General features: G+C 50.4%; 2 protein-coding genes across 5 annotated transcripts; one reads left to right on the forward strand and one right to left on the reverse strand.

Annotated features, from left to right (window-relative positions):
- Window positions 1-6,651: 6,651 nt before the first annotated feature.
- On the forward strand, window positions 6,652-31,676 carry NDEL1 (nudE neurodevelopment protein 1 like 1). The gene is made up of 9 exons (XM_054278847.1): window positions 6,652-6,720; window positions 16,198-16,295; window positions 17,643-17,796; window positions 19,013-19,161; window positions 20,622-20,758; window positions 22,887-23,060; window positions 23,941-24,032; window positions 26,043-26,194; window positions 30,189-31,676. Exons 2-9 carry the CDS (start codon window positions 16,210-16,212, stop codon window positions 30,274-30,276), a joined length of 1,032 nt encoding a protein of 343 aa, XP_054134822.1. The 5' UTR covers window positions 6,652-6,720; window positions 16,198-16,209; the 3' UTR covers window positions 30,277-31,676.
- Window positions 31,677-32,736: 1,060 nt separating this feature from the next.
- MYH10 (myosin heavy chain 10) lies at window positions 32,737-118,852 on the reverse strand. 4 transcript variants are annotated; one of them, XM_054279007.1, is made up of 43 exons: window positions 118,828-118,852; window positions 115,970-116,347; window positions 104,692-104,848; window positions 89,882-89,909; window positions 80,821-80,923; window positions 76,360-76,389; window positions 72,737-72,829; window positions 69,525-69,588; window positions 67,632-67,730; window positions 66,241-66,384; window positions 65,851-65,946; window positions 62,212-62,330; window positions 61,546-61,698; window positions 60,982-61,155; window positions 59,555-59,728; window positions 58,706-58,820; window positions 57,635-57,697; window positions 55,096-55,289; window positions 54,138-54,259; window positions 53,671-53,740; window positions 53,413-53,573; window positions 52,724-52,832; window positions 52,507-52,638; window positions 51,350-51,556; window positions 50,235-50,372; window positions 49,639-49,762; window positions 47,367-47,538; window positions 46,418-46,630; window positions 46,173-46,317; window positions 44,812-45,018; window positions 43,803-43,907; window positions 42,674-42,826; window positions 42,129-42,377; window positions 41,403-41,615; window positions 40,239-40,451; window positions 39,065-39,226; window positions 38,313-38,441; window positions 37,543-37,631; window positions 37,131-37,254; window positions 36,450-36,658; window positions 35,594-35,702; window positions 34,719-34,891; window positions 32,737-34,229 (listed from the first exon to the last, which is right to left on the reverse strand). In XM_054279007.1, exons 2-43 carry the CDS (start codon window positions 116,312-116,314, stop codon window positions 34,085-34,087), a joined length of 6,024 nt encoding a protein of 2,007 aa, XP_054134982.1. In that variant the 5' UTR covers window positions 116,315-116,347; window positions 118,828-118,852; the 3' UTR covers window positions 32,737-34,084. The 4 variants fall into 4 exon arrangements, with proteins under 4 accessions (XP_054134982.1, XP_054134983.1, XP_054134984.1 ...); XM_054279008.1 differs by lacking the exon at window positions 76,360-76,389; XM_054279009.1 differs by lacking the exon at window positions 57,635-57,697.
- Window positions 118,853-141,693: the final 22,841 nt, after the last annotated feature.

A 141,693-nucleotide genomic window follows, 5' to 3' on the forward strand; every position in this document is an offset into this window, starting at 1 on the left:
CTCCAACTGCGTGTGGTGGCAATGCAAAGGCTCTTGCAACCACAGTATTTTCCGGCACAGTCAATGGTGGACGAAGCGCTCTTGCCAAAACTGTTAACTCTGTATTTTTGTCTGCTGAGACAACTGTCGGATAGACAATGAGTCCAAGAATATTGCACTTATCTTGTCCAATTATCAAAAAATCTTGTTTCTTGTATGAGTCCCCGCGGATACCTGTTGGTATCTCCGCATGACTTTCATCTAGAAAGCATACTAGTTTTGAAGCTGCCAATGCACACTGTGCCCCTGGTGGGAGGAGGTCTGGGTCACTGTGGAATCGACTGAGGGTTTTGCTGAGGGCATCTGCTTGTCGCTCACTGATGACTGCCCTGTCTGTTCTTGTGACACCGCCAGTACTTGTGTCGGAGCGCGCTGGGGATTTCCCGCGCTCAATTTCCCGTTTCCCGGATGCGGCAACGGATTTCCTTCCACATCTGTCCGGGAATAACATTCTTTCACAGAGTGTCTTCCTCTTCCGCACCGTGCGCAAATTGGTCTTTCCGCTCTCTGGGCTGGCGTTGGTATATGTGTCCGTGGGCAATTCCTTTTCATGTGCCCAGATTCCCCACATCCGTAGCACTGTCCTCCTTGGGGTCTGTTCCTTTTCTGCATTGCCGCAAGAACTTTGTTGACATTTTCGTCCTGTTGATGAAGTAATTTCTCGAACATCTTCTCCAATGTCTTGTCCTCTGATTGCCCTTCTGAGCGTTCCTTTAGCTGTTTCTCCCATTCCTCTTTTAATTCATTCTTTACAATCGCTGCGACGTGCTGAGGCGTCCCCACCTTGCTGCATGCCTCCACCATCTCTGCCAAGGATGGCCGTCCTGGCATGGTGCTAATCACCCGTTGACAATCCGGGTTGGCATTGCCGAAAGCTAAATTCTCCAAGAGAGGCCTCTTCACTTCTTCTGTTGTCACCTGTCGATCCACGGCTTGCGTGAGTCGGTCGATGAATGACATGAATGGCTCTGTGGGACCTTGCCTGATGCAAGAGAACGGGACATCCGGAGCTCCTGTCGGCGTAATTTGCATGATTGCCAATCGCGCTGCTTCTTTGATGTCGCTTAACACTCTCCGTGGAAGCCGCGCTGCTTGTTCCCCTGGATTGTCATCTGGAGGATCCCCTGCTAATTGCCCTTCTGTGAGGTTCGCATTCGGCCCACCTTGGTATCTGTTCCACAACTCAGCAAGATATTTTCTCCACCTTTTTTCCCAGACAAGACTCTGTGTGTCAGTGAGGATCATTGCCACAATACTTCGAATGTCATATGGTGTGAGATCATACATAGAGAATGTCCCTCTTAATAGCTGTTTGAAGTATTGTGAGTTCAGCCCAAAAGTCTGAGCTGCCTTCCCTAAGTCTTTGAGTGTCTCATGACCCATCCTTTCCCACCTTGGATTCTGTCCCTGGGCATCATATGTCACTGGCATTGTCAAATCCCCTGATCCCGGGAATAAATGCTTTTCCTTTTCCAATGCTTCTCTGATTTGCCTCCAATCCATTGTCTTCACCGGCTCTTGAAACCCCTCTTCATCAGATTCCATTGGGATTTGCATGAATAATGGTGTTGTAGATGTCATCGGTGATTCATGGTGTCTCATTTTTCGCCTTGAGGTTTTTGGCCTTGCTCCTAAATCCGAAAAAGAAACTCGAGGATCCTGTTGATATTTCTTCTTTACTGTATCGAATGAATGCAAGAAGCTTTTTGCTGCTTCTGCTGCTGATAGCATCCATGTTGGGACACCTTCCGATGCTGTGATCCTTATGACATCTTCCCCTTGTAGCTGTTCTTCATCTGAGCTTTCATCATCTTCATGAAATCCTGAAGTGGATGGATAATCCCTTTGTCGTGTTAACATTGTTTTCTTCGAAGTGCTTTTCTTTTTATATATTGTTGGAAAAAATTGCTGCATTGTTGCAGTCTCGCCACGAGATGGCGCTGTGGCTCCGCCGAGCCGACCCGGCATGTCGTGCACTTCTGCCCTCCTGCCACTAGGTGGCGCTGTCACCGGCCTCCCTGGCTCGGATGACGGAGCGATCTCGACTGCCCCACTTCCTCTTCCGGCTCGGCGTCTCCCATGAAGGGAAGGGACTGGGACTCCGAGGCTCTGAACCAAAGGCGCCAGATCTGGAGACGGTGTGGAGCCCCGGGACGTAGAATCCCTAACACGGCCCCTCCTCACCCGCGACGTCACAGGGGACCGGGCTCGGGTCCGCGCGCGTCCTACTCTCTGCGCATGCGTACTCTCCGAGCTACTTCCGGTGTCCCCCAAGGTGACGTCATCGTCTCCCCCCTGTTTCACCTCCGAGGTTCCAGCCCCTCGGTCTGTCCCAGAATCCGACCCCTCCTCCTCTGACGTTGTGTTCGCCTCTCCCGCCGGCACCCCGGCTCTACCCGCGATTCGAGCTGACCGTCGCACCGGGTTTGACGTCACAACCGCGCGCCTCCTGCGTCCCGCCGCGGCGGCTCTCTGAGCCTGCACATTTTCCCTCAGCCCGCCTTCCGCGTTCGCCGCTTTCGCGCCCGCGTGTGAGTCTACACCCCGGTTTTTGCGAGTTTCGCCCTCCGTGCGCGTCTCCTCATCCTCACCCGCGCTGCCCGCGTTTGCCGCCGCCGCCGCGTCGCCGCTTTCACCGCGAACAGGCCCCCCCCCCGATCCCTTATCTTCCTGCTCCCCCCCTTCTGCTCCTGACTCCTCCACACTCTCTGGAGTTTCAGGACGCCCTTGGGGTTTGTTGCATTTTTTGATCGGGGGTTTTAATATTTTTTCCCGCTCTCTTTTTTCGAGAGCCCTTTCCCCCTGGCCTTTCAAAGCCAGAGCAATTTTTTTTCCCGGAGCTCTGCCGCTCTGCCCCCTTCTCTGAGGGTACCGCAGCTTCTCGCTGCTTTTCCAGTCTTTTAGACTGCACTGAAATACCTTGTAACATGATTCTTGCCGGCGAGAGTAGCTTTAACGCTGTCTCATCTTTTTTTGTTGCTAAAATATATAAATGCCTATTAATTTCTTGCCAAAACCCCACTTCGAACAGCAAACATGTCTCCGCAAGTGGATAATTAAGCCTTGCCCATAATAACAGCTGTTTTAATTCTTTCTTTGGGATCCCTTCTGTATATAATTCTGCTACACTTTGTAAGGTGGATAAGATTTCCCGTTGTTCTTGGGAGAGTGTGGCCCCCATGATTTTATTTTGGCCTTCTTACCGAATCCGTCGTCAGAGTGGTCTGGAGGCCCTTGTTCTCCGTCCAGCAGATCACAAGAGATGGATCAGAGGCGCCTTTCTGGTCCCAGTCCAGGCCGCTCTGCTACGAGCTGTCTTCAGCAGAAGCTGAGAGATGGGATTTCTCAGTGACTGCTGATTTTTGCAGCTTCTCCCGGCCGGTTTTTTCTTTTTCTTCTTTCTTTCTTCAGGCTTCTCTCCTCTGGAGTTATCAGTGCTGTTCTCTTGGCTCTTCAGCTCTTCAGGGCTTTCCCCCCCCCGAAAGGTTTGGTGGGAGATAGCCCGCACAGCGGACGCCAGTTGTTGGGTTTGTGGGCTGTTTAGATGGTCTGGGAAAAAGCCCAAAGATGGCCTTGGGCCCCCGGGTTCGAAAGGACGAGAGGAAGCTTCAGATTTGTTCTTGGTCTTGGTGTTTATTAATTGCTTATCTAAAAGATTTTCTCTTGGCCTGACAGAGTTCTGCTCAGCAGTCAGCCATGGGCACACACACTGAAAGCCCCTGGGGCGGCCACCTATCTTTATACCCGGAGTTACGTATACAATATTTATCATTTTTCTCCAATACCCTCTATCCTTATTAACCAGTGTTCCCCTAGTAAGGTCCAATCCTGGAGTGCCAACTCCACCACAGAAGATGGAGGCCTAGAGGAAGAAGAAGAAGGAGAAGGGCACGCCCCAGTACCTCCATCTTGCCTCTCTAGACCCCCCTGTACAGGGATCTTAAACCCTGTATCTCACACTCCAATTAACTTGTCCCTTCACCATTCACCCGAGTGAAATCCTCCCGTCCTCATACTGATGTCATCTCCCATGTGGGATCAAAGTCCAGCCACCAGACATTTCTGGCAGCATTCCAGGACTCCCGAGCCCCCCAGGGGTAGTCTGGTTCACCCTGCACCCCAGTTCTGAGAGACTGAGATCCCACAGGCACCAGTTGCAACTCGTGATGCTTTGACAGTGCCAAGTGTCTCCTGAAAGCTGCCATCAAGATCCGGGGATGGTGAGGTTTGTTTGCCTGGAAAGAGGAGCTAGGTTTTTATTCGAGGGCCTGTGGCCGGAGTGGCCGGCTGGCTCCTGAAATTCTGCAATACACAGGATCATTCCCAGACTCAAGCTGGCACCATTTGCAACCCTGGGCTGGTTTGACAGTGCCAAGTGGCTCCTGAAAGCTGCCATCATGAACTGGGATAGTTGAATTTTGTTTGCCATGAAAAAGGCTGCTGTTTGATTTCAGGGGCCTTTGGCTGAGAGTGGCCGGCTGGCTCCTGAAATTCCGCAATATGCAGGATGGTTCCCCGACCTGCAAGGTGGCAGCACCAGCATCAGCCTCTGGGAGTAGAGAGCACAGGGAAGGTGTCTTGGGAACAATGCTGGGAGCAGAGAGCACAGGGAAGGTGCCTGGGAACAAGGCTGTGCTCCCAGGAGGGATGAAGAGAGCACAGGGAAGGTGTCCTGGAACAAGGCTGGGAGCAGAGAGTATAGGGAAAGTGCTCTGGGAATAAGGCTGTGCTCCCAGGAGGGATGAGGTGGCTCCATGGGCGGTTTGTCACCAAGGGAGGTTTGTCACTGCTCCCAAGACACTGTGGCTTCCTTCCCCTGTTGGCGCAGCCTCTGATTCAGTTGTCTCGGGAGATTCAGCCGTGCTGTCCTGCCCACTGGTCTGACGTGGCTCAGCAGCATTTCTGGCCTTGTGCAACACCCAGGTGACACAGCGTGACCCAGAAAGGCCCGTGCAGGGTTCAGGGGAGAGCCAGGCTGGCTGGACACCCGGCTGGGGACAGGTGTGTGCCCTTCATCCTCGGGCTGTCTGCAGCAGTCCATTGGAAATGCAGCGTGGATAACCCACGGATGGATGGATGGGAGGTGGCCATGGGGACAGAGGCTGCCGTGGTGGCATTGTGCCCACCGGCTGTCCCAGACGCGGTTCGGGACACGGTCTCTGCCGAGGGAAGCACGGGGGCATCCCGGCCGCCCCGCCCACCGCTAATGACAGCACGGACGCTAATTACAGGGCAGGCAATTAAACACAAAGCCAACCGGAGTATCGGGGCAGTGCCGGGAGCTGCGGGGCACGGCCCGCCCGGGAGCCCTGCAGAGGAACCCGAGCAGCCCGGGAACGGCGGGGACAGCTCTGGGGCAGCCCCGGAGGGACGCGCCGTGCCCAGAAAACGGGAATGAGAGAGGCACGATGGACAGGGACGGCCCTGGAGGCTGTCAGCTCTCCTAAGTTCACCTCGGGCTAGAGGGGGTCCCTGGGGGAGCTCCAAAAACCTCCGTTCACCGGGTTCCCTGCTCCGGGGACAGACACAGTGTGCGAAGGACGAGGCAGCAGGCGCGGGATGCGGAGGAAGGAGGAGGAGCTACCCCTGCCCGCTCCAGAGCTCCCCGGAGGGATGGATGTCCTGGGCCCCGAGGGATGGATGTCCTGAGCCCCGAGGGATGGATGTCCTGAGCCCCAAGGGATGGATGTCCTGAGCCCCAAGGGATGGATGGCCAGGGATCTCGAGGGATGGATGTCCTGAACCCTGAGGGATGGATGGCCAGGGATCCCGAGGGATGGATGTCCTGAACCCTGAGGGATGGATGGCCAGGGATCCCGAGGGATGGATGTCCTGAGCCCCGAGGGATGGATGTCCTGGGCCCCGAGGGATGGATGTCCTGGGCCCCGAGGGATGGATGTCCTGAGCCCCGGGGCAGGGACGGTGTCCATGCCCGTGCCTGGCTGAGCCCCTGCTGGCGTCACCGGGACCGAGCGGCTGAGGACGGGCAGGGGGCAGCTCCCGAAGGCCGCAAAGGGGGGAGGGCGGGACCATCTCACCCCGGGAACTGCCGGTGGGACGGGGGCGAGCGGGGAGGAGGGGATCCCCTCGCCGGCGGGACAGGGGCCAGGGGTTAAAGGGGCGAGCGGCTGTACCGGGAAGCGGCACTGGGGAGCGGCACCGGGGACTGGCACCGGGGAGCGACGCCGGGAACCGGCACCGGAGAGCAGCACCGGGGATCGCCACCGGGAGCGACACCGGGGACTGGCACCGGGGATAGCCACCGGGAACAGGCACCAGGAGCAGCCCTGGGGAGTCGCCCCGGAGACCGACACCGGGGAGCGACACCGGGGAGCGACAACGGAGACCGGCGCGGGGACTGGCACCGGGGGCCAGCACCGGGAGCGGCATTGGGGACTGGCACCGGACAGCGGCACCGGCACCGGCCCCGGACAGCGGCCCAGGACAGCGGCGCCGGTGAGCGGCACCGGAGGCCTGTACCGGGGACCGGCTCCGGGAACTGGCACCGGGGAGCGGCACCGCCCAGGCCCCGGCCCCGCCCCTGGGCCTGCCCCTCATGTGACGACAGCGCCCCCGCCCCCGCCGGCTCTTGCATCACGCGCCGGCCTCGCCCCCCAATCCCCGGATGAGGCGGCCCCGGCGGGCGCGCGCGGCGGCGGCTGTGACAGGGGATGCGCTCCGGTGAGCGGCGGCGCCGGGCCCGGCTCGGGGCTCCCCGGGTGGCCCCAGCGAGCGGGGCCTGGCGCGGCGGGCGGGGGGCGCGGGCCAGGCGGGGAGGGGGCCGGGGGTGCTGCGGGACCGCTCCGCGCCGCGATTGGCTGGAAATTGACAACGGGGCAAGGCCCTCCCCCGGGCCGCGCCATTGGCTGCGGGCGCGGCGGCGCCATCTCCCATTGGCCGCGGGCGGTGTCAGTCACGGCGCGGCCCCGCTCGGCCGCCGCCCTGGCCGGACCCCGGTCCCTCCGCCGGGAGCGCGGCGGGAGCGGGGCCGGGGGTCGGGGCTCGGAGCTGCCTCGGGCCTGCCCGCCGAGGCTCGGAGCTCGGAGTTTCCCCGGGCCCTGCCCGCCGGGTCTCGGGGGTGTCCCGGGCCCTGGCGGGGCGTTTTCCCGTCACTGGCAGCGAGCTAGACGCGTGGTTTGCGTCTATTCTCGTAAAATCCCTGATCGATCATATGCCCAGGGCGCAGCGTCTTTTTCAGGAACAAATTCCTCCGGAATTGGTGCTGGGATGCTGGAGGGGAAGGGAGGAGGTGATGGAGTCATCCCCCTGGGGGTGCTGAGGACAGGCGGTGGAGCTCTGTGCCCTGCTGGGTGACACGGCTGTTTGCTCCTAGGCTGGACCCACAGGTCCCTTCCTGTCATTCTGCGGTCTCGCTGGGTGTTTGTCCGTCATTCCGTCCGTCATTCCGCCAGTGTTCCTCTCCGGGGTTGGTATCCTCCCCGAGAGCCCCGTGTGCTGTGCCTGAACGTACCCTCCCGGGTGATGAGCGTGACCCGAATTGCAGCAGACGGGCTGGAAGGATGCGCAGGGAGGAGAGCGGCGACATCCCCGAGCCGGCCCCGGGCTCCCACCGGCACAGAGCCCCGGGCTCCCACTCACATCCCTGTCCTTCCCGGGGAGCAGAGCTGAGCCATCCCCCTGGCTCAACCCTGTCCCCAGAAGGAGCAGAGCTCTGTTCCCACCGGCACATCCCTGTCCCCAGGGGGAAAAGAGCAGAGCTGAGCTCTCCCACCCGCAGCCAGCTCTGCGCTGGGAGTGACTCAGGGCTTCTCTCTTCCCCCTGCCTTGACTTGCTCACAAGTGCAGGAGTTTGGCTGCCTGTGGCATTTGTTGCCTGAGAGGTGGTTAAATACAAGAAACTGCTGTAGGGGATAATACTGGATACTTCAGATACTTTTTTTCTTCCTTTGCATTTTTTTCCAACCCCTCCCAAGAAACAATTCCTTGTTGAGGAAGGAATTGTTCCTGCTGAGAGCTGGTGGCCTTTCCAAGGTCAGTGTTTTGTTGGAGATATCAGTAACTGTAAGAGGAAGAAGCTGTCCCAAGGCAGAAAAGAGTCTGGGAAGCTTTTAGATCTTTTGGAAAGGGCTGCCCAGGAAGGTGGTGGAGTCCCTATCCATCCCTGGAGGTGTTCATGGAGCTCCTGGATGAGGCACTCAGTGCTCTGCTCTGGTTGACAAAGTGGTGATTAGTCAGAGGTTGACTTGATGATCTCAGAGGTCTTTTCCAACCTCAGTGACTCTGTGCTTCTATATTTATTTATTTAAATGGCACTTTGATGTGTTTGCAGTGTGACTGCACAGACAGGCTGGCTGATGGTGCCAGTTAACTGTGGCTTCACAGGATGTGGATAAAGAGTGTGGATCTGGGATTAATAGTCTTAGATCTGCTCTGTTTCCTGTCTGGGCTGTGCATTTTTGTGTTGTTGTATACGTGGAGGCAGAGTCCCGGTGAGAAGGTTTAATAATTTAATTAAACTTGTCACTGGGAGTCCCAGAAGTGAAGGAAGAGGCAGTGTTTGACTCAGTGTTTGTCAGCCTTCCTTCCTTTTCAGGAGAAAACCCTCCCTTTTCTCCCCCTGACTCTTTGGAGTTTCCAGATACATAACATAATTCCTCATTTGGTGGAGAAGGACAGAGAAGGGAAAGGAAAATAAGAAAGTGGAGAGAAAGCATGAGACTGATGATGTCTGTGACCTTGGTGTCACAAGGAATCTTGTCTCTGCTGCTGGCAGCAGGCTGCCAAGAAGTACAGGAACAAAGCACAGTTTATGCCCTCAGCCCATTTCATTGGTTTTTTGAGGTGCCAGGAAAGTCAGACTGCAGAAAGGAAATGGTATTTTTGCAGCCCTTGATGTTTGTGACACGGCAAACATCATCAGATAAACCAGGGAGTGTGTTCACAAAGTGCCTGCACTGCTGTGCTGCCCTGACCCCAGGCAAAGCCAGGCCCATCAGAGCAGATTTTTCATGATGTGCTCATGTCCCTCCAGGGCTCTTCTGTCCCCACAGCTCAGTTGAAGGTTGTGCTGGTTCCTTCTCCTGATCAACATAGAGTTTGGGGGGATACTTTTATTATTCTGTTTATTATTCTGTTTAATATTTTGTTAATATTTTGTTAATATTCTGTGTATTATTCAGTTTAATATTCTGTTCAGAGCCCCTCTCTGCTGGGAGCTGGTCTGGGATCCATTTTGGGGGTTATTTTTCAAATCCATTTTACCTCCTCCCAGCACTGGTAGAACTTCAAAGCTGTAAAAGCAACATAATTCATTTTGGCAGAAATCCTGCTGAGTGCTTTTCCCTTGGAATTCCTTGGTCACTGTGTGGTGTCCAGAGGCATGTCACCCTCTGGGCACTGCCTTCCAAGGAGATGTTGTCATCATGGTTTGGATTCTGGGGTGACAGGCAGGCCCAGGGGACCTGGAGCTGTCCCTGGTGCAGGCTGTGTGTGCCACAGCCTCCCAGATACGCCATTGCTGCTGCCAGGGTTGCCCTGGTGTTCCTCAAGGTTGGAACTGAAAGCAGCAGAGCTTGAAGATGGAGGTGGCTAGGTGGTCTCAGAGGGGTTCAGGTCCTGACAGCCCGTGTCAGCTGCCAGCCTGCTGTGGGTGAGTGTCGGGATATCTAGCTTGTCAGAGTGACCCCAAGAAAAGTTGGAAAGTCTCTTTTCCCAGCCCAGTGCTTGAAGAATGAGTCAGGGCTCTTCATTTCTTGGTCTCAAGGTTGTTAATTTTACCTTATCTATAAAATTCTTCCTCCTGCCCTGCCGAGGTCCATCCAGCAGGACAGTTCCAGGCACTCTGCCTGCCCCCAGGGTGGTGTTATGTCTTTATACTAAAAACTATGTGTACAATGTTTACAATTACTTCCCAATACCTATCACCTATGTTAGACAGTGAGCTTCTACTCTAAACCAATCCAAAAGTGCCAACATCACAGCAGAAGATGGAGGCCAAGAAGAAGAAGAAGGAGAAGGGCTGGACACACCCAGACCCCTCCATCTTGCCCTCCTGAATCCCCATTCTAAAAACCCCAAAATCTACTTTTTAACCCCATGATAAATTCACTATCATTCTATTTAATTTGTCGTGGCTTGCTGATCTTCATCCAAGGTTGGTAATTTGCTCCGCAGGTCATAATCAAACCCACAGGTGTTTTGGGCTCCATGCCAGGGTCTCTGAGCCTCCTGGCAGGGGTCTGGGCTGTTCTGGACAGCCAGAGGCATGTTCTGGGTTCGAACAGGTGAGGATCAGAGCTCCTGGTGCCCACCACACCTCACCTCAGCCTGCCCAGGAGCGGGGAGAGGCTGGGGCAGAGACAAGCAAATCCTTTCCACAGGCAGAATCTCCTGCTCAGTTTGCTGGTTGCTCCTCTCTGTGTGGGTTCATCCCTCTGGAGTTCCTGGGTATGAAGCTGGGAGCAAATTATCCCAGTGCTCAGGCCAGGGTGTTCTGGGACAGGGACATCTCCAGGAGCCTTTCCTTCACCTCTGCAGTTGCTGAGCCTGCAGCAGAAGCACCAGCCTCTCCTTTTTTAGTCACTTCTGTGAGGTTACTTGGGAAGAAGAAGAGGTCAAATGTCTGAAACTTCCCATGTTTGTGAAAGCAATAAATATTTTTAATAGAAAATTCTGATACTTTTGGTAGTCGTAGGTTGATTTCTGAGAAGAGGCTTTTTGCATCAGTCCCTTTCTTCTGGTTTCAAGGCTTCTAACAAAGTGCTGGCTCACTCTTCAAGGGTTTTCTTGTGACTGGATATCAAATATTCACCAGACAGATGAGTCCTGGCCATGTGGTGCAGAGCAGACATGTTATATTTGATTCATGAGGCTTGTTGAGACAACAAGGCTTTGCTGTGTAGTGCTTGGTTTATCTTAAAGGCTTTTCTGAGTTTGTACCAAGTTCTGCAGGTAGGGTTGGTTATCTCCTGCCTCCTGCGCTGCCCAAATTGGAAATGCAGGATTTATTTATTATTGCAGCAGAGCGAGGAGCATTGTGCTGACGCTGTGCTCTCTGACTTTCTTCTCTTGCTGACAGCTCCCGTGCTGCTGTTGTAAGAGAGAGGGAGGCATTTGTTGTGGTTCACTCGAGAACATTCAGTTCAGAAATAGAACTGCAGGGGAAGGTTCACTTCCCAGAGGTTCAGTTCCATCCCAGCCGTGGATACAGGCACGCATCCAGGCACGGATGGAAATCCGCCGGCTCCTGTTCCAGCAGGGCCAGACAAGCCCAAATTGATTGGTGACATCTGATCTGTGCCTTCTGTTTGTTTGTTTTCCATCTTCGAATAAGACAGTGCACGTTTGCTCTGAGTTTTGGCTGAAGGGCTCTGGTTGCCTTGCTGTGAGTCTTGGTTGGGTTTGCAGGGGGAAAATCAATATCTTCAGGAGCTGGAGGTTACCTGTTGGTCCTTGTGGTTTGAGAAGGTGAAGAATGATGGAAACAAGATTTCTTCCGCTTTTCTGCCCATGAATCAGCAAAAACAAGGAAGAGGAAGGAGAGCTGGCTGTGGACAGTCCTTGCTGCTGTGCTGGCAGCTCTGGATGGTGCCAGCCCTCCGTGACAGCGTCATTGCCTCCGAGAGGGGGGACTGGCAGCCAGCAGGCACTTGGACACTTTGTGATAGCCAGAGTGGGCTGTTATCTCCAGAGCTGAAGGCCACATGTGAGCTTGGCAGAACTTCTTGATCAGGTCCTGTTTGAGCTGGTTGCTTGTTTAATTCCGAAGGTCAGTGGATATTTGTGGTGTCTTGAGGGGAGGGGGGGATCAGCCAAGCATGGCTGGGGGAGTTCAGCCCTGTGGTTGGTCCTGTTTGAGTGGCCTTGCTTTGCTTCTGCTTAAATTTTCATGTTGGGTGTCTGAAAATCTTGGGCAAATGGGGTTGTGAGGAACAAAGCAGAAATTCATGAAGATCAAATAATATTAATTCTCTTTATAGAGCAGTATTTATGAGCTGGTTTTAAATGGGAGAGTGTGAGGCAATTAAAATCAGGAGGAATTCTTTCTGCAGCCACTTGAGATGCTGCAGGTACATCTGGGGTGACTTGCAGTGCTCAAAGTCATCCCTGCCGTGACGTGTGAGGGACTGGGTGACTTTGAGAGCCGGGAGGAGTGGGTTCCCCTCTGTGGGAAGGGGTGGGTCCCAGCTGAGAGCCGTGTTGGATTTCAGGCTGAGTGTTTTGGCCTTAGATTTCACCCCAAGCTTCACTGCAGTCACATGGAGAGCCTGGGGAGCTTGTTTAAGGTATGTGTTACACTTCAAGCTGTGCTTGTGCTTTCATGGCTTAGCTGAAGGTGGCTCCAGAGAGGTTTGGGGTTGGCTTTGAATGCAAGATTGCTTAAATTACTTTGAAAATCCTGTCTGCATGTTAGTTTGGTTATTTCTGGTGCATTCTTGAGCCTCTGGCTCTCGTGATATCCGCAGGATACTGCTCCTCTCGTTTTAAGGATGCTTTCGAGGTGGGAAAACAGATTTGTCCTGTACAAACCCCTCTGGGTTTAGACAAGTTCTTAACCTCCACACTGTGTTTTTTTAGAGTCATTGCAGCGTGGAGAAGTTCTTTCCTTTTCTCAGTGCAGAGTTGCTGGGTCCTGCTGACTTTGTCGGGGGGGTTTGAGAGGAGCCCCGGTGGTTTGAGGGTAGTTCTTGTCTGGGAGCAGCTTTGCAGCTGGAACTGTGCCCACGGAGCCGTGTTTTCCCAGGGCACTGTGTGAATGCTAAGCTGTGTTGGAATGAATTTGAGGGGGCAGCAGCATAAGCCTGCTCTCATTTTCCCTGGAAGACGCTGCTGCATTGTCTTGTCTGCTCCCTGAAAGCCTCAGTGTTGTTTGTCAAAGGCTGGATTCTGCAAGTGCCACGTATGCAAAGAAGCCCTGAATAGGAAGGACTGGCCATGCTGGTTCTCAGCTCCTGACAGAATTCCCAGGGCCAGGACAACAGGCAGCAGGCTGAGGCAAAGCACTTTTTGTTAAACTCTTGGTATTCTGTGGGCCTCCGCTCTCCCACACATGAGATCTGCGGGGTTGTCTGGCTGGGCTCTGATAACTCCTGGGATTTGCTCTCTGCTTGCACAATCCATCTTTTTGTGGATCATTCTGAGGGAATGGGCAGAGGTTGGCAGAGTGAAGGATTTTCCCATGGCCACATATGTGCTGGGAGCAGGTCTGGAAGTGTCATCATGCCCCAGCTCCCAGGTTGATATTTTGGTTTGCAGGGTGGCTGTGTGCTCTGATCCCTTTGTCCTGCCCCTTGTGAGAATACAAAAAGCAGGATAAAATATAAATATAAATAAAATAATAAAGAATACGAAAAGCAGGATAAAATAGAAATAAAATAATAAAGAATACAAAAAGCAGGATGTGAGTGCTGGAGCTCAGCAGTGCACACTGGTGTTGGCATCTGCAGCAGGAATTCACGTGCTGATCCCAAATCAGCAGATCCCAAATCCCTGCTGGTGGCATTAGGGATGGTGGGACACACAGAGCAGGGGCAATCATGACCTACCACACCCCTCACCAAGCAGGATGAGAGAGCTGGGGAAGATCTGGGAAGGCTGGGAAGGGAGAATTCCTGCCCAGAATTCCTGAGGCAGCTGAATCTCCTCCCTCAGGTGTGTGGAAGGAGAAGGTGCTGGACAAGGAGTCGGGGGCAAACACACCACCTGTCCTTGGCAGCCCCAGGCAGCCCCTCCCGGCCTTGAACAAGCTGCTGTGCCCGCAGGGATCCCTCAGATGTTGATCTCCAAGGGTGTGCCCCGTGTGAGCAGACAGGAAGGAGTCTTGTGCTTATCTCAGCTGCTTCTAGGAAATTATGTAAGACACTTGCACAAGCTTTTTTCTAGCCACATCCTGAATTTTACTGACAGCCCGCTTGGCTGCTCACCTTTTGAACCCAGCTCCTGAGCTGTGGGAGCTGAGCCTGTGCTGTGCTTTATCTGGTTTATTCTGGGGTGAATGTGCTCCCTGCTGCTCTGAGCCTCTCTGGTTTAGAGCTAGTCAGGGAAAGGTTGGAGGGGTTTGTGGAAGGGTTGGATCAGTGTTGATAAGTTCTGGGGACAGCACCCTGTCCTGTCAGTGGGAATCTCTGCCCAGGAGCTGCTGGGCACACCTGAGCTGTGCCAGGTGTCTGCTCTGTGTTCCCACTGTGGGACTGCAGCAGTCCAGGCAGGAATACTGAGCTCCACATCCACAGCTTCTGCACAGGGCTTGGGACCTGTCCCTGTGGAGTGACTTAGCTGCCTTGGTAACGGCTGATGCAAGTGCTCCCAAAGAAAATCCTGTCTGAAATTTGTGATGGGAATGGCTCCACAGGTACCTCTCATTTTCTCAGTGCAGGAGAGGAAACCCCATCCCTTCTCCTGAGCCATGACACATTTTCTTGTGCAGCAAAGCTGTGCCGTTAAATGAACCCAGTGTGAGGTTGGAGGTGGATTTGAGGTGCTTGGCACTCTGTGGATCATTTGCTCTTGGCTTGTGGCAGCTGCAGGCTCAGCTGGAGAGCCAATGTGCCACTTCCGCCTTGCTGTGCTTGGCCTGGCTGCCCTCTGGTGAAAGCAGGGGGTTGTTCTGGCCCACTTTGAGGTGTCAGGAATGTGGGTCACTGAGATACAGAACACATTAGTGTGACAGTTTTAGCCTGAGGGGACAGGCTTGGCTGGGAAGTGATGGCTGTTAGAGTCAGGACTTTTAGGTCAGCTCTCCTGATCGATGGGCTCGGTGCAGGCATTGTTCACAGCCTCTGCCTGGAGCTTGGGTTCACCCCCTTCTTTTTTGGGGTGGTGGGGACAGAATTTGAGGCTTGGCTTTGTAAGGAGAAAAAAATATGCCCTAAAGAGCTGTGGGATTGCCTGGGGAGGGCTCAGCAATGGTGCATCTCCTGGAGGGGTCTGAGCATTCTCTTGGTCCTGCTCTGCATTTTATCTCCTTCATCACCTCTGACACCTGGTGTGTGCTGAGGCCTCTGATGTGTCCTCTAGACCATATAAAACCATAAAACCACACCAGAGGTATGTTGGGTTGTGTTTCCTGTGCTGGCTGATAGCCTGGGCAGTCCAAGAAAGCAGGATCCTCATGGAGAGGGGATCTCCAGTGCCTTGATGTGGGAAACTTCTCTGAACACTCCTCTTTGATGTGACCATGTCATTTCTGGGACAGGCTGATCTTCCTGTGGCTGGCTGAGGCAGCAGGACCACGTGGATAATTCCTGTAACCTGCATGTGACACAAGTGGGAATTAACCAGGACTTGCTGCAGGAAGAATGAGTTGAGTTTTGATGTGCACACATAGCTGTTTGTGCTTACCTCACCTGGAGTGCTCGTCCTCCTTCCCTGCTCACCTTGCAGCTCTGAAAGCAACCTCAGTGCAGTTACTGTGTGGTGGCAGGAGGCAAAATCTCTTCAGAACATTTAATGGGGTAAAGTGGAAACTGATAGCTGTGAATTTGAGTGTGTGACAGCTGTGGGCCTGAGAGGCCTTGTGGTGTGGGAATTCTTCATCACTCAGGGTCACTAATTGTGGTGATGTTCACAGGGGTTTTAGGATGAGAGAAGAGAGGAGGATCTGACTCCATGTTTCAGAAGGCTGATTTATTATTTTATGATATATATACTATTAAAACTATACTAAAATAATAGAAGAAAGGATTTCATCAGAAGGCTAGCTAAGAACAGAAAAAGGAATGATAACAAAGGCTTGTGACTGACTGAGACAGTTTGGACAGCTAGATTGTGATTGGCCATTAATTAGAAACAACCACATGAGACCAATCACAGATCTACTTGTTGTATTTTATAGCAGCAGATAATCATTGTTTAGATTTTGTCTTTGAGGTCTCTCAGCCTTTCAGAAGAAAAAATCCTAAGGAAAGGATTTTTCATAAAACATGTCTGTGACATTGTGGCACCACTGGAATTTTGGTGGCAGCTACAAAATACAGCCAGCCCTTCTGCTCTTATTCCAGCTGCTCCAGGAGCCCTTTCAGAGGCTGGGTAAAGCCCTGGGGCTCCTTGGGGCAGCTCTGAGTGCTGGATGAGCCCTGCAGGCACTCCTGGCATCTGCCTGTGGGTGCCAGTCCTGGTGCCTGGAAAGGACTGAGCAGAGATTTTGGAGTGATCTGCCTGGGTTTGTGCTGAGTGTAACCCTGTGTTTGTGTCCTGCAGGTTGTGTTGATCATGGACAGTGAAGAAATTCCTACTTTCTCGAGTCCAAAGGAGGAAACTGCATATTGGAAAGAACTTTCCTTGAAGTACAAGCAAAGGTATTGTGGGTTTGCAAGCTGAATGTGGTTCTTAATGACCAGGATTTGGATCTTAATGATGGCTGTTTAATCTGTTCCTCTGCAAGGCCACACCAAGATGGTTATTAGATACTTCAGAGAAAACCTGTGAGAAGAGAATTCTCTGGAAAGGATTTCCAGCTTTAAAATTTCCATCTCTGTGGGAGCTGAGCGTTCCTTGCCCAGTGTCACCATGCCAAGAACTGCAGGCTATGTTTTGAGCGTGTTTGAGCAAGAGCAGAGCCTTTCTATGATCTTGTGTAATTAAAGTGCTGCCTTGAGTGGTATCTTGGTGTTTTATCACAAGAAGGTGCCTTTGGGCTTGCCTTGTATCATTCCTGTTCCCTCAAGCTTCTTGTAGTGGAGTTACTGGTATGAAAAGTGCCTGATTAGGTCTCTGCTGCATTTTATCTAAGTGTTCCATGGCTCCTGGTCCTGCCTGTGCCCGTGGTTTGCATAATTTACAGAGCTTTGGCACCCAAAGTGCCAGGAGAAACTGCAGCTGCTCTCAGGAGCAGTGCTGTGCATCTGGAGAGACTGGGGCATGGGCTGAGGTTTATTTGGAGTTAAATCCCTCTCAAACCCACAGAGCCCAAGGTCCAAGTAGGGTTTCTTGTTCGGATTGGGGTTTTTTGGGACTGTGTTGGGAATGTGGAGGGGCCTGTCTGTCTGGAGAACCCTGAGCTGTTCTTGTGGCTCAGGAATTCCATCTGAGGCACCCCTGGATGTGTTGTTGCCCAGAGCCTCGGTGGTTTTCTCTGCTGCTTGCTCAGGGCTCAGCCATTACGTGTGGTAAAGATGCAAATTTAATAAGCAAGGTATGTGGGGTGGCTACTTCTGGTATTCAATAACTCATAGTGGAATGAGGTAGGCATGTCCTGCCCTCCTGACTCTGCAGGATTTTTACTAACTTGAATTTTCCAGCTAGTGCAGAGATGCAGAAAATGTTGTTCTCTCTTCAGCTGCTGACCCAAATCTGGTTAAATGTTTGCTTAATTCATTGTCTGTTCCATAAAGTTTGCCAGCAGTGAGAGCTAGTGGAGCACAAAGTGCTGCTCAGGCTCCCTTGAATACTGTAAATAGCTTTGATTCCACACAGGCATTCCAGGTGGCTGCTGGGTTTGATGTAAGAGAATTCATTTCCTTCAATAGCTTAGCTTAATGCAATTTCTCTATTTTCCCATTTTTCTTTTCCCCCTTAGAGGCCTATGGCTGACACTTAGGTGCTTTAAAACTCATGTTTTTCAGCTTTTTCTTTGAGAAGAGCTGCAGTTTTGTTGTAACTTGGGAGATGCTGGCTTTGCCACTGATGCAATCCTCTCCTTGCAGCTTCCAGGAGGCTCGTGAAGAGCTGGCTGAGTTCCAGGAGGGAAGCAGGGAATTAGAGGCTGAGTTGGAGGCACAGCTAGTACAAGCTGAGCAGAGGAACAGAGATTTGCAAGCAGATAACCAAAGACTGAAATATGAAGTGGAAACATTAAAGGTAGGTTTTCTGTGTGGTAGTGCTGCTTTTCCTTTCAGCTCATCTTGGATCTCTTCTTGGATTTCTGGGCTGCTCTTGGACACTGAATATCCAAATTAAAAAGGAGATGTCTGGTTAAGATCCACACTGAAGCATGGCATGTACCCAAATAAGGCCAGGGACGTTTCTGGCGGAATTTTTCTCATTCAGACGTCATGAAACTTGGTCCTGGAGTTTGTGCTGCTTTGAATTCCCCAGGCTGTGCCAAGGAGGAGCTTTATTTGTTCCACAAGGAACAGCAGCATAGCAACAGGGCACAGCACAGGGGGTTTGCCAGGCCACTGCCTTGTCACCTTTCCTTGCAAACCAGTCTTGGTGCCCTCAGGGTCTCCCTGGTTTCATGAGACCCCAAAGAAAGCAGGAATTGGGTGATTTGTGCCCATTTTCAGGGAGCCTCCAGTCCATTCACAGCTGTATCTGTGGAGCCAGGAATTGCTGAAGGATCTGCAAAAGGTGGCTCTCAATTGATGCCTCTGTGCTAACAGGTTCTTGCCTCTCTTGTAATCTTGAAAAATCATTTTGGGCAGTCTTGGCTTATTTAGTGAAGACAGAGGTTAGAAATTCACTCAGTGGAATGAGGGTTTATGGGATTGCTTGGTGTCTCCAGTCCCAGCTGCACTTGCAGGGTCAGGATGTGTTTTAGGAGCTCAGGAGTTTCTCCATAGGCCCTCAGAGGGTTTTTGGCAGTGAATTCTTCTGTGGGCCTGGAGGTTTTGTGACAATTTCAGTGGCCCATTTTTGCCAATAGACACATCAGAATTTCTGCATTTGGGGTGTATGCTGCCAGGGCAGGGGCACAGAGGGGAGACAGGCAGGGCAGGGGCACTCAGGGGAGGCTGGCAGGGCAGGGGCACAGAGAGATGGCAGGGTAGAGGCACAGAGGGGAGGCTGGCAGGGCATTTGGATGTCTTCCTGCCCTCCTGGAGCAGCTGTCAGTGCAGGCTGATGGCAGCAGATGCAGGGCTGCATCCCTGACAGGCAGCTGTGCCATTCTGCACTGGGGCCAGCTCTGAGGCTCACAGCCTGTTCCTTCTCCCTCTCCCGTTTCTGCTCTGAATTACCAGCACTCCCAAACCAGCATGCTGCACACAGAGTGACACTTTTTTTGTCGCCTTTTTGTGCTGATGGCTTGGTCAGTGCCAGTAGCTGATATTTATCTCCCTGTGCTTTGTTTCAGGAGAAACTGGAGCACCAGTATGCCCAGAGTTACAAGCAGGTGTCGTTGTTGGAGGATGACCTGAGCCAGACAAGGGCCATCAAAGACCAGCTACACAAGTATGTGAGGGAGCTGGAGCAGGCCAACGATGACCTGGAACGTGCCAAGAGGTGAAGGCTGCAAACCCTCTCTTCCCTTTGAATTTTCACCGCAAAGATCTTAACTTTGCTATTCAGCTCGAGCATTTCATTGTTCCTTAAAGGGAAAATATCAGAAAAACCCCAAACAGCCCCAAGATTTGGGATTCTTTGAGCAGTGCAGTTGCCCCACCAGCTGGTTCCTGCTGCAGCAGGAGGAGAAGTGTGCTTTGTGCCCAGAGCCAGCCAGGCCCCTGCACTGCCCCTGATATTTGTGACTGGTATTTGTGGTGCTGCTGCCTCAGAGCCCCTTTGAAGTCAGAGTCTCCTGCTTTCTATAGTCCTGTTCAATCAGGCAGGCCAGAGGAGTGTCCTGGTGCCTTGCAGAGCAGCTGGAGGGAGCAGCCCTGCCCTGTCCTAGTGCTGCAATGAGCAGGCTGCAGCTGGCCACACCCACTTTGGGAGGAGGTCATGCTTCCCTTCTGCTCAGTGGGAACGCTGCCATTGATTCAGGGAGAGCAGGAATGAGCCTCTGGCCTTCTGGAGAAAAGGTCTGAGAGCTGAGCCCTGTTTGCACTAGGCTCTTAAGCCCATGACTAACTTTTGGCACTGGTTTTGGGAGGAATTGGGTCTGTCCCAGTGCTCTGCTGCCCACCTGGTTGGGCTGGGCCTGTGCAGAGCCCTGAGAGCACAGCCCCACCTGAGCTGGGGTGTGCCAATTTTCCTCACTCAGGGTCACCAAATGTAGAGTTTGCAGGCAACCATGACATGGGAAGAGATGAGAATCTCGACTCCATGTTTCAGAAGGCTGATACATTGTATTATGTTATGTTATGTTCTGCTATGTTATATTGTTTATATTATATTATATTATATTATATTATATTATATTATATTATATTATAATTGTATATTAAAACTGTACTAAAAGAACAGAAGAAAGGATTTCATCAGAAGGCTTGAAAGGAATAGAAAGGAAAAGAATGATAATAAAATCTTGTGGCTGCTCACAGCCTCGACACAGGTGGCTGTCATTGGTCATCAAGTAAAAACAATTCACATGCTGGGTAAACAGTTCTCCAAATCACATTCCAAAGCAGCAAAACATGGGGAAGCTGAAGCTTCTCAGCTTCTCAGGACAAAAGATCCTAATGAAAGGATTTTTCAGAAAATATGTCTGCAACACTGGTGCACTGATTAATGCTCAGCTTTGGAACATGGCTGGGGGAAAAGGAGCTCTGGGCTGGGAGAAAGGAGCTCTGGGCTGGCTCTTTCCCACATCCTTGGTACCTCTCTGAGAGCCAGATGCTATCATGTTCTTCTCATCCTTTTCTCCTGTTTCTTTGATTACCTCTTTCCTAAGCAGCATTTCCGTGGCTTTCAGATGCTTCCCTTGAACATAGCCCTGCTAACATTTTCCTTCTGTTATGCTTCTGAATAAGCTTTTATGCTGGCTGAGCTGAAGAACCTAATATTCTGGGTTTTGTTTCTAGGGCAACAATAGTTTCATTGGAAGACTTTGAACAAAGGCTGAACCAAGCTATTGAGAGAAATGCATTTTTAGAAAGTGAACTGGATGACAAGGAGTCATTGCTGGTCTCTGTACAGAGATTAAAGGATGAAGCAAGAGGTATGGCTGGTTTGGTTGGTTCTGGCTCCTGGTGCAGGGCTGGGTTGCTAAAGGAGATGTGCAACAAGCAGAGCTCATGTTTCTAGAAAGCCTCACATGATGAGACTTGAACTGCATGCTTCAGGTTTTACTGACAGTGTGTTCTTTGTATGTCCAGTGTAGCCAAAAAGAAAAATTTCCTCATTTAGGGCAGAATTAACAATTGATGAATTCAGGATTTTTAACACAAAAATACTCTGTTCCACAGATGTAAGAGAATTGAGGAAGTTGCTTCACAAGTTCCTCTTGCTGTGGGTTTACAGGAAGGGAAAGCACAGGAAATGACAGGGAAATACACGATAAATGATCAAGTAACTCTTAAAAAAATCTCTCCTGTGTTCCTTCTAAGCCCCTTGGAAATTGCCTTGAATGTATTATTTAAGATGTTCTGGTAAAAGCTGTGTTTAAACCTGTGGGAGATGTTTGGGATGGTGTCCTGGGATAAGATCAGGAGTTCCCCAGTGGATTTCACACTGAGGATTCTGGGGAAGCATTTTTACTGGTGCTATAAACTGATTTCTCTAACAGTGGAGGTTTCTGCTCATCAGCCTGTGCCAGCCGATAATGGCTTTAGAGGTTGGTGGTTTGAAACTTTGTTCCCTAAATGAAGCTTTCTAAAATATTCCTCATTTAAGGCCTGGAGCTCAGTGTAAGAACACACCTGACAGCAGGCTGGCATCTTTTGTTGTTTTTCTCCTCTATGAACCTTTTTGAAGCAAATCTGTGCCCCAGAAATTGTATTGGAAGCACAGGAATTTTGAAATAAATGTGAAGAAATAAATTTTCTGAGGGAGTATATGTATTGTAATGTGATATTAGAGCAATAAAACTGGAAAAACCAGCAAAACCCAGGGGACTGTTTTCTAGAACACTGGAACAATCAGTAAAACAGACATCTTGTTTCTTAGATGAGTCATTTGGACATTTTTAGCATTTGTGAGTTATTCCCCCTGGCAGGAAGCAGGAACAATAGCCTCTAAAAGAACTGGTTCTGTCCAAATCAAATATGACAGTTCCGATTGAATAGCCTCAGATCCTAAAAGAACTGGTACTGTCCAATTCCAATATGACATTTCTGATTGCACAGCCTCAGATCCTAAAAGAGCTGGTACAGTCCAACTCCAGTATGACATTTCTGATTGAACAGCCTCAGATCCTCTTCTGGGAGCCCAGGCAGATTTTCACTTCAGCTCTGCTGTTTTACCTAAAATCAGCTCTAAATATTTGTTACAGCTTTAAAGCTGTTATGTGCAGGTAATTTTGCTTTTGTACCAGATTGAGGCAAGGAATAGGAGTTCTGTGAAAGTGAAGTTACTCTGGCCCAAAAAGGAACAACTCACTTGGAATGTTTGTTTGCATCTTTCTGAGGATTTGAGAGACCCATTGCTGGGCTGGGCTGGGTGTTCCTGGTAGCAAAAAACTGTGAAAGGGGAAGGGATAAACTGCAGTCTGGGGAGGAAGTGAGAATAAAGCCAGGCTTTTCTAAGGCCCAGTCCTTTAGACTGCCCTCCAGTCTGATCTTTGACTTGTCAGGGCATCAAGAAATTGGCTGCAACCCTTGGACTGCCTTTGGCTTGTGTGCATTATTAACTGGGAGGAGAATGCAGGGAAGGGGAAGCACAGGAACAGATCACTGCTCTGTTCTCCCAGGCTGGGATTGAGGAGGAGCTGGGCCGAGCAGCAGCAGCAGCAGCTCCTCTTTGTGTCCAGCTGCAGTTTTGGGAATGTGGAGCACACACTGCAAATGGGGAAAAATCCTGATGTAAATCAGCTGCTCCCATGCCAGGGACAGGAGCTGTGTGGGGCAGGCAGGGATGGGGTGGGACAATGGGGGGATGATGGGGTGGGACAATGGAGTGGGATGGGACAATGGGGTGGGACAATGGGATGAGATAATGGGGTGGGATAATGGGATGGGGCTGCTCTGAGCACTGTCTCCACTCCTGGGGGAAGCAGCAGCAGGCACCAACCCAGGATTGGTGGGAATTTCCTGCTGCTGCCCCTCTCAAATGAACAGAGAGACTGTTTGTGAGTTTGTCAATCACTAATAAGGGATTTTATGGTTTTTTTTCCTTCTCTCAACCCTCAGACCTGCGGCAGGAGCTGGCTGTGAGGGAAAGGCAGCAGGAGGTGACACGGAAATCAGCTCCCAGCTCCCCCACTCTGGACTGTGAGAAGATGGACTCAGCTGTCCAGGCCTCTCTCTCCTTGCCAGCCACACCCGTTGGAAAAGGATCAGAAAATAGTTTTCCTTCCCCAAAAGGTACCATCCACAGGAATGGGGTCTGGTTGTGCTCCTTAAGGAACTAGAGGTGGATGGGGTGTGGATCTCACACATTTCCAAGTGTGTGTGTGATCCCAGGGTAGCAGCAGTGCATTTCAGGAGTAAATTTACTGATTAATGCTCAGCTTTGGAACATGGCTGGGGGGAAAAGGAGCTCTGGGCTGGGGGAAAAGGAACTCTGGGCTGGCTCTTTCCCACATCCTTGGTACATCTCTGAGAGCCAGATGCTATCGTGTTCTTCTCATCCTTTTCTCCTGTTTCTTTGATTATTCCTTTCAAAGAAGCTTTTCATGGCTTTCAGAGGACAGTGAAGGTTGGGGACTGCCTTTGGGGACAGGCAGGGTTTGCACCCTGCACTGAGGCCCTGCAGATACTTGGGAGTGCAGGGGAGTGCAGGGACTGATAATTCTGCTCCATGTGCAGCGGCAGTGGTGGGTGAGCCTGGTCAGGAATTTGGAGTCTCTGTCACCACAGTGACTTCCCAGGGGTCTGTGTGGGGCAGTGGGATCTCAGCCCAGCCCCTTTCCCATCTGGAGGGCTCTGGGCTGTCCCAGGGATTAACAGTGGGTGTTTCAGAGGCAGCTCTGGCTGCTGGGATGGATTGCAGTCAGTAGCCTTGCAGATGGAGAGGGCATGAACTCTGCTGGGGGGGGCTGATGGCAGCCAGGGCAGGAATTAAACTTTATCATCCTCCCTGCCTAGTGATCCTGCAGTTACCATGGGTGATTGTATGAAATGTCTGCAGCAAGACTGTAGATGTGTTTGGGGTTTGTTTTTAATGTAGAAGCTGATGTATTTAAATTTTTGAAGAACCTGGGCTGTGGAGGAGTGAAGTAATGAGAGGTGTCTGTGTTTGCAGCTATACCAAATGGGTTTGGAACCAGCCCACTCACTCCTTCAGCTCGAATATCTGCACTCAACATTGTGGGAGATCTGCTACGCAAAGTGGGGGTGAGTGCTGAGCTCTGCCTGTCCCTGGGGCTGCTGTCCCTGTGCTCAGCCACAACACAGCCTGGGCCCTGCTGGCTGCATTCTGGAGCTGCCAGATCATCCATTCACTGCTTAGTATTTGACAATGCTTTATTTTTAAAATTATTTTGATTTTTAAAGCCTGATCCTATGGTTCTGAATCAAATTTGGGATGACAAAATTCACATTTGGAATAACAATTTTTCAAGTGCTGGGTTAGACACGGCCAGCTTGTCCTTACCTTAGCTGGGCCTGCAGCTTCCTCTGCCTGGGCTGCAGAGCTGGAGCTCAGGCCCTGGGTGAGCAGGAGCTGGGATCTCCCTGCCAGGGTGGGACAGCTCCTCTGCCACTGAGATCTGCCACAGACACTGAAAGAAAAACCAGCCTGAAAACCTTTGGTAAGAAAGTGAGAAAATAAATTAGGAGAAAGCCAAATGCTCCCATCTTTGCCTGGTGGGGAAGTGAAATGCATGAGCCTTTAAAGGGATTACACTGTCAACAGAGAAGAACTGCTCTCAACATCTGCTGCAGTGCTGCTCAGGACCCAGGCTCTCCCTGTGGAAGCAGAAATGACTTTGGAGCTGCCAGGAGCTGCTCTGAGCTGTGGAGGTTGGAGTGTGAGAGGACCTCAGGGCAGCTGTGGCTGGCTGTGCCCTGTGCCCCTGGAGCCTGCCAGGAGCTGCACTGCAGACAGCTCACACAGTTGTTTTAGCAGGTTTGGACATGAAAAATGCCCTGGCTGCTCCCCTTGGAGCTCAGGCCTGGTTTGAAAGGGCAGCAGGACAGCTGGGGTTAGCAGTGACACGTTTCACAGGGGATCATTGTGAGCAAGAGGCTGCAGGGGATTTGGGGAGCTTAGTGCCAATCCCTGTGATTACTCTGCCAGGACAGGAAATGCCAAATAAGCAAGCTGCTCTCCAGCCTGCCTGAGCCACGCTGGCCCTGGGACAGGGCTCTGGAGCACTTAGGGGCTGCTCAGTTCTTTGGGGTCTGGCTGTGCCCCATCCCAAGCTTTGTCCTCCTGTCTCTGCAGGAGGTTTCCCCTCTGCTCCCCTGCCTGCAGCTGAGACAGGGCTCAGGTGACACTGCCTGTGGCCAGGGGACAATCTGTGACACCCAGAGCTGTCTACAGCTGCCTGCATAGTCCATAACCCCTAAATAAACTTCCAGGGATTCCTATAGGAGTGTGCCCAGGGCTCAATCACCAGTGGCAGCATGTCAGTGCCCTCTTAATACAATATTCTGTGCAGAGCAGGAGCAAAGCCCACATTTGGGGAGATGGATTTCAGTTCCCAGTGCAGGCATTTGCAATGTTCTGAAAGCTGTAATGAATGAGGGCTGTCTGGTACACCACGTGGATCTCCAGGATAAGGTGGATATTCAGCATCTGATGAGGGCAGAAAGGGCAGGTGATGCTCTGGACTAAAGGACAGAATCAGGATGTTGCTCCTCCTTCCAGGAGTCACTGGCACTTTACATGGGGGGAAAGAAACCTCACCAGGCCTCTTTGGAAGGGTGGCAGTGAAACTTTAGAAATTGACTTTATTTTGCAAGCCAAGATTAAGAAAGAAATTCCAGGAGACATTGTCCTGGTGAAAAAAAATAACTTTCCACATGCACAGTCCCTCTCAAAGCTTGAGGATTCTGCTTTAGGCTCTCAGTGCTCTGATCAGTTCAGGGCAGCTGCAGAGGGTAACTTCTGGGTAACTTCTGCTGGGATTTGGCTTCCTTATCTTGGGTAATTATTTCAGAGTTCGTCTGTTCTCGAATCTGAGCCCTCGTGGAGCTGAGTAATGTCTGGCAGTCTGCATCAGCATCTGTGTGTTCCTTTGTGGTGGGGTGATGAGGCAATGACAGCTTTGTTCCCGTTTTTTTGCCAAGGGTGATCACACTGGAGTCCTGATCATGGCAACCTGAGGCTCATGAGCAGCAAAACACTTCCCTCTTCATGGTGTCACTTCTTTAACACTGTCCTTTCCTCCCCTTTCACAGGCCTTAGAATCCAAATTAGCTGCTTGCAGGAACTTTGCAAAGGACCAGGCATCACGGAAATCCTACATTTCAGGGAACGTCAGCAGCGCCATGCTGAGCAGCAACGGCACCAAGTACCCACACCCAGGGCACACGTCCTTCTTTGACAAGGGGTGAGTCTGACACTGCTGTGCCCTCTCCTGCTCTGGCAAGGGGTGAATCAGGCACTGCTGTGCCCTCTCCTGCTCTGGCAAGGAGTATCAGGCACTGCTGTGCCCTCTCCTGCCTTGGCCAGGGGTGAGTTAGGCACTGCTGTGCCCTGCAGTGGCAGTGCCAGTCCTGCCCCATCACCTGGTGGCTGTGCCAACCCCAGGCTGTGAGGAATGAGTGCCATTGAGCCCTCTATGGGCATCTGTCCCATCTCCTGGTGGCTGTACCAAGCCCAGAAAGTGGGGAATGAGCCCTCTAAAGGCATCTGCCTGATCTGGTGGCTGTGCCAACCCCAGGCACTGAGGAATGGGCATCTCAGGGGCAGAGGAGGGGGTGCCCAAGCTGCAGGTGTGCTCTGGGGAGGTGCACAACCACAGCTGGAGATTCCCCCTCAGAGCCAGGGCAGGCAGGAATGTTCCCTGGAAGGAGGGAGGGAGTCCTGGAGCTCACACCCCCTCCAGGAGGGGAGGATGAACCATTGGTGATGGAGTTTGGCTCCTCCCTGCTGTGGGCCATCCTGGGAACAAGGACTCCGTGTGTGTGTGTGCTGAGAGCTCCCTCTGGGATGCTGGCAGTGCTGCTGCAGGAGGCATTCCCCAGTTCCTCACTGCTCAGGGCCACAGAGGTGGAAAGCACAGGGTTCTCCAGTGATGCTGAGGGCAAACAGCCTCCATGCTCCCTGCATATTAAATCTCAGTGCAGTTCAGTGCTGATAGTCAGCACTTCCCCAATCCTGCATTTATTTTAGAGGATATTTCAACCTGGAAGTGCCAGAGCAGCCAGCTGAGCTCCCCATATCCATCCTCAGCGGGGCTGTGAGGGAAACAGGACAAGATGCATCCTAAAAACTGGCCCTGGGAGCTTCTGCAGCTGCTGGTGTTTGGAAAGGAAAGATTGAGAGCCTTGAACTGCCGTGCAGATCAGCCTTTGGGGCTGTGTGAGCTGCCGGGTGGGCTGTCCCTCCCCAGCAGTGCTCCTGCAGCTGCAGGGAGGTGCTGGGCAGGGATTATGGCAGCTCCTGGCAGGCATCAGGGCTATATTGAGGTATGCTGGGACAATAAGCTGATTGCTCTCAGGGTGGGGGTCACTTTTAATTATGCAGATTGTCATCACACTCCTTATCCAGGGCTGGCTGCCTGGAGGGAGGAGCAGGCTGGGAAGGCCTGGAAGGAAATGCTGCAGCAGAGCTGAGGGTGGCAGGGACAGGAACAGGGCTGGAAGTGTTCATGTGCTTATCTGCAAGTGGCCAGAGGTGCTGCATGGCCCCCTGTCCTGTCCTTGTCCCCTCAGCCCCTGGGCTGCAGCATTTCCTCCCAGCAGGCTGTCCCTGAGACACTCTGTGCCCAGCAGGGCTGGCAGTGCCGGTGCTGTGCTCCAGGGCTGCTCTGGAAAGCCTGGCTGGGCCCTGGCAGCTGCACTGGAGGAGCAGCCCTGACCCAGGGGTGAGTGTGACCCTGACCCAGGTGTGAGAGTAACCCTGACCCAGGGGTGAGTGCAGCCCTGCTCCAGGTGTAATTCTGCTCCAGGTGTGAATGTAACCCTGCTCCAGATGTGACTCTGCCCCAGCTGTGAGCACAGCCCTGCTCCACTCTGCAGTCACTGCCCCAGGAGTAGCTGGTGGCTGAGTGCTGGGTTGGGCACAGATAACTCAGCCACACCATTACAGCTCTGTTACAGCTCTGTTTGCTCTGCCATTTCATTGAAATATCTGAGGTGTCTCCAGCTCTTGTCAACCTCCTCTTTAGGGGAGACCTGGAGCACAGCAAGGGCTTGCACCAGAGCTTGGCTGCAGACCTGGGGCAGTCAGGGTTTATCCGCTTGTTAAAGACTCAGCAGTGTCAGGTATAAGATCAGTTTCCTGCAGATTTGTCCCTTCAGGAACATGCAGGTTCTGTCCAGATGCCAGAACAGCACCTGAGGATGATCCTCAGGATGGATACTTGTATCTTGATGTTGTAATTATTGTTAATTGGTTGTTAATGTCAGTCCAGTTTTGTCCAGGAAGCAGAACTGCTCTGGGCTCTGCAGGACAGCCAGCCTGAGGTGCTTGTTCCCCTTCTGCAGTCCTGACTGTCCTCACAGCTGATGTTTATTCTTGGCTGATTTTGTGAATCCCTTGGGCTTTGTTTTAATGAAGGGGCTGAAGTTCAATGTGAGAAGTGCCTGTGCTCACACCCAGCACTCAGAGGTGTCTGCACTGGTACCCCCAGCCCTGACCACAATATCAGGCTGGGAAATCTGGGTTTTTCCAGGCTGGGAGATCTGTATTTTCCCAGTCCCTGATCCATTGGAAGGTTCCCTCGGAGAGGGGAGCTGTGTGTGGTGCAGTGATCTGTGCTGTGCTGCCCCTGCAGAGCAGCCTCACTGGGCAGAGCTCACTCAGCAGAGCTTTGCTTGGCCCCAGCTGCTCTGTGCTCAGGAATGTCATTTTTGTGTGCATAAACTTTCCCTTTCTCTCCACTAGGCGTGAGAAGGTCATATTCCCCACCTTGGTCATGGGTAAATGAATTCATTTGCACTGATTGGCTGCATGTGGTGTAACCTGGGGCTTGGGGCAGGGCTGGGGCTCTGCTAACTGCACGAGCTAGTTGGTAGTGCCACACTAATGGGCCCTGGTCAAAGCCTGAGTGCAATTGCTCTTTCTCCTGACTTGAAATAAACCTCTCTGCTGCTGTGACCTGTTGCAAACATAAGCCTTAGTGCTGCTTGCTTTGTTTAATTCTGTTTAATATTCTGTTTAATACTTCCATAAGTGCATGTTTCTGATGGAACTGGTCACAGCAGGGGCGTAGGGGAAGTGAGGTTTCATGGATGGAGTTCATGTGGAAGGTTTGTCCTCTGCTTGGGATTTTCCTCCAGCATTTTGTGGTTCTTGACCTGCTGATGTGCAGTGGTGTGGTTGTGGCTGGCAGGAAAGCAAACAAGGGCACAGGAAGGGGCAGTGTGGGTGGGGACAGCAGTGTCCCTGCTCTGTGTCACTGTCCCTGCCCAGCTGTGGCAGCTGGGAGCACCTGGGGCAGTTCCAGGTGTGCTTTAGCAGGTCCATTTCTCCTTCAGGCCAGGCTGGTCAGCCCCAGGAAAATCTTCCACCCAGGATTTGTTGGATATTTAGAGCTGAGGGAGTCTTGGGCGTGAGGTGCTAAGTACAAAATACAGCTTGAAACGCAGATTAATGATTAATGAGTCCAAATTAGTAATCAGGGCAGAGAGTGGTTGGACATGGACACAAAGCTTGTGGCACTGCAGGGACAGGCAGCCAGAAACATCCCTGAGGAGCCAGTGCAGGGACATTTCCAGCAGGGAATGCTGCTCCTGGCTGGCAGGAGCTCCCAGGAGATGTGGAAAAGCTGCTGGACCCACAGGCTACTGTGGGAAGGCAGGAGCTGCACAGCTCCAGCAGGACACTGGGGAGGGGGAGCCACTGCATCCTGTGGTTCAGCACTGGGAGCCTCCCCTGCAGCCCTGTGGGGACTGTGGGGCACAGAGCCAGCTCTGCTGGGCTGAGACACTGCTGAGAGAGAGAGTGTGTGTGTGTGTGTGTGTGTGTGTGTGTGTGTGTGTGTGTGTGTCCCCTCCCAGGCACAGGGACACGGAGCTGGGACACTGCTGAGTGTGTGTGTGTGTGTGTCCCCTCCTGGGCATGGGGACACAGGGCTGTGGCTGGGCTCTGACACAGAGCACTCAGTGCCAGGGCAGGGACAGGTGGGGATGCCCTGAGGGCTGCCCTGACCCTGCTCAGCCCCTGGTGAGCCCCAGCAGGCTCAGGCTCTGTGGCCGCTCGTCCCCCTGGCACAGTGACCTCAGCCAGGCCGTGCCAGCTCCAGCCCTGGCATGGGCATCCAGCTGGGCCCATCCTGCCCTGCTGGCAGGGATGGAGGAGGGAAGGAGGGAGGAGCAGGGTCACTGCAGTGCCTGTGCTGGCTGCTGCTCCCCTAACGGGCTGTCTCTTGTCCCCAGGGCAGTGAATGGCTTTGACCAAGGCCCCCCTGGCCTGGGGGGCTCCCGCCCGTCCTCGGCACCGGGAATGCTCCCCCTGAGCGTATGAGCCCCCAGGGCTTGGACTTGGATGCTTTTCTCAGCCCACCTCGAGAAGAACTGCTCCTGATTCCTCCCCATTGCCACCCCATTGCTGGAACATGGCCTGAGAGGAGACCCCGAGCCCACGGCCCTCCATGTCCTGTCAATACAGTTTGTTTTCTGCTCTCGCTGTAGTGGACGTTCTCTGCCCCGGCCCCGCCAGCTGCCACCTCTGCTGTGCTTGGGGACAGTGTCCTGCTCTGCCTGGGGGACAGTGAGTCCTGCTGTGCTTGGGGACACTGAGTCCTGCTCTGTCTGGGGGCCAGGCCCAGCCTTGCCCCCTTGGCTTTCCCTCTCCTCTCACTTAGGTCTGACAGAGCCTTGTCCCCTCCTCTGCCCTGCCCCTGCCAGGCCCTGCAGCTGCTCTCTCAGACCTCGTGGAAGTGCCCTGGGGTGGCCACTGGTGGCCCTAGGGCCATTGGCACTTGGGTACAGCCCCAGGTGCTGTCTCAGGGGCAGCCACAGCAGGGCTGGGTGAGCAGCTCCAGCCTGGCCAGGCCAGTTCCATCCCCACTGGACAGCTGGACACCTGGACACGCACACACAAAGCCAGGCACTGTGCCCATCCCAGCCCCCAGCTGGGCCTGGCATGGCTGAGCTGTTCTCCCTGGAGCAGGTGGGCAGTGCTGTGGCCAGGGGCTGTGCCCTCAGGTGTGCCCAGGGCAGGGCTGTGCCCTCAGGTGTGCCCAGGGCTGCCCCACAGCTCCCTGGCCCTGCTGGCCTCCATCCCTCACCCCATTCACAGCGACCCCATGGGAGCTTTAGGAAGCTGCTGCTCCCCCTGTCCATCACCCCTGTGCTGTAGGACTGGACTGTGCAGCCTCACCTGGAGGCTGCTCTGACACTTTGGGGTGACTGAACCTTGTGGGTCTTTCAGGCAGCACATTTGTGTGGTTTCTCTGTCCATGTGCCTCAGAGTTAGTGGATTTTTTTTCTGATCCAGCAAATGGAGCCAGGGTTGGAGCTGAGGGTTCAGCAGTCATCGGTCCGGGGCTCTGCAGCTCCCAGGTGGTTGAATTAAATGCTGAGAAAAAAACCCCACTGGCCCAGCAGTGGAGGTGGGATTGTCCCTTTGCCATTAGGGTTTGTATGGTCCTTCCTTCCTGTGCATCCTCTGCTGCATTTGACTGTTTACATTTGTTTTATTGTACATAGATTTGTAAACATAATACCTTTGCCTGAGGTCTTTGTACATAACTTGGGCTTTGTAGCTTTATTTATTCAGCCTCTCTCTGGCATGTTTCCATAGGATGTACCGTTCCACCCTGGTACCACTGACATGATGTGGTTTCAAAAGAATGAAAACAAATGAGAGTAATCTTCCAAAAATAAAGTTCTTTTAATGTGGAATCAGTGGATTTTGCAGAACCAGTGGCCGTGGCTCTTACTTTGTCCAGCAGGGTTTTCTGCCAAGCCCCGGGGAGGGCAGTGTTCAAGCAGCGCCACATTATCCCACACCCCTTCCCTTGGGAATGTTGCTCAGTTTGGGCAGAGGGCACTGGGCACTGCTGGGGCCATCCCAGCCTTGCTACTGGCACTGAGGAGGAGACACAATATTTCACTTGGGGAAGTCTTGGAAGCCTCCAGCTGAGACTTCCGGGGGATTTTTACTTCCTTAGAGCAGCTGGAAGGAGTTTGCTGGGCACAGGAGCTGGGCTGGGACCCTTCCCGGCCTGCTCCTTCCCCTCCCGGGCTGCTCCCTCCCTTCCTGGGTTGCTCCATCACCTCCCAGGCTGTTCCATCTTTTCCAGGGCTGTTCCATCTCTTCCTGGGTTGCTCCATCCCTCCAGGGCTGCTCCATCCTTCCCTTCCCAGCCTGCTCCTTCCCTTCCAGGGCTGCTCCATCCCCTCAGTGCCTGGGGCTGTGCCCGTGTTCTGCCCCTGTCCTGGAGTCCCTGGCCCCACACTAACACCCCTGCAGCCCATCCCATTCCTCTGGAGTCCTGCCAGAGCCTCACCCCCCAGCCCAGTGGGGTAACCCTCCCCATAGCCACCCCCTCTCCCCATTACTGCCCTCCCCTCCCATCTGTCCCACCCTCGTCCCAAACCCAGCCAAAACCTCCCACCCTGGACTCCAGCTCCTGCCCAGCCCCAGGGCAGGTTCTGCACCCCAAGGCCCCAAAATATGGGATGTAACTGCTCAGGCAGGAGCCCAGACCCTGTGCCATGGCTCAGAGTTTCTTTGTGCTCCAGCTGGGCCCTGCCAGTGGCATTCAAAGGCAAAGGCTCAGCTCAGACCAAGCCATTGATGCTGTATTTAGGTCAAAATAAAATTAAAAAAAAAAAAAAAACAAAAACCAAAAAAAAGCAAGCAAACAAAAGAGGAAGAAGGGAAAATGCAGCTTCCAGTCATATCTCGTTTATTAATAGGTCTATGCCAGCCTCGGGAGAGCTCTTCCAGTAAGTAAACAGAGCAGGCGGCCGCATCTATAATGAATAAATTTATTGTCTTACAAAAATCATTGTCTAGAAATATGGGTATACAAGAAAACAAGATATTTGCAGTCAGACGCCTGGTGGTCAACAGCCAGTTTGATTAAAAATATCCAAATACACACAACAAAACCTTTGCGACAGATGTTAAAGCTTTTAACCAAAAAGGGAAATCCATGGGTTTTGAGCATGTGGCAGAGGAAGTTTCCTAGTTAACACTGATTCATTGTCACTAATATCAATAATACCACTTGGACTAGAGAGGTACATGATATGAAGCACAGTCAAAATTAATACATTAAATCATTGTTATATAGGCAAATTATATATGTAACGTTGTCTTAGTACTGTAGTGTCTAAGGCACTTTCTGTAATGTCAGTTTTCAGCTATTTAAACAAAAAATGCTAACTACTCACTGTAATACTGCTCAAAATAAAAAAAAAACAACAACAAAACAACAACAACAACAAAAAAAAGGATTCACATCCACTGGCATGTTAACTGTAGGCAGGCAACATCCATCCATCCAGGGCAGGAGCCCCATAGGACCGAGGGCCCCCACGGCCTGGCTTGGCCTCACATTAATAAATTAGTTTTGCCTGTGCTGTGTGTTTATTTCCCACTGGTGTTCACATTCTCCCAGCCTGGGGGGCTCTGAGCTACACGGGCTGTGCAGGGACGGGACCCACCTCAGTGTGCCTGGACTGCATGGACACGAACGGATGGAGCTGAGAACACTTCAAATGGGATTGCAGGATAAAAACGGACACTACTCACTCATCCCTACACTTCCCTCTAACACTTCCCAAGGCCGTTTTTCACAGTTCACTCAGGGGTCGTGTGCGGATCACAACAATTGGGAGAAAAGAAAGAAACGGGAGCGGTTTGGTCTTCACTGATCCGAGAGGCTGTGGCCAGCCCGGAGCCTGAAGGATGCTGCTGGACACAAGGCATGCACAGCCACGGCAAGGGGTCTGTCCTGGCCCCCCACCCGCTGGGAATGACGCTTCTGGATCGATAAAAAAAAAGTTTCATCCTTCACATGATGCTTTATAAAATGGCTTTACAATGAGTATCTGGAAAAGAGATGCACTGAACAGAGACGATCCCGGTTGTTTACTATATATAAAAAAGCAGTTGTACCTATATCTGAAGCAGGGTACAGTGTGGTGAGGCTGGAGAGCCTTAAGACATGGTTGACCTATGATAAGGAACCTTGTAGCACATGCCGAGGGTCGTAAGGCAGCTTTCCGGCCACAAGGCAGTTCCGAGGGCAGGGCAGGGCGCTCCTGGGGCGCTCCTGCGGGGCTGGAAAGGTCTCTGCATGCAGGCGGGGCCGGAGCTACTCGGCGGGGGCTGGCGGAGCCTCGTTCACGTCGCTGCCTTTACTCTCGGCGTCGTCGTCCGACAGCTCCAGCGAGGCACCCTCGATATGCAGCTGCCGCCGGCCCGAGCGGCTCGAGGAGAAGGTGATGGGTCCCCCCCTCCTGCGGACGGAGAGCGGCGCTGGGAGAGGCTCCTGCACCGCCCGGGCCCGCCCAGGGGCACGGCACGGGCTGGGGGGATCTTAGAGCTCAGCCCGTTCCACCCCTGCCATGGCAGAGACACCTCCCACTGTCCCAGGCTGCTTTAAACTCTGTCCAGCCTGGCCTTGGGCACTGCCAGGGATGCAGGGGCAGCCACAGCTGCTCTGGGCACCCTGTGCCAGGGCCTGCCCACCCTCCCTTCCCAATATTCCACCCATCCCTGCAGCTGTCAGGAATATCCCCATGGAATATTCTTGTTCTCATTACCATGGCTCCAGTTTGATGGCTCATGGTAATGAGCCATGGTAATGAGAACAAGATTATTCTTGTTCTCATTCTCATGGCTCCAGCTTGAGCCATCCCTAACCCCAGGCGCTCCCCAGCTGGATGTTCCCCAGGGGGCTCTGTGGGCTCAGGTCAATCTCAGTCCCAGCGTTCCAGGGCACTGACCTTAGCCTGTTTTTGAGGGTGCTGACCTCCCTGCTCAGCCCCTCGTTGGCCTCTGTGGCATCGTCCAGCTCGCGCTGCAGCTTGCGCCGCGAGGCGTTGGCGCGCGTGGCCTCCTCCTCTGCCTCCTCCAGCTGCCGCTTCAGCTGCTTCATCCTGGCGTTGGCCTTCTCCATCTGCAACCAAACCAGCACCCGGGGTCACCCCAGAGCTGCAGCCTGACTGGGAATGCAGCACAGCCCTCACTGGGAATGCAGCACAGCTCTCACTGGGAATGCAGCACAGCCCTGACTGGGGATACAGCACAGCCCTCACTGGGAATGCAGCACAGCTCTCACTGGGAATGCAGCACAGCCCTGACTGGGGATACAGCACAGCCCTCACTGGGAATGGAGCACAGCTCTCACTGGGAATGCAGCACAGCCCTGACTGGGGATACAGCACAGCCCTCACTGGGGATGGAACACAGCTCTCACTGGGAATGCAGCACAGCCCTGACTGGGGATACAGCACAGCCCTCACTGGGGATGGAGCACAGCCCTCACTGGGGATGGAGCACAGCTCTCACTGGGAATGCAGCACAGCCCTGACTGGGGATACAGCACAGCCCTGACTGGGGAAGCAGCACAGCCCTGACTGGGGGTGGAGCACAAACTCATTCAGGCTCCAGCCTGGACCCTGGAACACCACAGAGCCTGGGAGAGCCTGTCCCAGCAGAGCTCACACACACACACACACACACACACACACACTCACTCACACACAATCCCTGCTGGGCTTTTCCTGCTGGTTTAATCACCCCTCTAATTCCCTTTCCATTACAGTTCCTCTTCACCAGCCCTTCCCACCCCAGGAGGTTTCACTGAGCCCCCACCCACCTGCTCCTTGTACTGGTCCGCGTGGCGCCGTTCATCCTCCACCTGCATGAACACCTCCTTCAGCTTCTTCTCCGTGCGCCTCACCAGCTTGTTGGCAGCTGCTCTTTCCCTGCAACAGCCCAAAACCAGCATTGGTGCCACTGCCTGAGGGCTAGGAACACCTGATCTGCCCCCTGGTACAGAGCTCTGGGCGTGCCAGACAGCAATGCAACTGATGCATGTGCTGGGGCTGGCTGGGATGCAGGGATGTAGGGATGCAGAAATACAGGGATGCAGCTCTCAGAGCACAAAGCCTTAGCCCTGGGGCAATGTGACCACAGCACAAAGAGGACTCAGAGGGTTGGCTTCACAAGGAGATTGGACAGAGCAGCTTTAAAGTTGCTGCTTAACCAGTAACACAATCCTGCTGCAGAGCCCAGAGCACAGAAAGGACAGAGGCAGTGGAGGGACAAGCTCCACCTGCAAACCAGCTACAGAAGTGAATTTTGAGAATAGGATTCAAGGACAGATGGGTAATTCACCAAAGAAAGACTTCTGGAGAGCACAGGATTCATCTCAAGCTGTCCAACATAAGCTGTTCCTCTAACCAAGCACCCAGGGGACATTTCACCTTGTCCCAGGAAACTACTGCAGCACCTTGTGGCTCTGGGACATCAACACCTTACAGAGTTCATGCAGCTGTTAGGAAGCAAATCCATTCTGGAGCTCCCAGCCCCAGTTACTCTACAGCTGCCTTGTTAAAGTTTATTCCCTGAACAGGAGTCTCCAGGCAATACACCCAAGGTCCTTCAGAAACATCCAGCATGGAACTTCCAGCCATTCAACCCCCACAGGCAACCAGGTCTTGTCCCCTTACTTGGCTTCCTGCTCGAGCTGTTCTTCAAGCTGTGCAATCTTGGCTTCTAGAGTAGAAATTGTTGCCTTGAATTTGGACTTGACAGAGCCCTCCAGCTCCTGCAGCTTGGCCTTGAGTTCCTTGTTCTGCCTCTCCAGCTGCTGCCGCGCGTTCTCACTCTTCTGGGCCGCGCTGCGCTCGCCGGCCAGCTCCGCATTGAGCGTGTCCACCTGCAGGGAGGTGTCACAGACACATTTTATGGAAAATCCTTTCCTTAAGATTTTTTTTCTCCTGAGAAGCTGAGAGGCCTCAGGAACAAAATGTAAACAATGATTATCTGCTGCTGTGGAATGCAACAGGTGCATCTGTGATTGGTCTCATGTGGTTGTTTCTACTTAATGGCCAATCACAGTCAGCTGGCTCGGACTCTGTCCAAGACACAAGCTTTTGTTTTCTTTCTTTCCTTTTTCTATTCTTAGCCAGCCTTCTGATGAAATCCTTTCTTCTATTCTTTTAGTATAGTTTTAATATAATATATATCATAAAATAATAAATCAAGCCTTCTGAAACATGGAGTCAGATCCTCATCTCTTCCCTCATCCTAAAACCCCAGTGAACACCGTCACAGGGAGGGACAGGGGTCACTCAGTGCCACCAGGGCCTCGTGCACGTCAGAGCCAGCAGCAGCTGCCCCGGGCTCACCTGCAGTGTGGTCTTTCGGAAGCGCTCATTGAGCAGCTCCATGTTGCTCTGCTCCTCCTCCAGCTCCTCCTCCAGCTGGGCAATCCGAGCCTCCAGCCGGCGCTTCTCGTCCAGCAGGGCTGACCTGCACAGGGGAAGGGGTCAGGGGTGTCCAGAACCAACAGAGCTCCTTGGGAGGTCACTTAGCATCAGAGAGACTCCTGAGCTGGAAGGGACCCACAAGGATCCAGCTCCTGTCCCTGCACAGACACCCCAACACTCCCACCCTGGCATCTCCTGGAGCTCTGGCTGCCTCGGAGCTGTTCCCTGGGGAGCCTGGGCAGTGCCAGCACCCTCTGGGGGAAGGACCTTTCCCTGAGCTCCATCCTGGCCCAGCCCAGGCCGCTCCTTGCCCCAGCCCAGCCTGACTCACTTCCCAGAGGCGCTGTTGGCGATCTCGTCTGCCAGCTCGTCGCGCTCCTGCTCCGCGTGCCGCCGCGCGCGCTCCGATGCCGCAAACTCCTGCCAGGGTGGGGGAAAGAGTCAGGGCAGTCCCAGGCACCCCCCAGCCTCTGGGACACAGCCTCAACAGCCCCTGGGAGAGGCTGTGAACTGGGATATCCCTGGGGTTTGATGGATAAGGCAGCAGGACACTCAGCTGGATGTTCCCTCACTGCCCTGGAACTGCAGGGCAGTTACTTCTCCCTGTCCCTGAAATGTTCCCCACCCAAGGCAAAGGGAAAAAAAATCTGTGGAGATCAGTAACTCTCAAGCCCTCAGCAGCAGGAGAAAGCACTGTGCTCCACGCTCTGATAGACACAGTCACTGTAAAGTAGGAGCTAAATTAAGCAAATGTTTTAGGCTCTCACAGAGTTCTCAGCATGAAGACAAGGAGAATAAAAGTTAAAAAGCTTCAGCACAACAGCACACACTGCATTGAACCACAGATTATACATCTGCATTAAGTGGCAGAAACACTCAAGCATTTCCTAAGGACAATGAAATGCTCCACAAGTGTCACACTGAGGTCTGAAGGCCACTCAAGTCCACCTGGAGAAGCTCCAGGCAGTGCCAGGTTATCTGTGAAGGATCCAAGGGAAGTGTGGTGGGTCTGGGCAACTGTTGCAAGCCTTGCCCTGCAGCTAAAGCAGACAGGAGAGGCACAGGGACAAGAAAAACCGGTCTCTTGGATTTCCATCTCACCTCTTGGAGTTGGAGTATTTCTGCTTCGAGACTTTTGAGCTTCTTCTCACTCTCTTTGGACTGGGCAAAGATCTCATCCCTGGATGCTCGGGCCTCTTCCAGCTCCCGTTGGTAGTCCTTCATCTGAGCCTGCAGGTGGAGAGCAGGGTGAGGCACAGCCAGACTGCATCAAGACAATCAGCCCATTCCAGCTCTGAGGCATTTCAGCCCCTAAGAGATAAGGCTGTTCTCCCAAAGTGGCTTCATCTCACTTAAAGGCATTTCCAGTTATTCTGTATTCTTAAATTTCATTTTCTCATCTTTCCACCCCTCAAAGCCTGGTCAGAAATGTCACATTCCAAGACTTCAAGCGTTCCACAGAATTATAGAGTGGAATCTTAGAATTACCTGAGCTGGAAGCACCCTTAATTATCATCAGTGCCACCCCTGCCATGGCATGGACATCTTCCACTGTCCCAGGCTGCTCCAAGCCCTGTCCAGCCTGGCCTTGGGCACTGCCAGGGATGTGGAAAGTGTTTTTGAGGCAGGAGAGTTTGGAACAAGATTAGCTTCAGGGTCCCTTCCAACCCAAACCATCCTGTGATTCTGTATAAGGATGAGTTTTGCCCAGATGATAAATCCAGGCTGGACACTCTCAGACCCATCAGTGGAGTCTGGTTCTCCTCCTGCCCTCAATTGCAGCTGTACTGAATAGAAGCAGCCCCTGGGCACCCCCCAGGACAGCCCCCAGCCCCCTGACCAGTTGTGCCTACCTGGAGCTTCCTGAGCTGTTTGATGGCCTCATCCCGAGCCTTGTTTGCAGCCTCAATCTGCCCCTCCAGGTCCTTCAGGTCCATCTCCAGTTTCTTCTTGGCTGCCACGGCCAGAGCACGCTGCTTGCGCTCGTCCTCCAGCTCTGCCTCCAGCTCCCGCACCTGGCATGGGGACAGCACCAGGATCAGCCCCTGCCAGGCTGAGCAGGGCCAGGCAGGGCCAGGCTGGCACCCAGGGACCCCTCCCCATGGCACAGCCCAAGGGAAGGCAGCCAAGGCCAGGTCCCAAATGGATGAGAGATCTGTGCACTGAGCACAAGGGAAACCCCAGGAAGGGACTCAGCTTCTGGAGCATTTCCATCTCAGCCTCGTGCCCACACTGCCATCCACCCCAGGGGATGGCTCCAGGGCAGATGGAGCTAACTCTGATGGAAAATAAGAAGTAGAATCACCTCATTGTCTCAAGACAACAATGAAGCCATTCCCTTCGAACACTCTGTTACTGGCACTTATACACCAGCAATTTCTCTTCCCAAAATGAAACAAAACAAGAGTGTGTGAACAGCCAGGCAACATGGGCTGGGCCAAACTGATGCAAAAACAAACTGAACCAGAAATGCCACAGGTGCCACAGGTTACCAACATGAAAGAATATTCTGTTTTGAAGCAAATCTCCCTCCCAGTGCAAGGTCAGGAGCTCTTGTCCAGTTCAGATAACAGCAACTTTGTCCCCTAAAGGCATTTCTTGAGGCTTTTCTGATTTCTGTGTTCCCAGAATTCTCAAGTCTGGAAACTTGGAAGCTCTGCCATGATTTGCATTTAGGAAACTGTTAAAAATCTATCTCAGCATCCATGGATTGGTTCCTGGACATCAAATAGGATGGGCTTGAAAATGCACCTGAGGTATCCCTGTCCTGGGAATACACCCAGGCAGCAACAGCCAAACTCCTGGAGTGGCTTTGGAGGCCACCAGCACCACCTGACCCTGCCTGGGGACAGTGGCCACCCCTCAGCCAGAACTATTTATGGTTTGTAAAAATGCTGTGGTTTGGGGTTTCCACTGAATGGAGTCTTTAAGCAAAGGGGTTTATTTTTCTGGTAGTACAGAGGCCCAGAATTGTGCTCAAAGCCCTTCCTCCCCTCCTGCCTACAACACAGAGTAAAACACACGTACTTGTTTCACCAGCATCCTCTTCTTCTCCTCATTCTGCTCATCTCTGGCTTGCAGGTCTCTGTCAAACTGGGCCTTCATGGCCTGCATGTTCACCTCCAGACGGAGCTTGGCATCTTCTGTGGCCTGCAGCTCATCCTCCAGCTCCTCCAGCTGAGTCCTCATCTCCTCCACCTGCTGCTCCAGGGTTCTCTTGGACTTCTCCAGCTCATGGACCTGCAGCACAAACTCTGCTCAGAGCCGTTCTTGGGGCTCTCCCAGCAGCAGCTCTGAGAGCAGGGAGGGCCAGTGGCTCCCCTGGTCCCTTTGCCTCAGCTGGGTGCAGCAGGGAGGACACTAAGGGGTCACAGTTCTGCTCTGCCTTTGGTCCAACCATGTCCTGCAACTCAGCTTGACCAAAGGTAACAGAAATCCTCATGATCCCTCATTTACACACAATAAATATACCCAGCAACACACAAATCGGGAGTGGCTGATCTGTCACAGCTGCAACACAAAACCAGCTCTGTCTGACTGCAGTCCCACCTCCACTGACCCAAAAGTACAAAACTGATATGTGGGATCCCTGTGAGGGTGAGGACACAGCTCTTGAAGATGTTAACAATTATGCTGGGCATTAATTCCTCCAGCATTTTGGGTGAGCTTCAGAAAGTTCTGCTCTAGTGCACAGACATGTAGCCATGATATTTTATGTAAAATCCTTTTGCCAGGATTTTTCTCCTGAGAAACTGAGAGGCCTCAGGAACAAAATGTAAACAATGATTATCTGCTGCTGTGGAATGCAACAGGTGCATCTGTGACTGGTCTCATGTGGTTGTTTCTAATTAATGGGCAATCACAGTCAGCTGGCTTGGACTCTCTGGTCAGTCACAAGGTTTTATTATTATTCTTTTCCTTTCCTTTCAAGCCTTCTGATGAAATCCTTTCTTCTATTCTTTTAGTATAGTTTTAAAATAATGTATATATCATAAAATAATAAATCAGCCTTCTGAAAATGGAGTCAAGATTCTCATCTCTTCCCTGGTCCTGGGGCCCCTGTGAACACCACCACACAGCCCCTTCTCCAGGCAGGGAGATTTCCCTGCTATCCCCAGGCTGGAACAAACAGCCTGTGGAACCATACTCACATTTTTGGAATTATACTCACATTTTTGGAACCATACTCACATTTTTGCCCACATCATCTTTGGAGCTCATCAGGTCTTCCATATCTGCCCGCAGCTGCTTGTTCTGCCTCTCAAATTCCTCCTTGGCTTCCAGGGCCTCCTCCAGGGCCCTGGCCAGGGACAGGGCTTTGGTTTCCTTCTCCCTGGCCTCTGCCTCAGCACGGTCCCGCTCCTCTGCATACCGGGCAGAAATGTTCTTTTCTTCTGCCAGCATCTGGACAGGAGAAACAATGAATCCATCTCCTAAGCTCCACAGCCAGGTCCTCCCTGCCTCAGGTGTTTTACTCAGGAAGAGGTTCATGTTCAGTGCTTAACTGGCCTTCAGGAGCTGTCTGGTCCCTCAGCTGTGATCAAAGTGCAAGTGAGGGAACAGCTACAGCTGCTCTGGGGTGAGAGGAGGAGAGCAAGCCACTTATCAATACTGGAGTTTCATGAGTCTCATCTTTCAGATCCTTTTTAGTCTACCTTGAGGGACTACAATAAAACTCTAAAGTTTCTGTGCCAGCATAATTCTCTTTTTCTACATGATCACCTGCTCTAACAAGCCTCAGAGATGGAAGCTGGCTCACAGAACTGCGAGTAACACCCTGCTCCTAGCAAAGGCCAGCTGCTCACAGAGTTACCAATAACAACAGCAAGACCCTCCTTCCCACCAGGCTCAGCAGCAATAACCAGGTGCCATTTAAAAACCCCAAAAAGCCAGGCAGGTGGCAGGAGACTGCAGTACCTGATCAAACTTCTTCTGCTTCTTCTCCAGGTTGGAGACGATCTGGCGCTGGTGGTCCAGATCCACCATCAGGTCATCCAGCTCCTGCTGCAGGCGGTTCTTGGTCTTCTCCAGCTTGTCGTAGGCCAGGGCCTTCTCCTCCAGGCGCTGGTTGAGGGACTCCATGTCCTTCAGCAGCTTCTTCTTGGTCTCCTCCAGCCCTTCAATGGTTCCCAAGTCATCATCCACCTTCTTCTTGGCCTCGGCCAACTGAAATTCAACAAGAGCAAGTGGAGCCCCTTAGAGCATCACCAGGGGGAGCAAAGGCACAGTGCAGCAGCAGGAACAGTTCCTGCAGGCTAAGGGAACACAAACCTGGCACTTCTCAGGCTCCCAGAGGCCCCAGCCCTGCCCATCACAGTTCAGGGGACACAGAATTTTCAATGGGAACTTGGCTCCAAAATCTGCCCCAGAACCGTGGAAGTGCCATGATGTGTCCCCCAAAGCTCTGGGACACCAGTTTGGGACAGCTCCTCACACAAGGGCTGCCACTCCCAGCAGCCTACCTGGGCCTGCAGGGCCAGCATCTGCTTCTCCAGGTTCTTCCTGGCCTCCTCCTCCTCCTCCTGCTGCTCCTGCAGGTTGTTCTTCTCCTCCTCCAGCTGCCTTATCCTGCTGCTGAGGTTGAGCTTCTGGCGGGTCTCCTCCTGGAGCAGCTCCTGGGACACAGCATGGGCAGGGCTGAGTGGGCTCCCAAACCCCCACAGCTCCTCACGGGGACTCCCAGGTTTATTTTCCCTCAGATTTGGGGACAAGGACATGCTTTATGAAGATATACGTTATTTGGGGTCTCAAGAACCCACTGACCATTCATTTTGGGCACATTTAAACCTTCATAAAGCAGATTTCTGCTCAGGGAACCCCTGCCAGAGTCTGCTCTAGAAATTCAGGGATGATACTTTCCCATCTTTCAAGGGACTGGCACAGAAGTCACCTGCAAAATGGATTTTTTCTTTTTTCAGACAAACACAGAGCACCTATTAAAAACCACCTGAGAAGAACATGGAGCAGCAAATTCTGCAATGGCAGCATGCTTCCAGGTTTTCTGCATTGGTTCAATATAAAGGTCACTTTAAAGGTGGAAACTTCTGTCATAACAAAGTAATGGAAGGTGCAACCCCCATCCTGCTCCCTACAAACCCCTCCAGTTGTGATTAACATTATTCACAGTTAAGTGGTCACCATTAGAACTTTAATACAGGCATGATAAAATATATTGAAGTGATGAATATCTGCCCAAAGCTGCATTTTCTTAATTAAGAACCAAAATCTGACAGTTTGAACTTGAGCTGTAAGAATTTGAAGCTGTCAGTAGAAGACTCCTGTTCCTCAATATCCCAAGGATATTGACATTAAATTCTGCCTGGAAAGGGTTTTTTATTTGATTCTTATCTCCCTCAGAGACAAAGACATAAACCAGAACTCCCAACTCTCAGGAAGTGAAGCTCAGATAATGAAAACTTGGTTCCCCATGTGGCTGAGCCATCCCAACCCATCCCATCTCACTGGGCTCAGCAGGAAATTCAGCTGCTGCCCAAAGGGACTTTCCAAAGCATGAAATGAAAATGTGTTTTCTGTCAGCAGCTCCCTGAGGAGCAGAGCTTCATGGCCAGCCCAGCTCTGCTGCACACACACCTGTGTATCCTGGAGCTGGGATTCCAGACTGGCTGCATCCTTGGCAAACTTGATCCCTTTCTTCTCTGCCTCCTCCAGCAGACTGGAGACATTATCCAGCTCATTCTGCAAGGCAAGCAGCCCAAAGGTGAGAGCTCAGCCCAAATCCCACTGGGGCTGGAGCTGCACAGCACAGAACCTCAGCAGACTCCAGGCACAGAGCCCAACAGAGGGAGACAGCAAGCTAAAACCACTGAGGTTTGGCCACAAAAAAGGAAACTGAGTGTCAGTCCTGAAGTGCAGTAACAAAACCAGAGGCAGGCTATTGAGCTCTAAAATTCAGCACTTTGCTCTGATCCTGCATTCACACTTTAATGCCATTTTTAATTCCAGCACCATCTATTTCATGCAAGCATTAATTCAGGGATCAGCAGGGTGGCAGCTGGGTCTAAAGCATCACTGAGAGAGGAAAGGTCACTGCCAGGTGCCAGCTCATTATTTTGGGTTACACTGCTTTTATACACACTGAGAGACAGCCTGAAAGCTTCCCCAGAGAGCAGGGCCATTCCCTGCTGGAAGTGCTTCACCTGGATTCACCTGAAGTCCTCACTGCTGGGGCTCAGAGTCAGCCATGGCTGCATTTTGCTATGCAAATGGGGCTGTGCTTGCACCCCCTCCCTGCCAGGCTCCAGCCTGGAGCACCAAACCAAACCTGAGGCCACCACCAAGTTTTGTTCATCCCTGTGGAAAAGCTCAGCCCAGTCTGCTCAGTCCCCAGCCAAGGAAAACCCTTCAAAGCCACTGGAACCCTCACATAGCCCAGGACTGATGTCACACAGCTCAGAAATAATGTCACACAGCCCAGAAATCATGTCACACAGTTCAGGACTGATGTCACACAGCCCAGGACTGATGTCACAGCACCACTTTAAGGCCTCCCAGGTCCATGAGAGCCCTTGCTGAGTCACCTCCCACACCAGGCCATTTCTGCACACGGTTTTCCAGGATTTTAGGATTCCCAGAGCCTTACCTGCAGCTTGTTTGCCTTCTCAGCCAGCTCCACCCTGAGCCTCTCCCCTTCTGACACCTTTGCAGTCAGCTCCTGCACCTGGGCATCGAGTTTCTTCCTCTTGTGCTCAGACTCTGCCTTGACCTGCTGCAGCACCTTCACCTCACAGGCCAGCTCCTTGTTGTCAGACTCCAAGCCCTGCTTGTTCTTTTCAAGGTTTGCTTTGAACTGGGGGAGACAAAAGGGGAGAAGTTCAGCTCTGTAGTGCAGGTGGATGTTTCCTGCTACAGATGATTATGCAGATCAGGTTCCATGCTCAGAGGTGCTCAGCAGTGTGTGAAATGCTGCTGTGGAACATTCTGGGTGCCAGCAAAGGCTGAGGAAGCCAGGCTGCTCTGCCCCAGGTGAGAGTGAGGAGCAGCAGGGCAGGATCTGGGCTGGCAGCCCTGGAAATGACTGTTTTGGTAGCACTGCAAGGAGGAAGGAATGTGCCCATTAAGAGCTCAGCATGGCTCATCTCACAGAAATAAAGGGAAGATGGGAACCAAGGCTGCCCTGATTTGAGTGGGCAGAGCAGCCTGGAAGTGCAGAACAAAGTAATTCTCAGCACTGACATTTGTCAGAAGCCCTTCACACAGCAATCACTGGCACCAGGGATGTTTAAGTGTCATTTCTGCTACATCACACCAGCTTGTCACAGGAGCTTTGTTCAGATTGCAGGGTATTTTTCCATCTTTTCATGCTCGTATTGAGAATATTTATTGAATAAGGAGCAGAAGACATGCAGAAGATTTTCAGGTGAATGAAGGTGGTGAAAATCATAGTTTAACTACTACATTTCTCACCTAATTTAGAATGCTAAGGAAGATTGTGCAGTATTCACAATACATAAAAACATCACCACAGGACAGGAACTGTCCACACACACATTTGTGAATGACCCCAGATGTAATTTCAAAAACCAGACACTTCTTTTTTATGGAATAATTCTCCTTCTGAACAAGACCAGGAGCTGGGATCCACCTGTGCCTCTGCTGCTGGTCACCAGAGGACACAGCACAGATGTGCTGCTGAATATCTGCAGCATTGTCAAACCAACATGAGAAATCTCAAGAGCTGGGATGGATTTTTAGAGGCCAGCTTAGCTCTGTGATGATGGAAAGCCTCAGCTCAGGTCTCCTGGAAGGAACCATGCTGCCTATGGTATTTAGAATATATAATATAGTATATATAATATACTATATATATATAATATAATATAATATTATATATGTTATGTTACATGTTACATGTTTGGGTTATATGTTTATGTTATATGTTATATATTCTATTCTATTCTACATATAATAACCCCTGAAGCAGAAAGTTCCTTTTCCTCTCACCCTTTTGGCCTGTTCAAGCTGCTCAGAGAGCTCCTCCAGGGCAGTGGCATGCCTCTGCCTGATCTCCTGGATCTGGGCTTCGTGGTTTTTGGTTTCCTCCTCAATTGCTTTCTTCAGCTCAGCCACCTCCTGCTCTCGCTTTGTCCTGGAGGAAGCACAAAGGGTTACCCAAAAATCAGCATTTAAGTTTTTATAAATCACAGCTGAATTTCAGTGGTGCTTTCTTACACAGACCATGACCCTACCTCAGCTCTTGCTGTGCTGCAGTGGTGTCCAAGGTATCTTCCAGTTCAGTTTTCAAAGCCTCCAGCTCTTCACTCAGATCCCTTTTCTGCTTTTCTGCCTTGTTCCTCGATGTCTTCTCAGACTCCAGATCCTCCTGGAGCTCTGCAATCTGAGCCTGCAGCTCCCTGATCACCTTCAGGGCATTGTTCTTCTGTACTGCCTCCTCATCCCCCCTGTCAAACAGGCACCACAGTTACTGGGGCTGCCCCTCCCCAGAACCTCCTGCTTAAATTAGCTAGAAACACAGCTCAGCTCTGCCACTGGAATAAAATAAATATCACCATTTATAGAATGGGTGGGTTGGAGCCTTAAACATCATCAAATTCCCACCCTTCATGGGCTGGGACACCTTCCTCCATCCCAGGTTGCTCCAAGCCCTGTCCAGCCTGGACAGCTCCAGGGATGGATGAAAAGTACCACAGATAAAACCAAGGTGCACCACCAGGATTATCAAGCTTTAGTTCACAGTCAGGTATTCCAATTTTGTAGACCTCAACATTGCCCCAGAAATGTTCCATTTCTGGAGTTTTCTCTTCCTACAAAATTATACTTAAAAAATCCAGGTGGTGTTCAGCACAACGTGGGACTGCAGGAGTATCACACAAACCCAGATAAAGTCTCTCCTGCCCAGCAGTTTGTTTAGATCCACTGAGAAATGCACATTTTCCCTCCCGAGGCCGAATTTGGGAGATTAAAAAGCTTCCAGAGCCCAAACACTGTTATACCACATAAAACTTCTCCTTTGTGCAGGTTTGCAGAGCCAGGATGCTGAGGGATCCCTGAATTTCTGTAAATTTGCCATTTCTGTGCTCAGCACAGGGCTTCAGAGCTGGCTGCTGTTGGATTATCCCAGCCCTGACTGCAGGCAGGGGAAATTCCCTTTGGGGAGCAGCTTTGCCCCACTCTGACCTGGCCACAGCAGCCTGCAGCTCCTCCTCCTTCTTGGCCAGCTGGATCTTCAGCTCCTCAATCTGGGCTTGCAGCTCAGCTATTTGGTCCTGCAGGTCTGTGGTTTCCCCATCCAGTTTTCTTTTAGCTTTTTCCAACTCCTGGCGGGTCTTCTCCTCCTTTTTCAGGCGTTCTAAAGGAAGCACAGAATTAAATTCCTGTGGGATTGTCCCTCTCGTCACCCTCAGGGACTCTGGGGTGGCAGGAAGGGTGGGAAGTTTAATTTATGCTGCTCAATTCTTTCTCCAGTCTGCAGAAAAATGAAATAGCAAATGAGAACTGCATGACTTAGTCAGAAAGTCAGGGAAAGTCTCTGACAACTGTGAATAGTTCGAGATGAGGAAACAGAAACATCTTGGTAGAAAATAAGGAGTGGGATCTGACAGAGCAGCTTGAGCTGTTAGGCCAGATAATCCCAGCCATCAACACCCAAAAAAGAAGATAAACCGTGGGCTGGAACAATTGCATGGCTTTGGAAGGGCTAGGCCAGACTCCAAAAATCTGCTGGAAAATGGCATAGCTTAAAGTAAACTTGAATAAACCATTTTACAAGAGTCTGTGCTGTTTAATCACGTCCCATCAATATTTAGCAAAACTCTGCAGCCCTGAGAGCTCCCTCCCAGGGATTTATTGTGCAGCTGGGATATCCAGCCCCAAGGAGCTCTTTGGGACAGGCACCCCCCAGCAGGGCACAGCAACCTCAGCTATCACTGGGATATTCTCTGAAAAATCTCTTTGCAGGATTTCTTCTCCTGGGAAGCTGAGAACCCTCAGAAAAAAATGTAAATAATAATTATCTGATTGCTTCTCCTGTGCTTGGCTGCTTTGGAATGTGGCTGGACATTGTTTACCAACAGGTGCATGTTTGATTGGTTTCCTGTGAACTGTTTTTTATTAATGACCAATCACCATCAGCTGTGTCAGATTCTGAAGAGTCAGTCGTGAGTTTTTATTATTCATTCTTGTTCAGCCTTCTGATGTATCCTTTCTCTTTCTTTAGTATAGTTTTAGTATAGCATGAATAGAATAGAATATGATATAATGTAATATAATGTAATGTAATATGATGTGATGTAATGTAATGTTCACAGCCTCAGCCCAGTTCTAAGGGCATAAATGGCACAAATGTACAATAAATGGCACAAATGTACAATTCTGAGTGACAGCAGGAGTTCATTCCCTTGTTCAATCCCTTGTGGCTCCTCAGTGCAGGGATTTCCCTCACACCCTTTCCAAAGCTCCTGGACAGGATGGAAAGGGAGCCAAGGTCAGGAACCACCTCAGGGCCACCCTGGGCTGTTTGGGGTTTCCAGACAACCTAAGGTAACTCTGCTTTTCTCCAAGCAGTTTCACATTCCCAAAGATTTGTACTTTTCCCTCTGTTTTTACATGAAGTTCCTGATGAGTGACACTGACAGCAGTGTCACAAGACCCAATTTTGTAATTGAGAGAGTTCCCAGAAAACTGAATTAATTTTTTTCCCCAAATATCAGTGCCTAGCAGTGACAAGACTCTAGCAGAGAGACCTTAATGGCTTCTTGAGTCATCTCCAAGAATAAATATCATTTTACTCTGCTTTCCTAGCCAAGAAATTGCATGCCTTAAATACAAGCTTTAATTTCCACTTCTAAGGCCATCAGTCTTGGACTAGCTCTGTAACCAAACACATCTGTCAAGTTCCTAGTCCTGATTTAAGCACAAAGCTACTCCAGCATTATTTTCCAGCGAGTAAAGCTTGCTTAGACCCACCTTAAAGAGTCTGAATGAACAGTTAAAGATAAGGCTCATCAATCACTGCTACCCCTGTTAGCTCAGCACCTGCCTGCACAGATAAGGTAAAACTCTGATATCCTTCCAGAAGCACATCAGACTCAAAATATGCACCAAGACAGGCCCCAACACACCAAGTGCAGGAAGCATTCCCAAATTAGGGCTCAGAGAACAACTTTCTCTTTTATTTTGCAACTTTCACTTGGCAGCTCGTTAATGTTGTGCAGTATCTATAGTAATTAAAATAAAACAACACCAAATCAAGAAGGGTTGCATATGGGTCAGGTTTAACTTGTGACAGCACTGGCAAAACAACCAGAAATAAATGGCTAAAGGAATGGAACCATTTTAGGTGGAATCATGGAATGGTTTGGGTTGGAAGAGACCTTAAAGCTCAGCTCATTCCTTGGGCAGGACACCTTCCACCAGAGCAGGCTGCTCAATAAAATAAAGCACTACAAACCTTCCAAATCAGTGATCATCATCTCCTGCTTGTTCTTCAGCTTGGCCAAGTTCTTGGCTTTTTCTTCTTCTTCAGCCAGCTGAGAAGAGCACTCAGCAATCCTATCCTCCATCAGCTTCTTTTCCTGGGGAGGAGAGAGGAGAGGGAAAATAACTTCAACACAGCTTCCAGAGTCCCTGAGCAGTGCAAATAAAGGAATGTACAGAACCCACAGGGGCTGTCAGACAGCACAAGGTTCTATTACATATTTTGTTTCTGATACAGATCTTATTTCAAGTGATTGTCAATATCAAGGATCAATTGGAACTGTTTGGAACCATGAACATTTATTTTCCAAGAGAGGCCTGCAATTCAGCACGCAGCAGGCCTGCCTTTAGGACAGCACTGTTTGCAGGGAACAATGGCAGCTACAAACCATTTTTCCAGCTCTAAGATTTGGGATAGTCACGAAACTGGGAAGAGTGCATGACAAATTCCCTCTGGAATGTCAGCCCAAACTTCTCTCCAGTGTCTCACACCCCAAAGGTGCCTCAGACCCTGTGACAGCAGCTCTGGGAGCTGTCCCTTGGCACCTCCACCATGCACACTGCTCCCACCTTCAGAAATTTGGAATTTTGGTCCTCCAACAGCAGGATCTCCTCCTCCATCTTCTTGATCTTTGCTTCAGCTGTCACTTTCTCAAGCTGCAGCTTCTGCCGAGCTCCCTCCTCCTCATCAAGCTGTTCCTCCAGGTCCTGGGAACAGAGACAACTGCATCTGAGCATTTCCCAGGTTATCCAGGTGGTAACTTGGGTTTTTTTAACTCAGTGACAAAGATGTGTTATTTTGAAAAGCCTTTAGCCCTAACACACAGCAAACCCACATTTGCTTTGTTAGATTCATTGACAGGATGAATGATCTGGTGAGGAATGAAGGGCCATGGGATGCACATGGAATTTTTGATGCTCTGGATTGCAGCTTCAGGTGAAATGCGCTCTCTACAAAACACAAACTCACTGCCACAGGCTTCACCCTCCTAATTCCAACTATAAAATAAAAAATCTGTGATTAATGACAGCCAATCAGATCAGGCTGATTGGTCAGAGGCTTCCCAGCACACTGCACCTGAATGGGGCACCTGGTGGAAAAACAGCAGGATCTGGGAAGAGATTCCACAGGAAACAACCCTCCTTATTTCAGTATCACAGCTGAGCCAGTTCAGTTATTGACACAAGAGTTAAAAAGCAATAATGCCCTGTGCTTTTGAGGGTTTAAACATGATTCATTTAAATATGATTAATAGACATTTTTAATTGCATCAAAAGCTGTGAGAAGTGGAGTTTATTCCCTCTTCAACTACTTTTAATATTTTTCAAGACAGGTAAGTTCTCAGCTGCTCCCTTTTTCAGGGCCACCATTATTCAAAAGGAAGCATCTAAATAATCTGATTTTCAAAAACACCTCAATCAAGTAACCTGGAGGAAATGACATTGTCTTAGTGAAGTCAAAGGAGTCATTTCCTCATGATGTTCCCTGGATTTCAGTCCAAAAGGAACATTTCTCTCACAAGTGACATGAGGGCAGGGCAGGGCAGGGCAGGGCAGGAGAGGAGAGGGGAGGAGAGGAGAATCATTTTATTCCACTCAGGAGCCAAATTCCTCTGTCCTGTAGAGAAGCTGAGGGAGCTTTCCCATCCCACTTCCCCACCTCCAGTCACCACTGATAACCATACCTGGATATGGCCCTGCATCTTCTTCTTCTCATTCTGCAATATTTGGTTTCTTTCCTCCTCCTCCTCAACCCTGGACTCCAAATCATGGAGAATTTCTTCCAGCTCTTGCTTTTTGGCAGCCAAGCGAGCCCTCATCTCCTCAGCCTCTGCAAAGAGCTCTGTCTCAGCCTGGAGCTGCTCTGCAAGGATGTTCTTCTCCTCCAGCACCTGCAAATACAAAAGGCAGTGAAGCTTTAAAAATTATACTTCAGAGACTCTGGTGAGAGATTACACCTGTGACAGCCACAGAGGAACTTCAAGACCACATTGTGCTCCAGTTCCTGCCTCCCATGTCCACATCCCACACCAAGGGCTTCCAGAAGAGGCTTTTGCTACTTTTATAGAGAGACATCTCTGACTGCCTCCTAACAATCTGCTGAGATTAATTTAAATTTGAGGAAACAATGGCCAAACATCTACCAAATTGCTAACATGATTTCTTGCAGCACCCAGAATTTCCATTGTAGTTATCAATCTTAGTACGTATCTTGTTCATAGAATTCCTCTCACAAGGAAAACAAAAAGATAAAAGTTACAAAAAGACATAAAGCTACAATATAATAAATAATTATAATTTAGCAGCAGTTCAGAGGACACCAGCTCTGGCTCCAGCAGCATTTCCTGCAGGGTGGCCGGGCAGTGCCGTGGGCTGATCCTGGCACTTCTGGCCAGTCCCAGTCCCCATCCTTGTCACTGGAATGAAGGCACTGCCTGCCAGCCCTGGAGTGCCCCCACCCACTGAGGGTCTATCCATCAGCTCCTTGTCTCTCCAGGTGACACTGGAACTGCTCTTCCTTTATTCACCAAGTTTTTGCCAGCACAGAAAGCCACCAAAGATCTGCACAGCTGCCCCAAATGTTTGCCCACAGCCTGCCCAGCCCAGGCACAGAATGACACTGCCACTGAATTTCTCCTGTAAACCAGGGAAGGCCACAAAATCAGGTTTTGTTTTGGTAACATGTTCCTGCATCCCTATTCCACATTTCAGGGCTGTATCTTCCCATTCCACACTCCAGCAGAGTGGGAATCAGCTCACCTGACCCTCCTTGGCTCCCTCACATGGGACACAGCACAATAATCCATGTCCTGCATATCAAAAGCTGATCTTGGACACAAACCTGTTGATGTTTCCTTTCCATTTCCTCCAGCTCTGCCTCCACTTTTGTCTGTTTTTCTTTCACCTTCATCAGCTCCTCATCCTTGGCTTGAAGTTCTTCTTCCTGACGAGTGACCTGCAGAAGAGGCTTCACCTGCACAGGTGGGAAATGAAGATGTGAGAGCCTGCCCTCAGCTATTTATAGGTGAATGAAAGAGAAAAGACAGAACAGGAGGAACCTTGGTGAAGACTCTCCACCACTGCCAGTGCCTCAGCTTCAAATATGCAGCACAATTCCTCTGCAGGATTTTCAGTGCACTCAGCTGCTGCTGCTTCTTTGCAAAGGCCCTGAAGAGAACAAGAAGTTAAATAAATAGATGTGTTAAATACAGCTGACCATCATTTAATTTTTAGGTTACACAACCCTACAAGACTTATACACCATAAATAGCCTTATTTATAAGTTTCAGTAACTACAGTGAATTTATGAGTTCTTGTTCCGACAGAGTCAGAGCAAGAGCTGCATTCATCATTTCCAATAAAAAGTCTGTTTGCTCTTACTCTCAACAGGTTTTTTTTCTTAAAAAGACAAAATCAGGATGGATTAGGTACTTTAATTTTTAAAAAGCAGCTTTCCAAAGAACTTCCAGGAACCTCCAGTGGGACAGGAGGAGAGACAAAGGAATTTGCAGCCACTGTTTAGGGCTGTGTGTGCCACAAAGGCTAGAGCAGGGAAAGGAGATATTCTTAAGGAATGAAGGTGCAAATTCTCCCCAGGCAAAAATCCTCTTAATACCCAGGATACAATTACAGTTCCTCAGGCAGCACACTCAGAAAATCTCTCCTAAAATTCAAGTTTTAAAGCACAGCTCCCCATCAGAGGGGCTTGGGAGAGCCAAGGGAAGATCCAGTCCCAGAGCACACTCACTTCCTGGCCAGGTATCCCCTGCACACCGCCTGGAAGAAGATGATGATGTCTGTGATCTTCAGGTCCCTCTCTTCCTCCAGGTGTGCCAGGACTCCAGCTCGGAAGAAGATCTTGCTCTGTCCAATTCTGTACAAGTTGGGGTCCAGCTCCAAGGCCCTGATCTGAACACACAGGCAAGGGTGTTGTTGTTACACCAAGAAAAGGACAATTTAGGGAAATTTTCCAATGTTTAGACAATATTTAGCTATGGACACTTACCATACGCTCACAGGCCTGCTTACCATCCATGAAACCTTTGGGAATTGCATTGGGAGTGAGGATCTCATACCTGGAAGGCAAATGATAAAACACTTTTACATTCAGCAATAAACAAGATGATTTTTAGTATAAACTTATAAATGAAAAAACACCTTTACACTCAGCAATGGGCAATGTGATTTATAGTATAAACTTAGTGATTTGTAGCATGAACTACAGTGACCAAGTGCACAGTTAGGGAATTCCTCCAGGAATCTTTTCCAGCAGCCAACTTTGGATTGTTCCCCTTGCCTACTGCCTTCAGAATAAACTGCAGTAGTTAAACATATGAAATTCAAGGCCTCACAATCAGGTTTTGATTTTCTTTGAGCTGTGCTGGGGGAGAAGGGAGGAATGTGGGGTCTTCAATTATTTAAAAAGGAACTTTAGCTCCTAGGAACTGAAATGGGTGTTGCTGCTGCTATTACCTCTGCCTGAATTCCTGGAACACAATCCTGTTTGGGAATCCCTGCCGACAAATCCTTATTCCTTCCAAAACCCCATTGCAGCGGAGCTGATCCAGAACCAGGTGTGGGTCCAGTTTTCCAGCCTGGACAAAACAAAACACAGATTCTTTTAATTGGTATTAAATTAATTATTAAATTAATTATAAAAATAATTTGTATTATAGAATTAGAAATTAAATAAATTAAATTATAGATTAAATAAATTAAATTATAGATTAAATAAATTAAAAAATAAAAATTAAATTATATTATTAAATTAATTATTACAGTGGCAAACTGTACTTTCAGTTTTCCGGCCTGGACAAAACAAACCACAGATTCTTTTAATTGGTATTAAATTAATTATTAAATTAATTTATATTATTAAATTATAAATTAAATTATAGATTAAATAAATTATAAATTAAAAATTAAATTATATTATTAAATTAATTACTACAGTGGCAAAGTGTACTTTCAGTTTTCCAGCCTGGACAAAATAAAACACAGATTCTTTTAACTGGTATTAAATTAATAATTTAAAAAGTTATAAAATTAATTTATATTATTAAATGATAAATAAATTAAATGATAAATTAAATGAATTAAATTATAAATTAAATAAATTAAATAAATTATAAATTAAATTATATTATTAAATTAATTATAAAATAAATTTATATTATTAAATTATAGATTAAATAAATTATAAATTAAATTAAATTCTATTATTAAATCAATTATTACAGTGGCAAAGTGTACTTTCAGTTGTTCAGGCCAGAAGCCATCTGGGTGAGTCAGGGCACGTGCAGGGAACTCTGAGTAGCCAGTGCCCAGTGTGACAGCCCTGAGTGGAGAGGGAAGGCCCGGGCAGGCCGCAGGGCTCAGGGTAGGTGAGACCAAGGAGAAGCAGACACCAGGAGTGGCCTGCAGCCCCTACCCTCTTCTCGTGGTTGGGGATGATGCAGCGCACAAAGTTGGGGTTGGTGTTGCGCAGCGTGGCCATCAGCTTGGTCAGGGACTCCTTGTAGAGCTGGCCCACGGTGCGGAACATGCCCTTCTTGGTCTTGTAGGCTGAGCCAAAGGCCGTCTCCGTGATGCCCGTCACCTGGTCCAGCCCCACGATGCGATCCACTGCAGGGGACAAGAGGCAAGGGCTGAGTGGCTGCCCCGAGGGGCTGCCAGGGTGGCCCTGGTGGCACGGGAGCAGCAGCAGAAGCCGGGGACAGCGCTGGCGGGCGAGGCGGCGCAGCGGGACCGCGACACAAGCTCGGGGACCAACAGCCACAGACTCATCCAGCACACGAGTGCAGCTTCAGGAGGTACAGGCTGAGATATCCAGCTCTTTACCTGCAGTTCTACATGACCAGGAAAGCTGTTTTGTGTTTAAATCACTTTGTACAGATGTAAATGCCAGTTCACAGGCAGCTCTCTGTCTGAGTGCTTACAGTGCACAGTGTTCATGGGTTGAACATTTGCAATTACACATCTGTGCGTGAAAAGTCACTTATGACAATAGAACAGGTTAAATAGAATAGCTTAAACCTGACTTTATTTCATAGAAATAGTTTTAATAGAAATTTCCAGAAGAGTTGGAAATGGTGTTATTTCAATGACAAGAGGGAAAAAAAGTGTCTGCCAGATTTGTGCTCAGCTGCTGTTTGGGAGAGTTCTTCCCACTTTTAAATACACCTGGAAAAATCTCCCTGCCCAAAAGACAAGTTTCCAACCAGGAAAACTCCACACCAAAGCACTTCCAAGCTGCCTTTAATAAAGCATCAGAATAGAGACTTATCTTTGATTTTTTGGAACATTTTGGGTAAGAATCTCAAGGGTTTGTTTTTCAGAAGCACAATTAGAAAATGTGAGTGCCATTATTAAAACCTTGAAGGTGATTCCATGTGCAAGTCAAGAATTGTTAAACAGTTCAATAAAAGATACACAGGTGGTTTAACACCTCAGTAATTACAGCTGGTGCTTCTCAGGACAGAGCAGATCCCAACATTTGGGGGTTCTCCATGAAATCCAAGCTGGGCAGCCAGAAACAAGAATCTATTTGTAGGCTACATCTTCACTTTCGTCATTATTTTCAAATTCATTTAAACCAAAGCAGAGGGAATTATGCTTTGCTACTAGAAATATCTGACAAGTAAGGGACACTATTTAATTTCTTCCTAATATTCGACTGGTCAAAGGTCTATTAAAAAAAAGGAAAATTAAAAGCAGAGAAATACAGGGCAGCAAATCTGAATAATCAGTTTTAAGTCTTGTGTGTAGAGCAGAGCCTGGATCCTCCACAGGGTTTTGAACACAAGAATTAAACTTATTAAATTTGGAGAAGTAAGTAGGTGGTAAGGTGTTTATAAGGTCAAATCCCAAATATTTGTTTCGAAGCAGAATTTAGTCCCAAATCAGACATGAGACGGAGACTACAGGAGTCAGTTTTCTAGAGAATTAAATGATTGCCAATATTAGAAACCTGCAGCCACAAGGCCCCGCTAAGGACTGCAACCACTCAGCTTTATTTCACCTTGTACTTCCTACAATTTGGCACACAGATCTGATCCTGCAGTTTTGTGCTGCTCCCCTCTGTGCTCCAGCTCTAGGAGGGTGATTTATGTTCGAAACAGGATGATTGGAGTTAAACGTGTGCTCTGCCTATAGGTTAAAGCATGAACTGCATGGCTGGGCCACCACCCCTGGCTGGAGCTCCTGGGTCAAAGCTCTGCAGGAATTCCTTTAGGAATATCCCTGGTTTCCTCAAGGATGGGATCTATCAGGAGTGGTGAGAGATAAACCCAAAATCTGAGGGCACAACCTTCACATCCTTGTGCTTCTAAACTTGGGGAGAGGAATCCAAGAAGGATGAGGAAGTTGAATTAAATATCTAAAGTGTCTTCAAAGATATTCCAAGTGCACTTCTTGATTTCTCAATACCCCAAAAAACATCTGCAGCTTACATAAATATTAAAATTAATAGGCTTTTAAATAAAAGAACAATTCCAACAGGGCTGGAAGAAGTTTATTTCACTTTCTACCCCCACTAAAACTGCAGCACTCATCCTGATACTTCAAAACATTCTTGAGCTCTCCTCCCAAAAGGACACAGCCACGTCCTAAAGATCCCAGAGTTTTGTCAATGTTGGACTGCAGAAAGAAGCTTGATAGTGTTCCAAAGCTTTTGCATTCTCTCAAATGCTTGCAGCTACCAGAATTGTCACTTTTAGAGGCAATTCTACATCTCCTCATGGAACCAGGAAGCAACAAACCTTTTCATCTGCAATGCAAAACTGGAGATGCTTTGTGTGTGTGCAGCAGCAGCTGGACAGGAATGCACTGGGGGCCCCAGGGGGGCTGGGGGGGTTTTACCTAAATTCAGCATGAAATGAGAAGTTCATGCAAGCCTACGAGCAAAAATGGTTCTCCTGGAGGTACAACAGCCCTGCCTTTAGTAGGCCTAGTGTTTTATATCCATTCACCTGGTGGCTCATGAAGACCAGAAATATTGTCATAGAAACAGGCTCTCTGAATATTCTGAATCTCTAAGGCAGAGAAACAGCAGAAACACAAAGACAGAAGAGCAGATACACAAGACACTTGAGTTAGTAAAAACAACAGGTTCATCAATTGCAAACACACTTCACTGTGCCACAACATATCCCATGCACATCTCAATGGTCTGTGGGAAGAGGGTGTGAGGATTTGGAGCAAAACAAAATTGCTCTGTGGGAAAGGGGCAGATCCCCAACCAAAAAGTTCTTTACAGATTCATTAAAGCTGCTCTCTGTGGCTGCCCAAAGAGGGAAACTCAGCATTAACCTCCAGCACCACCTAAATCACAAGCTGCATTTCCTCCTCAAGTAACAAATTGAAGGGTTTATATCCTGTGACATGTAAATATACACTGTGATGTTAAAAAGCAGAATAGAAAAGTCCCTGCTAAGTATTTATGTGGCTATTTCTGCTTTTTGGAGTCATTCGGTGCAAGTACTGATAAATACTTGCAGGTGATGGGCAGGTAACCTGGCTGAGCAGCAGTGTGCAGCTAAAACAGGATTTGATTTTAATCTCAGCACTGCTACAGCTGCTATTGCAATAAATTTTAGGAGATGTGGATTTCCAGAGCACCACCCACCACTGCACAGGAAATAACTGCGCTGGTGCTCACAGACACAGTGTTTACAGTGCTTTACCAACAGCAAGAACCACCCCAGCTGTTCACACTCAGGACTCCACTGCAGCAAGTCCCAACCAAGAGTTCTGGACAAGATTCCACATGAAATTGGACACAGAGAAACAAGAAATAAGTGAGTATCAGTTCCAGTAATGAACATGAGAAGCAGCTACTCAGAAATGGTACATGTGCAAGGGACCAGAGGTGCAACTCAGCTTCCTTGGTGGACTTTGGGCACTAAGTAAGAGAGAAAATGCTGTAGGGATTTACAATGGAGAAGTGGAGGGTGAGGAAGGAACAGGCATTAAAAAACCACCCCAAACAACTCATCCAGCAAGGTGAAATCACCAACAATCTGTACTCAGAGCTCTCTTACCATCCTTCCAGAGCTCAGCCACAAATTTATCCGAGGACTGGTGCAGGAGCGTGGCCACGTTGTCATTCAGGGGGTCCATGTTCTTCATCAGCCACTCATCTGCCTTGTAGTCCACCTGCAGGGCAGCCAAGGGCTCAGGCTCAGAGCAAAACCAGCTCCAGGTTTCCATTTCTCAGCATCAAACATCAGAGGTGCTTTCCTCTCACTGCCCAAGCTCAGAACCACCAAGGCTGGCTCCAAGCTCAGAACCAGCCCTGCCTGGTGCTCACATTTGCTGGCTGAGCCTCCTTAGGACAGCTCAAAGTACCACAAGTTTGCTTTTGGAAGAGTAAATGGGGTTTTCTTCAAAATTCAGCAATCTGACTGCTTTCTTACTGACAGCTGGGTATTTATTTGCTGCCCACTTTATTGCCAAAGAAAGTTTCATTGCGAAGATGTAAAACCAGATCTAGGATAGACACCAATTACTTTATCTAAATTACTGGAGAGTAAACTAAGGATGTGCTGCAGCATGATTTTTTAGAATTTCTCTACAGTATTTACATTTAAACACTTGGTTCTATACAGAAAACAAATTCTTATCTTTAAAGGGCCAAACCTGTGATTTACAAATAAACCCCAGCTCAGCAGCTAAAAAATCACTGACACCAACCTGGGTTTCATCCCAACCCAGAGAGCCCTAAAATTCCCTAATTCCCTACAGAGATTCTCTGAAATCTCTGTAGACCAGCATGGTTCTGCTCCAACCAAGGCAGAAGCTGTCTATTTTTGCATCCAGGCTTTGGCAGGAAAGCAGAGAACTTTCCCCAAACCAACTTTTCCAAATAGAATTTAATGGTGAGTCCTTACCTTCCCTGCATAGTGAATAATGCAGAAGTCTGCTTTGTCCTTTAGCTGTCTTGGCTTTTGGAACTTGGAATGAGTTCCTTGCTCTTGGACCAATTTCTCCACAAATGTCTTGTCAGTAGCTTTAGGGAACCAGCATTCTTCATCCAGCAATGCCAACACACCAGGAGGATTTGCCTGAAAAGCAGGTAAGGAATGTGTTCATGTTTTATAGATGTATATACATATATATTAATTTTTTTAAGTTTAATATTTCCAGTGCACCACTGAACATCACAATAAGGGTAGTCCAAAATACTCCAAGGCTTATTTCAGTTAAAACAAGCTGTGGGGGAGTCCAGGTCAAGAAGGATGCTATGGCTGACTCAAACAAACTCATTCCAATATCCATGGGCACACCACTGAGCTGGTCATTGCTGACCAGAGCCTTGCTTTGCAAAGCTTTATACTTAAAAGGTTCTGAGGGAATGCAAAGTTCACCCATTTGGTGAGAGATGTTTCCATGTATCTGGCATCACAATTACAGAACAACTGGGAGGGTACAGAGGTTTGCTTTGAAGTTAATAAATAATTTGAGGTGTGTTAGGATATTCACCTAAACATGTGCACACTGAGAGCAGCCACACTTGTCCTCCTTTGGAGAAGGTTTTACCTTCCAAGGTGGCACAACTTTCTCAGTTCCACACACAAAGTGCAGACCTTTGATAAGTGAAACCAAATTTCCCTTTTCCCCCAGGGAAAGAGGAATGCAGCTTTTCTGCTGGTCAGGATGCACAGCAGCACTGGGAGCTCCCCTGCACCCCAGGATACACAGAAACAGGCAAGAGAGTACCTGCACTGGCCCAGGTTTCATTTAAAAGGTTCTGAGATGGACAGAACAAACTTTCAGGAGTCTCAGTTCTCCCCATCTGCTCCTCAGCTTCCATGGATTCAGCAGCCAGAGGAGGATGTTAAAAACCACAGTGACTAAAACCACTTTTAAGATCCTGTTTTCCTATTTACAAGGCAATTTTCTGAGGGGAAACTCTACTCTACACAAAGTTTCAGGAATTTTGCTATTGATTTCCAATGAAGGAAGTCTACCACAAGTCTTGGGAAAACTTTCTACACCACAAAAAGTTTCTACACCACAATGGCACAGTTTAATGACACTGACAGGATTAATGACTTCATTAGTACTAGGGGAAAAGGTATAAAAATAGCAGCTTCATATCTTGAGCTGAGTGTTTTACACTGACATGAGGGCAAAATCCCCTCTGGATAAATCCTTTTATTAACAATACACGGTATTTTAGATTTGAGCTTCAGCATTCCAGTTAATTCCCTTTTAATGACAGCTCTACAAAGAAATGTCTTATTTGCAGGCAGCAAAAAACACAGTCAGCACTCCAAGCTCTCCTCCTCAGAGCATTATTCATGTGCAAACTTACAGGTCTTTCAATTAAGTCAATGCAAGGCTGCAGGTCCAGGCCAAAATCAATGAAGTTCCACTCGATGCCCTCTCGCTGATATTCCTCTTGCTCCAGGATAAACATGGTGTGGTTGAACAACTGCTGCAGCTTCTCATTGGTGTAGTTAATGCAGAGCTGCTCAAAGGAGTTCAGCTACAAAACAACATCAGTGTTCAAGAATGAGTTAGTGACAAGGCACCGCAGATCTGGGAGGCAAAAATTTGACTTTATAAGGAAATTCTCCAAAACTTTGTGAAGTTCGAATGTAACACAAAGAAAACTGAAATGCAATTCTACCAATCTCCTTAACATAAATTATAGTAGGAATTATTAAATTATAGTAGGAACAACTACCACACATAAAGAAGGATTAAAGATTAAATAATGACTTTCTGGCACTGCAACTTTGGGCTGTCAAAGCCTTTACACCCCAAACCAACCCCTCGTGTAACCTCAGACCACGCTGCTTTCGGTGCCTCTGCAGCTGCCCTGACCCCACAGAAAGAGGAAAAGGAAAACCTGAGCAGCGACATCTCCCTGTACCTCGAAGATCTCGAAGCCAGCAATGTCCAGGATGCCAATGAAGGAGGCTCCCTGGCGCTTGGTCCTGTCCAGGGCTTTGTTGATGCGGTGCACGAGCCAGCGGAACAGGCGCTCGTAGGTGGCCTTTGCCAAGGCTTCCACTGCAAAGTCCGCCTGCAAACCCAAACAGGAACATTTATTTACCCTGGAAAAGCCATCAAAAGGACACAGACATGGATGTTATCACAACTCAGTAAAGGAAGAAGCTGGATGGAGTTAACACCAGTGAGGAATGAAAACAAGCAGTAGGAATGGTTTGGAGTTTGATCAATGTTAAGAAAAATTTCTTTCTAAACTGCTCCATAAAAACAAAAGGTCTCCAAGTATTTGATAACGTCACAACATGAAAGGACGAAACCAAGAGAAAGTCAAGGAAATGGAAAGGTTTCTTCTACTTTACAGATGATTTTTACCATATAAGAACATTTCACAAAGACAGTGAAGCTTTAAGAGAGCAGCAAACACTCAAAGCCAATTGTCTTTGTTAGGAGCTAAGGAGGACGAGACAGCTTCCCTCGGCCTTTAAAGCACCTTTTAAAGCTCACCTGTTTTTTGGTCTGAGCTCTCTGGACCTTTTAGAGCTCACCTGTTCTTAGGTCTGGGCTTTGTGGCCCTTTCAGAGCTTACCTGTTCTTTGGTCTGGGCTTTCTGCACGTAGTCCCGGCCCACCTTGATGCGGGGGGTGAGGATGGCACGGGTGAACTCCATGACGTTCATTCCCAGCAGGTGGCAGAGCTTCTGTGCGACTGTGAGGGACACACGGACACAGGGACACAGGAGCACGGGGACAGAGGGACACGGGGACATGGGGATACAGGGCCAGACGGACATGGGGACAGAGGGACAGAGGGACAGAGAGACAAAGGGAGCACTGAGACCCTGCCCTGACACCTGGAGCAGCTCCTCACCAGGAGGTGGCATCTCAGGAGCCAGCACAGGTGCCCAAGTCAGTGCCCAGGTCAGTGCCAGCCCCGGGGGCTGTGTCCCCAAGGCTGGCAGAGCTCTCCACAGGAACACAGCTGGATGTGCCTGGGGAGCAGGGAAAGGCTGGAATTCATCAGAGGTCAGCTCATTAACAGCTCATTTAGATCCCTTTTCTGATGCCCAGGAAAAAAGGACAGGATTGGGACATCACACATCAAATCCACCATCCTAAAGGTGCCTTAAAACCTGGCTCAGGGCTGTGCCAGCCCAAAGCTGTGCCAGCCCAAAGCAGGGCTGTGCCACCTTGTCAGGGAGCTGAGCACTCCCCAGGCCAGCCTGGCGCACTGGGAGGTGTCCCTGCCATGGCAAGCGGTTGGAATGGGATAATCTTTAACCCAAACCAGCCTGGGATTCCAATATTTCACACAGAACAACACCACAGGCAGCAGGGCACTTCAACAGCAGGAGCCTCCTGATGTAATTTCATTATTTAAATGTGCATTACCCACCCCAGCCCTCCAGGCTCCTGCTGCATCAGTCCCTCCCCTGAACACGAGGCCCAGGAGCTTGGGTGTTTGTGACTCCACACTTCTAAAAATGACATTGACACTGAAGGTATTTTTAGGTCCAGGGAAGTGTTGCCCTTTAGCAGGAAGCTCTCCACACCACCCAGTAAGAACTTGGCCCCTTATCTTTATCATCTGATAGCTTCTTTTACTGTCAAAATGAAAATAAAAAGTTGTTTTTTCAAACCAGCATTGGAAAACAGATGTTCATACTAATATAAGTGAGGTTTTGCTGCATTATTTTTTCTTTAGTATTAAGAAAACTATTATTGCTTTTTAATGTTGAGATTCTCTGTCTGGCCATATGCTCACTAGAAGGGTTCATGACCTGACACACAAGCAGTGAGATCAGGGGAGTGTCACAAACTGAGCACTCCTTCACTTGAGCCACAAACAGGAGCATTTCTGGGCTCTGAGCACACAAATCTGCACCAGCACATCAGATAAAACTCACAACCTCAGGGGCCAAGCAGGAAGTGCTCTCAGGATCTTTAAAACAAACAAATAAAACAAGAACTTGAAAATATTAAGTAGCCAGGGGATGCTGTAAAGGATATTGCAGTGCAAGGAAGGAGGGTCCCAGGGCACCCCAAATACCACACTCAGCTCCCTGCATAACCCAGGGGCTTGGAATTTATTGTTCCAGCCTTTCCAGTTAGTCATAACTGTGCTTCAAGCGAGAATGATCCCAATAGACCACAGCACGTGAGATCCCAGTCAGTGATCCCAATAAACCACAGCAGGAGCAGGTGAGATCCCAGCCAATGATCCCAATAAACCACAGCAGGAATGATCCCAGCCAATAATCCCAATAAACCACAGCAGGTGAGATCCCAGCCAATGATCCCAATAAACTACAGCAGGTGAGATCCCAGCCAATAATCCCAATAAACCACAGCAGGTGAGATCCCAGCCAAAAATCCCAATAAACCACAGCAGGTGAGAATGATCCCAATAAACCACAGCAGGTGAGATCCCAACCAATAATCCAGAGCAGGTGGTAGAAGAGACCTCAAATATCACCCAGTTCACCCCCTGCCACAGGCAGGGCATCTCCTTGTTTGCTTGTAATGAGAAAGGACAATTTAAAAAGTGGGACTGGAGAAAACCCTGATGTCCTGACCCATGTTTATTACTGCTGGATTTGGACAGAAAGTTCTGAATTAATTACAAAGCCAAGATACTGAGGAGCTCCTGTCAGAGGTGAACATGAACTTTATGAGGTTGCTTTGAACTTTTGCCCTCCCCGCTGCAAGGTCCCTTCCCAACCTGGTGATCATGAACTGACTCTCCAAGCACAGCTTCTCCATCCTCCTGAGCCACAAAGGCTCTGTGGCTGCTCTGATAGCTGTACTTGAGCCCAGGATTTTTTTATCTCCATTTCCCATCTCCAGGGGAGAATGTGCTTGCCATGTTCTTTGAATGGGTTCCCATCTCATGCCCACACAAACTGCTCCCACCCACAGAGGCAGTGCCTGACTGTGTCACACCCAGGCTCTGAGCAACGGCAGTCCCTGCAGGAACACCCTGATTTCTGCAGAGAATGCAGGGAAACCCTCACAATGGGATGTGACAAGAAAAGAGAGATCAGTTACCCTCAATTCCTTCAGAAAGATGCAATAACTTAAACCATATCACCAAATTCTTAAACACAAGAGGGCAAAAATATGCTTTAATTGTGATCTGAGCCTTTCATCCTTTTGGCTTTAGAAGTCAGAATTTTGGATCTAGTACTATAAATATCCAAGAGTATCAATGTATTTATAGTCAGTGTTGTAATTCAGAATTGATGTCTAAAACCAATGATAATGCACCTAAAGACAGCCAGGAAGCATCTGTGTCTTTCCACATCACACCTTCCACATGGACATGACCTGGGTGAATTCTCTAAACCAGCAGGAAAAGCCAAAGAAATTAACCCCTCACCCACCTTTTCTCCCCATTGCAACACAGAAAGTGCCACAAGCCAGGTCAGTAACTACTGACCTTTAACCTGGGCAGCACCACTGCCCTCAGAAAGGACAATTTTGGGCTTTGCAAGTGACCCAGGTGCTCAGGAATTTGGGGCAGCCACAGAATGAGACCAGACAAGAAGGTGAGCTGTCCATGTCAGCAGCTCCTGGGAATGGGGGTTCCCCTGCCTCTCCACTGATGCCAGCTCTCCAAACTGCCTCTCATGAGAACATTTCAAGGGCTGGCACTGCAGCCTGCAATAAAAACCTCAAATGTGCCTCTCAGCAGCTTTTTTTTTTTTGGGTGGGGGAAGAAATGTATCCTTCCAAATGCTGATTGCATTGCAGGCACTGATAAATTCAGTGTCAGCCACACTGCCAGGACACTCCAGCAATGAGCCTGCTCTAAATGCAGCATTCCTGTCCTCAGCCACTGCACCAGGGAAGTTGTGCTTGGCTCCAGGGCTCTTATCATTGGCAACAAAACTGCTCTCAGCAACCAAAGCAAACAAACTGATTTAAGCATGAACTTCTTGCTAGGGCTTAAATCTTTGGAGAGAGCAATAAACAAGATTACAACCAAAATACTTGTTCCAAGCTTAGCAGCAATGCAAACAGCATCAATTCCCCTGATGGACAGTGCATTTGTCTGCAGCAGGAGATGGAAGGCAGAGGTTTAGGAATTGTTTGTTGGTGCCATCAGCCCAGAGCCCTCCCAAGGATGCTCAGCACTGCTCTGTGCTTGCCAAGATTGCCCTGGACAGGGCAGGGTAGGCAGAGAGCTCAGCACAAGCCCAAGGACTCCCCCAGACATGGGAACTCACCAGTGTTCTCTGGCATGGAGGCCTGGTCTGTGTTCCTCTCCTTCTTAAAGGAAATGTTTCCAAACTGCAGCACTGAGGACACCACTTTCAGCATGGCTGTGATAACAAGAGACATTGCATCAGTTCCATGGCACAGGGCTCAGCTGAACACATTTTCCTCCTGTTTCTGTGTCACTCTCCTTCCAGATTGCAAGGAGAAAGAAGTTCAGGGAGGAAATACAGTTTGTACTGTGCTTTTTGGGCAAATGGCTTGAATTCAACTCCAGTTGGAGTTAAGCAAACATTTTCTTCAGGCTGTCAGAGACACTGAAGCAACATTAAATTTGGTGACACTAAATTAGCAGAGTGTGTGTGTGAGAGAGAGAGGGAAATGGACCTGGAATAACTTACACAAGATCTCATCGTGTGAAAAGCCCATGATGTGCATGGCTTCCATTGTCTCCTGGAAGTTGTCCTTGTCCTGTTGCCCAGGGATGGGGATGTAGCCATTAGATAAAAATCTGTAATTGTTAAATCCCTCGAGCAGCAGGTCAGCTGTGTTGGAGGAAGGGGAAGAGACAGAAAAATAACTCAGCAATGCTGTTCACACCCACCCGTGCTCTGTTCTCACTCAATTCCCCAGCTCTGCTTTGGGAAACCAGTCCCTCAGAAATGGCTACAAGCCAGGAGAGCAGCTTCTGAAACCCTAAAAATACCCTAAAAATACAAGTGCACCTCCCAAGCTGAGGCCAGACTCAGACTCTCCCTGCAGCAACCTCCACGAGCTCCTTAACGCATTAAACCAGCCCCAGAACAGTGCCCAGATCCATCTCAAATCCTCATCTGGAGTATCTTAAAAGGAAATCTCTACTGAAAGGTACAAGACCCAGGCAGAAATGGAGCTGGGGATTGATGACCCTATCAAGGATGCTGAGCACAACTTATCTCCTACAGGAGGAGTGGGTCAGTTCTCTGAAGTCTGTATCTTTATGAGCTTCATTTATCACAACCCACCAGGAACTCCCAAGGAGGGGAAAAAGCCCCAAACAGAGCTGAGATAACCATCCCAGCACTGCCATGGCTTGAAGAAAGCCCAGGGTTTCATTGGGTTTGGGTTCAATTTCTCTGTAGGCTGGAGGAGATGGGGCTGGTTGTTTCCAGCTGGGAACTTTGCACTCCAATCCAGGGATTCCCAAACTGGGCTTTGGCAGGGAGGAGACACTGCCTTGGAATGGCAGAGTGGCTCCCCAGCACATCTGATAAAACTCAGTGTCACAGACACATTTTCTGAAAAATCCTTTCATTAGGATCTTTTCTCCTGAGAAGCTGGGAAGCTTCAGCTTCTCCATGTTTTGCTACTTTGGAATGTGATTTGAAGAATTGTTTACCCAGCATGTGAAATTGTTTTTACTTGATGACCAATGACAGCCACCTGTGTCGAGGCTGTGAGCAGTCACAAGATTTTCCTTTCCTTTCCTTTCCTTCCCTTCCCGCCTTCTGATGAAATCCTTTCTTCTGTTCTTTTAGTATAGTTTTAATATATCATTTCCTTCTAATATAATATCTATCACAAAATAATGAATCAGCCTTCTGGAACATGGAGTCAAGATTCTCATCTCTTCCTTCGTCCTGGGACCCCTGCGAACACCAGCACAACCCAGCAGTGATTTCAGGACAAACCTACCTGGCCTCTCCTTTTAGAGCTCACCACTCACAACCACAAAATAACCCAAACCCATCCTGTACCCTTGAAACAACAAACTCAGCACCCAAGAGGTGTCAAAGGGACATTCCCAGCTTACACTTGAGGTGCTCTCCTGCTCCAGCCAGCAGCTGGTAGAAGATGTGGAACGTGCGCTCATCCTTGGCCTGACGCACGGCTCGGGACTTCTCCAGCAGGTCTTGGGTCACCTGGAGTCAAGGGCCACCTGCAATCCCTGCTTCAAAATCTACTGAGAGCTCCAAAGCAGGCCAGGGAATCAGTCTGAGACCAAAGAGAATTGTAGGAGTAATGTCCAGAGCTGCTGGGGCTGCCCCTGGATCTCTGGGTGTGCCCAGGGCCAGGCTGGACACTGGGACTGGGAGCACCTGGAGCAGGGGAAGGTGTCCCTGGGACAGTGGAGGTGTCCCTGGGGCAGGGGGAGGTCCCTGGGGCAGGGGGAGGTCCCTAGAATAGGGGAAGGTGTCCCTAGGACAGTGAGAGGTGTCCCTGCCATGGCAGGATGGACACTGAGGTCCCTTCTATCCCAAACCAGGCTGGCATTCTGTGACTGCACTTGGTCCAACATGGACTTTAGTGACTAAATAAGAGATTTCCAGCTGGTAGAAACCCACTGTTCATCTCAGCCAATTCCTGACATTTCCATCCCTACATTTCCCTGCATCCCCTGCTCCTTGTAGCCACCACTGCCTGGACTAGCTGCTGGTCTGCCATGGACCAGCTGCACTTTTGCTGAGGGGGAGCTCCATCCTTCTCCATCATCACTTCTATTGAGGTCCCAGCTGAACTCCTAATCCCAAAAAGCAGCAGCTGCTGAACTCAGAAGTCCTTTATTATCCAAAGTGCATTTGCCATTCCTTCCAAGCATTGCCTTTCTCCATAACAATCCACACTGCCTTTCAACAGCTCCCAGATTCCATTTCTGCAGCAGATAGTGCCTGATTAGCTGCCATGAGCTGTAATCTTATTTCATTTTTTTATTTCTTGATATCCTATATTGTAAAGCAAATGCAGGACAGGGATATGAATTGACAATGCCAAGGATGGGTTCCTGTGATGAAGAAGAAATTCCCCAAGAGTTAAACCCTCCTGTTTTCACAAAGCTCTGGGCAAAACAATTCATCTGGACTTTCCTAAAGGCTGCCTTCATTCCTGTGCTGTGGTGAATGAAAAAAAACCCACTTATTGCAGCATATTTTGAATAACTATAGATCTTTCCCAGCCTTATTGGGAAATCACATTTTCTGACAATTCCAAACACTTAATGTTCAGATCAAGCAGTTTCAAAACACAGGAACCAAATGGAAACTTAACTACAGCATTGTTTATGATCAATGTTCACTTCATGTTGCTTAGCAAGACTCCCAACTCCATCCTTTTATGACCACTCCACTGCTATTCTCCCAGAAAACTCAAAATTACACAATACATTTTCAGCACAGAGAAAACAACTTCAGGGAAGGGCTTTCAGTGCCACTATTTTGACTTGGTTTTACACTCATAAACAAGAACAACTCTTAGAGCTAAAACTGAATTCGCTTTGGTATTAATTACAATTAATGAAGCGTAATAGAAGGCCCTGTGTTACTGAACCTTCATGGTAGCCAGAAGAGCTCCTGGCATACACGGAGGCTCAGCTCCTCCTCAGGAAGGCACTGGGGATTTTCAGAAATGTTCCCAGAACAAGCACATTTCACATGGTTTCCCTTTCTAACACAGCCTGGCTTTAAGGCCAGCCTGAAAACCCTGCAGGTTCCAGGGGGTGGGATTTGGGAGTTTAGGATTTCTGAGCACACAGAAGCTGCTGAGTCTGTGATATTTGAGCAGTTATTTTGAAACAAAGGGAGAGATGGATGCTGTCAAAGGAATGTCCAAGTGTGGCAACCTCTCACTGCATTCCAGTGAATTCTAGGGTTAAAAGCAAAACAAAGCAGGGTAGCTGCATTTTGCAAGGATGTGGCAGGAAAAAGGATACAGGTCTCAATGTTGGCCCCAACAATGTAACCAGTGACATCAAAGTTAATCCTGATGAATTTGCCCTGCAAAGGAAAGAAGATTTTTTCATAAGTACTTTGGTTTTTTTTTTTAAATTAAAACAATGCTGTCCGTACCAGAGATAACCCAAATACACTCATGGCTCAAGGATTTCCCAGGTTCAGAGGAAACATTTTCCCTTCCATGGGCTCACTCCAAGGGAGCACACTGCACACAAACACCCTCCAGGATTGGGGAACTCCTAGGGCAGATTTATTTGGGATCCAAACCCCTCTGAAGGTGAGGCTGCATTTTCCGTGAGCAAACACTGTGATGTGGGGAGCAAGGCTGGGATTCCAGGTGTGCACATCTCTGGGGCATTTTCTGGTGCTGCCTGGCCCAAAGGATTTCTCCCTCCTTTTCCAAAAGGCCTCCATGGTCTCTCTCCAGCTCATCTAAGGGCTCAATTCTGTTGACACCATCACAGCACTGAGCCCAGGGCTTTGGAAAAGCCATATCAGAGGGAAGCAATCAGGGCTGCCACATCAATCCAGCAAGGCCACTCTCCTGGCCAATACAAACCAGAGACTGATGATCCCCTGGAACACAAGAGAACTGCCTTTGGTAGAATAAAAAAGGGGAAAAAATAAAATACATTGGCCACTGGGCTTCTCTGAGTCCTGCCTGGGTTCCCAGGAGCAGGGCAAGGCTGAACCACCTCTCACCTTGTGGGAGGACAGAGATTTCTAAATCAGGTTTGGAAATGGCTGTTAAAGATGATTTTTTTCTGCATGAGATGAGACCATCGGGAATGAATTATACTGGTCCCTTTATGAAAACAGAGCTGGAGCCATCAGAGTGATTATGTTCATGATGGAAATGCAGAGCTCAAAATAACACAAACCAGATGCTGACATCTTTTAGGGAAAGAAGTATTCTCATTAAGTTAGTACAGCCTCTGATGGATTCAAGACAGGTAACAAAGGGGAATCACTGTGTAGTGAAACTTGTTGATGTTATAAATCCTGTACCCAGCTTCTATAAGCATCAGGAAACATTATAAATAACAGGGCTGTAAAATTAAAAAAGCTGAATTTCCACAGAACTGTGCTCTCCCTCCTCAGCTGAAGGGGCTGATGGATTTAGTCATACAGTTTTCCAGAGTTCTTATCATGGAGTTGAGTTCATGCATTATAAATCCAAGCAACTGTTGAAATGTCAAAGGCAGACAAGAAATCTTTCATTTGTTCTGTAAATTTTAGTGCTGTTCTCACAAGCAAAATGATTTAATATCTCCTGAACACTTTTGAAGTTGTACTAAAAATATCTTCCCCCTGAAATAAGAGATGGCTCTTTTTTTCCTTCAAAGGAGAGGAAGTTCTAAGAAGTGGTAAAAAGCTATTTATTCATGCTGAGCTCCACCACAATTTTTAAAACAACAGAACCCATCAGAAGTGGTTATCAGCCACCAAAACACTGTGAACAGCAATCAGGGACCCAACAAAAACATGGAGCAGCTACAGCAGTGCCTGCCACCTAGGCCAGGTCACACAGTGGCCTTCTGACTTTCCTGCAGTAAATCAGGACATTGAGATGGGTTTTATGTGTGCTTTTGCAGAAATTCAGGATGTTCTCTCCAACCCAAGCACTGGATAAAGCCACGGCTCTGCACAGGAAGGCTGCAGGCTTTGCCAGCCCCATGGGTGCCCCAGTCCTGGGCACCTGACAGCAAGGCAGCAGCATCTGTGCACACAAGCCCAGCACAGCTCTATTTGATAGATTGTGAGCTGCTGTCAGCTCAGGGATGGCTAGAGTCAGAATAAAATCCCTTTGCCAGGAGCCAGTGAGAAGCTACCTTCAGTGAGCCCAGAAAGCAGAAGGCATTGGAAGGAAACCTGGATTCATGGGGGATGAGGAGAGAGAAATGTCCTGATACAATCAGAGAACACCTGGCACAGGGGATTTCTGCAGCAGCAGCTCTGTGATCAGGGGCACAGGCTGTGGGATCAGGAGCACAGGGTGTGGGATCAGGGACCAGCTCTGGGATCAGGGCACAGCTCTGGGAGGAGGGCACAGCTCTGGGATCAGGGACCAGCTCTGGGATCAGGGACCAGCTCTGGGATCAGGGGCACAGCTCTGGGATCAGGGACCAGCTCTGGGATCAGGGACCAGCTCTGGGATCAGGGCACAGCTCTGGGATCAGGGACCAGCTCTGGGATCAGGGACCAGCTCTGGGATCACGGCACAGCTCTGGGATCAGGGACCAGCTCTGGGATCAGGGACCAGCTCTGGGATCACGGCACAGCTCTGGGATCAGGGCACAGCTCTGGCATCAGGGGCACAGCTCTGGGATCAGGGCACAGCTCTGGGATCACGGCACAGCTCTGGGATCAGGGCACAGCTCTGGGATCAGGGACCAGCTCTGGGATCACGGCACAGCTCTGGGATCAGGGCACAGCTCTGGGATCAGGGCACAGCTCTGGAATCAGGGACCAGTTCTGGGATCAGGGCACAGCTCTGGGATCAGGGACCAGCTCTGGGATAAGGGCACAGCTCTGGGATCAGGGGCACAGCTCTGGGATCAGGGCACAGCTCTGGGATCAGGGGCACAGCTCTGGGATCAGGGCACAGCTCTGGGATCAGGGGCACAGCTCTGGGATCACGGCACAGCTCTGGGATCAGGGCACAGCTCTGGGATCAGGGCACAGCTCTGGGATCAGGGGCACAGCTCTGGGATCAGGGCACAGCTCTGGGATCACAGCACAGCTCTGGGATCAGGGACCAGCTCTGGGATCAGGGGCACAGCTCTGGGATCAGGGGCACAGCTCTGGGATCACGGCACAGCTCTGGGATCACGGCACAGCTCTGGGATCACGGCACAGCTCTGGGATCACGGCACAGCTCTGGGATCAGGGGCACAGCTCTGGGATCAGGGGCACAGCTCTGGGATCAGGGCACAGCTCTGGGATCAGGGGCACAGCTCTGGGATCACGGCACAGCTCTGGGATCACGGCACAGCTCTGGGATCAGGGCACAGCTCTGGGATCACGGCACAGGCTCTGCAGGATGAGGTGACCAGGCTCTGGGGTCAGGGCTCCAGGATCAGGAGGCTCTGCAGGGATCAGGGCACAGGCTCTGCAGATGCCCAGGTTCTGGGATCAGGGGGTTCTGCAGGGGTAGGGGCACAGGCTCTGCAGGGATCAGGGCACTCACAAAGCGGGAGGAGTTGTCGTTCTTCACGGTCTTGGCGTTGCCAAAGGACTCCAGGATCGGGTTGGCCTGCAGCAGCTGCCTCTCCAGCTCCCCCTGCAAACCACAGAGACACAAACACAACACATTTACCCAGAGCACAGGGCCCAGGTGCTCTGCCTGTCCTGCAGTCACCTCCCCGGGTGTGGCAGTGCCACCACCTCCAAGGGGATTCTCCTCCTGCCCTCACTCCCAAACCTGCAGCTGCCTCCATCCAGGGGTGAAAGTGGCTGGATTTCGGTGGTGTTTGTTTATCAAAACACACAGAGACACACACAGACAGAGCAGGGACCAGACAGGACTTGATGGATGTTGAAAGTCACTGAATATGGGAAAGAAAATTCACATTTAGGGCTAATGAAATCAGGCACAGACATTTGAGTGCTCAGGGAAGAAAGCAATTTAACTAATTTAAGGTTTTAGGTTTAAACTTTGTGCTGGCAACACAGCTATCTCAGAACAGCTATTTCCAATCTCAGAAATACCTATTTTCAAGCTTACTTTCAGGTGAGTGAAACTCCCCTTCAGTCAGCCAGACTGAAACTCATCTCATTGCATCACCTCTGACCTGGCCACACCAGCACTGAGCAACCCCAATTACAAACACTGCTTTCAAATTGCTCAATCCAGCCAGCATTGCTCAGGGTGCTTAATGCATTTGTTAAATGCTTCTGTCAGCTCTGGCCAATGAGTTTAGAATTTGAAGTACTTATCTCAAGGAAATTGCACAACAGCTTTTACAAGTTCTGTCCATGAGGAGGTCTGGTAACAAAAAAAGTCTGTGCTGCTTCCAAGAGCCCAGGAGGCACAAATGTACACAGGAAAATATATAAATATATTGTCTTCTTGCTCTGAAGGATGGTGTGGGGAAAAAAAATTAAGTGAACCTGTCTGGAATGTAGTCTCCAATCTGACATTTGTGTTCATGAACCTGCTTTTTCCAATTATTTATAGTCCTGGTGAATAAAGGCCCAGATCAAGCATCAAAGAAGAGGAAGCATTAAGTCTCTTAAGGCTTCCACATGGGGTCAATTCTTAGACAGGAATTTTTAAAATTCACTACTTAACACCTAAAAGAGTTTGATTTGTATATTGAAATATATTTCAAGCTCTCCTGGAAATAAATGGCTGCACCTTCATTAATGTGACCTCAAGTTATCTGCTCAGAAGTTGCTTAGTTCCAAATGTTCTCCCTTTGGGACAACACATTCCCTAAATGCTGGGGTGGGTAAGAAAGAATAAATGCAGAAGGAATAAATGCAGAAGGAATAAATGTGAGTCCCAGCCCAGAGCAGAGCCAGCAGTGCCATGGCAGGGCTGCCAAGGTGACAGCTTAAAAGCATTTTTAAACTCACAAAAAACTGCAACTGGAGAGAAACTGGATGCCTGTTATAGCCACTCTGTGCTGTTATATTCTCCAAATTTCCCAAGTAAAAGCCTCAGAGAGCCTGGAATGCTCCCACCTCCCCTCCCCTCTCTCAGCTCCTGTGGGCACACCAAGATCCAGGGCAGCATTCCCTCATCAGCACTGCTCCTGGGATAAACCCACAGTGCCCAGCCAGGGCAGGGAGTGTGGCACAGCTGGCATGTCCCATTTCTGTTATTTCGGAAAAGAAATGCCCTGAGTGCCCAGTGAGTGCTGCATGGCATGGCTGTGTGCCACCAGCACTGCCTGGGCTGGGAGGGCACAGCAGGGCTGGATAAACCTGGGATAAACCTGCAATAAACCTGGGATAAACCTGGAATAAAGCAGCAGAGGATGTCGATAAACACATTTACCCATGAAATGCTCTGGCTGCTCCTTGCTGCCATCACCCTGAGGGGCTGAGGGAGCAGGGGATGCTCAGCTGAGGGTGAACACCACTGGAACCAGCAGAGCTCAGTGCTGCACACACAGACCTGTCCCAGCCCTCACTGTGCAAAAGGCTCCTGATTTTGGGGGTTCCTCTCTCCAGGCACTGCTTTCAGCCAAACCCAACCCTCTTTGGAGAGGGCTCAGGGTTCTACACAGACACTGAACTCCAGCTTGGCCTCTGGGCACAGCCCCTGCACTGCATCTCCCCAGAACTTTTGGAAAAAGCAGAATGGGAACTGTGGGAAAAGTGAGGGCATGCAATGGCTCATGCAGCACCACGAACACAGGGCCAGGGACTGTCTCAGTTCCAGAAAAGCAGCAGCAGCAGCCCAGGGGATGGCTCTGGGGAGGCCCAGGGCAGGCAGGGATGCTCCATGCTACTCACATACAGCAGGGATCCACTCTGCACTTCCAAGTGACATTGAAACACAGATGTTAATGATTCCATGCCTTATGCAGCATCAACAGCCTGGGATTAGCATTTTCCACAGCCACAGTCAAAATGTTCACCAGCAAATGTTTCATGCCCACCCTGGCACCCAGCTCCAAGCAAGAGGAGGGTCCAACCAAACACCACTCTGTCTATTCTTGGACTTGACAAATATTTGAGTAAAAACCCTTAGAAATGACTGATGTGTGCAAGGAGGGAGGATTCAGTGTCTCACTGGGAATGTCTGCAGCTTCTGAACAGGACAGCACAGCCCCACAGCTGGGTCTGACTGCACCACACACTCCCAGGGCATCACAGCTGCCCAGGCACTGTCTTTTGCTCCCAATAGATCACACCTGAAGGTCCCTTTATTATTTCCCTTTGCACTCATCAGCTCCAGAGAAATGCAAGGGGGGAATTCACCCAGCTGAATTAACCCTTCAGTTTCCATGGCTGGTCACACCCATGGGAGCTGGGAGAAAGCTTTGCTTTATTTAAAAGCTCAAAGGCATCCCTTACCAGCTTGGGTTAGACTGGGGCATTTCCCCTGTGGCTGCAATTGTTTGCTTATCCCTCCCCACAGTCCTGCCCTCAACCTCCACCTAAGCCTCCTCCAGGTGAGCTCCACCTGGAGCCCTGCAATCCCTTCTGTGCCCCAGAAATTGGGATCAGACAGAGCAGGGGATGAGGAGCGTGCCATGGGCAGGGGATGTGCCCAGCACTCTGCCAGCCTGGGCACTGACAGCAGCTGGAGCTCACATCAGCACACTTCACTCAGACCCCACTCTGCTTACACCACCTGTCCTACAAAGGCTGGGGAAATCCTTCATTTCTCAAGGCTTTTGGTTATGCCAGGCCTTTCACACTTGAGATCAAAGTCTTCACTGGTGATTTGCCAAGCTATAAAAGTATTCAGACAAAGCACTTAATCAAAAGAATTTTGTAGCTTCCATTAATCAAATCTTTTATTTAGTGCTTTGTTTAATATTTACAAAGTGTTCTGCACTCTCTCAGCAGCACATTACCCAATATACACAAAGTAATGGCTGGAGAGAGGGCAAACCTTTCATTTCAGGGCTCAAAAGTGTTTAAATCCTTTGCAATAAAAGTGGTTAAAATCCATTGCAATGCTGAGAAACTCACGAGCTGCTCACTATTCCCTCTCTCAAAGCCAGTTAAATATTTCCAAAATTCTCTACTAGCTGTGTGTTCCTTCAAGGTTTCCCACATTATCAGCACAAAGAGCAGAATACACATCAGTTCTCCTACATAACTTGAAAAGCATTAAGAAAAACCACTTGCCTGGTGTTTGACGGGTTTGGGAGATTCGGGCTGTTCATTGCAAACAAACAGATGATAAGTTAGCAAGCAGGCATTCCAGCTGCATGTCACATCCCACATTAGCACTGTCAGCACCTTTAACACACTCACTTCACAGAAAGTCACACAGAGAGTTCCACAGACACTGGCCAGATTTCAGAACAGGGTTATTGGCATGTGCCACACGCTGCACCCTGTGTTTATGCAAGGGTTAATGAAGCCCAGGATGGCACAGGGCCCTTGAGAACCAGGGAGAGGCAGGAGCTGCATTATTTGGGCACTGCTTCCAAAATTAACCTAGCCTGAGTCCCCTTGTGGCCAGACTTGTGGCCAGCCCTGGGCACTGTGGGGTGGCTGGGGTGAGTGGGGATCACTTGTCACCGCGATATTCTCTGAAAAATTCCCTTTGCCCAGGATTTTCCCCTGGGAAGCTGAGAGGCCTCACAAAAGAACAAAAACAATAATTATCTGATTGTTTGGGAATGGGGTCTGGAGATCATTTACCAACAGGTGCATCTTTGATTGGTTCCATGTGAATTGTTTTTAATTAATGGCCAATCACCATCAGCTGTGTCAGACTGAGGAGTCAGTCATGAACTTTCATCATTCTTGTTCAGCCTTCTGATGTCTCCTTTCTCTTTCTTTAGTATAGTTTAGTACAGCATTATTTAATACAATACAATATCATAAAATAGCAAATCAGCCTTCTGAGCACATGGAGTCAGATTCTCATCTCTCACCTTGTCCTGGGGACCCTCAAACACCACAATCACTGTCCTGAGCACTCCCATAGGGGTGGAACAGCCCAAGGGGAGCCACACAAAGCAGTCAGGGGGGCTGGATTTGCACCCTACTGCAAATATGTAAAAATGCAAACCCACACTCGAGACAGAACCTTTGCTTCTTTCATTCAAGCAGCAGCACAACCTTGCACTGGACACTTTGCCAGCAAGAAGGACAGAGGGAACATGAAGGTAACAAAGTAAAACAAAACCCCTTCAAAATTCAAATCTGCACAGCTTCAGCAGAAATTTTCAATTCCATACTCTCTTCCTTGGCTCAGTCTGTGAGTTTAATAATCTTAAGGTTCATATGTGAGAGCCTGAGGCAAAGTATTGTGGAGAAACACACACAAGAGGTTTTTACAGAAGCCAAATGTGCTCCCTCTGTCTGTGACTCTTATTTTATTAGGGCAGGATGGCAGATTTGGACAGAGGTCTGTCAGGCAGCTGGCAGTGGCCTGGCTTGCTCAGGTGAGCAAAGTGAATTTTCAAATTGCCAAGGAGAGAACCAGCTTTCCTGGAACCATGGGGCAGGACAGGAGCACCTCAGGATTCAGAGGAGTTTTGTTTGTTTATATTTACAAATGATGAATTGCACTCCTGGGTGTCCATTCCTGCCCTACCAGAGACAGAACTGAGCACCAACAGGCACAGCTTGAACTTCTCTGTGTTTAAATGAGGGCAGTTAAACCCACTTGGGAAACCCAGGGGAGCTTTAGCCTGAGTGAGCCTGCCTGAGATCCTGTCCTTCAAAAACTAATTCTGTTCCTTTAGAAATTAATAAAACAAATTAAGCAACTTAGCATTTCAGCTACCAAGGCAAGGCAGCCACTGAAAGCAATCATTAATCTAAGTACCAGTAATGAGTTATGGAGTCTAAAATAGCAACATGAGAGCTGGGTTTAGCGAAAACAGAGGCAGTTTGGGTAAGAACACTTTGGGGAAAGCTTAAAGCCCCTTCCAGAGCCTGAAAAGGGGCTGGGAGGGACTGGGGACAAGGCATGGAGGGACAGGACACAGGGAATGGCTCCAGTGCCAGAGGGCAGGGCTGTATGGGATATTGGGAATAAGGAATTGTGCCCTGTGAAGGTTGAAGGTTGCCCAGAGCAGCTGTGGCTGCCCCTGGATCCCTGGCAGTGCCCAAGGCCAGGCTGGACAGTGGGAGGTGTCCCTGGGACATGGAAAGTGTCCCTGCCATGGCAGGGGTGGCAATGGATAATCTTTAGCATCCCCTCCAACCCAACCCATTCTGGGATTCTGTGATCTACATTTGATGTAAAGGTTTCCCCTGATGGAGACTGCACACCCTGCCTTATCTCAGCCCTCAGAGCAGCTCCTGTTCCAGCCCTGCCCAGCAGCTCTCCCTCCCCAGCCTCTATTCCCTCTTTTACGGCTGCTGCAGCCTCAGCTGGCTCTGCCAAACCCCACAGGCGCTGAGGTTCCTCTGCCACCTCTCCTCCCCCCCACACTTGAAGTGCAGTGCCCAGGACACCACCTTGGGATCACCCAGGAAATGAGATTCCCACCCTCCCAACCCAGGAATCCTCACTGAAATTCAGGCTGGAACTCCAGCCCTGGGTCACTGACTCCATTTGCAAGGTCCACGTGCTCAGGGCTGTGCAGGACTCTGTCAGCTCTAAGGAAAGAGGGATTTGGGGACAGAAAAGCTCCTGGACAAGCAGCTGGATGCCAGCCATTGGGCAGAGCTCTCACAAAAGCTGAACATCTCCCCTCTACCCCCGCTGGAGGAGGCACCTGCTGAGCCCCAGTGTGCTCTGAGGTGTCACTCTGGGGCTCCTCTGCTTTGTTCTGCTTTTACAGCATTAGATCAGGCAAATCACAGTTAACCCTTGGCTTAGCATACAAATTGCTTTGTTTAAAAAAATAATCAATGAGGCATTCAAAGAGGCTCAGAAACACACGTGTCACTGATAACTACCTGTAACAGGATGGCTACAGACAGACTGCAAGCCATGGATTAATTTAACAAGTCTATTTAGCATCTCCTTGTGCACAGGCAAATGCACAGGTTGCACACACTGTGGATCACCACCAGCCCTCTGCAGCTTTCTAATGAATATGCTAACAGGATAAATTAGGGCTGCTTCTGTAACCCCCATTCTGACCCTTCCTACCTTCCCAGTGGCACTGTGAGGGTTGGACATTCTTTGTTCCCAATATATAAACACAAACTAATGGTTGCACAACAAGGGAGACTAATTTGTATTTTCAAAATGAGTTTGGTGACAAACACTCTGCATTTTTCATGGAGACATTGCAAATCCAGTGTCCACTATGGTACTGCATTGAATAAAGAGCACAATCCAAGACTTTTACTCAGGACACTCCCTGTTCCTTTTGTTCACATCCCAGCTTTCCCCTTTCTTTCTGTGCCTTCACAGGCTCCCTGAGAAGTTGCATCATCCCCATCCCTCAAGATTTTGAAAACTCAGCTTTTGTGGGGATTGGGCAATGCAATCTCACTTTGAAGGGAGGCACATTTTGAAAGCTGTCGGGGCAAGAGGCTTCCGCAAGTGTCTGAGGTATTCCAAGTTGTCAACAGTGTATTTAGAAATACTTGGTGCAAACCCTGCACAATTCCCTTCTCTCCTAAAGCCTACTGGCAATTTTGCTTCTGTAGAAATGGAAAAAACACTGGGTTTGTCCAGGGCTGCACAGTGGAACAGCCAAGAACATGCCCAACTGCAAACCTCACAGAAAATCACCTGTGCTGGGTGATGTCCCAGTGTCACCAGAGTCACAACATGAGTGGAGGTGACACTCCAAGGGATGCTTCAGTGGGAATGGGGTGTGGGCAAAGGCTGGGCTGATCTCAGAGCTCTTTGCTGTAATTCTGTATGCCTCTAACTCTATAATTCCATAAGATAATGCAGTTTGAAGGTTCCAGCCACCACAGACACCAGGATTGCTACTGGAAAACCATTTGTGATTACAACAAGACACTGTTTGGAGCAAAGCTGAATTAAAACTTCACTGCAAACATATCCAAATTACCCTAACAATGAATATTCAAACACATTCCTGGATTTTAAAAGCAAAGAATCACTCCAAATTCAGTGAAAATGTTGAAGCCTGGCAGGAAATCTGAAAAAAATTCTATATAAATCAGAGTTGGTTTCAAGCTATGAAAAAAGCCAATATTCTCTGATATAAAAGTATATACTCACTTGTTTATAGTGTAATAAAATCTGAGCTTTTAAATAGATGCTGGCTCCTAGATATAGCAACTCTACAGCAGTTTTTAAGCTGGATGATTTTCCCATCTACAAGTTAATTTCTGAAAGCACAGAAAGCTTGTTCACAAATAATAATAATACCAAAAACTGCATCTAGTGGGAACTAAATTCAGCTAGAATTGCCTGGGTTTATTGAATCTTTTTGGAAAATGGGGTTTATTGCATCAGAAAGCTTTGCTTTTATTTGTATAAAGCCTTTAATTTCACAACAGAAATTAGGCAGCTGACATGGACTAGAAATTTTGATGTAACTGCTCATTTCAGCCACTACTAAAGAGAAAATGATGGTTGAGACAAAATTGCACAGATTATATTACAGTTCAATAACAAAGTCATTTTTTCAAATGCAAAGATGGTAATTTGCAAAAAGAGCAATGAAGAAATGAGAAAATACCCCAACTTACAGGAATATTATGGTCCTTTCTTCCTTTATGGGAGGAAGCAACATGAGCAAGGTACTGAATAACCTTCTTGGTGTTCTCAGTCTTCCCAGCACCAGATTCACCTCTGCAAAACAGGGCACACATTTCCTTCAAAATTCACCTTCCACAACAGAATCCTTTGTTTACAATCCCTCACCCATCCCATTAATGGCTCTGGCTGTGCACAGACCAAAACCCAAAAGCAGGGATGCTGCAGGGAACCAAAGGTGTTTGTTTAAAATCCCTCCTCCATCCCAAAGACCTCCTGAGCTTTAAGGTGTTGATACAAGGTGTGACATCAGTTTGATTAAGAGCTTCTGGCTTTGTGCCTGAAGCCCTTTGCTAGCCAAGGTGACATGAAACACTCGTGCCCTGCCTGGATCACTGCAGACAGAATTTTTCAGGGTGCAGAAACATTTTTAGTTTTAAATCATGAGATATACACACACACTTTTACACTTAGCACCGTTTTAATACTCCAGGGTTTGGTTATGGGAATTGCCACGTTAAGGGAAACACTCAGCACCTTTAGGAGCCAGAAAGAGAGTGCAGTAAAACACACCTTAAACAAGAGGTTCTTCTCTTTCCAGACTCACTTCAGAGTCTTTGCTAGGTTAAAAATATTATGAAGGCCACGGGACTACATGAAACCATAAAGAAATTAATTTATCATTGCAGAGTTCACAGATCAATAAAGATAGCAAATTAACATTTCATTTTTAAGCCAGAGGTGGATTTAAAGCAGACCATGTTTAGACAGAATTTATGGAGAGGTTTACAGGAGATATTCAAGGCAGGAAATGTGACCAGGTTCATGTCCCTGCAATCACAAATGAGGTTACTGCAGCTCTAAAAATGACAGTTTGGGGTTTTTTCCCTAACCTAGGTCTGATCTTCAGACAAACCCAGCCCCAGAGAGATTCAGGGGTGCCTTAGGCAGGGCTCAAGCAGTGCAAGGCAGATTTCCAGGGAGACAGAGACTGCCGTGAGCAGCTCTGAAGTGTGGGAAGCTAAAAAGGGTTTTATGATGGGGATTTGCATGGAAAGAGTGGAAGCACTCCTGCCATTCAACAGTTGTTCAAAAATTAACAGTTTGGAAGCCAGCTCCTTTGTGAGAATGACAAGCACACATTTTCCCTGCCCGCTTATTTCTCCTCTAAGCTACTTAGAATGGAAATGTTCATTTAGCAGGGGAATTCAGGCACATTCTTGTGCAGCCTTTTTCATCATACACCCCAGTTTTTAGCTAATCTGCATTTGCTTAGGGATTCAGCACCTCCAGAGCTGCATTTGTGGATCAGATAAGAGCTGAGGAGCATCCCTGTCCTCACCCTGCACTCAGCAGCTGCAGAGGGAGTTGAGGGAGCCCCTGGAACTACAGGAGGGATATTGACACTGGCCCAGATTTTCAAGACTCAAACACTCTCATTGCTCCTCACCTTCCAAAACTCTAAAATCTCAGAAACACTACAGGGAATGGCCCTAAGAGAGGGGAACCTCTGCTGAAGGGTGGTGGGATGGGCATTTCTGCACCCAGGAGCAAGAACCTGCATTCACTGCAACTCTTGGGACTCCTCACAGGAATTCCAGGTGAAACAGATGAAAACCCCAGGCAAAAAGGTCCTGAAGATGTGCTGCGGGACAGTGCACAGCCCCAGTGACCCAGCTGTGGCCTCAGCTCCAGAGGTGGAACCCAACCAAGGGTCCCTGGATTACTGATGGCATCTGCTCCTGGCTAAAACCCAACCAAGGGTCCCTGGATTCCTGATGGCATCTGCTCCTTAGAAACAGCTCCATCAGTCTGGCTAAAACCATCTGGGTTCCATCCTCCTCACAATGAGAAAATAGCAGAGAATATGAAGATAAGAAAGCTCTGCCCTCCATTCCCCAAAGCTCCAGGGAGACAGGGGAGTTCCCTGCAGACTTGTTGGCTGGGCTGGCTTTGCTCAGTGCCTGGAAAAACCTGGAAGGTGCTACCTGAAAAGCTGGTTGCAAAGGAGATTACTCTGAGAATTGGCTAATGGATAACTGGGTTCCCTTTCTGCCAAGATAGCATCACTGTGAAACCCAGAACCTGGGTGCACTTTGGGACAAATGGACAAGTGGAACAACATCCTCTGACTTAATGAAAAATCCCATTTCCACCCAGCCCAGAGTCCCTACAAACGAGGCAAATGTGAATGCTGATAAGCAGAAAAAAAAAGCCCCAAACCATCAGGTGCCAATTCTTGCTTCTCAAGTCTTTATTTCTCATTTCCCTTTCACTGCAGTGTTTACATTAACATAATTCATGACCATGAGCAATAATAAAAGCAGCTTTGCCTGTTTCTGGATGTGTATTAAAAAATGCTAATGCTAAAACCATTCCAGCAGGTAAGAGAAGTAAGAAGCACAGCAAAATATACATTTACATTTTAAAACAATACAATTTGTTCTTATTGTCAGCAGAGCTTGGGAATGCACTATTAGCTGTGCCTGTAAAGCTGGAGAAATAATCTTTTCTGTCAAATCACCAGAAGAAAGTTTATGACATTTTAAAGGAGGAAAATCTCCTGTAACACATGCAGTGCAGAGAAGCTGCTACAATAAATACAGCTCAGATGTCAGCTCTGGAAAAGGGCAGCACAGGGCTGGAGGAGTCAGACAGCACAAGCACAGGAAAGACAGCAGCTTGAAACACATTCCTTGTGTTAAAAACCCTCTAAATCTATCAGAGAGGTATTTTAGAGAGAGTCTTTGTGCAAGAGCTCATTGAAAAGCAGCACCAGAGGATGTTATCATCCCAGTCCTGCTCTCCCTGGAGCTTACAGGAATGCCAAATATTTCCTGCAGCATCATGGCAAATAGCTCTGCTGCCACATACTATGAAAGAATTAGAAGATTTAGGATAAAGTCCTTTGCATTTACAGGAATAATGACATCTGCATACTTTGGTTCTTTCCCAGGAGTGCAAACACACGGATTACAAAAATAAATTAAAATCTTCTACCTCTATCAACCTGCCCAAAAAAGGTAAACTCTGAGTAACACCGCGTACAGTATTTACAGAATGGGGATGGAATCACAAAGCTAAAGCTTAACTTTTTCTAAACCTTGTTTTAATACGACTCAATCTGTGGCCATAAATTAAACAACTAAAGCCCTGGGCTGAGAAGCAGCCTCACCTCAGCCAGTGGCAGCTCTGCTAAATGATTTCATCTCCTTCATTCCAGGCTGGCAGAATCCCAAACTCAGCTCCAGCCATGGGCCATGCCAAACTGTGCTCCCAAGGAAGCAAACCCTGCTTGGCTCCAGCTGGCAGCACAAAGTTATTCCATCCTCTAACTGAGGGATCTCTCCCTTGGAAGCCACCTTCAGGGACAGGTCAAACCAAGCCTGCCAGTGGCTGGTGAATTCATGCAGGATCCCATGTCCAAGAGCTCTTCCCTGGAGCAGCAAAGCTCCTGCTTTGAAGCAGCTTCATGCACATTTAAAAGAGGAAAAGTTTAGCCAGCATGAGCACTTGAAAGTTGAACATGGTTTTGAATTCATTGCATGTAAAACTGGAGTGTCATTTTGAGCAAAGCCCAGAAACTCTGCAGGCAAATTCATCCCAGCTCCAATTTGCTTAGGAAAATGCAGGCACTGACTCAACCAGCTGCAGCTCTTTCCCTGAGCAGCCTGAGCCCAAACCTTGTACAAGAAGCACTTCCACACTGGATGGGCTCTCCCTGGAGAACAGGCAGCTCACAGAGGGGAGGGCTCACAGCAAAGAGCAGGGATGGAGCTGCTCTCCCCCACAGCACCACTCCCAGGGCAGGCATTATCCCAAAAACAGGTCAGCGCCCTTCCTAGGGGTCTGTTCCAGGAGGAAACACCATTTCTGAAGGAAAGAGAAGTGGAACAGCTGCTTTCCTTATGCCAGGCAGGTCTGAAGCACTCACACACCTTGTGACAGTGACAGCACCCAGCATGGCAGGGCCACCACCCCTCCCTGACCTGGGAAATGCCTTGTGGGCTGCAGGGCAATGAGATGAGGTTCAAGCTGCTTGCTGAAGGCCACTGGCCCCTCTCCAGCTGCCTTCCCAGAGAGCCATGAACTCCATCCCACAAGGTGCCACAAGCAGCAGGACACAGGGACACAAAGCCACACACCCAAAGAAAGCCTTGCAGCTCCAAGTGCCATGAGCAGCACAGGACACAGGGACACAAACCCAAAGAAAGCCTTGCAGTCCCAAGGCAGGCTGTGCTTTATCTCCCTGCCTGGGCACAGTCTCCATTCTAACAATTATTCCTGAAGATGTGGAATGTGTTAGCATGGCCAGATTGCAGTTGGAGATCATCTCTGTGATTTAAATTCCTGGAAAACTAACCCAAACAAAATCAGGATTTTATATTTTGGATGGCTGGGTCTCTCAAACTCTTCCTCTGGCCCAGGGATTTCAGTCAAGACAAGCCCTGGGATGAGAAGCTGATGTGGCAGCACTGGGTCCTCCTGTGCAGAAGTGGCACCTGGGCAAGGTCCCAGCACACGAGAGCCCACCCTGCTGCTCACAGCTCCCCTGCCATCAACACCTCCTGCCATGGAAGCAGCCACTCACAGAAGGCCCCAAACCACGGAAATATGGAAATATGCACTTAAATTGTTTGGAGGAGAAAGTAACTGCCTCTGCAAGAGCCCCAACAATGGCCTTTTGTCCTGTGACAACAGCAGTTGCAAAGAACAGAGGAGACACTTATTCTCAGGCACAACTGAGCACATCATCTGCCAGTTACAAATTAACAGATATTTAAAGACAAGACCTGTAATTAAAGGGTGCCTTAATCACCTGCCTTATTTTCTGCAAGTGGTATAACTGATAGTTCGGAAAAGTGTCATTAATTGGCTTTACAGTTTACGTGGCTGCTCTGGAGCTGCTTCCCTTCCCTCCTGGTGCTCCCCATCATCTCCCCAGCACTTGCCATGGGAATGTTCCCAGCTGGAGCCCAGCCAGGGGTTGTATACAGCAATGTTTGGTATTTGCTGCTGCTGGCCTTTAATAAGCAGCCTCTATTCCCTGCACAGCCCATCACTCCCACGGAAGGCAGCTCAGATTAGATAACCTTGTAGGGCTGCAGGCATCTGCTGGACACCTCTTTATCAGGCCAGGCCCAGCCCTGGGAATGTCAGAGCTCTGTGCTAAGAGTCTCCAGAACACACTGGTGTGTTTCAAAGTGCAGTGCAGCACATTTCCAGAGCTCACTTTCTTCAGTGTTTCCCAAATTCCTAATGACCACAACAAAATTTCTTCATCTTGGTCATGAGCCTGGCATGCTCAGTGAGCAGAGAAACACCAAAACTTCACAAAATAGCAGCTGCAGCTTCTCCAAGAGAAAAATAAAATAAAAAATATAAAAAAATCCAACACTCTGAAAAGCTCTTCAGCCCAGCTTCACATCCCACAGAAAGAGGAAAATGTGCAGGAAGGTCTGGGAATGCTACAGTGCTGGCATCACAGCTCTGCACAAACCACTGATGAATGCTGAGTCAACACAGACTGAAAGCCACCGCTTCTAGACACAAATATATCACTTATATTATATATTTGTTACTTATAAGCTAGAAGGAACATAAAATTTCTGGAATTACACATATTTTCCTTTCTTTTCAGCAAACTAAGAATTTACAGAGAGAAGGTCCAAAATAAACTCTCATTTGCAATCCCACCAAGGGGGAATGATGAGATGGACGCCGGTTGAGTCCAGCTCCCCAGAAAAGTGCTGGTGGTGAGGGCTGCTCCTTTGCTTTTCATTGCAAAGCTGGATGAACCAAACCCCAGAGCAGAGGAAAGCTCCAGCAGCCTTCCTCACCATCTGTTAGTGGTTAGCAGCCCAAGATTAAACCATCCAACTTCAAAGCTTAAAAGAAATTCTCACCATTGCTGTTTGTTCAGCTCCTCCCATCTCCTCTCCAGCCAGGCAATAATCTGGCTTTCACCCATGGATTGTCCAATGGATTTGGGCGCTGAAGCTGTTCCTCTCTCTAAAAACCCATATTTGGGTTTCTCAGTTGGTGAAAGGCCAAAGGGCACAGCAGAAATCCCATCCCTGCTCCTGAGGAAATCAGGGGGATGCCTTGGAGCAGCAGAGGCTGCTGGATATGGTTCACTGTGAGAAAAGCCCATCCATAATAAGGATTCCATCAAGAAGTTCCTTCTACAACTTTCATCCCTGGCCTCAGCAGTCCCAGCTCACACAAGCAGATGGGAAAGGGGAGAAGAACAGAACTGAAGACCAGAGTGTGCAAAGGTTCCCAAGGTAAGTACAAAGGGGTCAGACACTCACTGGGCCAGAACCCAAGGAAGGCACCTGGAAAACTGCAGAGACAAACTGTGAAGAACAAGAACCCAAGGGCTTGTCACAGCCCCAAACCCAGGAATCCCCCCAAAAGCAGCACTCGTGGCTGTCAAGAAAAAAAGGGGATGGATCCAGAGACCTGCTAAAGTGTCCTTCAAATAGCATTGCTGGAGAAGTGACTGTCCCTCCTCTGAAGGCCATGGAAGGTAAAAAACCAGGAAACTTCACCAATAAAGGCAGGGGGGAAAGGGGAAGGTAAAAACCCAGGAAACTTCACCAACAGAGGCAGGGGGGAAAGGGGAAGGTAAAAAACCAGGAAACTTCACCAACAGAGGCAGGGGAGGGAGGTGAAGGTGCAAAGCAGGGGGACAGGTGAAGGTGCAAAGCAGGCAGACCCTCAGCAAGCAGAGGCACAGCTCTGTCCCAGACAATTCCTGCTAGGCAGCTGGAGACAGGGAAATGACAGGCACACCAAACTGTCCACTCAGCTCAGGGCACCACTGACGAGGTGGTTTTTTCCCCATTAGCTACCCTGAACCACTCCTACTGGAGAAATGAGAAATTATTCTGAGGGCTCCCAGCCTCAGTAAACATCAGGGTCAATCAGGTGATGCAGGTCCTGAGACAGCAAGTTTGGGATGAGAAGATGACTCTTTATGAAGTGCCACAGGAGTTTCTGAAAGCACCTCCAGGCTGGTTAGCACTCTGCTTGCACTTTATTTACTGCTGCCTTAGTCCAGGACCTGCAAAACCAGTGCCATGAAGGGGAACACAATTTAAATTTACCTCATCACCAGAAACAGCAATGAAGGGCAGTCCTGGACCCTTTCCCCCTCCCGATCAAACTATGGGTTCTCTTCCCAACCAAGGGAGCTCCCCATGGCCCTGTCCCACTCCCAAGGAGGATTTAATCCCCAAAATCCTAGTTTATAATGCAGACCTACAAAAGAACAAGGCTCTCTCAAGAGGTGTGGTGGCATTCTCCATGTGAGGATATGTGTCCCTCCTCACCCTCATCACCTGAGCTCCAGCTGCTCTGCAAGGCAGAGCCAAGCCCAGATAGAGGGAACCAACTCTGCACGGCAGAGCCAAGCTCAGCCAAGGCGGAACCCAGCACGAGATGCACAAACTCCACACTCTGTACCAGACACAAACAGGGATCAATTGTCCACTCAGTGCAGGTGGATCAAGAGCTCACAGGGACCTTAGAGGGGAGGTAATGACAAAGTCGAAGGCAGGAGAGCTTTGAGGCTTTCCAGTTCGTAAATGATCAGATTGGACATTCATCAAATCCCGCAGCGCTGCCATTCCAGCCCTGTGGGCTTGGCTGACCATGCAAAGGAGAGGAAAGTTCATGGGCAGACACAGAACATGAAGCTACTTCCAAACATTCACCTGGGGCAAGCACACACTGCCAAGGCATCCACAATCACAGGGGAACAAAGCCTTTCTCCTCACCCTGGGATCCCAGCCTGCTTTGAGGGCTTTGTGCATAGCACACGGAACAGGCAGCACACAAAACAGGAGTCCTGCTAGGAGCAGGAGCCACAGACCCAGCCAAGTCAGAGTTAACCAGATCAACTTTTATATGAAGCACAGAACTCTTTCTGCTTCAGTGTCCTTAGGCCCTGGGAATCCTGCATCCATGGTATCCATGGCTTGCAAGGATGCAGCCTCAGTCTTGTCCAGACTCTGGGTGTTGAGGCACCTCTGTGGGGAGCACAAGATGGAGATTTGAATCCCCTATGCCAGGAAGGAACTGAGCCCAGGCCTGCTTGCAGCAGTCAGTGTCCCAGTGAGCTGCTCCAGGCAGCAGGGTCCCCCCAAGCACATCCCCAACACTAGGGCCCCAAGCACTGGAGCTGCCCTGTGCCTCAGACCCTGCATTTGCTGCATCCACCCTGCACACAGAGCCACAGTGAGGTTTCCAGCCCAGATGAGCCCCCCTAACCCCCAGGCTGCTCCCAGCAGGGACAATATCCCCCTGCAGCCCAGGCTGGCACAGGGAGTGCTGGCCCAGGGCAGCGCTCTGAGCTGAGCTGTTCCTGTCCAGTGCAGCTGGGGCTGGGCCAGCCTGGCTCCCCGAGCCCAGGGAATCCTTATCTGCCTGCTGACACTCCCTGCAGCAGCACAGGAAGCTGCAGGAACACACAGTCCACGGGGGAGAGGGCAGGAAGCTGGCTCACCCCTGCCAGCTGCACTCTGAGCACTGAGAGCCTCAAACCTCCCTCGTGCTCTGCCTTCCCAAGCAGGGAAACCTCTGCTACAGGCACAGCTTTGCTCAGGTGAAAGGCAGCCCTGGTGTCCCCCTCCTCAGAGATCCCTTGGAGGCACACCCAGAGCTGAGCTGCTGCTCAGGGTCCCCAGACCCACTTTTGGGTCTTGTCTTCCCCAGGCCTTTCCCCCTGAGCAGTTACTGCACAGCCGTGCAGAAATGAACTCCTTAAAGCTTCTGGGTTGGATGCAGAGCTCCTCACTGACATTTTTAAGTCACATTTCTTAAGCAGAACATGCCTAGGAAACTCAATAATGTGAATTACAGTACTAAAAGGCTATATCCCCATATTAAACATCACTGACTATATCCCCATATTAAATATCACTACATGCTACATCTTTTCCCACTGCCTGTCAAGACTGAAGGTCAAGCTTTGCCTCCCACAGCTGCATCAAAGCCCCTCTCACAACACAGATTCCCCAAAGTGCCAAATGAAAAATGATCACTCACGTGCAGAGAATGGATTGGTCCTCACGGTCTGCAAAACAAGAACAAACATGGTTATAGGGCTTTGCTTACGCTGCTCTGTGATCTGCAAAACAGCTCCTTTTAATTGAGTATTTCTAACATTCATCTTTTCAGTTTAACAATTCGAAGGACACTCTGAAGCAATGTTAATAATGTCCCCATTTCCCATTCACACACCCCTCAAACAACAGCTTGGAAGTTCCTCAAAGTCCTGACATTTCCGATAATGAAATCTGAAAATTCTGGTTAAATTTAATAATCTTCCACAGCAAGGCTTTCAACTATATTTTCAGATAAAGTGGCCCTAACACTTCTCATTCTGAATGCAGTAAGAATATAAACCCTTACACAAGCAGAAAAGCAGTTTCAAGCACACAACACTGACAAGCACACACTTGGAAAGAGCACTGCCATCTCCAGCAAACAAGTGCTTTCCTCCCCAGCATTTTGTTCTCTTTTTTAAATGAACATGCAGGCCTGAAGAGCTCCCACAATTCAGCTTCTTCATGAAAGCCTTATCTAAAGGATACCCAGGGAAAGCAAAATGCTGCAGCACTTGCTCAGCACTTTGTGCTGCACTCACAACCTTTGGGAAGAACTCCTGAAGGTCAGGTGCAGCCTGCAAGGGCTATTTCACCATGCCAAGAGCTTCACAGAGTGTATTTCAGTACCATATTAAAAATTCTATCATCAGAATACGGGAACATACCTGCAGCAAGAGAACATTTCAGCTGAAGCCTTTCAGAGCAGGCAGGTGCCAGCACAGGCTGAGCCACAGATGCCACCCCTGGCAAGTTCCAGACTACATTAACACCAAGGATGACAAAAAATGGAGATGCTCTCTGGCTGAAAAATGTTAAAAACATGTAGTCAGCTGTACTTGGGGCCTGCTGTTCAAATGTACCAAGGATCAGGAGTGCTGGGCTGGGCTCTGTGCAGAGGAGCTGCACTGGCTGTGCCTCACCAGGGAAACCCTGCAGCCCTTGGCTGTGTCCTGTAGGCAGACTGATCTCCAAAAATCCCTCCTAAGGGTAACACACAGCAGAATCAGTGCAGGAGAACTGGAGAATATTAGTTCAGATCGTTAAAAGTGGGGGAGAAAAATTCCAAGTGTTGGAGACCCTCCTGACAAGGCTGCAGGGATGCTCCTGGATCATTCCCTACAGCTGCAAGACCAAAACAAGGAATGGGAAGCCTGGGACTGCAGGAAATGCAAGATGAGAGGGGGCAAAAGCAGCGGGAGTATGACAAGAGAAACATTAGTAAAACATTTATTTATGTTCTTTTAGGTTTGATATCAGGCAGCAGGTCCTGCAAGACGTGTCCAAAAGAAGATTTTGGTGGGAGAAGCAGGTGCAGCTGAGGGTGCTGCAGAGCCAGGGGTGCAGCTCTGAGCCTGGGCTGCTCCCAGGGCAGTGGCTCTGCAGCAGCTCTGGCCAGCACAGGCTCGAGGTGACCAGGAGAGCACAGAACATTTGTTCTTGCAGGAGAAACAGCTGAATGAAAGCCAGGCTGGGACTGTGAGTAGAGCTGAAAGTTAGAACTTCTTAGCTTTAGTATTTACTGAGGCATTTCTGTAAAGTGACAAGTTGATTTTACCTTTTCTTACTTCCCAGAAATAACTTCACGCTAATTTTGGCACTGTAGCTGGGCCATTACCTCAAAAAGCACAGGTCCTCTAAACCAGACCTCTTCAGTTTAGCACTTCAAAAAACACAGCTTTGCCTTGAAGTTTAATTTATTTAAAGACAGTGTGAGTTTGTCAATGCTTTGTATTGTGACTTTTGTTATCTGTGCATTTGCCATGCAGTCCTACTGTGCCACAATACACACTACAAGTGACTTTTCTTACCTATTTAAATTTAAAGAAAATCTACAAGTCCAGAAAGTTGTATTTATTTGCCACTGCCAAAAGCCCCAGCAAGTGCAGCCATGCTCTTCAACTTTCTCTGTCCAGGAGCCTAAACTGCCACAACCCTTACAAAGTCAATTATCTGCATTTCCTGGGTTCCAACAAGGCGCTCTCTGACAAATGACCAAGGTGGAAGGGTTATGTATGGTTTCTTTAGCTCCTTCTCCCCCAGATAACACAGATAACAGTGTGTGCCTGCAGCCCTGATTTCAGAGCAGGTGCTGCCTCTCCCCAGCCTGTTTGCAGGGCAGCACAGGAGCTCTGTCCCAGAACAGTTCCCAGGCACACAGACACCCAGCCTCTCTCCGCCTGGCTGTGCTCCAGTCACCCTGCACTACACTGATATATAAAGTATTGCAGATGCCCAGATCCCCCTCACCAACTGACTGGGGATGAATGGGAGAAGGCATTTGGAGGTTCCCTGGGTGAAGTGCACAGCCAGAAAAGCATTTTTGGAATTATATTTTGGAATTATCACTCATTCACAGACCTGGGAAAACAATTCCACAGGTGCCTTACCTGCTTTGGGCTTGAACCTGTCTCGGATTGCAATTCTTATCAAACAGTGACTTTTATACAGACACTGACTGTCTCAAAATCCCTTCTTTAATGAAACAAGTGTGCCCCGTGAAAACAGTTAAATCTGCTTTCCCAGCTCAGGCTGGAGGGAAAGCAATAGGCTAGCACACAGCATGCAGAGGAAAATGGTTCCGATTTGCAGGTTGTTATTGGTCCTTCCTCAAATCCAAGCACAAAATTCCTGTGGATCATTCACTCTGGCACAGCCTTTCCTTTCCCTGTCCAGAGCAGTGATCAAATGCCACCCCCATTGCTGGAGCTGACATTTAAAAATTCCTGCTTTTTTGGGAGGTGGAGGAGGCAAGTTCTTTGTCATTTCTCAAACAGGAGAAATCAAAATCCTTGGCTTTCTAAAAGGAGCCCTGTGGAGGGAGCAGAGGGCTCTGTTTATTTGTTTATTTGTAGGTGGTGTTTCATGCTCAGGTGCCACGCAGACCAGCCCAGGAGAAGCTCCTGGCTCCTGTTTGTTGTGGAAGCAGCTCCAAGGAGCTGCTGTGTGTGTGCCCTGTGCTCTAGGTGAACAGGCTCAGATATCAATCTAGCCAAGGTCATTTAAAAATTGCATTCCTGACAAGTTCTGTGAAAACAGGGCAGTGCCTGGGGGACAGGGACCTTCCCAGCAGCACAGATTTGCTGCTGCCAGAGCTCTCCCAGCACTGCTCCATGAATGCCACATGACAAGGAGAGCACACAGGTGTCCCCAACCTGCCACTCCTCAAGTCCAATTATTTTATTTTTCCAACTTTCCTGCTGGGTTGATAAACATGGGAAGAGATCCGGTTACAGAGATGAAGCATGCCTTTATAATTTGTGTTTGCCTTTAAAATGTTGCCTGGTTACTCCCTAAACTATCATCAAACACTTAGCACTGTGACAGTGACTCCCAACAAACACCTCTGCCCAGAGTCAGCAGCAAGAGTGACAGGCACAAGTTGGTGTGCTGGACACCCACCAGGCCAAATGTGCCCTGGCACACTCCTGGGCACCACGAGAGTTATTCTGCATTGTTATCTCTGGTTATGCTGCATTTCAGCTCTATGGGTAGCTCACCCTCCTCAGTGCAGCTCTGCAGCTTCCCAAAGCCAGGACAGGAATAAATGAGCAGGAATAAATAAATAAAGCCAGTTTGCAGGAATAAATGAGCACTGTGCCCGCAGTGACCCATAGAACACTCCAGGGAGCTCTGCAGGCAGCAGGACACTTGCTAATAACACAAAATTGATATTTTGAGTTTTAACACCAAAATTCCAGCAAGTTACAAGTGTTTAAAGTTTTAAAGAAGCTGAAGCCAAGGCACCTGACGTGACACACTCAGCAGTGTCACTGTCACCCTCCCTGGCAGGGCTCAGGTGACTGAAGGATGGAAACACCACAGGTATCTCCTAGAAAGGTGAGCAAGACCACTGCACCATCCTTCCAGCAGCTGAAAGGAACTCTGGAAGGGAGAAATTCTCAAGGACACTTCAGGAGAAGCCATCTCTCTTGGTGCACCTTCAGACTACATTTATTTTCTTTCTTCTTGCCTTGTCATCACCAGCTCATTCATATATTGGTTTTACATCCAACCCTTATTGCTTTGAAACTGTCAAGCAATGAACTCCCAGAAATTATTATTATTTCTCCTAAAAGGTGTAACATTAATTTATACCAAATTCAGATGCAGCCTACTCCTCATGGGTATCCAGTGGTTTAAAAGTCCTAGAATAATAATATTTATCAAATAATATTTATCAGCTTTGCTCCATCAGTGCTCAGATACTTTTCTCTCAGAGCACTGAAACTGCTCAGCCATCACTCCATGGGCAATTCCATCAACCCTGTCCCAAAGGCCACTCCACAGGGCTGCCCTCAATCACTCAGCAGTTCCAGCCCTGTGCACACCTGGTGTCCCCACACAGCCTGACACAGCACAGGCACAGCCAGAGCCTCCTGCACTTCCCCTGCTGCCTGAGAGCTGCAGCTCCAGCTGCCACACACCCTTAACAACCAGCATCTCCCTCCTGCCCCTGCTGCAGGGCATCTCCAGGGCTGGGTCAGTCAAACACCTCCTCACTGTGGGGTGGAGCACTGATGGAAACACTCCAGGTGTCTCTGCTATTTGGGAAGGTAAAATAACAACAGCTTTTATTCAAAAGGGGGGGAAAAAAGGCTTTTCCTGGGGTGGGCTGAGTGGCACCTGAGCATGAAACACCACCTACAAATAAACAAATAAACAGAGCCCTCTGCTCCCTCCACAGGGCTCCTTTTAGAAAGCCAAGGATTTTGATTTCTCCTGTTTGAGAAATGCCAAAGAACTTGCCTCCTCCACCTCCCAAAAAAGCAGGAATTTTTAAATGTCAGCTCCAGCAATGGGGGTGGCATTTGATCACTGCTCTGGACAGGGAAAGGAAAGGTTGTGCCAGAGTGAGTGATCTACCAGAATTTGTGCTTGGATTTGAGGAAGGACCAATAACAACCTGCAAATCAGAACCATTTTCCTCTGCATGCTGTCTGTCCTGCTGGCTGGATGTGGTTCTGTCCCTTCCTGAGATAAATCACAGAGCCACGCTCCAGGTCTGGGCTGGCTGAGCACATGGGGTTAATAATTAGCAGGATACATAGCAGAGGTCACCCAAAGCCCAGTCCTGGCTCACCCTGCCCTTGTTCCAGTGACCCACACACAGGGATTGTGTGCCTGTCCCAGCACACAAGGTGGCCACACTGGTTATTCCCTCACCCAGCACTGCCCCAGCCTGGGGGGACTGGCCCAGCTGGGAACTGAGACTGGTTTAGAAATCACAAATCACGAGAGAGGTATTTGCAACATTAGCCCGAAATTCCCCAAATTCCTGAGGAGAAAAGTGTGACGTGCTCAGCCTGGCAGCCAGGGCTGAGTCAGCAGAGAGGACAAAGCAAACAGGACTCTGTCCTGCCCACTGCAGCATTCCCCACCACAGCAGCCACAACTGGCACTTGGTTTGACTTTTTAGCCCTAATTAAGTTGGAAGAACCTCAAATATGGTTTAGTTTTCACTGTCAGTCTCTCACTCCCTTTATTAACAACCATTAATAAAGCTTTAGCAGAATTAATTCAAAAATTGCAGCAGAGCTGCTGTGTTTGTGAACAGCAGTTCATGGGTAACGTGCTGCTCACCCAACAAATCCCAGCAGCTCTGGGGAGAGTGATCTGCTGTGATTCAGGAGATGAGCAGAGCACACAGGGCAGCTGCAGTCTGGAGAGAACCAGGGGAGCTCCATGGGCTGGGTGAGGGCTCCTGATGCCCACAGTGCCCAGCTCAGTGCCCTGGGGCTCACAGGGGTTTCAGCAGCTCAGCTGAAGGGCAGAGACAATCCAGAGGGGAAAAGTGCCCTGGCCAGAGCTGCCAGGACTTGCTCTGACACCCACAGAGCCATGGGCACACAGGGGAGCAGATCCCTGCCTTCCTCCAGCCCTTCATTCACACAAGGAGCCCTCCCAGGAGAAATGAAAATCCACATAGGCCATCCCCACACTTACATTTCAGCCCTTATTTGCATTCTGCTTAGCACTAACCCAAGATTAGTAGGAGCTGGCAAACCACAGGCTGGACAGGGTTTATTTGGACTGCAGAGCCTCAGCACAGCAGTGGCTTCCATTCTCCATCAGCCCTGCTTAAGTTGTTCTACTTCCCATGTGGAATAATTCTGTTTAGACAAAGATTACACTGTCTACTGAGAGAATGACTCAAGGAGGCCCTTTAGCTTTAAGATCTGCCATGTAAGCTCACTCATTTAACTTCTGCTCTTCTCCCTTCCAAACAAACAACCAAGCACCAATCAGTCAACAAAGGGGACTGGCAACTCTCACTACAGTGACCTCCTTCCCAAGCTGCTTCATCCTGCCTCAACTGCACTGAAGAGACAGCAATGTTACAGCAGGGCCATTGCAGGGCCATGCCTTGGTCTGTGCCCTGAGTGTCCAGCCACAGCCTGGAGAGACAGCAATGTGACAGCAGGGCCACTGCAGGGCATGGTTTAGTGCTATGTCCAGCCACACACAGGGCACAGATCACCCCTCAGAGCAAGGCCAGGCACAGACACTCATGGCAGCCACCAAATCCTCCTGCCATGGACACTCATGGCAGCCACCAAATCCTCCTCCAGTTTCCTGATCCATGTGTTCCTGTTCACGTACTCCTGATCCATGCACTCCTGTCCATGTGTTCCTGCAGTTTCCTGATCCATGCACTTCTGTCCATGTGTTCCTGTTCACGTACTCCTGATCCATGCACTCCTGTCCATGTGTTACTCACCCAGGCTTTAAGCCCCCACTACATCCTGAGGCACAGAGTTTAGCTCTGCTGTTAAAAAATTTGCTTATTTTTGCTGTTTTGGACACATTATCTTCAAATTTCAAGTAATGATTGTTCCTGCACAGGAAGAGAAGGATGGAGAGGCTCCCCATTCCCTCTGCCTGTGCCACTTCAGAGTCAGACTCCTGTTACATCTGACCTGAACTGTCATTTCCTTACTGGAGTTTTGTTCATTCTGGTTGTTCTTTCAATGTCTCCTGTTCCATTTCCTCTCTGCTCAAAGCAGGGCTGTACAAAGTGCACATTAAAAAGGAACTTTAGAGATCCTTCAGCTCCACCCCTGCCATGGCAGGGACACCTTCCACTGTCCCAGGCTGCTCCCAGCCCCGTCCAGCCTGGCCTTGGGCACTGCCAGCCCCAGCTGCTCTGGGCACCCTGTGCCAGGGCCTCCCCCCCTCCCAGGGAACAATTCCTTCGTAATCTCTAATTTAAACTACTGCTTTGGCAGTTTACACCATTCCCCTATGTGCTGTCACGCCATCCCTGGTCCCTCTCCAGCTCTCCTGGAGCCCCTTGAGGCACTGGAAGGGGCTCTGAGGTCTCCCCAGGGCTTTTTCTTCTCCAAGCTGAATAACTCCAGTCCTCAGAGCATCAACCTGGAGCCTCCCCTGGCCTGGCTCCAGCAGCTCCAGGTCCTGCCTGAGCTGGAGGCAGCTCTGCATGTGGGCTCTCACCTGTGTTTGTGCTTGGCATTCTAAGTCTATGTATTCTAAAAGTATTACATTATTATAGATTGATTGTATGTATTATGAAAAGATTGTATGTATTAGAAAGAAAATGTGTCCAGTCTATGGCAAAAATGTTTCTTAGATGGATCCCTTTCCCACTCACTCCTCACACTCTCTACCTGATTTACAGCCACTGCTGCTTTTAGATGTCCCCAGACCCCTCATCCCTTCAGCTCCTGCTCAAGCAGCAGCAGCTCCAGCATTACCAAGGGAATTCATCTTTCCCAAGATGTTCATGCACAAAAAGCACAAACAGAGGAATGCAGGTTCCAGGGTCTGCAGCAGCAACTCCCAAACCATAAAAAGCACAAAACAATGGGAAGGATTGACCGATCTTTAACCACTTCTCTGCCCATATGAAGGCCTTTCCTCACACTGTTTACAGCCCCCTTTGCTTAGGATTGTTATCAAACTCCTTTTGCAAAGCTCATCATGAGCACAGGGGTCTCCAGATTCTGAGCAGGACCCTCAGAGATGGCTCCAGCAGCTCTCATCTGGCTGCTCTGCTGCCAAATGTTTTTGTGCAGCACAGTCCATCAGCTATTCCATCTCTGAGATCAAGGATTTAGTTCTTGCAAATTTTCTATTTTCAGTATTTTCCATTTACTAACCCTTCAGAGAATGATTTCCTGCTATTTTCCCCCAATTTTCCACAAGAACTTCCCTGAGCAACTTCACAGCAGATACACATAAAGAGGTAGACATCTATTTTTTCCTGCTTTTTCTTCTGCATTTTCCTTCTCCACACCATCTGATGGCTTTGAAAAAGCCCTAGAACAGGATGAATTTGAATGGCCCAAGGTGACCAGAAAGCCATGAGCTTTTATTCACCTTCTTCTCTGAAACAGATGCACAACACCTTGCAACCCTGAGTCCTTGAGGAACGCTCCAAAGCCTGCCAGGAACACCTGAGAGCATCAATCCTGGATAAGTGAGAGGAGGCTGGAGATGCACCAAGACAGAAATTGGCAACTGTGCTGCTGGGATCCAGGACAAGGAGCAGGACAGTCCCCACCTCTGGGGTCCCAGACAAGGAGCAGGACAGAGCAGCCCTCACCTCTCCCCACTGGCCAAGGGATAAACCCTGCTCTGCTGCTCCCTTGCCAAAAACCAACAAATTGAAGAGGAAGGGGAGGAAAAAGGAGCTGCAGCAAGTGCTGGCAGTGGCAGTATAGCTGCACTCCCAGCTCAGCAGCCCAGGAATGCAGCAGTTCTGACAAACCCCAGCTTTGTGCCCAGCACAGCTCTCACGCTGCTCCCGAGATTAGAGCACATTGGAGGTTTTGTTACATCAAGGCATTGCTGCTTGTGCCTGTCATCCCAGGCTTGGGCCAAGCAGGAGCAAATTAGTCATTTCACAACTACCTAGAAATAAAAGGAGTTTAATTTAAAGGAAAGCTTCGGTGCAGGAGCAGGTGCTGACTGAGTGATCGCACAAAATGATTCATCTCATGAATGATTTCCCAAGTTGGGAGCACTTAGAATTGAATACCTGTCTGTAGGCACAGTCACAATTCAATTATAAGGCCAGCTTGCATAGCAAGTTTTAAAATTAAAGTAATCTCTGCTTGCTCAGAATATCAACCAAAAAAAAGCCCATGGAAGTGGCTCATCTACTGCAGCACCGCACCTCAGGAGGGGGAAGAAAACCCAGGCACCAAGGAAACTAAAAATTCCTTATGTAACAATTGTCACCCTTGTGACATTTGTAAATACAACAAAGTTACTGAAATTACATAAAAAAGATGTCAACTTCCAAGTAATTAAGCCTTCAGAGAGAGCTGTGCACTGAAAGTGTCATCGTTGCTAATTAAGTGCCCAACCTTGAGCTGAACAATAAACAGGGACTCAGTCACATTTTGACACAGAGAAGGACAAAGGTCAGCAGAGCACTAAAACTTTTCCAACAATAACAAAAAAAGTTTAAAATGCAGTTTCTAGAACTACATTGTGTAAGCTCAGTAGGTACCTGCTGCCATTCACAGCTGGCCAAGCAAGGTGCAGTGATTTCAATCCTGACAACTCCCAGCCCCTGAATCCCACAGGTTTAATACCAACAGCCAGAACACAAAGGTGAGGGGAAAGAGATGAAATATTGCAAAACAAGTTCAGCTGACAGAAGTATTTATCATTCTACTTCAAATTCAAAAATAATGAGGCAGGAGACTTCCAGCATGATGGATTTCAGTTTTTTTCTACTGTGTTTCCTGCTTCAGGAATCTCCCTGCACTCAGCCATGCACACACTGCATGTGACACTCCTGGAGGTGTACAAGCAATCTGGATGTTAATGGTGCCGTCACCTGAGCATTTATGTTCCACACCTGCCTGAGTGGACCAAGTGAAAGCCCAGAATTCTCAATGTAACCATAAAGGGACCTATAAATCCTTCACGTGACATTTACCAAGCAGCCAGTTCTGCTGGAATCATCATCCTGCACTCTGTAACTCCTTCAAAAGGCCTTGGGGACCCTTCTGGGAAGTCAAGATGTAATGAAAACACCAAGAACATTAATGGCACATTTATCAGGTTCCATCTGCTCCTCACAACAGAGAACACCAACCATCACTCCCAACTTTTCCAGTCTCAGAGCAATTTTCCCCTCTTTCATTTTTATTTAATAGATTTAATAGACCTTCAAAGGAAAAAAAATTGTCTTATTTTACTTTCAATTCTTGTCTTCCGTAGCTGGGGGTGGCTATGCCCCCAAGGGAGGACTTAAATCAAGATTAACTACAAATATAGCTCAAGAAGATGTTTTCAAGGCAGAAGCATTGCACCTGTAGGCAGTTCTGGCTCCTCCAACACCAAGTGTTCCCTTCCCCTCTGAGGCTGTTTCCGATAAACCTTCTCTGCAACAGGATTAAAGGCAGGCCTAAAATATCAGTGCTAATTTGGTGCTCATCAAGATGTCCTCAGGGAAACAGGATAAAAAGGAGACTAAGCATAATTATACAAGAGTAATATTGACAGGCAAGCTGGGCTTTAGCAGCAAAAAGTCAACAAGTTTTCCCCAATATTTCCTTTGAAGCACTTGTATGTCACTGAATAAACAGGCACAATAAAACAAAGCCACACTTCCTCCAGAAATCCAGTGGGAAAACTGGAAGGGAAGAGGGAAAAGAGAAAGTCAGCTGTGGAAAAAAGCACTAGAGGAAAATTTGTGAGTGCTGCTTTTGCACAATCAAATCTCCCTTGCAGGTAAAGTATTGTCACAGCCCTATCAGCCCTAGAAAATTCATTTTTTCCCAAAGAAAATCCTGCTCTGTGGCAAATTTTCATGGCCATAATTTTGGGCAGGACTGAAGAACACTAGCAAGGCTTGCAAATTGTATAACCAAGCAGAATTAAGGTCAACATTGTCCCAGGGATTAGGACAGCAATTCCTTATGATCATGTCAGCAATGCTGTGTGGGGCCAGCCCAGCCCTACCCCAGGGCTGGGCTCTGCTCCAGCCCATCACCCCTGGCCATGGGTACTCCCTGCTTCACCTCCTCCCCCTCAGGGAAATGAAGGGAAAGTGCAGCAGAAATCCACTAAACCACCTGTGAAGTAACACCCTACCACCACAGCACTTTGAAAAATAATTACTGGGGGAAAGAGAGGGGAAATCCAGTCTGGAAAGCTGAATTGCAGGTTACTATCTGCTGCGGTCAGGCACTGGGTAATGAGGCTTTTCCTGAAGAGAACCCTGACTGGCATAACTAGAATGCAGCCCAGGCCCTGCCTGTCTCCAACAAGAGCTCCTTCAACTCAATCTTTAATGCAATTGCTGCTGCAAGGGCAGCACTCAGCACACCCTGCACTGCCCGAGTCTGCTTTTCCCTGCAGAACCTGCCCCAAATCCCTGCTCATCTGCAACACTCAGCCATGGAGAGCAACCCTGCACCTCCCAGAAATCCTTTTGTGTGCCTGGGGAGTCCATCCCCTCCAAACTGGGCTCTCAGATCTATTCTGTGTGTCAGACTCTTCCCCCAGCCCCTGCCCTCTGTCTTTGGCAAGCACTGCCCCACATTTCCAGCCATTCTTTCCTCCCTAGAGGGCACAGGCAGGGCTGGCCTGGGCAGCCAGGGGGGCAGGAGGTGCCCCCAAATAGGAAATTATTCAGGGGGTGAAGGACAGAGCAGGGGTTGATGGCTGGCAGGCAGCAATGCTTCCACACACACTCTTCCACCACAGCACACATGGAGAACTGCAGGGATTCCTTTGTATCCCCAGCTCAAGAAAATTCAGAGTGTTCCAGCAATGTTCAACACAAGGAATAACTATGGAGATGCACACACACCAGTTCTGCTGACCAGAAAACCCTTTGCTTTCATAATCTAAATTAAAATCTCCATTTTCTTATTTAAACACACAAAACCTCAGTAAAGCAGAAGCTGGAAGCTGAGCTGTGAGTCTCCATGCTCTGAATTAGAGGCATGAAAGCATTGAGAGCCTGAGTAACACTTTACTCACTGTGCCCAACTCTCAGCACAGTAAAATTGTGGTTTCAGGAATCAGCTTGCTCAGAGTCACAGCTCAGGTCCAGGTATCCTGTTAATCACAGTAAACAGCTCACAAACACCTGGAAATGAGTAGTTTGTGATTAGCTGCAAGGAAAATAAACATGATTATACTGCACAAAATACCACTGAACAGGCCAGGAAAATCCAGCCAACCACTTTCATTAATCTAGATTAGTGGCCAGGATATTTCTATTAGGGGAAGGTCATATTCTCCAAAGGAATTGCATTCCTATGGTTTCAATTTCAGGTCTGAATCCTAATAATTAAACTTCAGACGTCAAACACTGAAACACAGCAGCCATTCCTATCAAAAGGAACCTGTGGATATGCTGTAGCAGCAGAAGCAGGACTTCAATAATCCTGGAAAAACTCCTCTCTCTGTATCTACCACCCCAGCTATGTGCACAGAACAGACAGGAACTGCACAGCAACACTTTTACAAGCATGTGTCAGTAACTTATCAGCAACAGCACCCCGGCCAAGGATTCTGCTGCACATAAATGCTTGCAGACACCTCTGATGATTAATCTGAAGAGTTTTGATTAACCCAGCTAATGGTTACAGACACATTTCTACCAGGCAAAACTTCCTGACACAGATTCTCTGTTGCATTGAAGACTGAGTGCTGACTAAAACATAGGGCAGAGTTAGGAGTAATGAGGGACATTTTGCACATTGTGTTAAATACTTGATAGGGAAAACCCATCCTCACCAAGCCCTGGGCACACTCAGTAGCTGACCTTGTGTTGCCACTGATAACCAGAAACAAACTGAATAATGTGTTACTGTTTAGACAAATATTATTTGGTGCTCTAAGGACTACAAAACCTTGGTTGTTGTAGCAGCAAGTTTTATTTACATGGAGACAAAGTTCCCTGAAGTGTCTCTGCAGCAGGGGCCCTGGAGGCACAGAAGCAGCAGGGTCAGTGGCAGAGCCCCCCACTCCACCTGGCACAAAAACTCACTGCTCCCCCTCACCAGCACTCACGCCTGGGCTGGAGTTTTTATTTATCCCTGCAATGCAGCTGTGCAGACAAATCATCAATGGGAAATTCACCAACTCCTGCAAATGTTGCCTAAAACAAACAGGGAGTGGCTCCATACAGGTGAAGGGCACTGGAAACACAGATTTTGTTACCCTTAAACAAGTTATTCCCTAAATAATGGATCCCATTGCATGGGTTTCATCCACTCTTATTCCAAGCTATGCCTTCATTAGTTCAGATGAGAACTCAGGCTATCAAAACCAAAAAGCAAGCAAGGAGAGATTCGATACAAAATATAAACCTCCATGCATCAGAAGGAAAGAAAAGAGGACTGTAACCAAACATACATCACTATGTGCATTTATTTTAATTCCACCTTCCAAAAATAGTAACATTTCTGCATGTAGCAGGATCTCCAGAGATACACATGAATTCCAGCAGGGTATGTGAGCAAATATATGGAGCACACGGAGTGTGGTGATTGCTGACATTGACTTACTTTATTAGAGGACATTTGGCTCAAGGACATTTCAGTGCATTCTTGAGACCATTTCAAGAGGTGCTTTCAGACTGGGAAGCACTTAGTCACAATCCACTTGAGAGTGCTACAATAAACTCCTTAAAATAAATCTTAAGGTTTGCCCTGCTATTATTCCACATGCACTTATTAGGGGTGCCCTGATCTGAGCTGTTAGAGGTTGCTGTTCTGGTCAAGAAGTCAGAGTTTCTTTGACAAAAACACATGAAAACAGAGCCCCAGGTATCCATGGGAAGCAGAACAACTCCTGGTGGCCCCAGTTTGATGCTCCCATGCCTGTCCCTGCATCACCTCTCTGCTGGCACAGCTCTGCTGAGGTGAAAGGACACTCAGCAACCTGTAGTTGATTATTAAGCAGCTCTAAAGACAAAGTCACAAATCAAGAAACAAAGACTTGCGTGATGTATTTAAAGTGTCTAAAAAACCAAAAGTTAACAATTAAATGGTTTAACCTGGCAGCAGAAACAGCTTTCCCTCAGTTTGTGTGAAGTAGGTCAAACAGCTCTTCCCCTCCTTCCAGCCCAAACTCAGCTACAGCACAACACACAGCAAGGCGTGCAGAGCAAGCTGGTTACACACACAACATGTCCCCACACCTCCAACAGCCCCCTAAACAGGAATCAGTGTTGGAATGAGCTGTGCTTCCAAAATCCTGTGTCAGAAAAGCAAGTGTGTGAGTTCAACAGCACGTGCTCATTTCTGTCACATGAGATTCAGTTTTCATGTTTGTCCAGCACAGCCTTAAAGCCAAAATTCAAACCATGCACCCTCCATGAACTCACTCTATTCTGCTACAGACACACATCAGTCAGGAGAAAAAGACAGAAATTCCTCCAGGTTAAGTACTTCCCTGACCCCTTTTTGAACTCAAGCCCCCATTGTTGCATTGTCACCTCGGATTATCTGGCAGCTGCCAAACACCAGCACTTTTATAGCACTGCCTTTTCAACCCCACTCTTTCACTCCTCCTTCATCCAGAGCCAGTGCACAACATCTTTGGGCATGCAATTAGCTCTTTTCTTTGAGGAACAAAGTATTTCTGCCACAACTCCCAGAGCAGCAATAGCCCAGCCCGGCTGTGCTGGTGCATCTCAGTGAGTTACAAACCTGGTTCTCTCCCCTCTTTAAAACCCCAATTGCACGTGGCAAACCCCAGCTGCAGGGACACTGAGGGGTGGCCAGGCAGTGTCCAAGCCCAGATGCTCCTTACCTTGCAGCATGCACCTGTAGGCAGACTCGGAGATGGCGTAAATGTGCGGTGGCATCTCGTGGCGCTTCTTCCCTCTGTACATCTCAATAATGTTCTCTGAATAAATTGGGAGGTTCTTGTAAGGATTTATGACTACACAGAACAGCCCTGAATAGGTCTGGGAAAAGAAAAAATAACAAACATTTCTGTTAGTAAACAGTATTGAAATAAAGTCGTAAAGAACAGAAAGCCTTTTCACAGGTTCTAGAATATTTATCTTAAAACAAAATTGAGGTGCTTTTTGTAGAGCAACTCAAAGAACATGCTATATTCAAATTATTGGTTTCTAGTTCTCTTAAAAGGCTCTTTAATTACCTGCATAAAAAGTAATTTAAAGATAATAAGGCTACGTAAATTTGAAGAGGAGTATCTGATCTCTTTCCCACAGACATTTAAATCTCTCTTCCGTTTGCCAAGTTCCAGCTCTATGGACACCTTTTGATGTTCACCTCCTTCAGTAAAATGTGCATTCCAAGTTAGTTTCATTTTGAAGGAACTGATAATATCCATTGCTCTGGTAAATAATCTAGATGAGGGAAGAGCTTATGTCAAACCACCATCATTTCTGCTGTCCTGTCTCATAACTGTCCATCCTTCCTGCCGTCAGCCCTTTTCATCCCACAGAGGGCTCATTCCCTCCCTTGCCAGCCCAGCTGAGGGACAGATCTGCCCTGAAGATGTTTCACACCCTCCCTGCAGAGCTGACACTGCACACAAGTGGACAAGCAGAGTGTCAAGGAACACAAACTGGACACTGGTGATTTCACTGGGACATTTCCGTTCAGCCAAAATGCCCCAAGTGCCACAGGACTGAGCCTACACTGCAGCCATGGCCATGGGGCTGCACTGGACTCCCAGAATATGGAGGAACAAGCACAAATTGGACATTGCTGATTCCACTGAGACATTTCTGATCAGCCAAAATGCCTCGAGTGCCACAGGACTGAGCCCAGCAGTGCCCACAGGGTGCATTTCCCTGTGACCCAAGCAGTCTCCTGCAGCAAACTCCATCCCTGCTCCTGCAGTTATTCCTGAGGAACCATGACAGAACAGCCCTGGCAGAAGGAGGAGCACAGGCAGCCACAGACATTGGGTTAGGAGGAGGACAGAGGAGCCTGGACTAGCCCAGGATCAGGGGCTCTGACACTGCTCCCTGCACACAGCGCAGCTCCTGGGCGCTCCCTGTCCAAGGAATCTGCTTGGCCACAGCCCCTCCAGCAGCAACCACACCTGACTGCTCTGAGGAAAGCAGAATATCCAATGTCTCCATTCCCTGACTGCTCCGAAGAAAGCAGAATCTCTCCATTCACTGCTGTCTCCTCAAATGCTCAGTTCCTTTTGATCACTGCTGAAATTCCCATCTTTACCACCTCAGGAAGGGAGCAACAGAGACCAGGTTTGGCAGAAATAGGAAATACCCTTCTGAATGTCAGGAAAACCACATTTCTTACCTCTGCATGTTGAGAGGAGAAAAAGGATCGGGAGAATAAACAGAAAGCTTTAACAGCTGTTGAGAGCCCAGAGTACTCAGCAGGTTACCCAGGATATAACATTTGTCTATTTTAAAAAGTATTTCTGCTGCAGTCTGCCTCCTTTTTCCTTTGTAAGTATAAAAGATTTTATTTGGAGGAAAGGCGCCCCCCTGTCCTTTCTACAGCTCCACCAGCCTCTGGCAAGACAGGCAGAAGGTATTCTCTGAACTGAGTCCAGCAGCACCATCAGCAAAGAAAAAGAACTTGGTTTTCAGCCAGGTGTCCTGACATGGGGACATCTTATGTCCTTGCAGGAAAATACTCCCTCTGCTTTGGTGAGATCTGCTGGATGATAACTGCAGGGCCTTGCCACCCCAACAAGGTATTTATTTCTCAAGAGAAAGGAAACACATCTTATCAGGGCAACCGAGCCAAGCATAAAGAACAACTTATCAGTCATTAACTCAACATAACATGGGGCTCTTGGCAGGTGGGCAGCTCCTCCCCAGCCTCTTTCCTACCACTGTCCCTCCTGCCAGCATCAGTGCTCCTGCCCCTCCTGACTGACCTGGATAGTGCTGCAGACAAATGTCACCCAGAGCTGGCTGCAAACTGCAGCACTTCCCTGCCCAAATCCATTCCTGCTCCCTGGAGAAGGGAGGGAAGGCAGGACAGTGATGTTAACAGCTTGCTACAGCCATGCAAGGAGCCAATTAACTGCTCAACAGAGGCACCCCTTCCCAGCAGCCTCCCTGTGCCCAGCTGAGGTCACCCACATCCCTCTGCCACCACCAGCAGTGACACAGAGGCTCTGAGAATGCCACAAGCCCGGTTCCAGCCCAGCCTTCCAGACAGGGCAACCAGAAGAAGGAAGAGGTTTGCCAAGCCCAGCAGAGAATCACAGCTCAGAGCCAGGGAGCAGCACCTCCCCTATGCTCCTCCAGTGCAGGCACAGCTCAGGAGGGAGCTGGTCACTGCTGAGAGCTGGGAGAGGAATTCCCAGGGCCAGAGTCCATCCCAGAGCTGTCCCAGCACAGCCCTGAGCAGTGCAAAGCACCACAAGGAGCTGGGGCCAGCAGGGCTCTGTCCTCCAGGAGGGGTCTGGATGCTCACTCTGCTCTGCTCCTTACCCACTGAGCCTCACAGACTGGCCATTTCCCTGCTGGGCTGCTGCTCCTCATCCTCACAGACTGGCCATTTCCCTGCTGGGCTGCTGCTCCTCATCCTCACAGACTGGCCATTTCCCTGCTGGGCTGCTGCTCCTCATCCTCACAGATTGGCCATTTCCCTGCTGGGCTGCTGCTCTTCATCCTCACAGATTGGCCATGTCCCTGCTGAGCTGCTGCTCTTCATCCTCACAGATTGGCCATGTCCCTGCTGGGCTGCTGCTCCTCATCCTCACAGATTGGCCATGTCCCTCCTGGGCTGCTGCTCTTCATCCTCACAGATTGGCCATTTCCCTGCTGGGCTGCTGCTCCTCATCCTCACAGATTGGCCATTTCCCTGCTGGGCTGCTGCTCCTCATCCTCACAGATTGGCCATTTCCCTGCTGGGCTGCTGCTCCTCATCCTCAGTTTGGCCATTTCCCTACTGGGCTGCTGATCCTCATCCTCACAGATTGGCCATTTCCCTGCTGGGCTGCTGCTCTTCATCCTCACAGATTGGCCATTTCCCTCCTGGGCTGCTGCTCCTCATCCTCAGTTTGGCCATTTCCCTGCTGGGCTGCTGCTGCTCACCTGAGCAAGGACAGAACTCCCAAAGCTCTCAGGGAATTATTGCAAACCCACGTGCATTGGTGACCCCCTCCCAACACAACCTTGACTGCTCTGCAGGTTCATCCAGAACTCTGACTTTGTTTTGGCATTTAATGTTCCCAAAGGAAAGCTGTTGCTCTTTCCCCAGAATCACTGCCCTCGCCTAGACATAAATAAATTGATCTGATAAATAATTAAAAAAAAAAATTAAGTGATGGGATAAAGCAATTCTTTGAAGATGATCCTTCTCTCCTCCCTCCAGTTGCTTTGGCATCTTTAGTTTATTTCCCCAGCACAAACATGGAGTAAATGTTACTATTTTAGCTACATAAAGAATTAATAACCTAGAAACATAAACTTAACAAACCTCTATTGATAACACCTAACCTGGAAGCCTGTCCAGCTATCTCCTGCAGCAGCAGCTGATGGACCTGTGAACCTGGAAGGAATGGAATAAGCAAAGCCCAACATAACCAAACCAGAGAAGGCCAACAAATACCTGGGCAACTGAAAAGGGTTAATTGAAGAAGCTCTGTATTGAACAGGGCTGAATTAGAAATTATGAAGCACAAAATTCTACATTTTGTTAGTGCTGGGGTTCATTTATTTGAAACTAAATCTAAAGGAGATGCTTGGATCCCAGACTATCCCTCTGTGCCATGGCAGCGCTTTGCATGCAGCACCCTGAACTCCAGCACCCTGATCTCCTGAATGTGTTACCAGTTCCCTCTCCTGCTGTTTCCCTGCAGAATTTCAAAATGAGACCTTGCCCAAACCAGCACCACCCTGCACTGCCTTCATTTATTCACAGGAAGATGGAATTGAATTTTCCCAATTTCCTGACTGTCATCTATTGCAGCAAGCAATACATGAACATATTGGTGGGCTGGCTTCATGGCTTGGCAAGCACAGAAGCACAGAAAGGATGCTTCTAATGAGCCAAATTTAATTGGGAGGGAGCAAATGGTACCAAAATCTTCCACAGCTGTTTTATAACTGCAAGTTTCACAGTGAATCACCGTGCCTAAAAAAGCAGGAAAGGGCTTTGTGCATAGAAACCAAACACATGAACAGTAGGGACTGTTTAAAACCCCTCAAAAAAGCTTGTTGGTGAGCAGCCCCAGGAGAAATTATCAGCAATACACACACATCTGTTTAACAAATGGACACCCATTGAATGAACTCTATCCTGTGCACTCTGATGGAATAGTCAGGTGGGAATGAGAGCTGGGATCAGCTGGGTGAGCTCCAGTAACAGCCCAGGCTGGAGGGAGAACCAGCCCTCATTCATTTTTCAGCTGACAGAGGTGGATGAGCACATTAAGAATTGAAAGGCAAGCAAAGATGCTGATTCACCTTGAGCTGATGGATCAGCTGTTGGAACACATTCCTGCCTCAGGAACAGCCAGCACCAGCCCAGCACAGGACAGGACAGTTGGAATGCACTCTGCAGGCAGGGCTCCAGCAGTAAAGGAGACTCTGACTGAGGGCTGGGTTATACAAGCTCCCCTCCAGGACACTAAATGTGCAGCTTGAAGGTTTCCAGATGCTTCCAGCCTGTGTCCAGTAGTTTATCATGCACTAATTTGGGTTCTGGTAAGCTGCCCAAACCTGCAGAGCTCAGGATCCTGGCATTGGCCTGTTTCACACCCCACTCCATCCCTGCAGCCTGAACAACTGGCAAACAGGGGGAGTTACTCCAAGGTGAAACCACCTCTGCTCTGCCAGGCCATGCAGAGGCCTCCTCAAAGCAGCAGTGAGACACCAGCACCATGCAGATACAGCTGGGCACTGTAACAACCAGTGTGGTGATCTAACCATCACCCCAAATACAGGCTCAATATTTATCTGTAATTCTTCACATATGAAAAGTGACAGATCCACTCTATTACTACATAAATAATTAAGCTGAAGTAAGCATCTAGCCAGCTCTCATTATTAGCTGAAACAGAAACCAGCCATGCCCAGCCCAGCACTGCTTTAAGCATTATCCCATAACTAAGGGAGTGGAGCTCACTCTCCAGTTGATAAATTGCCCCAACAGAGCATTTTCTTTGTCTGGTTTTCACTTCCTGAGGTTACAGACTCACCTTTCACACTCCATGCTGAGTTCCCAGACCTAGACATGGTTTTCTCACACCTTCTCACCTTTTCTCCCTGGAATTATCTAAGCCAAGCCATAAAGAAGGGCAGGGACTCCTCTTCCCCAGAGGGGATGAAGGTGAGGCTGTGTCCTGGGGTGGGCACAGCACTGGAATCAAAGGGTGCTCAGCAAGGGCAAGGAGCAGCCTGGGAAGCTCAGGTCAGAGCCTGGGGATCACAGCCACAAATCCACTCAGGGCAGCCCAGCAGGAGAGTGAGAAAGGGAAGGAACCCAACACACCCAGCAGGCAGGAATGGAAAAGCTGAGCCCACACTATAGATGATGTGTCTGTGGATGTTCTGCAGAGCTGGGGCTGAGCAGAGGCTCAGCAGGGCTGAGTTTCCACACTCACAGCCCTCAGGTGATGTGCTCAGAGAGAACCCCCAGCCCAACAGTGCCCTGCCCTGCCAGCTCCTCCTCTCACACAGACACACTCAGGGTCACAGCCTGGGCTCAAACTGCCTCAGCACTGCTCAGAGCTAAAACACGAGCTGAGCTTGCAGCAGGGCCACAAGAGAATTAAAATCCACCCACCAGGCTCCTGGAGAGCTGCATGTCAGAGCCTGACTGCCCCACACACAGCCCTGCAGCAGCTCTGACCCAGGCACAGGGCTGGAAGGGTGTCCTGAGCACAATGCAGCCCTCCGAGCACCTGCACAGGAGAGAACAGAGCAAACTGCTGCTCCTTTTTACCCACCCTTTTTTACAGAAACACACTTTGACAAGAACAAGCCCTTACTCATACCTCTGCTTGCCTAATTCACTTCCTTGCAGTCCCTCAGACACTTCTAACCCTGCACACAGCTCCCTCAACTTGAGCACATTTATGAGTCTTCCAAAAATCAGAGTCAACATAAATAAAAGTTCTTGTGCCAAAACAGTTCCACCAGTGAACCCCAGCACTTCTTCTGCCACATGCTGGATATCAGATCCAGTGACTGGCTTGCGGTAGGAAAGAGAATTAAGTAACAAATTCCATTTCTTGCAGGTTTCCTTTAATACCAATCTTTGACACTCAGTAACGTGAAACATTCCCAACTGGACCAGCAGGAAAATTAAAGCAATTAGAACACAGATGCTTATATAATAGCAGAGATTGTTCTAGGTTACACTCAGGCCTCACAGGAGGCAGCAGCTTAGCAGAAGGAACAGCTTAAAGACAGCTCCTCCAGTGCAGGGCTGTAAGAGCTGCCACCCACAGCAGGCTCTGGAGCTGGGGACTGTGCCATGGCTCCATTCCTTCCCTCTCCTACTACAATAAAATAGAAAGTACATTCAGAAGTGAAATAACAGGGCTACAGACTCATTACAGAGGTAACAGTTGCAATTACCAACAAATACCTGCTGCAGTTCTTTACTTGCACAACACTGAGCACGTTTTCTACTTCACTGGTGCACAGAAAGCACAGCAGCCCTGTGCCAGGAGAGCAGAACCAGCAGGAGGCTTCCAGGAACTCAAAGCCTCACACAAACAGCTTCCAACGCTTTTTCAAAAGTCTTGGCTTAAAAAAAAAAACATGGGGGAGTGAGAAGGGAAGATAATGCACAGTTCACTGGAGCTTGGGGGACTTTGAAGCTGTATCTAAACCTTTCCCCAAGCTTCACCAGCTTGTTGTCCTTCCTCAAGAACTCTTCACTCCAACCTGACTCACCCCACAGCACACACACTGTGGGTACCTGTCCCCACCTGAGCCCCCCAGGGCTCCCCACAGCCCCCTCCAGTCACAAGGGACCATCTGGACACTGGCACAGTCACCATGTGAGAAATTCTCTGTTCATTTCAGTCCTTCTGGCTCAATGGGGCAGGAAGCAGTTAAGGAGAAGCTGCAATGATCTCTGGGGCTATCACAAAGCCACACAAGCACCTGGGGGCAAGGGCTTATCCAGGAAAGCTGCGCCTACCACAGATGTGGCAACTGCAATGGTTTTAAAATAAATCACTATAAAGTACATGGAATTTGGGATACCTTGGTTAATACCTAAGCTTAATTACACCCTGTGTGTGAGCAATTCCTTCATCCCATCTCACTGCACTGGGAACTTCTGAGTGCACAGGGTAGACTTGTGCCCTGCCAGAGCATCAGAAAAGGCACTCAGGCTTCAAATTTACAGACCCAGGGAGTGGGAAATGTGCATTTATCCCAGAAGTGCTTCACCTGCACTCACCAGTCAGACCATTAACAGCAGCCAGCTGCAGCTCACGTCCTGGAGTCCATGCAGAATCAGAACTTTGTGCCAAACCTGCACAGCAATGAGAGACCCACTGGCTTTGACTGGATATTTCTGTCCACAGGAGTACATAAGGTGATGTTTCTAAATTTAAAATACATTTTCAAAAGCGGGATTGAAGAGTCTTTCTGGCCATCAAAAGAGCTTTAAATTGCTGGGTAAAGTGTCACCTAATGCCTGTCACAGCTTGTGACAAAGAACTAAGTGTGGTCCTGAAAGAGCAGCATGCTGGGCTGAGGGACCCTCACCATCCCCTCTTCCCAGTGGATTTCACTTCTCCATCTCATTCTCTGACCCAAAGGCTTCTTCCCCCATGAAATCATGTTCTGCATACACAACCTGAGCACAAACCAAGCTCTAGGGCTGATATCTAGAAACCTCCACAGTGGCATTTGACATGCAGGCCTTACAAGAATAAAAATGTTTCCTCAGCCAGGGTAGACTCCAGTGAGCTAAAACCTCTGACTAGAACTGCTCCTTTCTTAAAGCAACACCCCCAAAAAGTCACCTGGAACTCAGTTCATGGGATAAGGATATTCAGGAAGCACCATAAAACCAGTCTGAGCAAAATCATGTTTATTCCAAATCTTCAAATGGCCTCCTAAGCCTGTGGGTATTCTTCCTGGGTGCCCTCCCAGTGAACCACCTCCAGCTCCTGATTTGCAGCTGAGGGATGTCACTAATGCAGCCTGGAGCCAGGATTAAAGGTGGCCACTCCAAAGCAGGGCAGCCCCAGCAGCTCAGTTTTGAACTGGAGAATCAACACTCAAAGCATTCCCAGGAAGTAAAACCCACTCCAGCAGGATGTGAAGATCAATTCAGAGCATTAGTGACTGAAATGATACGTAAGAAACATTGATATCCCTAGAAAAGCACAGGACTTGGGGAAGTTCAGCCATGAAACACAAGGGAGAGTGAAAATCCCAAGCAAAGGCAGAAACAATAAAAAAACAACCAAACTACCTGCTGTAGGTGGCTCTACCTTCACAGAAACAGCACTAACACTCCAAATAAACCTTGTGACAACCAATGCAATAGATGATGTTGAAGTGGAGCAAGCAAGTTATTTCATCTCCAAATCAAACTGGGATTACCATAACTGACATTCCAACCACCTTTCCCAGCATTCTTGTACAATCCTGCTCCTTTCCATGCTCTGTGTTGTCATGAGCAGACCCCAGAGGGACAGGACCAAGCAGTCACACCATGCCTTCACAATCCCTGACCTTCCATGTTCTCCACTCTGCTCACCTCCCCCAGCTCAGCAGTGGTGCTCAGAGCCTGAGATCACCACGCTTGGCAGGCAGCAGAGATGCTGCAAGTTCCAGAAACTGCTGGCCACCCCTACTTGGATGTTACATGAAACTCTTGGAGGGAGCATCAGTGCCCAGGTCACCGTAGGCCTTAGTCAGCCTCCTGTTCCTGGCCGCAGATCACAGCCAGATGACTGCAGCCACCCAAAGCTCGCTCCTTTCCTTTCTAGGGACAGACAGGAAACATGTGGCCAGTCTACTTCACTTGGCATTCTTGCATCTTTCACTTCCTAGAAAGGCAACACTCCAGGCTGCCTGTTGGGAAATTCCAGGAGACCTGATCAGATTCACCACCTGCACCTCAACTGCTTGAGACCAACACCAAAATACACAATTTTCATTTGGTTATTACGGGAGTACAACCTGGAAATCCAACCAGAGCTTTAACCAGCTCCTGTCAGCACGGCCAAACCACCAGAACTCACTTGAGCTCAGCTCACCTGGGCTCTTTTCCTTACACCAGGCAAACAGGAATGTGGGCAATGGCTCTGGGTTGTGCCAGCAGCAGCAGTGCCACATCCATGAAGTTCAGGGATGCCACAGAGAGCCCCCAGCAGCTCGAGCTCCTGCAGGGTCCCTTTGGCCTGTGAATCCCTGCAGCATCCATTCCCCCACACACCCCACACCGCCCTGCTGCACACCCTCACCAAGCAAGCCAGGTTACACCTCAGCCCAGGAGCCAAGTGTTACAGCTGCATGGAAGCGGGGCTCTTGGGAAGAGCAGCATCCTCCAGCAACATCCCTGTAACTCAGCAAAGCCCAACAAATGCTGGAGCTTCTCAGCCCAACCAGGCTCTCCCAGCTTGGGCAGGGAGGCCACAAACGCCACATGCAGTGACCCCCCTGTGGCAGAGCATCACACAAGGAACAAGCTCCAGTGTGCCCCAGCAGAGCAGGATGAACCCTTTGGGAAGGGAATAAGGTCAGGCACCTGCAGGACCTCACAAACCCCACATGCAGGAGCAGCCAGGCAGCCAGGGGAACTGTCAGACCCAAGGTGACATCCCGTGCCCTGTGTGCCAGCATCCCGACAAACACCTGGGCCTGTGTTTGCAGGCCCTGCACTAGAGCTTGCTGCGACATTCAAGGCCTGCAGGTTTTTAACCTCCATCATGAAATAGGGCTATAATAATTGTAATGAATTTCCTAATAGCCATAATTAGGATTGATACATAGACTGGAAACTTTTGACCTATCAACATGTTTACTTTTGATTTTCAATCCATTAATTATGCCATTAGTTTCCTTATGCAGGAATCATTCCAGAAGTATTTTTCACCCAGCTCTGCTATGAGCACCTTGATGTAAGGCCTTGGAGGAGGAAGCTGACAAAGACACACAAATACAGAAAAAACACTTTGTAGTTGAACATAATTTTTAATAAGTCCAAATACTATCAAGGGTCAAGCTAAAAATGTACCCCCTAATCCCCAGATGGAGGGGAATATGAGCCAACTATCAGGACTAAATAAAATGGAGTGTTTATAAAAAGTGAAGCAAGCATTTAAGCAGATGTTCCAGTGTCTTTTGAGACAGAAAGTCTCCCTGTAGCTGTTCCTGACTCCCTGACCCAACAGTCACTGTGCAGCCAGGCAGACAAGAGAGCAGGAGCTGCTCCTGACTGCAGGCACAGACCTGGGACAGAGCCCAGGGGAGGAGCAGGGTGAGACACAGCACCAAGGGCACTGCGATTCCCAACTCCAGAGCAAGATGCTGATAAGCCAGATGTTCAATCAGTGCTTCAAAACCACTGGAAAAAAACAAGCTTTATCTTATTGGTTTATTTTAAGCACTTGAACACATCCCTTCCTGGCCACTAGGCTGATATTCAGTTCCAAAAAGACATTTCGCACTCGCAGTACTCCCAAACTTCATATTTTAAATACCAGCAGAGTCTCTTATTGCCATTTTTAACACACAGCAAGTTAAAACAAGAGATGTGCTCATTCACATGAGCAGTTAACCCCAGCAATCCAGCAAAGCGAGGGTTTGTCACCTCCCTCAGCTCAAGGAAGCCACTCGCCACTGCTCAGTGGATCAGTTCAGCAGGAGGCAAGTGCTCCAAGGAGCAGCACAGCAGAGCCCCCCCAGCTGCCATGGCACACTCTGTGGCTGGAAGATGCTCACAGAAATGTATTCTTTGTTTTATGACAGAATTCTTGACCTGTACACAGCACGGAAAAAGACTTTGGACTCATGCAAATGCTGGGGATACAAAGTATTTAGGCTGCCAAAATCAAAGCCAGGACCTACTCTGACAGCAGGGACGGCAATCAGGTAAGGTCAGCTGAATTAGCACCCAGAATGGATCCCATAATTACTACTTACATAGATGAGCCCAGAGTAATAGCGATCCTTTAAATTATGCAATACAGAGGCTTCATTTAAACAGGTTAATTCTGCCATGTCTTCCACTTTGGAGAACTTGGGAGGATTCATCTTCTGAACATCATCTTTATTGACGAGCGCCTTCTTCCCGTTCTCCGCCAGTTCAACCAAGACCTCGTCTCCCTTCTCCTCCTTGATGCTGGCTGCCTCGAAGCCATGGCGCTCCGAGGGGATCCACACCAGCTTCTTGGCAGTCCAGTCAGCCTGGGTGGCAGGGTTGTAGATGACAGCCCTGTCCACGAAGAGGTAGCGCTCCGGATCCTCCTGGCCCAACCTCTGCGCCATCCCGGCAAGAGAAGGGCTCTGCTCCCAGTCACCCTGCCAGAGAGAGGGGAAAGCAAGGAGCACGTTACACACAGCATCACAAGCCAGTGATCCAGCACCAGCTCCTGCTCCAGCACCAGCTCCTGCTCTGGGAGAAGCAGCACCAGGCATCGCTCCCAGCCTGGAGGAGCTGTTGCACAACCAAGGTTCTGCTCACACACCTGTGCCACACAACAGCTCAGTTACCTGTCAGGTGCCACCCAAACCCAGTGCAGACAAAGCTCAGTTACCTGTCAAGTGCCACCCAAACCCAGTGCAGGACAGTCAGCAGGGTTCCAGCTGTGCAGCAGCAAGGCAGAGACATCACAGCAAGAAAAGCACACACTTGTGTGCTGGGCTTAGATAAGGAACGAGAGCCAACAGAGCAGGAGCTTGGCAGCAAACTCAGCTGTGATGGAGCAGTAAAAACCAAAAATACAGAGATAGATACAAACCCATAAATCTGCTCAGTGGATTCTGCTGCAAAAACCAGAAGGCAGCAAGGAGAAGTTTTAAAAATGGATTTTCAGCTACAGACAAGAACTTGGGACACTTTGGGTTTCTGCAAGCCATGCAGGCAGCTAAACCTTGCTCATATTCTCCCTGAAAAGCTTTGCATTTCTACAGCCTGCTCCCGTTCTCAGTCCTGAGTGCTGACATCACCATATTCCAAAAAATGTCTCCAGATCTCAAGCTTACCTCCAAGCTCAAAGCACTGCAAGGAATGATGCTGGATTTTCCAACAGCTCCACGGGTAACTTGAAGCAGAGAGAAAAACCACTGACTGACAAGAGCCCCTGCACACTCATTTTACCTGGCTGCCTCTACCCAGAGAGGCTCCTGCCATCACAGCCACGATTCCTGGGGCTGCCAGATCCAGCTGCAACTGCCCACAGAGCACCAAGGTAAAGTCTGACCCCTGGTCCTCAGGATTTTAAACGTCTTGGTTTGTAACACACACCACCTTCCCTGCTGAAGAACTCCACACTGGCTACGGAATCCTTTCCCAGCAGGTAACCCAAAGGCCAGTTTGGGAACAAAGCCAGGGAGGTTCCCAAACTGCATTTGTCACCTTTCCTACTATGGCACGCGCCCCGATGGAAGTTCTGCAACCCAACCCTCCCGAGAAGAACGTGTAATTAAACAGGATAATTGTGTCTCCAGCTAAAGCAGAGAGATTTGTTACAATGTCCAACTTTAGTGCAAAGCAAGCCTTGAAGTCACTGAACCCTTCAGAGGTGTGAGGAGCAGATCCCTTAGCACAGATGGCTTCATTCAAATCAAGAGATGATGACTCAACATTTAAAGTATTTTAGAAGAGCCTCTCAGAGAAAATTTCCATGAACAAAGATGGAATCGCCGAGGGCACACCTCTAAGCGATAGCTGGACTCCTCCGCCAGGAAACTGACGGTTTAGTCAATGAATGCCACATTTGGCTGGAGAAACCGACAGATGAAACAGACGAGCTCTGAAACCCACGTGAGAAAGGTGACTGTCCCCACCGTGCCAGGCTCCAGCCCAAGGTCTAACAAAGCCCTGGAACGGCAGTGCCACCCTGGCGTGCCAATGGCCCTCGGGTGAGCTCCTGAGCGGTGCCAGGCAGGTGAGACACAGCCCGGGGCAGCCAGCACTCCGCTTTTACACACCAAGGGGCCTGGAACCTGAAGGTCACATAAAGCTCATATAGCGAAATGATCCATCATTGCACCCAAGGGAATTAAAGGGTGCAGACGGAGATGAACGCATTCATAGAAGAGTGCACGCACCGGTCACACACCAACGGTGGGAGTGACTGAGAGCAGTTCTGAGCTAAATTCAAACCTCGGGCAGCACTAACACCTTCAGGGTCATTCCCCCAGCCGGGCTCCCAGCCCCACAAAGCCCAGCACAAAAGACCCTCTGCAGAAGCAAGGAAAGCTGCAGCTCTCCCTAGCCAGGGCTGCTCCGCTAACAATGGCATTCAAATGAAACACACAAATGAGCACATTTATCATGCAGGAATCCAGCACTCCCAACAGACGACGTGCGAATAAAGGCAAAAAAAAAAAAACAAAAAAAAAACCAAGAAAAACCCTCGGACACGTTGTGAACAAAAGGGGGGCGGGGGGCGCGGCGGGGCAGCGCAGGGCCGGCGGGCAGCCCCGGGCCCGAGCAGCGCCCCGGGGCCGCCCCGCGCTGCCGCTCGCCGGGCCCGAAGGACAAAGAGGCGGCCGCGGCTGGGCCCGCCTGCGCCCGCAGCGGCCGCGGCCCCGCGCCCCCCGCCCGAGGCCCGCGGGGAAGGCAGAAAATGGCCGAAAACGGCCGGGAACGGCCCCCTCCTCTCGCGGCCGGGGCCGGTACCGGCAGCGGGGGGGAGGGCGGCGCGGGCGGGCGGCCCAACAAGGGGGTCTTTGTGTGCCGGGCCCGCCGCCCCCGCCACACCCCCGCCGCGGGCGGGCCCCGCCGAGCCGCCCCCCTCCCGGTGCCGCGGCCACCGCCGGCCCCGCCGGCTCACCTGTGCAGCGCCGGCCGCCGCCCGCCCGCCGGCTCCGCCGCGCCCGCTCCTCCCCGCGCCCGCCGCGCTCCTTTAGCGCCGCGCCGGCCCCGCCGCCCCCCGCCGCACCGCCCGCCCCAGCCGCCGCGCGCCGTGCGACCATTGGTCCGCAGCCGCGTCCGTCAGCGGCTCCGAGCGCTCCCATTGGTCCGCGCCGCGGCCGCTCTCCGGCCACAGCCATAGCAACCTCCGCACGCCGTGGGCCGGCCCGCCTCCGCGCCGCGCCCCGCCCCCTCAGCGCCCATTGGCTCTCGTCACCCCGCAGCGCCGCTCTGATTCGGCGGTCGCCACGCCCGTCACGGCGGGCCCCGCCCCGCGCTGCAGCACGGCCGGCGGGGGCGCGTCCCCGGTGCTGCAGCGAGCGGCGGGAGCGCGCCTCCTCCGCACCCGCCCGCGCGCCCCCGCCGCCCGTCCCCATCCTCGTCCCCGTCCCAGGCACCGCCACCGCCAGCGTGGCCGGGATCGGAGCCGGGCTGCGCAGAGCCCCGGGCTCGCTCCCCACGCGGCCCGGCCCGCGGAGCCGGCCGCAGCCCTCGGTGACCGCCCCCGGGTCACTCCCGCACGGTCGCAGACACGCCGTGTCCCGGCCGAGTGTTCCCGGGCCGCCTCTGCAGCGCTCGGGCCCCGTGTCCGGCCCGACTCCCGTTCTCCGCTCCTGAGCCGTGTCCCCGGGGCTCCGATCGCGGCTCGGCCGGGATGCGGGACCGCCGGCGGGAGCGGAGCCTCCGAGCGCCCGGGGCTCCCTGCGCTCTGCCAGGGATGGATCCCTCGGGGGACCCGCGCTCCCGGTCTAGCAAGGACAGCTTCCCCGCTCCCGATCCAGCACGGACAGCTTCCCCGGCCTTTCCAGAGCCTTCCTCCCTGGCCGAGCCTCCCGGGGCCCGCCCGGTGCCTGCAGCCCGGGGTGGGCACGGCCCCTGCCCGAGGCACGGCTGTGGAGCCCCGGGGCTGCTGCCCCGAGCGAGAGCCTCGGCGTTAAAGGCTTTGTGTGGAAGGAGTTTGTTGGATCCTCCCGGGGCGAGGAGCGGGGAGATGCGGCAGGAGGGAGCATCGGAGCTGGAATCTGGGGGATCCCGGGCAGGGCTGGGGACAGCTCCAGGGATGTGTCCTTTTGTCCCCGTGCAGGGATGTGTCCTCTTGTCCTCGTGCTTGGGATGTGTCCCCTTGTCCCCTGCAGGGATGTGTCCCCGAGCAGGGATGTGTCCCCTTGTCCCCGTGCTTGGCAAGCAAGACTGTCTGTGATCTGGAGCAGAAGTGTTTCAAATCACACCTGCCTTTACAGCCCAACTTTAAATTTTTGGGTGGGTTGCAGGGTTTAAAAGGAGGCAATCAGACAAACGTGGGGCGCCAGGCTCCTGGTAGGGAGCAGGGGATCACTGGCTCACTCAAAGGAGGCAGTCAGGTGAAGGTGGGGTGCCAGGCTCCTGGCACAGGGCTGGGCTCACCCCAAAGGAGGCAGTCAGGTGAAGGAGGGGTGCCAGGCTCACCCCAGCCCATCACTGGACACAAATCAGCCCTGCTCAGCTCCTGGCGCCTGGGTTTCTCTGACAGCCTCCCTGGTAATTACCATGGCAGTGGGAGGTCTTGCACGTCCTGTTTCTCCGAAAATTCAGGGTGTTGACTCTCAGGCAGATGAAAGCCCAAAGGCTCAACTGGTTCCTCCCCTGGTTAGGCTGTGCAAGGGCTGTGCCACTCCCGGGCAGCCCAGCTCCAGCTCCAGCTCCAGCTCGTGGCCGCTGCACCGAGCAGCCCCAGGCACCGAGTGAGGCAACCCCACGTGGATTTGGGTTGCCTAAATACGGGCATGTCCCAGGATCTCCACGTTTCCCTTGCTCAGCCATCAGTCTCTGTGAGATGAGGCACTCAGCAGTGCTCACAGAGCAACGGCAGCTCCCTGGCACTGCCTGAACTTTCCAATGGAGAAGCCTGATGAGGTTTTGGCTCCCTTTGGAAAGATCACAGGCACCAGGAGCAGCACCTGGAGCAGCACCATCACCTGTGGTCACCCCCCAAGGCAGCCAAGGGCTGGGGATGGAGCAGCATCCAAACCTTGACACCCTCACACCCCAGGGCAGCACCTCCACATCTCCCTGCTTCCAGAAAGCTTCCATTTTTACACATTCAGCGCTATTTAAAAGAGAAATGGAAACACCACCCAGAAAACATTAATCTAGGCACAAGCAGTTTGAGGGGTTTAGTTTCTTCTAGGAAATTATTTCCATGGAAAATCTTTGAGGATCCTGTAGATGCCATGTGGAGCATGTCAGGGTATAGCATTGGGTTATTATTTTTATCACACAATTATTTTTATCCAAGCTCCTGTTAGGAAGGAAATCTCCAAATCCACTCAATGCCTTTAACCCATGGAGAGAAAGATAATATTTGTGTCCAACCCAGGAGAATGGAAAGAGGAGAGGCTGGAGAAAGCAGAGAGAAACATCTTTATACAGGATTTTTATTTCAATAGAATCTCAGCTGGTCATTAATCCTAAAATTGGCCCTGTACCTTTACACAGAAGTCTCTTGATACCAAGCTTGAGGCCAAGCCTGTCCCAGGGGTTCTCCAGAGCTGGGACCAGGCAGGTCAATAAGAACCACATGAGCCTGAAGCAGCACTTGATATGTTTGAAACAACACAGAGAATTTAAGCAAACAATGCTCCAATTGTTCCTAATGTAGAGGTCTTGCTGCTGGTGGCATGTCCTGTGCAGCTCCTTTCCACACTGGGTGATGCTCCCCTCCCTCCCAAGGGACAGCACCAGGCCGGACAAACTTCTGCAAGGGACAGACACCCCTGGCACCCCAGTGCTGTTTGTCCTCTCCCATGTCCCTGCAGCATCCACAAATAAGACAAAACCCCTTGTTCCTTGGCTATTTGGCACTTTTGGTGCCTCCCTTTCTGTCTGTGGGAGATTTTGGGTGCATCTCCAAGAGTTACAGACCTGGGTCTGGCCCCAAGGAACCCCTGCAGAGCAGAACTCCTCAGGATTTCTGGGTCAGGTTTGTCCCCCATAGCAATTTTGAGCCAGGGTTTAGATTCAGTATTTAATGCAAGGGTCTCATATGCACAGAATGAGGTTTGAGCTTAGTGGTGACAAGGGGACACCTAAATAAAATCTATTTGAAATAATTTCCCAGTTCAGATCCTGAGCTGCTGTGACTTTGGGTGGTCACGGGGAAGAGATGTCACCATACCCATGGCACAGGTGAGGTCACATCTGAGGCACAGGATGCTGTGACTCCTTCAAAGAAAGGAAGGGGGAGGAAAAGGCAGAACTGCTCCTGTGCAAACTGCCTGCTTTGTTGTGTAGGATCAAAACAGAAAAGTGTAGGGATAAAAGATAAATTATTCCACGAGAAAATTGCTTTATAATAAACATTTATATGTGAGAGGCATGAAAGGAATGGGAAATTCAAGCCTCATGCTTGATGCTTGAGTTTCAAAGCTTTCTGAGCTGTACTAAATGGCAGTCAGATGAGGTTAACATTTATTTCTTGCAGCAGACTGTCCTCCACGGCCACACCACTTATTTCACCTCGTGTGTCAATAGGAAACGTTCCCAAACAGGAGGGATCAGCACCAAACACCAGCTCCATTGTCTCACCCAGCATATATTTCGGTCCTGGAGAGTTTTAAAAGTTCTCTAAATCAGGAATGGAAAGTGTGCTCCTTCCTGTCCAGAGGGGATTGCACAAGGGCTGGCTGGCCAGGCTGCAGTGCCCCTGATGTCACAGCAGCAGAAATAGCCCCTATGCAGGGCTGAGCACCCTGCCAGGCTGAGAGGGGTGGATCTGGGGTCTGCATTGCTCCCGGCACACCTGGCAGCCAAGGCGTTCCATGGAGCACCCCCAGCCTCCTGGAGCAGGAAGGGCTGGAGCTGAGGACAGGCTGCGATCCACCCCACACACACAATCACAGAATCACAGAATCACGCAGAATCACACAATTCACAGAATCACAGAATCACAGAACCCACAGAATTCACAGAATCACAGAATTCCCAGAGTCACAGAATTCACGGAGTCACTGGGTTGGGAGAGACCTTCAAGATCATCAAGTCCAACCCATCCCCAGCACCTCAACTGAACCCTGGCACCCAGTGCCACATCCAGGCTTTGTTAAACACCCCCAGGGATGGTGATTCCAGCACCTCCCTGGGCAGCCATTCCAGAACTTTATCACCCTTTCTGTAAAACACTTTTTCCTGATATCCAACCTGCATTCCCCTTGGTGCAGCTTGTGGCTGTGTGCTCTGGTTGTGTCAGTGCTGCTGCAGACAGAGCCCAGCCCCAGCTGAGCACAGGCACCTTTCAGGAGCTGTGAGAGTGATGGGGGCACCCCTGAGTCTCCTTTTCTCCAGGCTGAGCACCCCCAGCTCCCTCAGGGGTTCCTCACAGGGTTTGTGTTCCCAGCCTTGTTCCCCTCCTCTGAACGTGCTCCAGCCCCTCCAGCCCAAACTGAGGGCCCACAACTGGGCACAGCACTCGGGGTGTGCCCTCACCAGAGCTGGGCACAGGGGAGGAATCCATGCCCTGCTCCTGCTGCCACACCAGCCCTGAGCCAGGCCAGCAGCACCAGGATCCCAGATGATGCTGGATCAACCCCTGGGTGTGCAGGGGAACCTGTGCTCAGCTGCTCCTGGCTTCCTTCCTTCCACCCATCACCAGCAAGGAGTGGAAGCCGGGAAGGCAGAGCAGCATTTTCACAGCTTCCTTCCACTCTCACCACGAGGGTTTGGTGTGCAGGGTTCTTCCCTCAAGGAAAAGGAGGGATCGTTCACAAATCTCAACTTAAACCCTTCCAGAAATCTGAACCTCCCTTCTCCCCCCGAAGCAGGGATTTGTCTGTCAGATCTGCCCTCCCTGCCCTGCTCACCACACCCTGGGATTGGAAATGTCCTGGGAAAACCACATGTGCAGGTTTTGGAAGCTGCCCTGGTACCTGTGTCTGACTGAGGGCTTTCAATTCTCACCCCAAGTACACCAGCCTGCACTGCTGAAGCACTCTTCCCTTGCAATGTTGTTTTTAAGGGAAATTATTTACCTATTACACAGTGGAAAGGCCAGAAGGAAGCTTCATTGGGCACCTTAGAATCAGAGGGTGGATCAAGCTGGAATGAGCATCATAAGATCACCTAGTTCAAGCTAGCTAGGTTTTGCAGACTTAGAAAAAGGAAATGGTGGAAGTGTCCCATGAGTCCACTTGCAAAGGGCACATTTCCCCAGGGATCCCAACCTTGCCCAGAGCTGGCCTTTACTCAGCACAACTGCAGGATTAGGTGTGTGGATGCCAGCAGCATGAGCCTGTCATGCAGAGCTCTCTGGATGGGAAAGATTCCCCTCCTCACATTGTGGCTGTGGGGTTTGTTAGTATCTTCATTTCCCACTGACAGGGCTCAGTCCTGGTCCAGCACCCCCCACCATGGCTGGGAACCCCATCTATCCCCTGTCCCTCTGCCCACACTGTTGAGGGAACTAAATGCCCCAGAAAATGGGGAAATAATGCCCCAGAAAATGGGGAAATGATGCTCCATCAGATGGGAAAATAATGCCCCAGAAAATGGGGGAATAATGCCTCATAAAATGGGGGAATAATGCTCCATCAAATGGGAAAATAATGCCCCAGAATATGGGGAAATAATGCCCCAGAAAATGGGGGATAATGCCCCATCAAATGGAGAAAAAAGTGCCCCATTTGTACCCAGGCAATTCCAGTAGGATTATCTGACATTTGTCACATAAAAACATGTGCCAAAAAGGAGAAAAAGTCTTCAGAGACCCCTCTGAGGAGCAAACAGCCAAGAGATGATGAGGACAGCAACCAACAGACCCCAGAGGAGAATCTTCCAGCAGGAGTGGAGATCTGATGGCTGCTGGGGTGCCGTGGGAGCCTGGGCCCCATTTTTAAAGACAAATAATGCATTTGGGATGTCTCTCAAATGACAAATAATGACAAATAATGCATTTGGAATGTCTCCCTGCCTTGTGAGAAGGTGTGAGCTCCTCAGAGCCCCCCTGAGAAGGCAAGGACATTGCCCAGAGCACCAGCAGCTCCCACACCACCAGCAGTGTCCAGGGCCAGCAGCAACCTCGGCTCCTTGAGATCTGACCACAGGAGCTTGTGTCTGCTTAAAAACCCCAGAGGAGCATTCCCAAGGCCTGCCTCGTGTTTGGGCAGGGGCACAGGTGCTGCCAGCTGCCCTGACCCTGCGCAACCCTCTCACACTTCAAAGTGAGTGTTTGCCCAGCCAGGCTCCAGCCCTGCACCCCTGGCCAGCTCCAGTGCCCTGCACGGAGCAAGTGATGGCGTGCAGGGTTTGCCCAGGCAATCCCAGTGTGCTGGGGGTTTTCCCAGCTCCACTTGGAGCCTCCTGTTAGGCTCTGCACACTTTAATTGGAGCTGATTTACGGCATTTTTATTGCTGCAGACAGCCAGCAGTTGGCACAGCAGGCAGCTTTAATATTACTTTTGCATTTTGTTATTGAACCACCAGCTTAGAAGGCAATAGTGGGGCTTTTTATAGCTGCAGCCTGGCAGCACAGCTCCTCCCTGGGCTCTGGAGAGCTCAGGGTGCCCCTGGGGGCCAGAGGGAGCATGGCCAGCTGACCACAGCACAGCCGGGCACCAGTTTGTGTGAACAGCTCAGGGCACAGCCCTGCTCCAGCTCCTGCTCCCGCTCCACAGCACTGCTCAGCCCCTCCCTGGGCTCATCGTACCTTTACTGGCCTGCAGAGCTGGCCCTGGGCTTCTTACCTGGAGATTTGCACCCTCCCAGAGTGAAAAACACAGCTTGTGCTGTGGAACAGGAGATACAGTCCAGGACAGCTCAGGGCAGCTCACAGGAGGCAGAGCAGCATGTGCCAGCTGCTGCCACCCTCCTGTGTCCAGCAGAGACTGTGACAGGCACAGTGGATTTGGGATGTGCCTTTTGCTGCGGCTCACACTCTCCATCCAGGGTATCACTGCCTTTCAGCCTCCCAGGTGTGCAGGATCTGCGTCCTGGTCCAGCTCCCCTCTGTGAGGAGTGTGATAAAGTGTGCCTGGAAGGGATCAAGGTGGTCTCTGTTATCAATCTATTACACACAGCTTGTTTTAGCACATCCTGGAGGAGCCCATTCACCTTCACAAGACTCCTCTGTGGTTATTCATCTTTGGCTTGAAAGCAGGAGGGTCCAAGCTCCACACACAGGTTAATGCCAGCTGGAGAAACCCTCTCCCCCAGAGCCCAGCAGCCGAGGGCAGTGCCTGCGAGCTGGAGATCACTTCTGGCAGGGGAATTTTCTGCTCCCACCCCTGTGGCAGCGCCCGGCTCTGTGTGGAGCAGGAGTTCCCTTGGCAGCCCGCAGGCACCGTCTCATTCAGTCTCACTCAATGGGATTTAATGATTGACTGAGTCCTGCTGGTTAATTACCCAGCCAATACTCGGCTGTCAGCCTCGCTGAGTTTGTAACTCATACACCCGGCCCTGGCCCGGCTGGGGATCGATCCCAGCACATCCCAGTTTATCCCAGCAGATAGATGCCCTGGGGCAGTGAGGATGAGCAGGGTGAGGAGCAGTTAACCCTGGCACCGCCCACAGGCTCATGGCCCTGCAGAGCCCAGCCCCAGCTCACAGGGGAGGAGGAGCTGGCACGTCCTTGTAGGGGTCAGGCTGTGTTCCCTTTGTGCCCTGAGCACTGGGATGCTGCTGGCAGTGCCTGTCCTCTCCAGACCCTGTGCTCTGCAGCTTTTCCTTGTCCCCAGGCACAGCCCTCAAAGGATCACAGCATCATCAGGGCTGGAAGGGACCTCTGGAGAGCCCCCAGTCCAGCACCCTGCCAGGCAGGGTCACCCTGAGCAGATGACACAGGAACACACCCAGGTGAGGCTCCAGTGCCTCTGCTGATGTCGTGAGCTGTGCCCAGCAGAAGGGGACCTGCAGCAGCTGCCTGGGCTGGCTGGGCACAGCCTCAGCCTCCCCTTCACACAGTGAGCAGTCAACCCCCTCACCAACCCCAGCCGGGACAGCTCAGCCACAGGATGACTTCTGAAATATCTGCCGTGCTTCCTCCCACCCTGCAAATGGATTGAGCTCTGTTGGTGGAAAATGCAGATGCTGCCATGGGAGGAGTGGGAGAAAACCACAGCCCAGAGCCTGGAGCTGTTGGGTAGCACAGAAGGAGGTGCAGAAATGCAGAGTGCAGCTCCTGCAGTGTGGCATTGGGATGAAAGGGTAGAGCACAGGCTCCAGGGTGCTGCCAGTATGGGCATCCCACCCCTCTAACCAGCAGAACCTGATCCCCATGGTCATTTCTGGGAACATTTTCATGTCTCTGTCCCTGTGAGCATCTCCCCATTCCCACAAGCACTGCCCTGCTCCCACACAGGCAGTGTTCCCAAATCCCACCTTGGCATGGCACAGGCTGTGCCAGTGGCAGGGAGAAGCTCACATGCTGCTCAATAACTGCTCCCAGACAGAGGAGGGCAGAGCACCATAGAGGCCACGCTCAGCTTTAGGATGACAAGACAAAGGTGATTTGCAAATGATTCAATGATTGAGTTTTTAATTGGACTCGTGCCTTTCCTCGCCTGTTTAAGATGGATGAGATGGGTCTGAACCTCTGGAAGGGCTGTTTTTAAAACAAACAAACAGGCTATTAATTATCTTGCATGTTAGCCTTGGCTGGAGGGCACTGCAAGAAGATCTGCTGCTCCACAGGGATGAGCCCTGGTAGGTTCAGGTGCTGCTCCTGGCACTGGGATTTGTGCTACCAGCTCTGTGCAAGCCCTCCAGAGCCCAGTGGCACCAGTCTGATGAGCCTGTCGGGCACAGGAATTGAAGGGCATTTGCAGATGGAGCCATGGGACCTCCCCGAGCTCTGCTGAAGGATCCTGGGGCTGCATTTTTAACAGACTCCCTTCCTGTGCATGCATTTACACCCCAGGGTTTAAAGAGGCTGAAATGAATGTATCTTTGGTAGCTCAGCTCTTTGTCATGGTTTATTTATTAATTATTTCTTAGCTGTCATTTTGTATGTGTGCTGTTACTCAATCACCAGCAGGATGGAAGCTAAACCTGACTCTAGAGAGAATAAAATGGCCTTTTCCTGTGTTGTTTTCTACTGGAACAGCCTCTGCAGGTGCTGCTGTGCCTGAAGGGCAGAGAGTCAAGGGATTTTTCAGTGTTAAATCATGTGGAAATCAGCATAGAGGGGGAGTGTTCATACAGGGGCTGTGCTTGAGGAGTGCTGAGCAATGATGGGTTTGCTTGGTGCAAAGAACACCAAAGGAGATGAAACAGCACAGGAGGAACCAGCAGAGCTTTGAGGTGAAGGAATCCCTAATTCCTGGAATTCCTAATCCCTAATTCCAGCCCTGCAGCAAAGCAAGGAGGAACCACTGACAAAAACCACTGGGCCACTGCACCCAGGGGCCACTCTCAGCTCTGGGACATGGAAATACCCAGGGGGAGCAAAGCCACTGGTTTAGGGTGTGTAAAGGGGGAACTGTGCCACATGCAGGCAATTCCTGAGCATTGTAAAGGAGGGCAGCCCATGCTGGGGGAACAGAGCTCGTGACTCAGAGCAGGACACGCAGCCAGGGGGGGTTTCATATACACATCCTTGTCAGGAATTTCATTTTCCATAGGGCTCTTTCCCCTCCATCCTCCCGTTTCAATTTAAATTCCCTGTCAATGTCCCAAAAGAGGCCAATCTTCACCCCCAGCTGAACGTCTGCAGGACCTGTAATGAGTTAGGGCTGAATTGCTGCCAGCCCTTCTGGTAACGTTTAGAGAGGCCCTGGCCCCCGGCCAGACCCAGCGCTGGAGGAGAGAAAGGCAGAGCTTGACAGGAGAGAAGATATTGCAGGATGTCTGGGAGACAATCCCACTCTGAGCAGGATCAGAGCCCTCTGCAGCCCCTTTCTCATCCCATCCCATCCCATCCCATCCCATCCCATCCCGGGTAGGATCAGAGTCCTCTGCAGCCTCTTTCCCAGCATCTGCAGCCTGGCCCCGCAGGCACAGCTCGCCTGGGGCTACTCCAACCCCATCCCTGGGGGTTTTCCTGTGCCCCATCTGAGGTGTCCCCTCTAGACCTGCTCTTCCCAGGCTCTGGGGACAGCAGGAGGTCCTGTGGCAGCACCTAGCTGTCCGGGAGCCACCAGGTATGTCTCAGCTCCTCCTCAGCCTGTCCTGGCAGGAATGCAGCAGCTGCCAGCTGCCCCAAGCAGTTTTACCCTGTAGTGCCTGCTCACACTCCTTCCCTGATGGAGAGCCTGGGGACAATGTGGGAAGATAAAGGGCCGCTGCCAGAGAGGGGATAAATATTTGTCGTTTTCCATCAGTCTGGAAGAGGCAGCCAGGATCACGGGCAGGCAGCAATTAAACCGGATTGCGATGTGATTAAAGCCGGTTCTGCCGCGCGCAGCCACCCGCGGAGCCGCGGCTGCGGAGGGGTTAACGGAGCTGTCACCGGGGATCACCGCGGCTACGGAGGGGTTAACGGAGCTGTCACTGGGGATCCCCGCGGCTACGGAGGGGTTAACGGAGCTGTCACTGGGGATCCCCACGGCTGCGGAGGGGTTAACGGAGCTGTCACCGGGGATCCCCACGGCTACGGAGGGGTTAACGGAGCTGTCACCGGGGATCCCCACGGCTGCGGAGGGGTTAACGGAGCTGTCACTGGGGATCCCCACGGCTGCGGAGGGGTTAACGGAGCTGTCACCGGGGATCACCGCGGCTGCGGAGGGGTTAACAAGCTGTCACCGGGGATCACCGGGGATCCCCAAGGCTGTGGAGGGGTTAACGCCGCTCCCCAGCCAGGGAGCTGTCACCGGGGGTTACCGGGGATCCCCACGGCTACAGAGGGGCTAACGGTGCTCTGCAGGGAGGGAGCTGTCACTGGGGATTACCGGGGATCCCCGCGGCTGAGGAGGGGTTAAGGGTGCTCCCCAGCGATTCCTGTCACCAGGAATCACCAGGAATCACCGCGGTCCCCGGGGCCGCTCGCGGTGCTCTGCCGCAGGCAGGGCCGGCTGCAGACAGCGGGTGACACTGGAGGTGGGGACGTGGCTGTCCCCAGCCGCTCTCGGCACATACCGGACTCTTGGCAGCTGCTGCCCACAGGACAGATGTGCCCGCCGGGAAGGGTGGGCTCCGGGGAAGTGTGACCAAGGTTTTCTTTTACTTCTCGTTATCCTGCTGTGATTTTGCCAGCAATAAATTCAGTAAATAGCTCCAGTTAGAGCCTGCTTTGCCCGTGGTGGTATTTGCTGAGAGATCTCTCCCGGTCCTTATCTCAAATCCGACACTTTCCATGCACTCACCCCCTCGGGGGGCTTGTCCCATGTCCCTCAGCACCAGGGCTGTGCCTGTAGCTCCTGCTCCCAGCCAGCCCCAGCAGTGTCCCCAACACAGTGCTGTCCCCTGTCCCCGCTGGCTGCTCCTGGGCCAGTCCCCATTCTGACAGTGCTGCTGCGTCCCTGCAGCAGAGATATTTGTCCCCCAGTGGGCACATCCCTGGCTGAAATCCCATGGGAAAAGGCATGGATGGAGCCAGGGCTGGTCCCAGCAGGATTCTCCATCTGACACTGCAGCACGCCAGGGCTCAGAGCACCCATCCCTAGCTCTGCCAACTCACACTGGCTGTTCACATTTTCAGCATTCCCTTCATAGGCACAAAAATTAATTTCTTTTTCTCTTTTTCAGTCCCTTGACTCTCTGGTTTCCTAAAACATCCTTGCTGCTGCTTGGGAATAACCAAAAGCTGGAAGTGTAGGGGGAGGAATGTGTGCAGGCAGGCTGGACCACACACAGCCCAGGCCAGGAGATGGGAGAAAATGGATTTGTTCATTCCAAATTCCATCCCCCCTTTTCCTGGGCTTTGCTGGAGGTGCTGTCCCTGCTCCCCAGGACAGGGGAATGATGTGGCTGGATTAGGTGGAATCCACTTTTACAGGGCTGCCTCATTGCTCCCCTCCCTGGTTATACTACAGGTGTTTGGTGCCTGATCTCTGCATTCCTGGCATGTCTGGAATTCCCTGATGCTTAACCTCAGATCCAAATTTCCTGGATTTGTAACATTTGGCTTTAATTGAGTAGCAATGACCTTGTACAATTATCCACCCAAACTTCTGCTGTTTGAGCCCCTCCATAACCCCAGCTCGACACCATTTTTTAACAAAACTTCTAAATTTGTTTGATGCCAAATCAGCCTCCAGAGCCTTGGCTCTGTCCTTCTGTTCAAACCCATATGATATCCCAGATCTGGTGTTGAAAGGAGTGGCTCCAGACAGAAATCTCTCCCAGTCTCACACTCAGGTGTTGTGCAGCTTGGTGGGATGCAGACCCGGAGCACCTCCAACCTCTCATCCCACAGGGATTGTTGACACCTCCAGAGAGCTCTGGCTCCCTCCCAGCCGTCAGCTTTTTCTCTCTCAGCCCTGGAAAACTCCCTCCGGTATTTCCAAGCTGCTGAGCTGTGGTTCAGAGCTCTTTGGCTCCCCAGGAGCTGCAGGATGAGCAGGTGTGAGGCAGCTCCAGAGGATACTCAGGGCCTGGCTGCTTTGTGCTGGGTTTTATCGGGCCTCTGCTGCTTGCAGAAGTTGTGTTTGTTTGTTGGGAATAACTGCGGGGCAGATGACAAAGGGTGGAAACCTGAAAGCCTTTGAAGGCAAATATCCACAGTGGAAATGTGTGAAGTTCTTCTCAGGGAGAATTTCTTCACAGAAAGGATGGCCAAGCGTGGGAAGGGCTCCTCAGGGACATGGTGGGGTCTCTGGAGTGTCCGAGAAACACCTGGGGGTGGCAAGGTGGGGATCGGGCTCAGGTTGGGCTCAGTGGTGTTGGAAGACTTTTCATCCTGATAGTTCTGTGATCCTGTGTGATTTACACCGTGTTTTACACCGTGGATCAGCTCCCACCCCGCTCTGGGCAGGACAGGCCCGGTGGCTCCGGCAGCCTCAGTGCCCCGGGGATGGAGGATGCTGAGGGCTGCGGGCCGCGCTGGGGTGGAAAGGCTGCACAAAACCCGATTTCATCCCTGCCATGGTCCTGCCCTTCCTCCACGGCAGCAGGAATTGCCCCTCCGGGCTGATGGGTGAAAAATCAGCAGGATCGGGGCCAGGGCTGAGTCACAGCGGCGCGGCCCGCCCGGCCCCGGCCCCGGCCCTGCTCGCTCAGCGCCTTCCTATCGCCCGGAATCGCTTCCCATGGCCTGGAACCGCTCCCCATCACTCAGGATCGCTCCCTCGGAGCAGCTGCTGCCGGGGAATGGCACTCAGCAAGTCTGAGCAGCCCCCACGCCCTGCTGCAGCTCAGCCTCCCCTGACCTGCCCAGCCGGGGATGGGCTGGAGAAGAGGAGGAGGAGGAGGAGGGGGGGGGGGGGGGGGGGGGGGGGATGAAGTTGTGATGGTGGTGTTGATCCAGGACCCATCCCGGGAGCTGCTGCCCCACACCTCACTGTCACTATAGGACACGAAAGAACACAAGCACGCACCGCTGCTCTCAAGGTGAAAAATGGAAGTTTATTTTCTGACTCCAATATTTATAGTTTTCCAAAAGTGACAATGGATTGGAGGGTGACAGTGCCACCTCTCCAATGACACTGGACAAACCAACAGTCCACCAGTTCTCTCCTCCTCCATAAAAGAATGCAAAACAATGAGTTATTTACAGAAAGTGTGTGAGAAAGTTAGTTACAAGAATGTTGACATCAGAAGGCTTAGAAAATCTTTAAAAAATCAGGGTGACACCTCACCATTGCCACTGTCACCTGTGGGCAGCCCTGCCAGGGGCTCTGCAGTGGCCTTTGGAGAGACCCTGGCTGGCAGCTCAGAACAGGGACTCATGTGCCCAGCTCAGATCCCCTGTGTGTCCAGCCCAGGTTGCCTGAACCCAGCCCAGGTTCTGTGTGCCCAGCCCATGTCCCCAGTGCCCAGCAGCCCGGCAGTCCCTCAGTTCTGTCAGTGACTCCCTGTCCCTTGTGCCATCCCTCCTGCTGCACCCCATGGCCCTGCTCTCCCTGCCCTGGTTCACAGCCCTCAGATCTCCTCTCTCTCCAGCTCCCAGCCAAGGCTGGGATGTGAATCACTCTGTCCAGCTTTGGAGCTGTCCCCATTTACTGGCCTGGGGCACACGGACATGTGAAGATTCCTGGGGGTGAATATTTTCACCTGGATTTGGGTATTTTCACCTTCCCCCTTTGCCCTGTCACTCCCCTCTCCAGTTGTGCCATATCTCCAATTTCCAGAACAGAGCAGAAGCTTTGCCATTATAGTTTTGTCCCCAAATGTTTTTTCCTTTGTTACTTTTTTTTTTTTTAAGAAAATGCTCTGAGTTCCAGATTTTTGTAAAAAACTCACCAAGAAGCGAAATGAAGTGAAATAACCCCTGGAGCTGAAGCAGAGCCCCTGCTGAGACACCTGGCTCCCAGGTCCTGTCACCCAGTTAAAGTGGTTTGATCTTTTGACTTTTCTCTTTTTCACCCCCCATAATCACATCATTTTCTCTTTGTGGAAACTGCCTTTGATGGCTGATAGAGGGAGAAAGGAGAAATCCAATGGGAACAGTGGGCAGAAATGACCAGGGAATGGTCAGGTTGGTATCACCAGGTACAAGTTGTCCCCTCGATACTTCCCCACCCTCCAAGTTCTTTTGTTGTGCAAGATTTCCCAAACCTGGTGTGGTTTGTTGCTTTAGCAAATCTTCACATATCTCCTTTTCAAGCACTTTCTCAGTGTCTCCTGGAATCCTGAACCTCCTGCAGACACAACCTCAGCAGGGAGTTCCTGACCCAGCCCCTTCCCAGGATGAGCACACCTTCCTTTGGGCTGCCTTTGGCTCCTGGGCCCCTCAGCAGCACAGTGGAGGGGACATGAGGAGGCTCATCCCCTTTTTTAGGGGTAACTCTGTTCTCCAAGCCCTTGGACCATCTCCATCCTGGCTGAGCAGCTCCAGATGCATCGCTGCTATTGCAGAATTCAGCTCTGGGGAGCTGAGGGAGCAACAACCACAGACAAGTCACAATCCCAAATGATTCCTGTCCATTCCTGGTCATCCCTGGATGGGGAACAAAATGGAAAGAGTCTCCCAGCTCAGTGCAGCTTGAGCAGAGCAGTGAGTGATGGACTCTGCTCACCCAGCTCCACCCAGGCAGGGCGTGCAGGTGTCCCTCAGTCTTGTCCCACTCACAGGGGTTCCTGCTGTCCCACCCTGGCTGTGGCCTCACCCTGAGCCCCTGCAGTGCCCAGGGCAGGGGCAGCTCCCAGGGCACAGGACACTCTGTGTGTCTGCAGAAGCAGGGGCTGGCACTGTGGGGTCACACACTGTCCCCATGCCCAGGGCTGTGCCCAAAGAGCCTGGAGAAGGAGCCTGGTGAGTGTTTCCTAAACCTGTCCCTTGCCTTGCTCCCAGCCCAGCCTAACTGGGCTGAGCAGGGCTGCCTGACTGGTTTCTATCCAGCCCAGCTGGTTTGGTGTTGCCTTGCTGCTTGCTGGAGAGACAAGTGTATTTTCTGGTTCTGCTGGCAGCAGCTTTCATGTGGGATGAGCTGCTCTGCTGCCCTAAACTGCAGCCTGGCACTGGGGCAGCTCCTGTGCCCACACAGCTCTGTGCTGGTGCCACCAGTGCCTCCTCACCAGGGACACCCACAGGGATGTCCCAGCCCATGTTGTGCCCTGTGTGGCAGTTCCTGTGCCCACACAGCTCTATGCTGGTGCCACCAGTGTCTCCTCACCAGGGACACCCACGGGGATGTCCCAGCCCATGTTGTCCCCTGTGTGGCAGCCCTGGAAGGTCTCACTGGCTCAGCTCAGCTCTGTGATGCTCACCCAAAGGGCATCATGTGATGCTCACCCAAAGGGCAGCAGAGCTCCTCAGGCTCTGTGCTGGACGGCCAAACCCTGTCTGTCCCAATGCCAGGAAGGCAGAGATTGGCTCATCCCTGAGCAGAGAGATCTGTGAGCCCTGGAGGTGCTCAGGAAGTGACAGGACAAGCACTCTGGGTGTGATGGTGATGGGTCACAGGCTGGACTTGGTGATCTCAGAGGTCTCTTCCATCCTAATGATGACATTCTCTTATCACCCCAAACCTGGAAAAGCTGCTGGAGGCTTTGGGTTTAAGGAGGTTCCTTACTTGACCCAGGGCATGTGCAACAAAGCCAGGAGCTGGATGCAGATCTTCTAAATCTCCTTGGAATCTCCTCCGCCAGGCCTGGCTTCTCCTGCCAAGTCAGTGCCAGAAGTGCCAAGGGTCAGTGACAGAAGTGAGAGCAAAGAGCCCGACCCAAGTGCCCCAGCTCCTCCTCCCCTCTGTTTGTTTCCACCAGGCTGACTCTCCACAAATAAAGGATTAATTGAGGCTGTTACAGTTAACTTGAAAGGGCCCTGCAGCATGCATTCGGGATCCTAAACACAACCAGTTTCAGGTCAGTAATTAGTGCACTTCACTCGGTGCAGGTGTACCCTGGGAGCTCTGAAACAAGTACAGGATCAGCAAGAAAAATATCTGGAAGCAATGGCAGTGATTTCAGAGAGCTCTCTGCTTGAGCACCAACTGGATTGCTGCTGCCTGCCTCATTAGGGCTGCTCCGTTACTGGAAGGCCTTTGGGCATTGAGGCAAGATCCTGACATTTCATCTCCAGCCAACAGAGTGAGGGCACCCCATAATTCCCATATTACAGGTGTGGCTGGACCCATTCGACTGTGAGCATAGATAGGTCACTTCAGCCTCCTGGGGCTCGTTTTCTTCTTCTCTGAAGCAGCAGAGGAGTTTCTGTGCATTGAGGGTGATGGGTGTCTGCACAGAGCTCAGGGAAGGGATGAAATCCCTCTGCAGGGCTCTGGTTCTGCCCCTCAGGGCAGCCACCACGGAGCTCTTGGAGCATTGCTGGGGACCAGCACCCAGCACGGGCCAGCAGGAACAGGATAAATCCCAGATCCTGCTGAATGCCCCCACGGGCAAACACTGCTGCTTTGTCCAAGCTTGTTGAGTTTAATTCACTAAGGAGCCGACTCCTTTCTTGAGGAGCTCAGAATCTTCCTGCACAAAGAGCCATTGTGGGGTGTGATGGGCCTTCCTGGCCTTCCTGGGCTGTGGATGGCCTTTGTGAAGAGCTGGGGGCTGGAGGCTGTGCCAGGATGAGATTAGCAGCCCCAGGCAGGGAAAGGGAGCTCCTGCAAGTGCTCTTATGGCTGGGCTTTGCACAGTGCTGTCCCTGTCCCTCTGCTCTCAGCCCCTCTCACCTCCCCAGCATCCTGCTCAAACAGCCCTGGAGATGGGCACTGGGCTTTGGGAGCTTTGCTATTCCAGCCCAGCATCGTGTGCTGCTGCTGTGACCGTGGTTCAGGCTGCAGGGCTGGGGCTGAATAGATCACCCATGATGGAAATGGTGTGCCTGAGTGGGCAGGTGGCGCAGGAAAGGCTGGAAGGGCAGGGTCTGGCAGCAGCCCCTGTGATGCCAGCAGGGCTGGGTGTCCCCAGGGTGGCAGCTCAGTGCCACAGCAGCTAGCTCAGCCTGCCCACAAAGGGCACTGGGCATCTCCTCCCAGGAGACAAGGCCAGAACTGCCAAGGAACAGGGGAGGGGACACCACAGAGGGGCCACAGAGAACTCCTGTGTGCCAACTGTGGGAGCTGGGACCCCCTTTCACTCTCCAGAGGGAATTTCCCCTTGGACACTTCCCTTGTGTTCTCCTGCAAAGGGCAGCCAGTGCCCCTGGAGCTGGTGGTCAGTGAGAGGCAGGACAGTGCCCAAAGGTCCTGCTTGCCCCCTTGACACAGCCCGTGCTGGAAATCCCCAGGGAAGGAGAAAGCAGCGGAATGTTTCATGGCTTTACTCACAGAAAGCCAGTATCAGTGAAACCTGCTTGACAAACTGCCCCCTGAGGACTGCAGAAATACCTTTTCCATCTGCAAATGGGCTGTTAATAGAAGAAGATTTAGAGGTTCCAAATGCACTCCTGGAGTATTTGATAGAAGTGTGTGGGAGCAAAGTGCAGAGGCTGAGCTAATGCTGGACCAGGAACACTGTCTGGGCTTGGGCAGGAGGCAGAGAGTGCCAGAGCTACTGCTGGGGAGGCCCAGGGAGCACTGCTGCTTCTGCACTGGGGCTCTTCTACCCCCTGTCTAGAGCTTGGTGATTCATAGGACAAATATATGGTCTAGAGGAGAGACGGTGTTGCTTCAGCCCTGGAAAATCCAAGATAAAGGCCAGAAATGTTTTAAACTGAACTCCAGCAAGCGCAGAGATAGGGAAGGACGTTAGGGCTCCTTGCATATGCCAAAAATAGAGCACATAAAAGGAAAACAGCCTGGAACAATGGTGCAGGAAAAGCTTATCTCCAGGAGCAAAGTAGCACAGGTTTCTTTATAGTGCCAGAAAAAAACCCAACAAAACAAAACAACACAAAACAAAACCATGGCCTTGTTCTAGATCCTGATTCTCAGCTTTCCCAAACTCTCTCCCAGCTCTGAAGTGACATGGTGTTGCTCTGTATGCGTTGAAGCCTTCTGAAATTGCATGGTGACACTCTGTGTGTTGTGTCCATCTCGACTGTGACATGTCCTGTGACACCCCTGGGCACCAGGGCTGCAGAGTCCAGCTCAGGATCTGCTCCCCAGGCTGGGCTGATGCTCCAGGGGCACCTGCTGCAATCAGGACACCACAAAAACCCTGGTGAGTGCACTATCGTGAGGACTGTGTAAATATTTTGATTAACTTCACCTTGAATCTACGAGAAGGGCAGATTTTTATCACATTTACTGACAAAACAGCTTTTTTTTTTTTTTTTTTTTTCCCGGGAGGGAGGAGGAGGATGAGTAAGTGCTAGAGGAGAATTCCTGCAGTGATTTCACAGCAGATGAAAGCAGCCAGATAGGAGCTGCTGCTGCCCGAAGCAAGGGGACAGCCACCCCCAGAGCACGGAGGAGTCACAATTCCTGGGGATGGGACATGTTTGGGATTTCTGTCTGTCTGACAGGAGCATGGGGTGGCACAGGGAGTGTGCCCAGCCCCGGGGGCAGCACAGGGAGTGTGCCCAGCCCCATGGGCAGCATGGACAGTGTGCCCAGCCCCAGGGGCAGCATGGACAGTGTGCCCAGCCCCATGGGCAGCATGGACAGTGTGCCCAGTCCCGGGGGCAGCATGGACAGTGTGCCCAGCCCCATGGGCAGCATGGACAGTGTGCCCAGTCCCGGGGGCAGCATGGACAGTGTGCCCAGCCCCATGGGCAGCATGGACAGTGTGCCCAGTCCCGGGGGCAGCATGGACAGTGTGCCCAGCCCCATGGGCAGCATGGACAGTGTGCCCAGCCCCAGGGGCAGCATGGACAGTGTGCCCAGCCCCATGGGCAGCATGGACAGTGTGCCCAGCCCCGGGGGCAGCACGGGGAGGGTGCCCAGCCCCAGGGGCAGCATGGACAGTGTGCCCAGCCCCGGGGGCAGCACGGGGAGGGTGCCCAGCCCCATGGGCAGCATGCACAGTGTGCCCAGCCCCATGGGCAGCATGGACAGTGTGCCCAGCCCCGGGGGCAGCATGGACAGTGTGCCCAGTCCCGGGGGCAGCACGGGGAGGGTGCCCAGCCCCGGGGGAAGCACGGGGAGTGTGCCCAGCCCCGGGGGCAGCTCTAGGCTCTGGATGGCTCCTCCAGCAGCCAGTGCCCTGTTGGCAGGACCCTGCTGATTGTCACACGTGGGATCCCCCCACCCTCACCCCAGGGCTCCCTGGTCCCACCTGGCACAGGTGATGTGCTGTGGGGGGCACAAACAGCACCCCAGTAGTGTGCAGACAAACTCAGGCCCAGCTGTGCTCCAGCCCTCAGAGCCTGGCTGCTCCCCCAGTTCTGCTCCCAGCAATCCCCAGATCCCGGCCCTGCTCCCAGAGCATCCCTCACTCTGTCCCGTGGCTGCCCCTGCACCAAGGAAAGAATGCAAAAGCAAGGCAGGAACAAAGCAGAAAAAGAGCAGTTTGGTATTATTTTCTTTTCTGGGCCATTTTGAATTAATTAAGGAATGTGATCTAAACTATAAATACCCTCCTTCACGTATGATTTATGGCCTGTTTGTTCTGGATTGGTATGTGCTTAATCTCTAATTGTGAGCCCACCATCTGTTTTTATTGATCTGCTTGCCAGGAGAGTTATTGCTCTCCTTGGCCTTATATGGGAAAATTAGGTATGAGCTGAAGGAGCCAGAGCCAGGGCTGTCCTGACGTCAGCCTTGGAGCTGCTCACTCAGGGCTGTGCTTCCCAACTTTGCTCCAGCCTCGTGCTGCTGCCAGGCTCCCTCCCCGTGTGAAACTGCAGCTCAGGGTCCCCAGAGCCCCCTTATCTGCATCTCAGACCCCCCTTATCTGTACAGCCCCCCCAGCCCATCCCAGCTCCCTGGGCACCCATCCCTTCGCTGCCCACACTGGGTTTGCTCTCCAGGGGAATGAAATGGTGAGAAGAAGAGGCTGGCGTGGCTTTGGTGCTTTTGGCTGTAAATCAGGATTCTGCCAGGCCAGCCCGAGTGCTCTCAATGGTGGGAGTGTCTCCATGAGAAAACAGGGATTATTCATGGGACCTGCAGGGCCCGGGTGTGTTATTGAGTGGAGAGATAATAGAGGGCGAGCCCAGCCTGTGTGCTCTGCATGGCCAGGGCAGGGAGGGGAGGACAAGAGGTCCTAGGAAGGTTTTGAGGCTCAAATGAACCTTTTGAGACTTAAATGAACACTTTGAGGCTCAAATGAACACTTTGAGTCTTAAAGGAAGCCCATGGATTTGAAGGAAGAATTTATTTATTTATCCCATTTATCTGCAAAGCTGGGAAGCAGAGAAAGGCAGTGCCAGTGCCACAGGGAGCTGCCCCAAAGGGAAGGGGTCTCTGTCCCCCCCACCCACTGTCCCAGCAGGGCCAGGGGATCCCTCTGGCTCTCAGACCTCTCTGGACTGTGGTGGGAACCCTGTGAGGGGTGGGATGAGGCTCCCTGGAGCACTGCAGGCTCCCAGAGCTGCTGTGGCGCAGCTGGTGGGGAGGTGGTGATGCCCAGGACCCCCTGTCCCTGCCTGGGGTCTGTGGGGACATCCAGGAGATTCAGGGACAGAATGGGGACCCTCCCTCCTCAACCCCTGGCTTGTGTGGGTGGGACCCTTCCCCTCCTTGGGGATGGGAGTCACACTGATCTGGGAATTGCTGTGCAGACCCTTCCCCTCCTGGGGACCCCCAGGATGGGGGTCACACTGAGCCCCTGGCTCTGCATTTGTGTCTCCAACACAAAATGCCTCAAATGCATTTGCAGGCAGGAAGGAGTTGCTGTAATTTGCTCAGTCTCCCACATCCTCCTGTGGTTATTATTTTAAGCCGTTTCCCTGATTTCAGGGCCTGGTCTGGAGATCCCCATTCCCAGACTGACTGATGCCTGCGATGACAGCATTGCTGCTCTTGGGCAAATTAATTTCTCATGGGATTGTGGCCTAATACATAAATATAAAACTGACACATTTTCATTGGGTTGAAAGGAAAATAGCTCCAGCTCGCATGAGATAAGGCTTGCAGGAGATAAGGCAGCAGTTGGAGTGTGAATTGTCATGAGGATCCCACTTTTCCCACAGATCCCGGTGATGTTTGCTGGCCTGGCTGAGCAAGCCCTTGATAAACGTCAGCAGCATTAATGCAACCTTTGGTTCTGCTCCATTTCACCCTCACCTGCCTCCTCCTGGGCACAGCAAGGTGGGAAGGGGGAGCTCTGTGCCCTGGGTGCTCAGGATTCACTGGGGGATCTGCCTGGAGCTGGGCTGGAGCTGGGGATGAGGGGCAGCCCCAGCCCTGGAGGAGGGCAGGTAGCTCCTTCCCACAGCCAGGGGATGGACAAACAGCCAAGGTCCAGCTGGATGGGACGGATGGGATCTCCTGTGCCCCTTCCAGCAGGGAGCCACGGTGAAAGCACCTGGTGAGTGCAATTCCCATGGCCCTGGGCAGAGCTGTGCTCCAGGCACTGGGAGCTGCCCTGAGCCAGAGCTGTCTGCCTTGTGCAGGAGGAGGAGCAGAACCTGGGCTGGGGGTGGCTCCTGGGGACCAGGGACCAGGCTGTGGGACCAGGCTGTATGTCCAGGCTGTATGTCCAGGCTGTGGGACCAGGCTGTATTTGGAGGTTGATCTCAGAGCCCTGGAGCCGTTTGCTCACGCAGCAGAGCTGAGGGTGTTTGATCCTGACCTCATCCCTTATAAATAACCCAGCTGGGGCCATGCAGACACCCAAAACAATTTGCTCCTCTCCTCTCCTCTCCTCTCCTCTCCTCTCCTCCCCTCTCCTCCTTTCCCAGCTCCCTGGCTGCCCTGTGAATGTCCCCTCACCCCCAGGATGATTAAATCCCGAGGAATGTGCTGGGAGCTCTGCTGGGGCGCACACACACACACACACACCCACACACCACACTCTCACACACGCACAGGGTGTGGGACTGGAATAAGCAGGAGCACTTCCCTGCCCTCTGTAACCCAGCATGGCCAGAGCCCGTGGCCTGCTCCTGTGCCCTGGCAGAGCCATCCCCTCCATGCCATGGATGGAATGAGCTGGGAAGTGAAGGGCAAGCAGCTCCTGAAGAGCAGATCTGAGCAGAAAATGCCAGACCTGGAAGGATTTGTGCTTTTCCTGCCTGCCAAGCATGAGCAATGCTTAGAAAGAGCTCTGGGGTGGATTGCAAAATCTACCCCGTTTGGAGTGGGTCTGAACGCTTCAATGCCTCTTTAATGACACTGCCCAGGAAATGACAAAGCTTTGGGCAAACAGCGGGGCTGGGTTCTGGATTCTGCCTTGGGACATTGCAAATCCTTGCACACATTTTTTTTCATGCGGCTCAGCAAAA

Source organism: Melozone crissalis, unplaced genomic scaffold (assembly GCF_028551555.1).
Source record: "Melozone crissalis strain CALT ecotype California unplaced genomic scaffold, PUWL_Pcris_2 ptg000026l_1, whole genome shotgun sequence".
NCBI lineage: Eukaryota > Metazoa > Chordata > Aves > Passeriformes > Passerellidae > Melozone > Melozone crissalis.

Excerpts from the sequence above, each read along its gene's own strand:
- NDEL1 (XM_054278847.1), top strand. The coding sequence starts at position 16,210 with ATGGACAGTGAAGAAATTCCTACTTTCTCGAGTCCAAAGGAGGAAACT. Across the intron at positions 19,162-20,621 it reads GACCTGGAACGTGCCAAGAG|GGCAACAATAGTTTCATTGG; the intron begins GTGAAGGCTGCA and ends TTTTGTTTCTAG. Across the intron at positions 20,759-22,886 it reads ATTAAAGGATGAAGCAAGAG|ACCTGCGGCAGGAGCTGGCT; the intron begins GTATGGCTGGTT and ends CTCAACCCTCAG.
- MYH10 (XM_054279007.1), bottom strand. The coding sequence starts at position 116,314 with ATGGCGCAGAGGTTGGGCCAGGAGGATCCGGAGCGCTACCTCTTCGTG. Across the intron at positions 80,924-89,881 it reads GACCAATCCATTCTCTGCAC|AGGTGAATCTGGTGCTGGGA; the intron begins GTGAGTGATCAT and ends CCTGTTTTGCAG. Across the intron at positions 51,557-52,506 it reads TGGAAAGGAAACATCAACAG|GTGCTGGAGGAGAAGAACAT; the intron begins GTTTGTGTCCAA and ends TTGTATTTGCAG.